The 144,179-nt window shown below is 43.6% G+C and overlaps 3 protein-coding genes across 3 annotated transcripts in view; 2 read left to right on the plus strand and 1 right to left on the minus strand.

The window, feature by feature from the left end:
• Positions 1–2,881: 2,881 nt before the first annotated feature.
• esyt1a (extended synaptotagmin-like protein 1a) lies at positions 2,882–103,047 on the plus strand. The gene is made up of 31 exons (XM_078201110.1): positions 2,882–3,809; positions 50,903–50,944; positions 56,778–56,912; positions 57,777–57,850; positions 64,976–65,048; positions 69,398–69,487; positions 70,409–70,464; positions 71,020–71,140; positions 73,078–73,254; positions 74,685–74,767; positions 76,647–76,695; positions 77,246–77,335; positions 79,001–79,096; positions 83,007–83,078; positions 83,422–83,508; positions 83,806–83,955; positions 89,268–89,465; positions 90,146–90,322; positions 90,600–90,682; positions 91,299–91,347; positions 92,216–92,305; positions 93,370–93,465; positions 93,893–93,964; positions 95,004–95,090; positions 95,347–95,490; positions 95,844–96,094; positions 96,501–96,593; positions 98,739–98,870; positions 100,191–100,287; positions 100,777–100,826; positions 101,356–103,047. Exons 1-31 carry the CDS (start codon positions 3,483–3,485, stop codon positions 101,375–101,377), a joined length of 3,363 nt encoding a protein of 1,120 aa, XP_078057236.1. The 5' UTR covers positions 2,882–3,482; the 3' UTR covers positions 101,378–103,047.
• Positions 103,048–121,936: 18,889 nt separating this feature from the next.
• LOC144481925 (protein S100-B-like) lies at positions 121,937–128,826 on the plus strand. The gene is made up of 2 exons (XM_078201094.1): positions 121,937–122,068; positions 128,683–128,826. Exons 1-2 carry the CDS (start codon positions 121,937–121,939, stop codon positions 128,824–128,826), a joined length of 276 nt encoding a protein of 91 aa, XP_078057220.1.
• A 15,142-nt stretch (positions 128,827–143,968) lies between these two features.
• LOC144481946 (electroneutral sodium bicarbonate exchanger 1-like) overlaps positions 143,969–144,179 on the minus strand; it is a 122,438-nt gene continuing 122,227 nt past the window's right edge. Inside the window, exon 25 of the mRNA XM_078201120.1 lies at positions 143,969–144,034. The gene's annotated coding sequence lies outside the window, so the exon portion shown is untranslated. The remainder of the gene's footprint in view (positions 144,035–144,179) is intronic.

The raw sequence follows: 144,179 nt of genomic DNA on the forward strand, positions 1-144,179 counted from the left end.
ACCCCCACCCTCCCCCCCCCCCCCCACCTCCCCCCCCCCCCCCCCCACCCCCACCCTCCCCCCCCACCCCCACCCTCCCCCCCCCACCCCCACCCTCCCCCCCCCACCCCCACTCCTCCCCCCCCCACACTCTCCCCCCCACACACTCTCCCCCCCCACCCCCACCCACACTCTCCCACCCCCACCCACACTCTCCCCCCCCACCCACACTCTCCCCCCCCCACCCACACTCTCCCCCCCCCACCCCCACCCACACTCTCCCCCCCCCACCCCCACACTCTCCCCCCCCACCCCCACCCACACTCTCCCCCCCCCACCCCCACTCTCCCCCCCCCACCCCCACACTCTCCCCCCCCCCCCACCCCCACCCCCACACTCTCGCCCCCCCCCCACCCCCACCCCACTCTCGCCCCCCCCCACCCCCACTCTCGCCCCCCCCACCCCCACCCCCACCCCCACTCTCGCCCCCCCCACCCCCACCCCACTCTCGCCCCCCCCACCCCCACCCCCACTCTCGCCCCCCCCACCCCCCACCCACACTCTCGCCCCCCCCCCACCCCCCCACTCTCCCCCCCACCCCCACCCACTCTCTCCCCCCCCCCACCCCCACTCTCCCCCCCCCCACCCCCACCCACCACTCTCCCCCCCCCCCACCCACACTCTCCCCCCCCACCCCCACCCACACTCGCGCCCCCCCCACCCCCACTCTCCCCCCCCCACCCCCACCCACACTCTCGCCCCCACCCCCACCCACACTCTCCCCCCCCCCACCCCCACCCACCCTCCCCCCCCACCCTCCCCCCCCCACCCCACCCTCCCCCCCACCCCCACCCTCCCCCCCACCCTCCCCCCCCCCCCACCCTCCCCCCCCCCCACCCCCACCCTCCCCCCCCCCCCCCACCCCACCCCCCCACCCCCACCCTCCCCTCCACCCCCACCCTCCCCCCCACCCCCACCCTCCCCCCCCCACCCCCACCCTCCCCCCCCCACCCCCACTCTCCCCCCCCCACCCACCCTCCCCCCCCACACACTCTCCCCCCCCACCCCCACCCACACCTCCACCCCCACCCACACTCTCCCCCCCCACCCACACTCTCCCCCCCCCACCCACACTCGTCCCCCCCCACCCCCACCCACACTCTCCCCCCCCCACCCCCACTCTCCCCCCCCCACCCCCACCCACACTCGTCCCCCCCCACCCCCACCCACACTCTCCCCCCCCCACCCCCACACACACTCTCCCCCCCCCCACCCCCACCCACCTCTCCCCCCCACCCCCACCCACACTCTCCCCCCCCCCCACCCCACCCACACTCTCCCCCCCCACCCCCACCCCCACCCACACTCTCCCCCCCCCCACCCCCACCCACACTCTCCCCCCCCCACCCCCACCCACACTCTCCCCCCCCCCACCCCCACCCACACTCTCCCCCCCCCCCCCACCCACACTCTCCCCCCCCCACCCCCACCCACACTCTCCCCCCCCCCACCCCCACCCACACTCTCCCCCCCCCACCCCCACCCACACTCTCCCCCCCCCACCCCCACCCACACTCTCCCCCCCACCCCCCTCTCCCCCCCACCCCCACTCCCCCTCCCCCCCCACCCCCACTCTCCCCCCCACCCCCACCACCACTCTCCCCCCCCACCCTCCCCACCCCCCCCTCCCCCCCCCCACCCTCCCCCCCCCACCCCCACCCTCCCCCCCCCCCACCCCCACTACCCCCCTACCCCCACCCACACTACCCCCCCTACCCCCACCCACACTACCCCCTACCCCCACCCACACTACCCCCCCCCCCACCCACACTACCCCCCTACCCCCACCCACACTACCCCCCCTACCCCCACCCACACTACCCCCCCTACCCCCACCCCACCACCCCCCACCCCCACCCACACTACCCCCCCTACCCCCACCCACACTACCCCCCCTACCCCCACCCACACTACCCCCCCTACCCCCACCCACACCACCCCCCCTACCCCCCACCCACACTACCCCCCCTACCCCCACCCACACTACCCCCTACCCCCCACCCCACTACCCCCCCTACCCCCACCCACACTACCCCCCCTACCCCCACCCACACTACCCCCCCTACCCCCACCCACACTACCCCCCCTACCCCCACCACACTACCCCCCCTACCCCCACCCACACTACCCCCCCTACCCCCCCTACCCCCACCCACACTACCCCCCCTACCCCCACCCACACTACCCCCCCTACCCCCACCCACACTACCCCCCCTACCCCCACCCACACTACCCCCCCTACCCCCACCCACACTACCCCCCTACCCCCACCCACACTACCCCCCCTACCCCCACCCACACTACCCCCTCCCCCACCCACACTACCCCCCTCACTACCCCACCCTCACTACCCCTACCCACACTACCCCTACCCTCACTACCTCTACCCCCACCCCCACTACCCCACCACCCCCAGCCTCACTACCTCTACCCCCCCCACCCCCACTACCCCCACCCCCACCCCCCCCCCCACCCCCACCCCCATTACCCCCACCCCCACTACCCCCACCCCCCCACCCCCACCCCCACTACCCCCACCCCCACTACCCCCACCCCCCCACCCCCACCCTCACTACCTCTACCCCCACCCCCACTACCCCCACCCCCAGTAATGTTTCAGACTGAATCGATAATAAATTTGCAGCTGAGTGTGCAGATCAGATTTAGTTTGGGTAATGACTGTCAAGGTGGTCTTTTGAAGTGTGTTTTTGACCTTTAAGAGACGGTGTGTTGGGGGTCGTGCCGCGGGCGGTGTCTGAGAAACTGTTGGCCACTTTTCAGCAATATCTTTAACAGAACAAAATGTTATTTTTTAAAAAAATGCGACAGAGTGAGCGGATGTGACGGTCGAACTTTTTTTTCAGTTGGGTGAAGGTGGAGGCTTGCTCTGCGCTTAAGTTTGGAACCAAACTTTCAGATCCTTAAAAAAAAGCACAGTAGATAAAGTCACCATAATAAACTCTGCGGATATAAGTTGAATTTTTCTCCACGGCTTTTGAGTGAATTGAGGGGAAAAGCAATGGTTAGAAATGAAGTTGAGAGTTGAAGCCACTTACAAAGATATCTGAGACAAACAGCATTTCTTCAGGATGCGGCTGGCAGCAACGCCCTCTGGCAAGAGGCTATAAGAGGGAGGGAGGAGGTTGGCTTTCACTTTTTGCTGCTGCGAGGCGGCAAGGTGGTGTTTGCCCGCGATTCCTCCTGCAGCATTGCGCCTCTCACTCACTCAATCGGCTTCCGAGCGGAGGCTTCGCTATTTTCCGGAACCCGCTTCGCTGCAGTGAGGGAGGAACCCCAGCCGCTCGCGCCGAGAATGACTTCTCCTGCTCTTCACTGAAACTGGTCCACTTTTTTTTTCATTTAGTGTTGCTTTTGTTGTCTAGTTTTATTTCGAAATCCTTTTTTTGTTTGTTGGTCCCAAGAGAGGGAAAAAATATCACCTCATGGATCGAAAGCCCAGCGCTCGAGAGGAGGGGGCGCCCACCTCAGTTAGCGGGACTTCTGAGGAAGCCGGGGCTTCGAGCCTGGCCGTCACCGACATGATGGCTCTGTTCACCCGCTTCGGCAAAACGCTCCTGTGGCTCATGCTGATCTATCTCACCGGTTACTTCGGGCTGAGTGTGAGCTTTCTGGTTTTCGGGCTGGTGCTGTGGATGGGCTGGAAAATGCGGAGGGAGAACAAGCTGAGCAAGCTGAGAGACGCCTTCTACCTCCTCGAAAACGAAGAGACGGTCACCAGAAAGAGAGTCAACAAGAGCCTTCCAGCCTGGGTAAGGGACAGTCAGCCAGCAGGAAGTCTCCGTGTGCAGAAAGTACAAGAATCTTTTAGTTACAAAGTTTCTCTCTCTCTCTCTCTCTCTCTATCTTTGGGGAATGGCAATCCCAGTCAAAAATATTATTGCAGAGGGAGAGGTGCGCCGGTCCTAGTGCTGGAGCTCCAGTTGTGCGTTCATATCATTCCTCCAAAGATCCGCAGCAATAAAAGACAATTTAAATGTTACGGATGCACGTTATAGAAAAATGTATCGTAAATAAGGTTAAATGTTGGTGTTATTCACACAGGTTTACTTTTTTACATGGTTTAAATTGTGTTTTTTATATATAAAAACATGCCCTCCTTATGACGGATGGTTTGGCATTGTATTTCTGCGCAGAGAGGTTGCCAAGTGGTGGGGTAGGAATTCCAGTGGGGTGAAGTCATATACTTTTTTCACAGTGCATACCTTTCTTGATACTATGTATTTTTTTAATTGTAGCAGATTGGAGGATGTTTTCTTTTAGATTACATCTGGTAGGATTTTTTTTACTGCAATGTTACTGTGCATGAGGCACCGAGCGTGGAATGTACCTTTCCTTTTTTTCTAGTGTAGAGCAGCTCGAAAGCAAATATACATTTTTAATGTGATTACAAGCTTGCAGTTCAATGGAGCATGAAAACCTCGATCCCAGAGATTGCATCCATTGACTGTCCCGTTAAAGTTGAACTATCTGTATCAATCACTGCTATAGATGTTGAGGTAGTTAATCTGTGAGCCGTGAGGAGAGGTTGGAAACGATAGCGGGTGCAATGCTTGATTTTCCCCCCTTCCCCTCCCCATCTGTTGAAAAATAATAAATTATGGGCGCAGAGTCTACACTTTCCCGATGTGGCCCGTCCGTAAGCCAGATGGGAACTACCGACTAACCATCGACTATACTGCCCTGAATAAGGTCACCCCAAAGGAACACCCTATCGTTGCGAGCCCGGCCACTATATTTAACGGACTGCGACCTGAATATTGTATCTTCTCCGTGCTAGACATAGCAAACGGATTCTGGTCAATTCCACTCCACCCAGACTCCCAGGAGAAGTTTGCTTTCACCTGTGGAGGTGGACAGTACACCTGGACCCGTCTCCCCCAGGGATTCCACAATAGCCCCAACATATTCCACCGGGTTATGAGCAAAGCTATGAAATTTCTCTTTTAGCAATAATGCCTATACCTTTGTGATATAGAAGGAATACGTGAGTTATGTGAATGCAATTTTGTTGATTATTAAGAAAAACAGGGTTTCTCCCATTTTTCATCAAGAGGAATTTCATCCCATTATCTTTGATAGCATGCACTCTCCGTGGTAACAGGTCTCTATATTTCATTAGCTCTGAATTAACAAATATTTGTGGTTTTGTCATCAGTTGTTGTGAAACAGCTACTCCTTGAGTACTCTTCCTGGCAACAGGCTACAGCTAAGAATCTAGTAAAATGGGCAATCAACCTGAATTCCACCACCATGGCAGTACTTTTTTTCCCCCCCAGACTTGTTCACTTTATTTCATCTCTTCCATCTAACCAGTCTTCAAGATGTTTCCTCTCATCAGATCAGAGCTATGAACTGCTTTAGCATAATTACTACTTCTGCATTTTAAACACAGGACATCCCTCTTCTTGTTGCTGGTTGAATATTAACATTAAAAAAAACTACTTGTGGGCAGCACAGTGGTTAGCACTGCTGCCTCACAGCACCAGGGACTCTGGTTCAATTCCGGCCTCAGGTCACTGTCTGTGTGCAGTTTGCACTTTTTCCCCATGTCTGCGTGGGTTTCCTCCCACGCTCCAAAGATGTGCGGGTTAGATGGATTGGCCATGCTAAATTGCCCCTTAGTGTCAGGGGGATTACGGGGATGGGTGGGATTGTTGTTGGAGTGGGTTCAATGAGCTGAATGGCCTCCTTCTGCACTGTAGAGATTCTATGATTCTATTTGCGTTCCTCTCGAATTCAGATGCTATTTTGCAACTAACTTTGATTTTTATCCTGCCATTTTTTTCAAGGTCCTTTAATATCTTGGTTCTAATTCATTCACTTTCACTCACGTTCTTCCCCAACATATATGCCCAAAACTTTTTCATCAACATGCACTTCTGGAATGTCTTTAACAGAGGTGTATTTTGTGATCTTTTTACTTTGTGCCCAAACTAAAAGAAAAGTGGCCCACAATCTAGGCCAGCATTGTGTATGTATGTCCACCCTCCCCCACTTTGAGCTCCTTGCAAACATGATTACTGTATTTCCAAAAGAGTTCATATGCTCTTTCACCTACATTTTCAAACTGCTTCACCCAGTTTAAGAAATCTGATACCTGCTCTGTTTTATTGTTTGTTGAGCATTCTGATTTCCTCATGATTCTCATCATCAGCAACAACCAGTGACACAGACTAGTGTAGCAAATGACTGCTATCGGAAAGTGGAAATCATACTCTTTCCAAACATCTAAATAAAATCATTAATGCCAAGAACATAATATTGGAGAAAAGCTCTTCAATTTCAATTAAAAGTTATTTGGAGATTAAAAATCCTATTTCAATATTTTTAAAAATGAAAGTCAAAACTGCTCTAATTTTCATTTACATATGCTACGTAATTAGAATAATCGCAGCATATTGGGTAAGGTTGAATCAATATTCATTTTGAATATATTTTTGTACAGCACTTCATCCACTAGATCTCTTCTGCTCCCCACTGTCCAGCATATTTCCTCTCCACCACCAGGACTATACACGGTGATTTGATACATTTAATATAATAAAAATGTTCAGCTAGGTAGGGAGAGACAAGGTGGAGTAAACTGCCAGGAGGTAAACTTATGTTTTACTCGATGTAGGAGCAATATGTGTGTAATTGAAAATCCACTGTGGAGCAGCTTTTCAATTAATTTTCCCGATTGCTGCAGTCTGAAGCAATGTTTCATTATTTATGTGACATTAACAGACAGTGATGTAACCAACTTTGGCAAGACGATCGTTGAAATATTGATATATGTACACATGTTAGTGAATACTAAAACTCCCAAGTCACGGACTGAGTAATTTACTGATGCGTTGAAAGGTCTTGCAGGGGTGGATTAATGCAGAGGTCTATAGTATGTGCCCCCTGCAAATGGAGCAGTTTACTTTCAATGTAGTATAGTGTGATGAGATTTGTTTTACTATTAATGCCTTGTGTAAATGTTCTTGGGCAGATTTCTTGACTTATTTTATGACATGTTTACACTTTTAGTGGATCAGGGAAAGGGGTCAGCGGGTGTTGTACAAGTTTGTGGAGGGGCCCTGGATATTCATTGTGAACCCCTCCCTCCCCACAATTGTCTTGACCACCACCTGTTCCCGTTTTTGAAAATACAAAGCATCAGTTGAGTGGATGTGGTGGATACAGATTCAACAGTAGTCCCCAACAAAAGGGAATTTGATAAATTCTGGAAGAAAGAAATGCAGAAATATGGGTGAAAAAGCTGAGGAGTGGGACCAACGAATGCTCTTCAAAAGAGTCGTAGATAGACTTAATAGGCTGAATGGTCCCCTGTGTTGTATGATGTTATGACTCTGTCTGAGGAACACTATAGAACATAGAACAGTACAGCACAGAACAGGCCCTTCGGCCCACGATGTTGTGCCGAGCTTTATCTGAAACCAAGATCAAGCTATCCCACTCCCTATCATCCTGGTGTACTCCATGTGCCTATCCAATAACCGCTTAAATGTTCCTCAAGTGTCTGACTCCACTATCACTGCAGGCAGTCCATTCCACACCCCAACCACTCTGTGTAAAGAACCTACCTCTGATATCCTCCTATATCTCCCACCATGAACCCTATAGTCATGCCCCCTTGTAATAGCTCCATCCACCCGAGGAAATTCCTATAGAGATTCTAATTCCAGTTTTGGATTATTTGCCATTATTTTCAGAGTCAAGCTTTTATTTTTGTGTAGTTACATTAAGGTTGGAAGTAGAATTTCATTTTTAGTGTGATTTTAAGTGTTGCGCACACAATTTGCAGACTGAAAGTGGAGTGTCATGTTGGATTGGAATGCAGATCTTGGAGATCATAGGTTCAAAGGCTTTGTCTGAATACAGTGTTCCATGATTCTTTATGGTGATAATTATCTAAATTATTGTAGCAATGAGACTTTGAGTAGCCATAGTGTTCAAACAGAGGATCAGTGACCAGGAAGCTACTGGCTTGAATCCCAAAGGTCTGGTGAGATCAATGGATGGCAGATAATTATTCTGTGATAAAGGTGAATTTGTGCAAAAATAAGTAAACACCAGTGACATCCTAACTTGTCTATCTGAAGTCAAAGAGCTAGTGATCAATGAAATTCGGGAGCAACTGGTTCATGAATGACTTGGCCTCATCCAAAATGGATTAACTCAGGCTGTGCAAGTTACATAGATTGGCAAAGTATCTGAGAAGTGATGGTATCCTCAGAGGTGTATAGATGTGCTGCTGACGTTATAATATCACAGATATTAAGACATTTGAAAGAAATGGATAGCAGAAGATTTGCAGGATATCTTGTCCTCTAAGTGTGAGAGATTTGTCAAATTCAAATTTCAGTGATTTGCTTTCTTATCATTTGAAAGACGCTTGTCAGAATGATCTTGAATAGAATCATTATGACAACCTTAATAGACATTTTGTCCAAGAGTCAGTTTGGTTTCCACACTAAACTTGCACCACTGACATCTTTGTACTTGCTCAAGTGAAAAGGGAATGCTATCGAGTAGAATTAAGTTAACTATGTTTGTTGATCTAATAAGTGTCCCACAGTGAATAGGCAAACATTATGGGATACCCTGGCTAAGTTCAGATGGGTTTGCAATGTTTGACAGCATGGCCAAAGGGCATCATGATCTCAAAATGCCGCCTTTCCAAGTTAGCAGTGGAGTGAAACCCGGCGATTTGAGGCGTTTTAAAGTGCCATTTTGTGAAATGCATCATAGCTGCTTGATAATCCTGGCATCTGCATTAGTTTCAGAGCAAGTAGCAATTCTTTCAAACTGAATCCGTAGGCAAGAGTGAAGATTTGTGAAGAAAACATGTCTGCTGATGGCCACTTCTTGCTGACTTAGTCAGGGCCTGACTTCCAATTATTCATGGAAAACTTCTTCAAAATGTACCTTCTGCCCCTGGGCTTTACCATCAATCTTGACAAAAGGGGAATGATTTTTCACCGTTATAACGGAACCATAGCATCAAGCTGAAGGCCAACAGCTGAAAACATCAGTTCACCTGCCTTAGGAGCATTATTACAGCAGGCATCATAACAATATTATAAACTGTAGGATAGAGGCACATATTGCATTTGAAGGCAGCAGGATTGAGTGTTTGAAAAGTGTTTCATGAAGCCGTTGAAAGAAATCAAGACGTACCAAGTCGTGATTCTTGCCACTCTTCTGTACAACAGAGATATGGACTATCTGCAGATGCCACCTGAAGAACTCAAAGCATCATCCTGGACCATTACATTGTGGCATGATCACATAAGGCACAGAAGTTCTCAAATGGTAACACAAGCAGCATACAGTTAATGATGAAGATGACACAGCTTCAATGGTCAGGTGATATGATCCAAATGGACACTAACTTGCCAAAGTGCTTAAGTGTATGCAACTGATGGTCAGCAAAAGCATAATTAATCTGCTTGAAGGCAATTCTGAAGTTCTTGAGAATAAACTGGAAAGTAGTAGCCACAGGTCACTGGAGTTGCCACAGTCTAGTCTAGCTGTCTTCAAGATGGTGAATGGCATGAAAAGAGCAGTTGCAGGATTCGGAATGGGACATTGGTGATTTTCTGTCTTTCAAGACATATTGTAACACAAATCAACAATCTGAACCACAGCTTTACCAATATTGTTAGTGTCAGCGATGTCCCTTTGAAACTTTTGAGGTTTCACAGGGACAGTATCAACATCCATCACAGTCAATTGAACAGTCATTAAACACACTTAACATTTGAATAGAACAATTTATAAGCCTGGATCAAAAGCTGGCTCACTGTTTTTACTGAGATTCAGAAACATTGCTGTCATGGGAAACCCTGCGAACTTCGGTAACCACTGCAACTGTACAGTGGAGTTTTTGTCTTGCAATGCAACACTTTTTTCAAGACCAGCTTCAGTTATTGATGTAAATAGAGTGCTTAGAGCAGAATGTGAACATTTTATAAAGTCACACCTTGTGATGTTCTATATAGAATGATTGACTGTGCTTCTGAAATATTAGGATACAATAGTCTGAGATAGCTGTTCAGTCTCAGGTCCAGGAAATTTAACATTAAGCTGTAGAACTCCCTTCCTACCAGCACTGTGGGTGTGCCTACACCACATGGACTGCAGCGGCTCATGAAGGCTACCACCTTCTTGAAGCACAATTAGGGATGGGCAATAAATGCTAACCTAGCCAGCCCTGTGAAAGAATTTAAAAAGATGCATTAGACTAAGCATGTGACTGGAATGATGCAGTCTACTCAGTTGAGTCTGTAGAGATTGTACAGAATTATTTTTGGTACATCTGTATCCACTGGAATCAATACTTGCAGGCCTGATACTGTTGTATTTTCAAAATTTGCAGGGATGTTTCTGTGCAAATTGGATATAGCCAACCTCAAACATCAAGCCAGAAAGTGAGATTAAGGAGAGAATTAATGGTGAGCAGCGAAATGGATAAAAAGAACTGTGTGACAATACTAGGAAGAAAAATGTAAAACAACAAGGTTAAGTCAAGGAGCAAAAACAGGGAAGAAGAAATGTGACCGAATTTCCCATGCTTTGCATTCCCTAGTGTTGTAGCAAAGGGATGGAGACTTGTGATGCCAAGTCTCTGCTTCCTTTATGTTGCCCTGGGATTTGCAGCACTTTCTTGGTGTTTGGTGGGGATAGGGGTGAGGGAGATTGGGGTTAAAGTTTCACTCTCAATAATGAAATCGGGGATGGGAGGGGGTTGGGGTTGCAGTGGAGCCTTGTGTCTCCTTCACCTCACCCAAGACCAGAATAGGCAATCGGAAGAAGTGGACCTTTGGCCTTGTATCTCCAGCCCCTGACAGAAGGAAAGACCTGAACAAAGTCATTCCAGGAATATGGATTTGCACTGGAGGACTCTGACTTGCTGTTCCTGAACAGCAGTCAGGAGGCTTGAATGCCAGCAAGCTTCTTCAGTGCTGGGCAGTGCCAGGCGATAGACTAGAACCTTTCTAAATATCCTGAACCTGCAAATATGAGCAACTTTGAGTCATTGCAGATAGCGTGCACTTTAGTTATGCTGCACCTGCCAGCTGTCCAGGCGCAGACATAAGTGGGACGTGGAAATTGGCTCTGAATTTATTTTATCAAATTGAGTTTTTTGTAATTTGCAGCTTAATGGATTTTCACAATTCAAAAACTTGCATTTCAGCACATGTAATAACAACAGTATATACACTTTTGCTATAGGTGCTCAAGGTCTTACCGGAAAAGGCAAGCAATGGCTGGGCTAAATTGAAAGTTTGATTCCATGTCTGTGTTGGCTGAAGCGGATCTCAGCTAAAATGGCAATATTGAGTTTGGGGTTCAGTGTTTGAGAAGGGCAGTCCCTGTTGCCATGAGACTTCATGGGGTCCAGAGTGGGTATTGAAGACTCCCGGGCAACTCCCTCCCAATTGTATACCATTGTGCCACCATAATACTGGGTCTACTGGTGGGACAGGACATACCCAGTAATGGTGATAGTGGTGTCTGGGACGTTATCTGTAAGATATGATTCTATCAGTATGACTATGTCAGGCTGTCGCCTAATTAGTCTGCGAGGCAGCACTCCCAATATTAGTAAGGATGATGGTGCAGGGTCAACAAGGCTGAGTTTGCTGTTGTATTTCCAGTGCCGGGTGATCTGTCTGGTTTCATTGATTTTTGTTGTCTTTGTAGCAGTTGGATACGACGGAGTGGCTTGCTAGAATGGCATCAGCCAGCAGCCCCTGTTGAAAACGCACATGCTTTAGCATTGAGTGAGGAGAATATTGGGCTTTGTTAATTCTCTCTGTAGTTCCACTGCCCAGGAGTATGGCAACGAACCATTTGGGCAAGGTACTAGAAGGACATTACCTGTTAGTTGTACTTAAGAATGGTGGTGCAGTGGTATTGTTACTGGACGAGCAATCCAGAGACCCAGGGTACTTTGGGGATCCAGGTTAAAAATCTGGACTTAAGTCTACCGATGACCATGAAACCATTATTAAGATTGTTGTAAAACCCTATCTGGTTCACTAATGTCGTTTAAGGAAAGAAATCTGCCATCCTTGCCTGGTTGGACCTCCATGTAACTCCAGAACAACAATGTGTGTTAAATGCCCTCTGAAACGGCCTAGCAAGCCACTCCATTGTATCCAACCACTACAAAGACAACAAAAATCAATGAAACCAGACAGATCACTCAGCACTGGCTTTAGGCACTCCTCCTCCTCCGTTTTAAATCTACTGCCTCGCAACCTATACCTGTGACCTCTTGTTCTAGATTGCCCCATAAGAGGAAACATTTGGTCTACATTTATTTTATCAATCCCTTTAAAAAAAATGTATACACCTTGATCAGATCCCCTCTCATCCTTCTAAACTCCAGCGAGAATAAGCCCAAACTGTTTAATCTCTCCTCATATATCAATCCTTTCATCCCCGGAATTAATCTGGTGAACCTCCTCTGAACCGCCTCCAATGCCGCAACATCCTTCCTCAAGTAAGGTGATCAAAACTGGACACAATACTCCAGATGTGGTCTCACCAACACCCTGTACAACTGCAACAACACTTCTCTACTTTTATACTCCATTCCTTTTGCAATAAATGCCAACATCCCATTTATCTTTTTTATTACATGCTGTACCTGCAAACCGACTTTCTGTGATTCATGAACACAGACAGCCAGATCCCTCTGCCCAGACGCATTTTGAATCTGCTTTCCACTTGGGTATTAATTTGCCTTTCTATTTTTTCTGCCAAAATGGATAACCTCACACTTCTCCACATTAAACTCCATCTGCCAAATTTTGGCCCATTCTCCTAGCCTATCCTCACTCTACCATTAACATCAAGCCAGGGATCAACCCTGGTTCAGTGAACAGTGCAGGAGCGCATGCCAGGAGCAACACCAGGCACACTGAAAATGAGGTGTCAACCTGGTGAAGCTACAACACCGGACTACCTGTGTGCCAAACAGCATAAGCAGCAAGTAATAGAACTAAGTAATTCCACAACCAATGGATCAGATCTAAGCTCTGCAGATTTTTAATCAGTAAGGGAATCGAGGGTTATGAGTATAAGATGGGAAAGTAGATGAGGATTACTGTATCCGATCAGTCATGATTTTATTGCTTGGCAGAGCAGATTTGATGGGACAAATGGCAGGTCAGTCCTGTTACATACAGTTGTGAATGGAGGTGGACAATTGAGGAACACGTGGCAGGAGGAGGCTCCACAAATATCCCCATTCTCAATGATGGAGGAGCCCAGCACATCAGTGCAAAAGAAAAGGCTGAAGTATTTACAACAATCTTCAGCCAGAAGTGCCAAGTGGATGATCCATCTCGGCCTCCTCCAGAAGTCCCCAACATCACAGATGTCAGTCTTCAGCCAATTCAGTTCACTCCATGTGATATCAAGAAACATCTGGAAGGAACTGGATACTGCAGAAGCTATGGATGGTAACAATTTTCTAGTAATAGTACTGAAGACTTTGTGCTCCAGAACATGCTGCACCCCTAGCCAAGCTGTTCCAGTACAGCTACAACGATGGCACCAATTGGCAATGTGGAAAACTGTCCACGTAGGTCCTGCCCGCAAAAGCTGGACAAATCCAATCTGGCCAAATACTGCCCCTTCAGTCTGCTCTCAATCATCAGTAAAGTGATGGAAAGGGTAATCAATAGTTCTATCAAGGGCACTTACCCTATTAGTCCCCCTGACACAAAGGGGCAATTTATCATGGCCAATCCACCTAACCTACACACCTTTTGGAGTGTGGGAGGAAATCCACGCAGACACTGGGAGAACGTGCAAACTCCAGACAGGCAGTGACCCGAGGCCGGAATTGAACCTGGGTCCCTGGCTCTGAGACAGCAGCGCTAACCACTGTGCCACCCATGCTGAAAGAATTCTAACAGCTCGATCACAAGTGTGTAGATTTCTTTAGTTGACATCTCCATCCAATCTCAACAAGTTGTTTAGTAAATGGCTGACACTACACAAGTGGCAGGTAGAGGTACATGCTTCATTCAGCAATCTTTCCAGTTACACAGGCTAACCACAGATTGCAGTAAAAGCAGCACAAACTGACTGGAATATTTCCTGGAATCATCGGTTACAAGTAACAATCACTTTGCTTCTCGAGCCCCTCCCTATTTACATGCTTTTGGATGTAAACTGACTGTTTCGAGGTCACTGGCTTTTGGCTCCTGACTTCTCTTAAATGCTGTTTTGCGGTATTAGCTGGGATTTACTGTTACATAGACCAAAGACGGATGGTGAAGCAGAAAACAAGCTTTTCTTTAATAGTAGGTTTATTCACAGAAAGCAGGGCTACAGATCCCTGCCTCCCAACTACTAATTGTCCCAACCATCCCTCTTTATACTCCTTTTGAGTACCAATAAAAATAAACAGATGGACAATAACTAATTGATACCCCTTAAAAGGGGCACTGTAACAAAAAGACAACTTTTAAAGGACTTAGTCCTTTAACAACATAACCAACCCTCCATTAACATTTGAGAGATTGATGGAAAGTCACTTTTAAATGGGGGGGGAAAAAATAAACAAACTTGTTTTTGGTGCTGTGGCCCACATAGACAGGGAAGGTCCCAGGTTCAATTCCTGATGTGTGCTGATCACAGCTGGGACATTGGAGGGAACTTTACAATTAACCTTTATCACTTGTATGCACATGAGCATGAAAACTTAATAGGGTTCCCATTCTTGATACTACCCAGTTATGCCTGCTGGAAAGTACACTTTTGTGGATGTCGGGTGAGACTAAAATTGGACTTGGTTGTCATGTTAAGTTACTGCCTGGGCTCAAGCCAGCAGAATGGATGAAGGACTGATGGAACAGTCTTCCACCAAGAGGCAGCACTTTCAGAAAAGGAGAGAACCTGGTGAAGTAAGGTGAATGGGGCAAAAAACTGGGCATCTGACTGGTAACCTGCGATGTTTCCTCTGGGGGAGTTAGGTTAAATTCAGGGCTTGAGTCATATGTACATTAAACATGTTGGGTATTATGATAGTTGATAATACTGAAGTGCTCCTCATATGTATCGAAGGTTGATTTTTGTTTTTGCTTCACCGATGTACTACTTGGCCAGAATGGAAGGATCTGTTTTCAAGTAGAGATCCATGTTCTCACAACAATTCTGAGAGCCTCACAGCGATAGATCTGTGTATGGACATGAAAATTGTTGCTCAGGTAACAATGAGGTTTTGCTTTAGGCACCACAGTTGGAAATTGTTCTGTAGTGTAGGTGTGGACTGTGCAAACAGGCTAGGGAACATCTGTTCACTAAACCACAGAAAAATAAACAACTTCACCTAAAATTTACAATGAGAAGTTCTCTTGTTCACTTTCTCCATCGCATCCCTCAGATGGAACATCACATTTCTGGCAGTTGTCGTGCAATATTTTGAAATGGGAGGGAGGCGGGGGGGGGGGGGGGGGGGGGAGAAAGAGGAGATATGGCATTGCAATAATGATAGCATGTTGCATACTGCATTTCCAGAGTTGGGGAAGGGAGTGCCACTTAAGAGTTTTTTTAAAAGTAGAAACTTAGATATTTTTTCATCCCTGCTCCCAGGGACATTGAGGCTTGTTATACAGCCACTACTGATGCTCCAGCTGAGATGATCTGACTTCCGAGATTGATCATGGGACTTAGTTAATGTGTAAGAAGACTCTGTCCCACGCTGACCACTTACAAATCAGGGTTGCTCATGGAAAAATGGGATATCCAAAATTAGACATCCTCCAACCGTGCCTGTGGGATAGCAAATTCCATTCGTTGGTCATGGCTTCACACGGTCACAGACCAGAAACTAGGCGTACCATAACAGGATCGCATGATTACAAAGGGCATTGTGCCCAAGGCACAGTACAGGATACCATCAAGGCTGTCTTCTGGTTTGTCCTGTGGAATTGGCCTTGGTGAACCACATCCATCCTGGGGGATTGACCTGAAAGCCTTTGGGAAATGAGGGATCAGAACTTCATTTGTTCCTATTGTTGTATCTGAAAAATCATCTCATTTTATGGCATTTTCACATATTTCACTACAAGTTTTGGAGAGTGGCAACTACACAGGCCTCTTGTTAGCATCCTTCCTGCTTTACATCTCCATATTGAGCCATGGTGCCTCAGGGAGAATTCATTCATAGAATCATACAACCCAACTTGTACATGCTGACCGTTTTTTTTTTTTACCCCTAAGCTAGTCCCAATTGCCCGCATTTGGCCCATATCCCTCTATAACCATCTTACCCATGTAACTGTCTAAGTGCTTTTTAAAAGACAAAATTGTACCCCCTCTACTACTGCCTCTGGCAGCTTGTTCCGGACACTCACTACTGTCTGTGTGAAAAAATTTCCCCTCTGGACACTTTTTTGTATCTCTCCCCTCTCACCTTAAACCTATGCCCTCTAGTTTTAGACTCCCCTGCCTTTTGGGAAAAGATATTGACCAGTTGATCTGTGCCCCTCATTATTTTATAGACCTCTATAAGATCACTCCTCGGCCTCCTATGCTCCAGGGAAAAAAAGTCCCAGTCTATCCAGCCCCTCCTTATAACTCAAACTGTCAAATCTCGGTAGCATCCTAGTAAATCTTTTCTGCACTCTTTCTAGTTTAATAATATCTTTTCTATAATAGGGTGACCAGAACTGTACACAGTATTCCAAGTGTGGCCTTACCCAATGTCTTGTATAACTTCAACAAGACGTCCCAACTCCTGTATTCGATGTTCTGACCAATGAAACCAAGCATGCCGAATGCCTTCTTCACCACTCTGTCCACCTGTGAGTCCACTTTCAAGGAGCTATGAACCTGTACCCCTAGATCTCTTTGTTCTATAACTCTCCCCAACGCCCTACCATTAACTGAGTAAGTCCTGCCCTGGTTCAATCGACCAAAATGTATCACCTCACATTTATCTAAATTAAACTCCATCTGCCATTCGTCAGCCCAATTGATCAAGATCCCATTGCAATCCTAGATACCTTCTTCACTGTCCACTATGCCACCAATCTTGGTGTCATCTGCAAACTTACTAACCATGCCTCCTATATTCTCATCCCAATCATTAATATAAATGACAGTGGACCCAGCACCGATCCCTGAGGCTGTTAGAATGAGTTGTAACAGTGAACTGTGGGGGGTAGGTGAAAGAAAAGTACTTGATGCAATATGTTTCATTGAATGATCTGTTCCTTGTGTGACACTCTTCAATTCATACTCTCAAATGACTCCAACCACCAGGAGTGTCCTGTGATGTTTTCAGCTTAAAATCCTCTTCCTAAGCACCACTCGAGCTTGAAGGACAGAAACTTCTAACAATATTGCTGGGTGCTGGAAGAAGAGGGCAATATCTCATAATTAGGCTGAGGCTAATTGGGGTGATATCAGGGTCATCACAAGACTAATGGAAGTCTGGAATACTCTATCCACCACCCCCCACCCCCCTCCAAAGAGTGGAGGGGGGGGGGTGGAGGATAGGAGGGAAAGCAGGGAAAATGCAAATGTACAAAACTGACATTGATAGATTTCTGTTGGGTGAGGGTACTAAAGAATATGGACCCAAGTTGGGTTGCTGGAGTATGGTACAGATCAACCATGGTCTCGCTGAATCATCGAACAGACCTGAGGGGCTGAATGACCTCTTCCAATGTACTGGTTACTTTTAAAATATATACTGTAAGTGAAGATCTTGCTGCACTGAAAATTCCTATTGATGACACTGCAATTAAATATCAATCACAAAGGATGTTGCAATGAATAAGCTGTCATTGACACAATAGTGAAGTCCCTGTTGAATGCTCACCCACTGTTATAATATTTGGCTTCATATCCCATTTCCAAAATTGTCACTAGCATGATGGACCACAGACGATATTGCTGAATTAGATTAAAAGCAAATTCCATGCACACTTATCTAATTGTGAAGAGACAGGTTTTGGCATGTAGACATGGCAGTCGTTCTGAGTAGTTCCCTCAAAATCCCTGATGATGCAGAAATCAGCTGATCCGGTTGTTAGAAGCTAGTGCTTGTTCTAATGAGTTTGTTCTTACCTGAATTTTCACTAATCCATGAATTAAAATAAACCCTGTCCAGTGTGGATGGGTACTGTCCAGACACAACCGCATGCAAATAAAAATACAAATTATTCAAACTAGTGAGCGACAGATCCAGATTAGCCAGTTTCCTATCTATTTGCAGTTTCAATGGAGATCTGAACACAACAGCTTTGCACCCCACCCCCGTTATTAACCATCATCTGGCATCACTCCCTGGGCCAATGTGGGAAACCTCAATGAACTTTACAAAGCAGACACACAGGCTCAACAGTAGTCGCGACTCATCCAATGTTAGCATGTGAAACTCTGATTAACATTGGGCGTCAAATTCCAGTGGAACTGTGGAGGTGCTAACTCTAGCTAGAATATAGTTACACTGGTGGTTGCTATTCTCTGGTATTTGACCTATTTTTCATTTGTGATCTTAGTAAATGTTGGTTGGCTTTTTACCCAAATCCAGGCTTGTATACAGCATGTGCACACGTATACCTTCCAACAGGAAGCAGTGATCAGATTAGGAACTAGTTGATATTTACACCACTCAACCGTGCCCTGAACCCAGTAACGCTGATGATGTTTGCCATTACATAAACCTGGCATTAAATATAGAGGCTGGGATTTCCCCCCCAAAATGACAAAAGGTGGGATTTTACAGCCCCACTCGTCCCAAAATCGTAAAATCCTGCCCGAGGTCAACGGACCTTTCCATGGTCCACCCCTTGCCTGCTCTGATTCCCATGGCAGGCGGGATGGTAAAATTCCGGCCTAAGTATCTTAACAGCGAGAAAAGCAGAAGGACTGGACCGCAATTGTTCCACATTTAAGTCATGTTTTGGGAGAGTGGTGAGTTGCGCCCTGATTCGGGAGGGGGGGGGCTAAAAACACCAGTGAGCCCCCGCCTCCCACTCTGGCCCCAAGCACACTGGCAGCGCTCAACTGTTACAGCCAGGTGGGCATTGCCAGGGTGTCTGGTGGACACTGCAAGGTGCGCAAGTGCCCACTGCCCAGCCATGTCCCAGACCACCTGGGGGCTTTGTGATCTGCGCTAGGTGCAGCGAGGCCCTACAATCTCTGGGATCTCTGTGCTGCTTCAGTTCTGGTCTCTTGAGCAGTGCCAATTTCCATCACTTCACCATTCAGCCTTCAGTTACTTGGGCCCAACACTCTGAAATTCCCTCCCTAGACCTCGCCACTTTCTCCTTTTAAGATACCATTTAAAACCTATCTCTTCGACCAAGCTTTTGGCCACCTGTTCTAATATCTCCTACGTGTCAAATTTTGTTTTATAACATTCCTTCAAAGAGCCTTGGAATGTTCCACTGTGTTAAGGATAGTATTTACATCAGCTCCTTGAACTTTTGAAATCATGAGCTTAAGGACCAAAGTGGGCAGAGTCTGACACTGATAATACACTGAAAATCTGGCACACACTACATCTTTATATGGACCTTTAAATAGTCCGCCAAATTTTCTGTCCTACTTGCAACGATTCTCACGGAGGGCGGAACTGGAACACTTACCTCATAGGGTCTGCTCAGACAATGGCTTTCCAAAACAAGATTCTCAACATGGATGATGACAAGAGGCTAATGACTGGGATATTATAAGCCAACCCAGTCACCAGATAAACGTCCATTTTGAAATCATTGCAGAGCAAGGAAGTCAAATGATTCAAATGACCATTTTAAAGTCTCTATATTCAGTTGAGAACTGAGAAACAAGCAGTCTGCTGATGGACTCCTGGCTGACCAAGCAGCCGGCAACACATCTCAACTCCTCAAAGTCTGTTTTATTGTAAAGACATTTACAAGCAGTTTATATACAGGAACTTCATTGTGCTGCATTGTCATTTGATTTAAAGGACTTTTGTGCTGCTATCTCCAATCAGGGACTCCTAGGGAAGCACAGTGGTTAGCACTGCTGCCTCACAGCACTAGGGACCCGGGGTTCGATTCCGGCTTGGGTCACTGTCTGTGCGGAGTCTGCACGTTCTCCCTGTGTCTGCGTGGGTTTCCTCCGGGTGCTCCGGTTCCTCCCACAGTCCGAAAGACGTGCTGGTTAGGGTGCATTGGCCGTGCTAAATTCTCCCTCAGTGTCCCCGAACAGGCACCAGAGTGTGGTGACTCGGGGATTTTCACAGTAACTTCATTGCAGTGTTAATATAAGCCTTACTTGTAACAATAAATAAACTTAACTGCACTTCTCCACAAAGGAAATGCCCTCTGGACATTGACTTTCTGGACTCTGAAAACAGTGAATTAATATTTTTTTCCCCTTTTTTGTTGTCCCACTTTCCTACCCCCTCTGACCATGCGTGCGTGTGCGTGTACGTGTGTGTGAGGTTGCAAATTCCCCCCCCCCTCCCTCTTTCCCCGGGCTTGAACACAATAAACTAAATAAACTAACTTTGAGTTGATCATAAAAGAAGTTTACTGCAAGTTATTTATAAAATTTGACCACACAAACTTGAGGGTTTTGAGAAACCCTGATGTGGAGATGCCGGCGTTGGACTGGGGTAAGCACAGTAAGAAACCCATCATGGCCTAGTTTTAAAACCATTAAAAACACCTCTGCTTACGGATAGATCATAAAATCTACAGTGCAGAAGGAGGCCATTTGGCCCATCGAGCCTGCACTGACCACAATCCCACCCAGGTCCCATCCTTGTAACCCCACATATTTACCCCCCTAATCCCCTGGACACTAAGAGGTAATTTAGCATGACCAATCAGCTTAACCTGCACATCTGCACAATGGGCGGCACGGTAGCACAGTGGTTAGCACTGCTGCTTCACAGCTCCAGGGACCTGGATTCGATTCCTGGCTTGGGTCACTGTCTGTGTGGAGTTTGCACATTCTCCTCGTGTCTGTGTGGGTTTCCTCCGGGTGCTCCGGTTTCCTCCCACAGTCCAAAGATGTGCGGGTTAGGTTGATTGGCCATGCTAAAAAATTGCCCTTCGTGTCCTGGGATGCGTAGGTTAGAGGGATTAGTGGGTAAATATCTAGGGGTAGGGCCTGGGTGGGATTCTGGTCGGTGCAGACTCGATGGGCCAAATGGCCTCTTTCTGTGCTGTAGGATTTCTAAGATTCTAAGATCTTTGGAGTGTGGGAGGAAACCCATGCAGACCCAGGGAGAATGTGCAAACTCCACACAGTGACCCGAGGCCGGAAATGAACCCGGATCCCTGGCGCTGTGAGGCAGCAGTGCTAACCACCGTGCTGTCCCTTTGTCAGATGGTGAGAAGATAAAGACCTTCAGTTTGCCTCCCTCTCCTGTCTGCAACACTTTAAACTACCATGGAGAGAATTTGCAAAAGTGAGACGGAAAAAGAATGAACATTATTGAGTATGCCCTCTACAGACTAAGTGGCAGAGTAATCACCTTAAATTCAGCAAATAAGAAGAATATCACTTTGCTCTGGAGATTAGCATTCACTAAATAAATGGTTGGGGTCAGTTCCCAAATATTGACACATCAGCTGGAAAAAAGACAGCTCCAGATGAGATCTGATGAAATTTTAAGCTTTAACTTTTAGCCGCGGGTGAAATTGGAGGTGCATTAGGAACTGAAGTATCAGTTGTGCAATTTACACTCCTGGTAAAGTGTCCCAGCCAAGTGATGGACTCCCTTTAAAGAAACACTCCTTGCTCAGTAGAGCATCTTGTATGTAACATAATCTAACATGTCTAATTTAACATGGAATAATTTACAGTATAAACCATCAGGACAAGAATATAGTTTAGTAATATTGATCAGGATACCATAAAAACACTGAACAGTATCAATGTCTGGATATCTGGGAACCATGTAATTTAGGAGATCTCCAAGGATGAGTAACCCATGACCGTTGTTTTTGTGAGTTAGAAACACATTAGTAGTGCAAGATTCTGTTTCTGGGTGAAGCCTGAAATGAGTCTTATGATCAGTTATGTGGTGACTCAGTACAGATTTAGAGATTTTTTTTTTCCCAATTTGATTAGTAAGCTCGGGGCAGTAAATCTTTCTCAAATATTCCCTTAGTAAAACTTTATCCACTTAAAGTGGCACATATTTCTAAAATGTTAAGGGATGGGCTCCTGTATGTTTGTCTTTCACTCCCTCATCCATCCCTCACAGAAACCAAAAAAGAAGAATTTAAGGGCAGCATATCACCAAAGTTGAAGAATCAGAAGATGGGATAAATCAAGTTAAGTGGCATCCTAGCTGGGCTTCAAAACCATGCATACTGAGAAAGGTAAGGGATAGTTGGGAACCTGTCTCGGGGGCAGGGAATTCATATGGTGTTCGTGGAAGTGGAAATGACTAGGGTTGGGAAGCATTTTCCGATCAGGGCCATTGTGATCTCCTGGACTCGTTTCGATCGCCTCAGGGGGTCGGAGAGGAATTTCCCAGATTTTTTTTTTCCCCATATTGGCCCTGGGGTTTTTCACTCTGGGTTTTCGCCTCTCCCTGGAGATCACAAGGTCTGGAATGGGGGTGAGTTAATAGGTTGTAATGAACAAAGCATCGTAGCTGTGAGGGACAGCTCGGTGGATAGGATATTGGTATGTAGATAGGCTGGAAAATTGGGTGGGGATCCTGGATTCAGGATTCAATCCTGGACCGGGGAGCGGCGCGGGCTTGGAGGGCCGAAGGGCCTGTTCCTGTGCTGTATTGTTCTTTGTTCTTTGTTGAAACTTGCCATACACCAAGAGAATATGGTAGAGTTGGAGAGAACTACTATTTTTTAAAAAAACTTACATTTCCCCCAACTAACAAAGCTGTGCTGCAGTGATTTCGTCTTTGTTGACGTCACAGAAAAGAAGTACTTGCATCCAGATTGACTCAGTTTATGTTAATGCAAGTCATAACTCATGAAAACATACAGCACTTCCATATGGTGCATTGTGCATGTGCTAGCTTCTTGAAAGAGCAGTCATGCTTCGTCCCACACCCTTTTTTGTTCATAACCCTGTAGTCTCCTCATCCTTAAGCATCTTTCTAACTCGATTTAAAATTATTTATGGAATCAATTTCCACCACTTATCCCGACCCCAACAACTTCCCTCATTTCTCCTCTAAATCTTTAGGCACTGTTTTGAAATCGATGACTCTGATCATTGACCCACTTGCTGAGAAATGCCCAGGCCCAGGGAACCCTGGTACTGGCTGAGTGCACTGCACATTTTCTCTTTCCATGCTGCTTACAGATACTTAAAATTTGATATTGGAAAAGCTCTCTGTGACACAATGGAAGAGTGCAGCCCAATGTATAACTGATCCTGTTCACAGAACAGGAACAGAGTTCTGTGATGATCTAACTGCACTCCCAGCCGGATAGCATCGAATTTGTGGTGAAACCTTGAGAAAATGAGTGGAACGTTCTGTAAAATGGTTCAAGTCAGAGATCTTTTGAATATGGTAACATTTCACAGGCCCACTCATGTAGTGTGTGTGTGTCTATCCATGCCAGTTGCTCCATGGAGTGGTAGGCCTTGTGTTTGGGATTCCTCATATTGTTGGTGTCCAGGTTACCAGAAAGTTGCTGAGCAGAGTTATGGAATTTCTGCATGGGTAAAGCAGAATAATATTCCAGGACTGACCACGCTACACTTCGGTGGTAGAGGCTGGGGGCTACTCGCCCATCTCACCCTGTGGGAATCGTATGGAAAACTGAAGATGGGAGAATTTTGAAAATCATGGCTTATGGAGAAATGAGCAGGAAAAAGTATCAAGAGGTAAAATCAGGAATTCGCCTGACCTGAAGCATGCAGATGTCGAGCAGTAGGGATTGTTCCTGTTCAGTCTCAAATTTGAAGTTTGGTTCCGAGAAAGTAAATGTTGCTTCCGAGATTGATAAGATCATAAACCAAAACAAAAGTAATGTTCAATCATTCTTTTGATGTATTGCATTTCCCCATAGACCTAATGCTTTCCGTTATAAACAAAACTGTCTGCCTGCAAAGAACTGCTTGTAAGTAGCTCTAAAAGTTTGCTAATGAAATGTGAAACTTGGCATCTGTTGTGGTTCCAGGAAACTGGCTGCTAAAGAAGGTTTTGCAGGAAACTGTAAATTGGGATGACTCATGCTTGCAATGTTAATGAGCCCTGTTTGTCCAAACCAAAAGGTATTTTTGATTTTTCTATTTTTCATAAGAGGCCATTAGGCCCATTGTGCCTCTTCTGGCTCTTGCACAGAGCTATGCAATTAGTCCCATTGTCTTGGGCAGTTTTATTTTACTTTTCAAGTCGGTATCAAATTTCCCTTTGAAAGTTTTATTATTGAATCTGCTTATGGCAGTGGACTCCAGATCATTTTAACTTGTTACATGAAAAAGAATCCTCATCGCCCCTCTAACATTATCTTGAGTATCCTGATGATGATGCTGCTACCACTGGGAACAGTTTCTCCTGATCTACTCCATCAAAAATCCTTCAATATTGAAGATTTCCCCTTAACCTTTGTTCTCAGGACAACAATCCCAGTTTGTGTACATAATCTCAGCACCACTCTTGTAAATCTCTGCTGCACCCTTGCCAAGGCCCAGCTATCCTTCCGAATGTGTTTCCCCACTTAAAAAAATAAATAAATTCATCTTCTCCTTTCCATTTTGAGAGTTATTTTTCTGTTTGGGTTTGGATTCCTCAAGTCTGCTAACACCAGTCTGTGCTGAGCTGAAAGTACTGAGATAAACGGCCAACCTACAGCAAATTCAAATCCAGCTGTTAATATTCTCTTGGTCATTATTAGGGTCGACAACCATTCTGTATTTTTCTGGAGCTTCCTGGAAACTCCTGCAGGCTGCCTGAGAGAAAATAAATCATAAGGATATATTTTTTAAAAAATCAGGGTTGGGGAAAGTTAATCCTCCAACCGATTTTCAAAACATCTGCTTTCTTTCTCGTTGATACAGGAAGGTGGAGCATCAGGAGGTCAGACTTCTCAAGTGGGAAATTAGTGTGTGGGGGGTGGAGTTGCAAGTGGGAAGTAATGTGATGGAATTTCTTGGAATACCAGAATTTTAAAAGCTTTTATTTTAAGGTAACATTTTCAAATAACTTTTTAATCATGATTGTCCTGCATTTGGCAAAACCATACTGTGCTGCCAAAAGCTACGGAGTTCCTTGGGAATGAACACTTCCATGTTAGTGCTCAGTACATCTTGTTCAAGTCTGGACTGTTGTGGAGCAGATTATTATATAAAATAATCTCAGGAGCCATCAGGTACAGAACGATTGTTTATTTGCCAATGCATTGGGACAGCACTGCCTCAGAGAGTGTCTCTGAAGCAGGACCCTATCCAACTGAAAAATCATGGGATATTTATACATTTGAGAGTCTTATAGGTCGGAAATTCCAACATTGCCTGTTTTAGGTTTACATTAAACAAATACTTCTGTTTGCAAATTTTCACAAGGCAGTTATCTCAAGAATTAATTGTCTTCCCAACTCTTAAACGCTTCTCCTAATCTCTTCCCTAGTGCTTGTTGCTACCAGGCTCTGCCTTTCACTGCGAACTTTGTCTGCTAAGTCAGGTCTTTGAGGTGGTACAGAAGTCACCAGGCATTCAAGCTACTGAAGATGTCTGAGGTTTACTGATACTAGCTGGCTGTTTAACCACGTAAGCATCCAGCTAGCAGTGCCTGTGTATTTTTTGCCACATCAGCAGGTTAGCTGGGTGCTGTCTTTATCCGGAGTATGGAATTTTACACAACCTTTCTAATATAACTATATAGTTTCAAATCCCTCAAAGTCCTTTAGTAAGTTACGTAGATTCCCTAGACCCTTTGATATTGTTCAAACCCTAAAAAGGTCCTGTAATAAACCATACTCATGTCCAAAGATGTGCGGGTTAGGCTGATTGGCCAGGCTAAATTGCTCCTTAGTGTCAGGGGGATTAGCAGGGTAAATACAGGGGGTTACGGGGATAGGGCCTGTGTGGGATTGTGGTCGGTGCAAACTCAATGGGCTGAAAGTCGTCCTCCTGTACTGGAGAGATTCTATGATTCTAATAACTTGTTGTAATAAACCATATTCATTCTTCCTCTCTTGCATGACATTGAGAATTGCTTGCAAGAACATGAATTTGGTTTGCTCAGTCATGCAGAGCTAGGTGAGCCAGCGGATATGTTCCGTGTTTGCCCGAGTTGCAAGAGTTGAAAATGTGATCTTTTTAACATGCATTTACTTATAAGCTCCTGTTTTTTGTCATGCAAGCACCACTCGTATCCTATGTGATTGTGGTAAAGATAAATTATCCTTCCTAATTCTTCTGGACCTGCCTGCAGCCTTTGACACAATTGATGGAATTAAAAGCTAGTCCTTGTAATGGTGACCATGAAACCATTTGTCATAAAAACCCATCTGGCTCACTAATGTCCTTTAATTTCCTTCCTTTAGGGAAAGGAAATCTGCTGTACTTATGGTCTGGCCTACATGTGATTCCAGACCAACCGCAGTGAGGTTATTAAATGCTCTCTGAGATGACCAGGAAGCCACTCCGTTATATCAAACTACTAAAGTCAAACGGGAATGAAACTGAACAGGCCACCTGGCATCGACCAAGGTATCAAAATCCACAATGGCAAACCTTGCCCTGTCAACTCTGTAAAGTCCTCCTTACTAACCTGGGCTAAAATTGGGAGAGGTGTTCACAGACTATGTCAGGCAGTTGCTTGACTAGTCATACTCACTGAATCATGCCTAACAAACAATTGTCCAAGATATCACCATCCCTGGGTATGTCTTGTGTCACCAGCAGGACAGACCCAGCAGAGGTTTTGGTACAGTGCAAAACAGTCAGGAGGAAGTTGACCTGGGAGTCCTCAACATTGACTCCAGACCCCATGAAGTCTCATGGCATCAAATCAAACATGGGCAAGGAAACCTCCTGCTGATTATCGCCCACTTCCCCAGCTGATGAATCCGTATTCCTCCATGTTGAACACCAATTGGCAGAAACATTGAGGATGGCAAGGACACTGTACTCTGGCTGAGTATGTCACCAAGAGTGGCCCGGTATAGCACCAGTGCTGACCAAGCTGCCTGAGTTCTAAAAGACATCGCTGCTAGACTGGGTCTGTGGCAGGTGATGAGGGAAGCAACCAGAAGGTAGACCTCACCAATCTGCCTGTTGCAGATCTATCTGTCCATGATGGTATTGGTAAGAGTGACCACTGCACAGTCCTTTGGAGACAAAGTTCTATTTTTACATTGAGGATACCCTTCATTGCATTGTATGGTACCGTGTATTCCATTGCAATCATACCTCACGGCCTGGCATATCCCCCACTCTACCATTACCACCAAACCAGGGGATCAATCCTGGTTCAGTAACGCGTGCAGGAGGGTTGCCAGGGACAACACCAGGATTACCTAACAATGAGGTGTCAACCTGGTGAAGCTACAACACAGGACTAGTTGTGTGCCAAACAGTGGCAGCAGAGCGTGATGGACAGAGCTAAACAATCCCACAACCAACTGATCAGATCTAAGCTGCGCAGTCCTACCACACCCAGTCGTGAATGATGGTGGACAATTAAACAACTAATTGGAGGAGGAGGTTTCACAAATATCCCCATCCTCGATGATGGAGGAGCCCAGCACATCCGTGCAAAAGACAAGGCTGAAGCATTGGTAACCATCTTCAGCCGGAAGTGCCGAGTGGATGATCCATCTCTGCCTCCTGCTGAGGTCCCCAGCATCACCGATGCCAGTCTTCAGCCAATTTGATTCACTCCATGTGACCAGAAATGGCTGAAGGCACTGGATACTGCAAAGGCTATAGGCTCCGACAATATTCCGGCAACAGTACTGAAAACTTGTGCTCTAGAAATAGCTGTGCCCCTAGTCAAGCTATTCCAGTACAGGTACAACACTGGTATCTAACCAGCAATGTAGAAAATTTCCCAGGTATCCACAAAAAGCAGGACAAACCCAACCCAGCCAATTGCTGACCCATCAGCCTACTCTTAATCATCAGCAAAGTGGTGGAAGAGGTGACCAACGGCACTACCAAGCTGCACTTAGCAATAACCTGCTCTCTTCAGTAAGGCTTTTGATAAGGTCCCATATGGGAGACTGATAACAAAGGTAAGAGTCTATGCGATCCAAGGAAATTTGTCATATTGGATCCAGAATTAGTTGAGTAGCAGGAAGCAGGTGGTGATGGTCCAGGGTTGTTTTTCCGACTGGAGGCCTGTGTTCAGTGGGGTCCCACAGGGATCCGTGTTGGGGCCCTTGCTGTTTGTGGTTTATATAAATGATTTAGACTTGAATGTAGGAGGGTTGACCAGTAAGTTCACAGGTGATATGAAAATTAGTGGGGTGATAACTAGTGAGGAGGATAGCCTTAGATTCCAGGAGGATATGGACAGGCAGGTCAGATGGGCTGATCAGTGGCAAATGGAATTCAATCCGTATAAGTGAGGTGATGCATTTGGGCAGGACAAACAAGGCAAGGAGGGAATACATGATGAATGGCAGGACCCTGGAAGCACTGAGGATCAGAGGGACCTTTGGTGTGCATGTACACCGGTCCCTTAAGGTAGCAGGACAGGTGGATAAAGTGGTTACGAAGGCATATGTTATACTTGCCTTTATTAGCTGAGGCAGAGTGTTTAGGAGTAGGGAGGTTATGCTGGAATTGAATAAAACGTTGGTTAGACCACAGCTAGAGTATTGTGTGCAGTTCTGGAATCCACATTATAGGAGGAATGTGGTAGTACTGGAAAGGGTGCAGAGAAGATTTACCAGGATGTTGCCTGGGCTGGGGAGTTTTACTTATGAAGAGAAATTGGATAAATTGGGGCTGTTTTCCTTGAAGCAGGGGAGACATGATTTGAGATGTGTAAAATTGAGAGGCATACAGTAGCCAGAAAGAAACTTTTCCCCTTGGTGGAGGGATCAATGATTAGGGGGCATAGATTTAAGGTAAGATTTAGACAGGATGTGAGGAAAAACTTTTTCACCCAAAGGGTGGGTCTGGAACTCGCTACCTGGAAGGGTGGTGGAGGCAGAGACCCTCATAACAGTTAAGAAGTATTTAGATGAGCACTTGTGATCCCAAGGCATACAAGGCTATGAACCAAGTGCTGAAAAATAGGATTAGAATAGCTAGGTGGTTGTTTTTGACCAGTGCTCAATTTGGTTTCTGCCAGGGCCACTCAGCTCCCAGCTGCATTATAGCCTTTGTCCAAACATGGAGAAAACGGCTGAACTCCAGAGGTGAGAGTGACTGTCATTGACATCAAGGCAGCATTTGACTGAGGACTGTGTCATCAAGGATCTTTCGCAAAACTGAAGTAAATGGGAATCAAAGGGAAAACTCCCCACTGGTTGGAGTCTTACTTAGAACAAAGGAAGATGGTTATAGTTGTTGGAGGTCAATCATCTCAGTCCCAGGACATCACTGCAGGAGTTCCTCAGGGTAGTGTCCTCGACCCAATCATCTTCAGCTGCTACTTCAGTGACCTTCCCTCCATCATAAGGCCAGAAGTGAGGATGTTTGCTGATGTTTTCACAATGTTCAGCACCATTTGCAATTCCACAGATACTGAAGTAGTCCATGTCTTTATGTAGCAAGACCAGGACAGCATCCAGGCTTGGGCTGACAAATGGCAGGGAATGAAGCTGGGCAAGTGGTCGAAGTGTTGGTGGGTGAGCGTTTTTGGGGATAATGGCCATAAATCCATAAGTTTCAAAGTCATTATGGAAAGGGGTAAGGATAGTCCAGAAATCAAGTGTCTGAATTGGGGAATGCCGATTTCACTATCAGATAGGATCTGGCAAACATATACTGGGAGCAGCTACTGCAGGTAAACCTACATTTGGAAAGTGGGAGTCTTTTAAAAGAGTTCGGGCCAACGTGTCCCTCTGAGTGAAAGGCAAGGGCAGCATCCAGGGAACCCTGGATGTCGAGGGATATTGAGGGTTTGATTTTCTTTTACAATAAGGAAGCCTACAGTAGGTGTAGAGCAATAAAAACAGGGGAGGCTCTTCAGGAATATAGGGGGGGGGGGGGGTGCTTAAAGAAATATAGGAGGGAAAAGATGGGGCCACAAAATATCATTAGCAGATCAGATTAAGGAAAACCCAAGGTGTTTTATAAGTATAGTAAGAGCAAGAGGATGATCAAAGGAAAGATTGGAGCCCATTACAAACCAAAGGGGCAATCTGTGTGGAACCAGATGATGTGGGAGAGGTCTTCAATGAATCTTTTTCATCTGTATTTACTAAGGAGAAAGACTCTAGCTGGAGATTTCTGTTGGGATAGTGAAGTTCGAGAGCACGTTGAGATTAATGAGGAGGAGGTATTAGCTGTTTCAGTGGGGCAAAAGGTGCATAAACCCCAGGGCCCGATAGGCTGCTATGGGAGGCAAGGGAGGGGATTGCAGGCCCTGATGGAGACATTTAAATCTTTGGCCACAAATGAAGTGCCAGATGACTGGATGATAGCTAATGCGGTACCTCTCTTCAAGAAGGGTAGCAGGGATAAGCCAGGTAATTATAGGCCAGTTAGTTTAATGTCAGTGGTAGAGAAATTTATTGGGAAAAAAAAAATTCTGAGGGTCAGGATTAGTCAACATTTGGAAAGGCAGATTGATCAGGGATAGTCAGCACGGATTTGTTGGTGGGAGATCCTGTCTAAATTCAGTTTTTTGAAAACGTAACTATATTGTTGAGGGTAGCGGAGTTGATGTGCTTTACATGGACTTCAGTAAGGCCTTTGACAAGGTCCCACATGGAAGGCTGATCTAAAAGGGCCCATGGGATCCAAGGCAATTTAGATCTAAAATTTGCTTGTTAATAGGAGGCAAAGGGTGATGGTGGAGGACTGCTTGTGTGATAGGAAGCCTGTGACCAGCGGTGTACCACAGGGATTGGTGCTGGGACCCTTGTTGTTTGTTATGTACATTAACGATTTGGATGTGAATGTAGAAGGTACAATTGGTAAGTTTGCAGATGACACAAAAATTGGTGGTGGTGTTGATGTTGAGGAGGCTACAGACTCTTTATTCATTCATGGGACATGGGTGTCGCTGGCAGGCCTGCATTTATTACCCATCCCTAGTTGCCTGAGGGCAGTTGAGAGTCAACCACATTGCTGTGGCTCTGGAGTCGCATGTAGGTCAGGCCAGGTAAAGACAGCAGATTTCCTTCCCTAAAAGGTCATTAGTGAACCAGTGAGTTTTTGCAACGATCGATAACGGTTTCATGGTCATCAGTAGATTTTTAATTCCAGATATCTTTTATTGAATTCAAATTCCACCATCTGCCATGGCGGGATTCAAGCCCGGGTCCCCAGAATATCAGCTAAGTTTCTGGATTAATAGTCTAGCAGAGGGACAGACAGCAAGTCCAGAAGCTAAAGAACGGTCAAAAATAAGGGAATGAGAGTTCCAGGAAGTTGAAAAACAAAGAACAGAAATTTGGAAAAGGGTTCTGTCAGTGAAGTCAGGAGCAGAGAGAGAGGTTGTAAGGTACAGACCTGGAGATGTCAGCTAGCAAGAAGCAGACATCGGAGATAGTCCTAAGGTTGTTGACACCTTAATACAGCCTCTGAAGCAGTGGTTTTCTGTTGGCATGGCTAGGTACCTGAGAGATTGTGTGGAAGTTTGAATATATGTGGTTATCCAGGGCAGAGGATGGTGAAGGCATCTGAGAGAAAAACGTTGTTTAGGAGAAGATTCCAAGGTGTGTTCTTCGAGAGTGGAGTTCAGAAACACCCAGAATTCTAGTGAGACCTAGTGGCTGGGGGTTTTGTTGGGAAATCCACAGAAGTTGTTTGGGTGGCATCTGTCACTTGGTTTCAGAGTGGGGTGTGCCTGACTACAGTTAGCCTGCTGGTTTACATGGACTGAGCTATACGCTGTATCGTGTTGTCCTTACAAATCTGTAAAGGTATATTTGGGGTGAAGAGGTAGTGTATCACAGTTCATCTTGGTATCAAGGTCAGATCAGCCATGATCTTATTGAATGGTAGAACTGGTTTGAGGGGCCAAATGGCCTACTCCTGTTTCTAATTCATATGTAATGACCTAAATTGCATACTCAAAAAAACATAGTCTTTCAACACAGTAACAACTTAAAAATATGTTCATACAGTGCGCTGGCTCTAAACTAAATGTTTCCTTGTGAAGGCATTTCATGGAAAAATCCAAATTGGCCTGAAGAGGAATAGAATGAATTTTTGGCAATGAGTCACATTTAATGAGCAGCTCACTTATATGATTCATCTTGTGCTCTAAACCAGTCATATCCGCATTGGAACATTTTGTCGACAGGAGGGAAAATGGATCACAGGGGTTTTCTCATCACTCATCAGATAAAATACAAGTTTTCTTGTTAGCAAACTTTTGGAAAGTAGCAGAAGAGAAAAATGGAATCAGATCTTTAACCAGTGCCGCTGTTAAATATAGTACTTGCTGAATACTTTAACTTGTCCCATCCTGCCCCACCCTACACTAAAGAAATTCTCACACTGTGGAGCTGGTTTCTTGGGACTTGTTTTTCTGGCAACATTGGGAGTTCATTTGGCTTGTACTATTTTGTTGTTGATCTGCTGGTGTACTATATTGTGGAACCCAGTTCTGCGCGCTCCCAGAATGACACAGTAAATACTGGCACTGCATTCTACCCAGTTTACAAACTCATGAGAGAGGAGACATTTTGTTGTATAACAATTAGTCGAAACAAAAAAAATTCTGGGAAAGGGTGAAAATTGAATTGCTTGATTCACTTGGCATCATTAACTGCGATGTGGAGATGCCGGCGTTGGATGCCGGCATCATTAACTGCAACAGTTAAGTTTGAGTTAGAATCCCTACAATGCAGGAGGAGGCCATTCAGCCCATCGGGTCTGCACGAACTCTCCGAAAGAGCATTTTACCCAGGCCTATCTCCCCCACTCCTCCCCATCCCCAAAGCTCCATGCATTTACCATGGCCAATCCACCTAACGTGCGCATCTTTGTAGTGTGGGAGGAAACCCATGCAGACATGGGGAGAACGTGCAAACTCCGCACAGACAGTTACCCGAGGCCAGAATCGAACCCGGGTCCCTGGCACTGTGAGGCAGCAGCGCTAACCACTGTGCCACACTGTGCTGCCCTCCGAGGTTCTTCATTCTGAACCCTAAATGTGATTAGAATTTTAGATTGACAGTTTTCCGTTACTTAATTTTGAGTCATTATGCAAGTGAATGAGGTCAGTGTGCATAACTCTACTAGAAAAGATGGCAAAGACATCAGCTGCTCCATGTGAAGCTTGGGTTTTGAAGCATAGGAGCTAACATGGGGCAAAGTGTAAATTAGCCTGGTCCTTGGATGCTAAACATGAGGAAGAGATTTGAATGGGTGCAGCCTGATATTAATTGGATACTAATTGATGTTTGTAGTTTCTTTGTCTGGATGCTTCTTGACTCATCTCCTTGGAGATGGACTAGATTATCTTGGTCAGAAAAACCAAAATGGAATGACTTGTCACCTTTCTCATTGTTGTCTACCAATATTATACACTGGTGATTTCTTCCTATTTTCAACCATTTGATGGACATATTGGGCAGAATTTTCCCATTCCCCCTGTGGTGGGCAGGAGCAGAGAATCTAGCGGGAGCCAAAAAGTCAGAAACCTGCCAATGTTAAAACAGCTTGCAGATCTCCCAATGGCAGGTTAATAATGGTGGATCAGTTATCCTGCTGTCTGGCGGCATGAACATTATTTGCATCTTATCAAAGCTCATAAAAACAACTGCCTGCCGAGATCTCCCCATGCCTTCAAATCTTGTGGCATGCCAATGGGAAATAACATCTGCCTCAAACCCATTTGGAAAGACGTGGCATGCACAAGTTGGACCTCAGTTCACTTGAGACGTTGAGGTGAGTGCAACATTCATAGTCTACCTGCCACGGTGTTGCGGACTCTTGTTGCACTGAATGCCACAGTGCTGGGGCAGACTGTTTCATGCCCTCAGCTACATGTTGACATCTGTCCGGATAGCACTGCTGCATGGCTCATGTACCCGCCACTGACCAGTACTGTGCCTGGAGTTGTGGACTGCAGGGGGTGCCTGAAACCATTGTCTATATGGACAGCTCTATGCTGCAGGACTTGTGCAGTCTCCACTTTGACCGACTGGAAAATTGAGAGTGGGGCTTCAAAGACATGGACAGCAATGGGGAAGGAGGGTTATGTAAGGGAAGAGGGCACAATGGAAGGCAGAGGATCAAGAGGTGGAGGAGGATGACGAACAATGGAAGTCAGAGGGAAGACCAAGGGCTGAGAAGTTGGACCCCAGCAAGGGTGCATGAAATATTGGCAAAGGGGTCAAAGGGATGCAGCATTGTTTACTGGAAGGGGATGCACACAGACTTTGGAATGGTCGGGGGCTTGTTAGTGTGGCACATTAGGGGTGGTTTGCATGGGCACTCAGGCAATGGGGGTGCTGTGGTTTGAGGGCCACTGTTGTCCTTGGTACTCATTGCAATGGGGAAGGTTTTTTGTTCAGGGTCTTGTAGACAGGAGGCACGAGAGTGCAGAGATTCCTGTCGCTAAATGGAAAGGAGTCTCAAATGACAGGCAGTCCATGGGCTATATGGATCTTGCAGTCAAAAGTCAGAGATAGGAGGTAGTGCAGAAGAGCAGCAGGAACAATCATTTGGAGCATGATGTATCTCAGTGGCATCAAAATGTTTTAACTTTCCTAACCCCATATGAAGATGAAAGAAAGGCATGTGATCAGAGAGATGGAGTGAAGGTTGGGTGAAATGCAAGTCCCCTGTGTGGTGAGCCCTCTCAGAAACACCAGAGGCTGGAGTGTGAGCAATATGATAGATGGGATGGTGGTGATGTGAAAGTCTCAGAGAATGAGTGTTGATATATGTCCCCCGCTAATGAATGTGTGAGATCCGTGAGGAGAATAGCCATTGAAGTACATGATGTCATGATGAGAGTTTGGTACTGGAGGGAGTTGAGAGATGACTTTCCTTGGAGTGGATAAGATCATCTACTTCCTGCACTGCGTGGCACTTCAGGCCACAGTTGCCAACCATGCTGACCTCCTGGGCGACGGCCTCCCAGATGGCAAGGTGATATTTGAGTGTCTTTTGGAACCATCCTGCAGGTGGAGGACATGCCTCTGCACCAGGAATCCTCTGATCAAGACCTTGAGGGCCTGGTGGCTGAAGCGAGGTGCTGCCACCACCTTAAGGCTGGCAGTCCTTTGCTTCTGTCTGCATGCTATTTTTAGAGGTCTCATGAAGACAGGTGGGCTGGACAGCATGATATGAGTGTGTTGGACTGGTGTTTAAATGTGGCGCTGGGACCTTTGAACCCACCAGCTGATGGTGGGCGGACAAATCGGCTCCCAAATCTCCAGGTGATTTGGAGAGATTCTCGGCTGAGGTGCCCAATTCCATGCTTGGAACAAGTTTCCGCCATTCTGGCCAGTGGGAACAGTGCTGCTGGAACCACCTGCCACCACATTTAGAAAATTCCAGCCATTGTTACCTCCCATATTGTTGCTCATGGTAACTCGGACAACATGCTGATGTATAAGAGCACGTTATACTGCATTAAGTAATGTAGTATTGTGCTGCTAAATTGGAGGAACCATAGGGCCATAAAATCTAGTTGTCAAGTAAACAAAGCTTCACCCGAGATCATTCGGGGTGTCTTGACAAATGCATGAATAGGATGGTCCCCGGAAGGGTAGGGGGTTTTAGTTCTGTCGGGCAGCAGGCTTGGAGGGCTGAAGAGCCTGTTCCTTGTATAATTGTTTGGTCGGGGACTTTGTATCAATAATAAAGTGTCGCATTGTGTGTGTGTGACCCATGTGACCACTTTTAATATTAAATAGTAGATTATAGGTATGAATAGAATGGAGTGTTTAATATCATAAATTGTCAGTATCTATTATACATGTTCACAGTATGTCTTCACAATCTATTATATAGATTCTTGCTACAATGCCATCTAAAATTAAACAAGGTGAAAAGTCTTAATTATTTATAATATCATTGTGTCTCTAACCTCAAGTTTCATTTTTCTGATTGGTTGCATGAGCCTGTAATATATCAGTCAGACAGGAAAGGTGATTATTTTTCTTAAACAACCGATCGGATACAAGGAATAGAATTCAGCTCCTTTTCAGTCCCTCTGACTGTTCCCTGCTTACATCCTGACAAAAGGCGAGTCACAGTCCTAAATCATGCCAACAACTGATCTCCTTCCTCCTTGGAATTCCCAGCTGCACTCTTGCCCTTCAGTATCTTTCACTCTTGGGCCTCCTAATCTGCGATGAGCATTGATTCTTGTCTGGCACATGCCACTCGGACGTTTGTTCCTACAACACAAGAAACATACTGGCTGGTTTAAAAAGCTGTTGACCATACATGGAGTAACACCAACTCTAAGTATTTCAGGAAACTGCAGCTGCACATTCCTGATCTACAATTCATTGAACCCTATTTCCCAGGCAGTGAGAGGTGTTGCAAGGAGATGGCAAGGGACTAATTTTTCCGTCTGCCTGGGGCCAGAGTGCCTTGAGAATTCTGTAATTTATTGTCAATCTATTATTTTCCATATTTGTACTTGATGCACGTCAATTGAACTCAAGACACAAGGCTTCGGTAACTGAAGGCTTTTATTGCCCAACAATGGAACTACTAGAACGTAAGTACACCACCCCAGACTGACGAGGTCCCGCCCGAGCAGGGGGTCTTGTACCTCTCCCAGGAGGCGGAGCCCGACTGGGATGTGCCACAACAGTAACAACCACAGGTGTATTAATCCCACCCTAGCCCAACAACAACATTAGAACAATCCCACAGTGTGAACACCCTAGCCCAACAACAACATTAGAACAACCCCACAGTGGGAACCAACGATGGTTCACCACATTCACCCCTCCTTTGAGAACAAAGGCCGGTGGAGTGCGAAAACAGACTAAAAAAAGTCAACAGATTATAAGTCCAGACGGTCTGGAGGACCGCACCGTCGTTGTGACCTCCTCAATACCGGCGGTGACACCGGAGTAGGTGCTTGCGGTGGCGTTCTCTCCAAAACAGCGTCCGGCTGTCCTCTCGCGGACTCACAGGCCGGTTGACCCTGATGAAGCGGTAGTGCAGGGGATCCCGGTACATTCTGCGATGGCGCCGATCTCCGGGTCTCAGGCAAGCTGTACAGTGGAGTATAACTGTTAAGCACTGGTCCCGGTGCTGACCGCGCCACGTCCGGGGGAGAAATAAGGGATAAGGGATTCGTCACTGGGGGTATGGGAGCGACAGGAGTTGCTACATCCCCTGCGGGCGCCAGGTCTCGGATCGAGACTGTGTCCTCTCGCCCGTCAGGATATGCCACATAGGCATACTGAGGGTTGGCGTGGAGGAGGTGGACCTGTTCGACCAAGGGGTCGGACTTGCGGGCCCTTGCATGTCGCCGCAGAAGGACGGGTCCTGGGTACGTCAACCAGGCTGGTAAAGATATCCCCGAGGACGACTTCCGAGGGAATGAGAACATCCTCTCGTGGGGAGTAGCATTGGTTGCCGTACACAGGAGGGAGCGAATGGAGTGAAGCGCATTTGGGAGGACCTCCGGCCAATGGGAGACTGGAAGGCCTTTGGACTTCAGCGCCAATAGGACAGCCTTCCAGACTGTAGCATTCTCTCTTTCCACCTGTCCATTGCCCCTAGGGTTGTAACTCGTGGTCCTACTAGAGGCAATCCCGTATGAGAGCAGGAATTGCCTCAAGTCATTACTCATGAACGACGAGCCCCTGTCGCTATGTATATAGCTGGGGTACCCGAACAGGGTAAAAAGATCACGGAATGCCTTGATCACCGTGGCAGTCGACGTGTCCGCGCAGGGGACAACAAACGGGAACCGGGAGTACTCGTCTATTATGTTCAGAAAGTACACGTTCCGATCTGTTGAGGGAAGGGGGCCCTTAAAATCCACACTCAGCCTCTCGAAGGGGCGAGTGGCCTTGACCAAATGTGCCCGGTCAGGTCGGTAAAAGTGCGGTTTGCATTCCGCGCAAATCCGACAGCTCCTTGTCACTGACCTGACGTCCTCCACCGAGTAAGGCAGGTTGCGGGCTTTGATAAAGTGGTAGAGCCGAGTGACCCCAGGATGGCACAGGTCATTATGGAGGGCGTTCAAGCGATCCTCCTGCATAGTAGCGCATGTTCCGCGCAAGAGGGCATCCGAGGGCTCATTGAGTTTCCCTGGACGATACATGATATCGTAGTTATAGGTGGAGAGCTCAATTCTCCACCGCAAGATCTTGTCATTCTTGATCTTGCCCCTCTGCGTGTTATTGAACATGAACGCCACGGACCGCTGGTCCGTGATCAGGGTGAACCGCTTCCCCGCCAGGTAATGGCGCCAGTGTCTGACGGCCTCCACAATGGCCTGGGCCTCCTTTTCCACCGCTGAATGCCGAATTTCGGGACCTTGGAGGGTGCGGGAAAAAAACGCGACGGGCCTGCCTGCCTGGTTTAGTGTGGCGGCCAGGGCGAAATCAGATGCATCGCTTTCCACCTGAAAAGGGATGGATTCGTCTACCGCGTGCATCGTGGCTTTCGCAATGTCGTGTTTCAATGCCTTGAAGGCCAATTGGGCCTCTGGCGTGAGTGGAAAAGTCGTGGACTTAATAAGCGGACGGGCTTTGTCCGCGTAGTTGGGGACCCACTGCGCATAATAGGAGAAGAAGCCTAGGCATCTCCTCAGTGCTTTTGCGCTAGCGGGCAAAGGAAGTTCAGCAAGGGGGCGCATACGGTCGGGATCAGGGCCAATGACCCCGTTTTCCACTACGTATCCCAGGATGGCTAACCGGCGCGTACGGAATACACACTTCTCCCTGTTGTAGGTCAAATTCAGGCGAGATGCAGTGTGTAAAAAGTTCTGGAGATTTGTGTCATGGTCCTGCTGATCACAGCCGCAGATGGTGACATTATCCAGGTACGGGAAGGTAGCCCGCAGCCCGTTCTGGTCCATCATTCGGTCCATAGCACGCTGGAAGACCGAGACCCCATTGGTGACACCAAAGGGAACCCTAAGAAACTGATACAGACGACCATCCGCCTCAAAAGCCGTGTAGTGTCGGTCCTCTGGGCGGATGGGGAGTTGGTGGTAGGCGGACTTAAGGTCTATGGTGGAGAACACCCGGTACTGCGCAATCTGATTGACCATATCAGATATGCGCGGGAGAGGATACGCATCCAGCTGCGTATATCGATTAATGGTCTGACTGTAATCAATGACCATCCGGGGTTTGTTCCCGCTCTTAACCACCACAACCTGTGCTCTCCACGGACTAACACTGGGCTGTATAATCCCTTCTTTGAGGAGCCGCTGAACCTCAGATCTGATGAAGATCCGATCTTCAGCGCTGTAACGCCTACTTTTAGTAGCGATGGGCTTGCAGCCTGGTACCAGATTCTTGAATAAAGAGGGTGTGGTGATCTTTAATGTAGAAAGATTGCATGCGGGGCGCTTTGGACAATTTGGAGACTGCAGCTGTTCCCCTACTGTCAGCGAAGGGAGTGGCCCACCGTACTGTAGGATCACACTCTTCATGTGGACCATAAAGTTTAGTCCGAGGAGAATTGGTGCGCAAAGATGCGGCAACACAAGGAGCCTGAATCGCTCGTAAATTGTGCCCTGCACTTTCAGAGTTACCACACAACGTCCTTGAACAGGGACAGACCGGGACCGTGATGCCATAGAGATTGTCTGTTTGGCAGGTTGAACCTGGAGTCCACACCTCTTTACAGTGTCAGGGTGAATAAAGCTCTCAGTGCTCCCGCTGTCAAACAGACAATAAATTGCACGACCATTTACCTCTATGTCCATCATTGAACAGTCAAGCCTGTGGTGCTTAGCCTGGTTCAGGGTGATCGACGCCACCGTTGGCCCTTGAACGTCACTGCAGGCAGCTGAGGTCGATGCTGAGGACCCCTGCTGGTCGCTCCTGGTCGTCGTCGACCAAAATGGCCGCCCCCATGAATCGCACATGGTTGAGGGCGCCAAGCGTAGCGACTCCCGGTCATCCTCCTCCGACTCCGTCGACCACAATGGCGTCGTCCTGGACTCGCACGTGGACGAACCCCGTGGGTACTTTGACGTCGATGGTGATGATCCCCGTTCTGAAGGGTCATGGGCTGCACTGCCGTTCTTGGGCTTTGATCTGCACACCTTTGCGTAGTGCCCCTTTTTACCGCATTGATTACAGACCACCGCTTTAGCAGGACACTTTTGTCGTGGATGCTTGGCTCCTCCGCAGAAGTAGCACCACGGGCCGCATGGGGCTGCCGCCGTCGTCGGGTCTACATGGGAGCACGCCATAACACTGCACTTCGAGCCCGTGGGGCGAGGAGGGATTTGTGACTGCTCCTGCCACGTTGTCGCCACGTGGTCCTCCGGATACAGGACCAAGCTCTTCGAAGCCGCCTCAAGCATTTCAGCCATTTCCATAGCTTGGGTCAGGTTGAGATTCCCCTTTTCTAGCAGCTTGAGACGGATGTACGAAGACCCTACCCCTGCCACAAACGCATCTCGAGCGAGGTCATACATATACTGCTCAGCCGACACAGCTTTGCAGTCGCAGCCCCTGGCAAGCTGCAAGAGCTCATTGGCGTAGTCCTCCATGGTTTCGCCCAACTGCCGACGTCGTGTAGCGAGGAGGTAACGAGCGTGGATCTCATTGGGAGGTTTCGTGTAGCGCTTTTTTAAAAGCTCGAAGGCCCTCGGGTAAGTGGTGGCCGCACGGATCGCGAGGTAGACAGTGTCGCTTACCCTCGCATGGAGGACCCGGAATCTGTCGTCATCTGTGATGACCGCTGCGGAGGCTGCCAGGTAGTCCTCAAAACACTTCAGCCAGTGGTCGAAGGTGTTAGAGGCGCCCACCGCACGTGGGTCCAGCGTCAGATGCTCTGGCTTTAAGATTTGTTCCATACTCTCCTTTCCGTCGAGAGCTTAGTGTTAGGCAATAAAATTGATGCGCGTCAATTGAACTCGAGACACAAGGCTTCGGTAACTGAAGGCTTTTATTGCCTAACAATGGAACTACTCGAACGTAAGTACACCACCCCAGACTGACGAGGTCCCGCCCGAGCAGGGGGTCTTGTACCTCTCCCAGGAGGCGGAGCCCGACTGGGATGTGCCACAACAGTAACAACCACAGGTGTATTAATCCCACCCTAGCCCAACAACAACATTAGAACAATCCCACAGTGTGAACACCCTAGCCCAACAACAACATTAGAACAACCCCACAGTGGGAACCAACGATGGTTCACCACAGTACTATTGTGTTTTTGTTACAACATTCCAGTAACAAACATTTTGTGCAATTATAACAACACTTTTTTTCCTTTGGATAGCTGGGGCTATCTTTCAAGAGTTGAGAACGCATCTTGGATTGTGAGCCAATATTTATAGACAGCCCCCAGAATGTCAATATTTACAGGAGGCCCCGAGATTGTCAGTATTTACACAGGGCTCCCTGGGTGTGTCAGTACTTAAACAGGATCCCCTGGAGTCTGTCAGTATTTATAGGGTGTCTCCAGATTGACATGGCTTTCAGGAGAGGAGGGGAAAGGGAAATGTTGATTTGTCCATATCACACCTTTTCTTGTCTTGGGAATGGCGCCCCTGCTCTAATAGAATCATCGAATCGCTTTGAGTGCTTTAGGGAATATGAAATACAATACTATATAGGATAGTGGATGCCCATTCAATAGTAGCCTAAAAAGAAATAAATATTGAAAGAAAAAAATGTAAGCATATGGGGAAAAGAGTGGGGGAGTGGAAGTAACTAGATTGCTCTATGAAAGAGACAATCTCATAGTTATTTATAAAATGCAACCTACAAAACTTTGCTTTGTTTACACTAGATAAGGGCCAGAATCAGAATTGATAGTTTGAATGTCCCTGACTGATGTCTCAGTTGATATGGTTCCGTTGGAAGGTGATTCGTGCCCTGTGGCACAGCATGGAGAATGGGAACTTACGTTTTTATTCTCCAAACCTCACAGCTGCTCTTTCACATTTCTATCTTTCAATCTGTTTCCAAAAAAAACTTTCCTAAAGCAAATGGGGTGCTGTGATGTGCTCTGAACACCAGCCAGTTGTCCTCAGAATGATCTCATCAGCCAGCAGCTGCATATCATGTGTTATGCTCCTCGAGCTTTATCCAAATTATTGTATCTTTTTAACTTTGCATTAAAGTAATGCAAAATGGAACTTGTCATTGTCTGTATATCCTTCCCTGGCTAATCAACAGTGGGTATTGTGTGAGATATAGCACAGACCTATTTTGCAGTGCTGTGGTTCCACAGTTGACAGAAACCCATTATACAGCTGTGTGTTCTCATTCAGCTCCGCCGTATTTTTCCATTTTAACAAACTGACTTTTGAATGAGGATGTTGAATTTTAGAAATATTGATGAACATGATTTTGCAATTAGTGTGGGGTTTACATGTCAGTTAAAATCAGACATGTTACTGCTGAAACTTTTGCACAGTTCTGTTCACCAGGAAATTTGGTCCAAACCAGCTCAAATTCAAGGGCATATCAAGTAATTGATTGATTAGCACAGACCTCAAGGAAAACAACTCTGAGGAGTTGCATCATTAAGATTTACTGAGGAAATATAGGCAATAGAAGTTGTCTTGCTAAGATCAGCAGCTGTTCCATTGATTGAACTCTGATAGGATGCTGCATTATTGTAGCAGAATTGATCCATCCTGCAGCTTAGCTCGAGAAAACTCAGCATTATCATAAAGTCAGAGTTTCAACTGACCTCAGAGTAGAAGCAACAAAATGAAGGGTAATGGAAGCAGTGGAAAGGCCATTGAGTGACATTAATTCTACTGGGTGTTTTTTCTACTCTCCTCTCCATCATTCTACTCTCTTTGCTTCTTCTTTCCTGAGGTGTGTCTCCTACTGTAGTTTCAAGCACATCAGCAAACTTCTGATGCCTCCCATGCACCCATTCTCCATGGCTTAGCCCAGAGTCAATGGCAGAGAAAGTCAGATGGGATGTAAAACGGGCATCTAACCGAAATCTTTGATCAGGTTAGGTTAAAATTGCCTGTTAAAAATCAGTATTTGGCCCAATTTCATATTCCACATGAGTCAACGTTGCTCTGCACTTGCCCAAGAGATCCTCACTGACTTCTGAAACCATTTATATTTTATCTCCTTCAAAAGATTTCTCCAAGGAGCTTTGGTTGAACTTCAGACATGTACTGTAGAAATGTCAGAAAAGATAATGCCTACATTTCACAGAGTAGACATGTAAATTTATTTTTGATAAAAAGCGTCCAGTGCTATAGTTGTTTATTCTTCTGCTTCTGAAATTAAGAAAACCAATATCAGCTTGTTGAAGAATAAATTTTATCAGATTATGCCAAATGCTCTAAATTACTTGACAGATTTATTGAAACATTGAGCCCAGTAAAAGGACTCGGTTTTCAACCTTTGGGCTTGCTTACATATAAGATATTAGGTGAATTTAACCCTGCGAGCAGATTGCAGTCCATGCACACAGTAAAACCAGAGAAACCGCAGCAATGCCTACACTGTAATAGTACATTCTTTCCTGGTCACTGAGTATACTGATTAATGCAGGAACCACTTATGGCTTAGGCAAACAATACTTCTCCTCTCTCGCAGCTTTTCATCTCATTCAGCATAGTCCCAGTATCTTGTTTGGACATAACAGTGCATACAGTGAAGAAGGAGGCCATTCGGCCCATTGAGTCTGCACTGACTCTCTGTCAGAGCATTTTACCCAGGCCCTATCCCCGAAACCCCACACATTTACCCCGCTATTCCCCCTAACCTAGACATCTTTGGACACTAAGGGGCAATTTAGCACGGCCAATCCACCTAACCCGTGCATCTTTGGACTGTGGGAGGAAACCAGAGCACCCGGAGGAAACTGTAATTCAATCACTGCTGTAATTGCACATAATATGAAACACTCCTATAGCACTTCACAGACATCATGAGAAAAAATGGAATTGAGCCAAAGAAGAAAACATTAAAAGGGTTAACAAAAAACTTGGCCAGATTAGTTTGGGGATTCCAGAACTTAGAACCTAAACAGCTAATGGCACAGCTAATAATGGTGAGGTAAAGAGAGAGACAAGGAGGGGATGCGTTTGCAGCCATGATCAGAGGGTGTAACAGGGAGAGTAGATAGAGGGGAACCTGCAGATGTAGTGTATTTAGATTTCCAAAAGGTGACAAGTAGCTAGTTCCTGTGATGGAAATGGGAGATGGTGGCGTAGTGGTATTGGCACTGGACTAGTAATCCAGAGACCCAGGGCAAGCTCTGGGGATCCAGGTTCAAATCTGAAATTAAAAGTCTAATGATGACCATGAAACCATTGTTGATTGTCGTAAAAAAACCCATCTGGTTCACTAATGTCCTTTAGGGAAGGAAATCTGCTGATTTACTCAAATGTCCTCTGAAATGGAGGGCAGTGAGGGTAGGCAGTAAATTCTGACCCAACCAGCTATGCCTACATTCCAGAAATGAATAAAAAATTGCTTGGCTTGGTTTGAGTAGAATTCTGCAGTTGTAACCCATCTGAAATAGTGGGCCAGGTAAGAGTGGGAGGAGAGGGGGAATGAAATTGGCAGGAAGGGTGTGGAATTTGTGGCGGAGACTTTCCAATGTTCAATTGGAGGAAATTGTAGCCCATCTAAGACCGACGACAAGCAGTCTGACATCACGAAGGCAGTGGAGGAGTCTAGTGAGGTGGAAGAGTGGTAAAGCTGGGTGTCATCAGTGTTCATGTGGAAGCTGAACCCACCCAGATCTGCTGTTAATATCAGTATGTAGATATGAAGAGGGGAGAATGGATTGATCCTTTGACAGCAAACTATGGAGCAGGAACAGAAGCTAGTGCAGGTGGTTCTCTGGCTATGACCGGATCATTGGGGCAGAACGGTGGCACAGTGTAAGTTAGCACTGCTGCCTCACAGCGCCAGGGACCCAGGTTCGATTCCTGGCTTGGGTCACTGTCTGTGTGGAGTTTGCACATTCTCCCTGTGTCTGCGTGGGTTTCCTCCCACAGTCCACAAAGATGTGCTGGTTAGGTGAATTGGCCATGCTAAATTTTCCCTCGGTGTACCTGAACAGGTGGCGGAATGTGGCGACGAGGGTATTTTCACAGTAACTTCATTGCAGTGTTAATGTAAGCCTACTTGTGACTAATAAATAAACTTTTTTCAGTAAGAGTGGCATTGGGCAGTGCAGTCCATTCAGCTGGACATCAGGGGGAAAATGTTGCAGGTGGATTGTGTGGCTGGCCATGTGAACAATGCAGTAAGGTCGGGAAGGACCGGGAGGGGTAATGCACCATCTCCACAATCATTGCTAATGTTATTTGTGACTTTGGTTAGGGCTGTGGTGGAGTGGAAACCTGATCCAAGAGATTTAAGGATGTGCAGTGAGATGTCAATGACTTGGGAAGCAATATTTTCAAGAAGGCAAGGGAGATTAGAGATGGGATGGTAATTTGCAAGGACAGAGAGGTTGTAAGTGGAATTTTTGAAAGGGTGGGGGGGGGGGGGGGGTGAGGTGACTGTTTGGAAAGGGAAGGAAACAGTAACCGAGGCGATAAGAGTCCAGAATGAGAGGTTTGCTGCCATAATTTTGAACCACTTCTCATTGGTGTTCGAATTTGCAACTGTTACACATAAAGTCTGAATCAAGTGCACTAATGCACATTTTGGCACAAAGAGCAATCAGTCACAAGGATTGAGAGAGACATTTCATCTGCATCAGCTCCCAGTGCGGATGTGAAAGGCAGGAGTTAATTCAATCATTGAGATGGGTAGTTATCGATCAACTCTCTTTATGCTGCAAAATGAAACCATTTTCATGTCCCAAGGTGAAGTGAATTTACTTTGATATGAGATGACCTTGCCCTATCTGACTTCAACCCCATCATTTTGAGATCCGGCACAAAACCTTGCTACCACAATAAAATAAGTGACGTAGTTCCTTATCCCATGACAGGAATAATGTGCAGCATGACATTTGAGTAACTTCATTTCTGTGGATGTTAAGAACCCAACAGACACTTTGGGGCTGAAAGCTCACCTGCTGCTGAAACCCTCATTTTTGCCAGTGTTACCTATCGACTCAACTCTTCCAACTCACTCCAAGCTAGTCTCCTACATTCCACCCTCTCTAAACTTGAAGTCATCCAAAACTCTGCTGCCCATGTCTTAACTCCCACCAAGTCCCATTCCCCTATCACTCCCTGTACTCACTGACCTACACTGGGTCCCAATCAAGCAATGATTTGACTTTAAAATTCCCATCCTTGGTTTCAAATCACTCCATGTTCTCATGCTTCATATCTCTGTAATCTCATCCAACCCTACAACCCTCTGAGATATCTGTGCTCCTCCAATTTTGGTGCTTTGTGAATCTCAATTTTTAATTGCTCCACCACTAATGGTCCTACTGAGTTACCACTGGTGAGTAACTGACTACAGCAATGCAAGAACTTGTATCTGTATATCTTAATATATGTCCCAGGATGCTTCAAAGGTGCGATAGATATGTAATTTGATACTGAACCACATAAGGAAATACACTGGGCAAATCACGTGGAGTTTTAAGGAACGTCTTGAGGAGGAAGAGATTGATACCAGAATGAAGATCTGCCCAAGATTTTTTTTTAGATGTCCAGAACGAAGATACAGTTTAATATTGTCTGGAATGTGTTGTGCATTGGGTTAATACATCTGGAATTCCCTCTCCCCACTTTTTTTCACCACCTCTCTTTAAGCCGCAGTTTAAAACCTATCTTTTGACCAAGCTTTTGGTCATCTGGTCTAATATCATCTTATGTGGTTTAGTGTCTTATTTTGTTTTATGATGCTTCTCTGAAATGTTGAGATTTCATTGTTAAATATGGGACATTTTACTATAGGAATACATAGATAGTAAGATGTATAGTTCTTGAATTGCTATAGTCAGTTACTCACCAGTGGTAATCCAGTCATTGATATAAATCATACTTAACAAATTGTAAAATTATACCAATGTAAGTTGTTATTGAAACACCTCAGGACATGATTCAAGTTATAAAGTCAGGATCGAACAGTACCCTCTATTGCTAAACTCAATGGGGTTTGCAGGGTCAGTAGAACACTTTTTTTTGTTTGCTTAGGGCTGGTGAGTGCAAGTAGCAAGAGCTCGTTTCTGGTTTCCTCCATGTGGTCAGAAATGCTAGCATCTTCCTAGTGTGGGCCCATCAATACCATTTCCCCCCACCGCAAGTATTGCTTGATGTCCCACCCAGCCCCCTGTGAAAAGGGGTCAACTTATTTTTTATATATTTTTTAGATCATGATAAGAACATTGAGTCCTTGAAAGATAAGTTTGAAGACTCACCATTCAATGCGTTTCCTATATGGGAAGTATGATTTATTTTAATTACTGGGTTACCAGTGGTGAGTAACTGACTCTAGCAATGCAAGAACTTGTATCTGTATATCTTAATACATGTCCCAGGTGCTTCAAAGGAGCATTACATATGTAATTTGATACTGAACCACATAAGGAGATATTGGGGCAAATCACATTGAGTTTTAAGGAACGTCTTGAGGAGGAAGAGATTGATACCAGAATGAAGATCTGCCCTAGATATATTTTTAGGCAGCTAGAACTAAGATACAGTTTAATATTGTCCGGAATGTGTTGTGCATTGGGTTAATACAGCTGATGTTGTTCTAACGCTGAAACATTGAAAAGATCGTGTGAAAATCAAATATTTTATCAGTGACTTTGACCCTGAGATGCCTATGTCCTGGAAACACTGTTATTTGATGTGTGTACAAGTACAGCTTTCAGCATAGCCATTGCTTGAATGCACTGAGATTTCCGGGAGTCTCTTTTGAATGATCATGATTCATGTGGCAAATGTAATTGTAGCTTTCTGCATGTTAAAATCTTCTGATTGAATCATGTGAAAAGACCGTGCAGAATAAGTGAGCGATGCTGAATTTGTGAATGGGTGATGCTCAATTTCAGCATCGAGTTCTGCTGGTGGTTCTAAAAACTAACAATGGCTGACATCACGGCACAACATGACGCAAATTGTCGTATTATGGCACTACGTGATGGGAACCAATGTGTTGTAGTACCACGCGACACGAGCTGATGCAGTGCAGCACCACATGATGCAAGCTGACGTGTGACTGGGTTTTATTTTGCTTTTACAGGGGAAATGCCCATCCTCTATATTTCTGGTGAAGAAAATTATTTAGCATTTTAGTTTTGTTTTACCCCCATTGTTGTAACTCCTCCTCTGGGTAGAGGGCCTGGAGATCCTTCTACTCTGTCATATTATATGTTGAGATGTGCGTAAGAGTAGACGGTGATCTGGGATGCCTTCTTGTTCCATTTCATTTGAGCATCTAGTCTTCACCCTAAGTTGATGGCAGGAGTGAGATTGGGAACTCTGTGTGCTAGAGAATTATGGCACAGGTTCAGATCTTCCAGTCAGATGTACATAACACTGAAATAGAAGCATCCCACTCCATTTCCATCCCACTCCATCTCCATCTCCAGACAAGAAGGGCCAAAAGGCCTGTTTCTGAGCTGTAATTTTCTATGGTTCTATAACATTTAAGAAAAACTTGGACGCGTTCATGGATGAGAGGGGTGTGGAGGGATATGGTCCAAGTGCAGGTCAGTGGGACTAGGCAAAAAATGGTTCGGCACAGACAAGAAGGGCCAAAAGGCCTGTTTCTGAGCTGTAATTTTCTATGGTTCTATCTCAGATGCACACGTCTACTTACACACACACTCTTTCAGAAGTGCTTATCACCTTACTATTGAAGCATTGATTAAATGGTCAATGTGGTTTCCTTTTTGAGTCTGAATCTGATGCTACTGCCACAGTGGCAGGTGTATTTTTTTTTGCTTTGAGCTTTTTATTTCTTCTTTGTTTGCATGCTATCTTATCAACAGTACCAGGCAGCTGCAGTGACTTGCATCAAAAAGGCTACATTTCCTCCAATTGACAAAAGTAGCCCAACGGAAGCTGTAATCTTTTTCCACCGAGCTATCAATGCTGACACGAGTGCTGAATATCTACAGCAATGCAGAGCGCTAAATCAAAAAAAAACCGTGTACATCACAGTGCTGTAAAGTCACAATCTCTTGGTGGCAGATTTACATTTCAGAAATATTCTGAATTGCTAATTTAAACTTGGTCCAATCCAAAAGGAAAGCTGCATCAGAACAGTAGAAAACCATCCAGCCCCTTGAACGTTTTTCTGTTTGTAAAAATAAAAATTTAATGTTTGGTTTCTGGGTTTTAGTTTTAAAACCATTTGACAATCCACATGAAAATTCAACAAGACCAAACAGGTGACATCCCATGGCCTCCCTCCATACTGCTGGTAGTTTAGAAATTAATGATGTGGAGTTGGCAGCTGTTTAAGGACCCCCCCGACCCCCCCCCCCAATGCCTGCTCCACAGTTTCAAACACAGACATGATCATTGTTTAAAATCACTAATTAAGTGGAATTGCATCTTTATTTTGTCAGCCACTTCCCACAACTTTGACTCAGACAGTCAACTTGGTTTTATTTTAACGGTTTTAGGCCTTAAATGAGGGAGAGAGCAGAGTGGTCTACATTTTTAAATAACAAACATATAAATTCCCCAGAATCCTCTACCATGTGTTGTGCACTGTTGTGCTGTGAAAGATTCCTGTGTCAAAAACTGGGTAAGAGAAGAGGAAATGCTTTTGATTTGTGCAATGTATTGTAGGAAGGATGCCATAATTGTGGCCATGTGTGTTCCAGCAGGTTCTGGAACCTTCCGCTGAGTTTTGCCAGCTGTTTTTAAACTATTTATAACCACAATCAGGCACAAATCATTCCTGTATTGTCAATTATTTCCAAATTGCATTGCATTTGTTCTGTGAGCAAAGCCTGAATTTCATGCATATTTTGGGCATCAAATTCATCTAGAGTGGTAGTGCAGAATGGGTGATGGCAAATCAGCTGTCGCTTTACACACTTCGCCCAATTTTCTTGAGAAAATCTCTATTGTCAGTTTTGTTACTCCCAGGCCATGTAGAATGTTAAAGTTAACTGAGTATTCTGAATTAAGTTCTGCCTTATCTCTCTTTTGGAGGCATGGAGTAGAGCAAAATTTTATAGATCCTTTCCTTGGGAGATCTCACTTATTGGGTAGAATCTCTGGATGGCACTGGCTTCAGGAGCTGAATAACTTTTCTCATTCCATGAAGTTTGTGTTTGAGACCTCCCTTTGTGACCAAGATGAGACAAGGGAGCCTGTTCCAGAGCCATCGACGTGTACAAGAAAGCTCAGTGCCTGTCTGATGTGGCAGGTAGACAATATTGTAGGAGGTGACGAAAATTAAATGGTGACTTACTTATTTTGACTTCCTGTAATACCAATACAACTTCCTCTAATAACTTGCAGCAACATTTTAGATGCCTTTGTGAAGATTTCCATTTTGAAACTAAATGTATTTACAATGAGAAATATTGGAGACAAAAACTTCCCAGCATATATGAATGAGTTGGGGTAGTTTTTATGCAATCCAAGGCAGAGTTTTGTTTACTGGGAATTTAAAATTATTGGACAGCAAATTGAGGTGCACTGATTTACACATGTTGTGTATCCCTAGTTTGATTTTATCAGTTTATTAAAAGATCAACAAACCGATGATACATTCTCTCTTTACAGATTAACTTCCAGGATCTTGAACGTGCAGACTGGTTAAACAAGGTAAGAACTGCTTCCTTAATGACTGAGTGGGAGGAGCTTTTTTTTTGCCTCTTTTTCAGTGGAAGGTTGGGCCTACAGGGAGACTGCACAAGGTGCAATCCAATCCAGTCTTGTCACTGACTCCAACTTCATCTGCAGCAGATATGTGAGAATATGATGAGTGCAGTTGAGAAAGACATGCATTTAATCAGATTTAAATTTTTAATTTTCTTTTCATGGATTTACTTTGTTTCAAATTATAATTAATCGTTTCCTTTTCTCCCTTTATTACGCAACATCACATCCAGTTAACTCTTACAATTAATTGGCTTACAAATATTTTGAATGCTCACAATTCAAAGGGAAGGTTTAACTGGAGCTGTTAACTTTGCTGTGTGAATCATGCATGTTGCATGAAATTTGTAAGCTGTGGATGTTGGCAATCGTGACCATCCTTTCCCCCAACAAGGCACCAGCCACAAGCCTCCGAGATACTAGTGAGCAGCCTAGGACAGCTCACTCTCTGGTTCTCATGCCTGTGATGCCTCCACAACCACTTGACTGAGATTGTAAACTTTGCCACGTGGGCTATTTTGCAGGCACGGACTCGCGTCCTACCACTGAGAGATTTTTTTGGAGCTCCTTTAAAGAAAATTCAGGATCATGCAGATTTTTCCACCTATCAATTTCTTCCCTTCTCATGGAAGTTCTGCCCATTGTTAGGTCACAGGTTGATGGGTGCCACTTGCTCTCTCTTACCAGTTTTTCTGTCCTACTCCCTCACTCCCACAACAACCTTGAGGCCCACCTCAAGTGTCAGGCAAGCAGAAGAAACTAATTTAGCTGGAGGCAGCAAATCGGATTCCTGATGGAGTGATGAAATTTTTCAATTAAGTCCTTAGAACTTTAAAGGTGGTTCAAGCTTCCTGACAACCATTGAGATTGGGTGCTGATAGTGCAAGCTGTGCGGAGGCTGACCAAGGGAGGCAAGGTCAATGGGGAAGGGTGGGATAGTATCCAGGGAGGGAAACCAGACTGTCCAGGACATGTTGGGAGGATAAGTAAGTCACACATGCCTTGGTCCTGTTGTAGAGCAGTGGAGCAAAGAGATAGTATTATCACTGGTCTAGTAATCTAAAGGCCCAGGGTAATGCCCTGGGGACTCGGGTTCAAATCCTACCATGGCAGATGTTGAAATTTCTCAGCTGGCCTTGAGACGGGAGGGATCAGGGTCAGGAGGGGATGGGCATGTTGATGGTTAAGGCTCAGGATGGACAGCAGGAATGTCTATGGCCTCAATATATTTTCAAGGGTAATGGAGTGGTATCTGAGGGAGGATTTTGCATATGGCTTTCATTACCCTGGTCAATGCAGACTGTCTCCATGTACATTAGGCATAGATGATGTCCCAGCATGTGGTTGCACACATCCGTCAGCTGCTTCATGAAGACCCATGTCTGCAACGATTTGGAGGGAATCCTATGTCGGTGATATTTAAAGTCACTGTGGCCCTAAACGTTTTGCCAGTCGCTCCTTTCAGGGCTCCGGGGGGGGGGGGGGGGGACCTGTGCAGCATCTCTGTCAGTGACACACAAGTGCATCTGCGAGGTGACGGATGCCCTCTTCACAAGAGCGCACCAATTTGTCAAATTCCATTTGGATCTCAAGAGCCAGGCAGCCAGAGCGTTGGAGGATTCCCACAAGTGCAAGGAGCTGTTGACTACACACGTAGCCATAAGAGGTCCCTGGTATCTGCCAGTCACATTCATCACCGATATCTTTGAACACGCAGCTGGTACGTGATCACACCAGACAAATCTCATGTTTGAGCAGATGAGGCCTTCTAAAGATTGGCTTTGGACCACTCGGGTGGAGTTCTCCAATTCTCACCACAGTGTCTCCCCTGGATCATATTGTCTACCGCGCCTCGTGTAATAAAGCAGGGGGATGTCTTGGCAGAAAGAGATATGGAGGACTGAGATTTCTCCTCCTCTGATGATGATGAGGATGGAGAAAGGGATGGTGATGATGAGGGCCAGGATGTTGCGGAAGCACATGGAGGTCATTGCAAGGGTATAACTTGACAGGCCGGTGGCAAGCTAATGGCTGATTGATTCCAGACAGAGTTAGCTGCTGATATTGATTATTTTGTTTTCAATTCTGTGCTTGCTGGCTGGCAGGCTGCAGCTCTGTTTTTGTAACACATGATAGTTTACACTCGTATACTTTTATTTATAACAGCGGAATTAAATCACACTATTTGACAACAGTCCTGCTGCTGTTATGATCCTTTGCATGCACCAAACTGTGCTGATATATTAGACCCCTTGCACTAAATGCGTGCATCAGAAGCTGCACAGCATTCCATCCCCCTGCCAACCTGGACGCCTGCAAGTAGAAAGTAAATTCTCCCACAAAGTCTGTATGCATGGTACATTGAAAGCAACATGAAATCTTACCTCGTCAGGGATGCATTCATGTCACTCTCACACCTGGCAGAGGGCTCTTTCAGGCGGAACCAGAAACATGGGTGCACAGGGAAAAACAATGAGTAGACCATTTGACCCCTCGAGATTGCTCGCGATGCAGATTGATCAGGGAAATTCTTGTAACTGATCCAATCGCCAATCACCCTTGACATCTTTAGCATCCTGAAAATATTGATGTAACTTTGGAGTCCACACAATGACAGTGCAGCTGAGGCACTATCAAGTGTGGAGGGCTAACTCACCACCTTCTCCCTGCAGAGGTTCTTGCACATCTCGGTTCCAGATGATCTTAGTATTACTCTGGGACTGTGTTGCATCATTCTGGATACCCAGTCAGGTTGAACATCTTTCCTGCAGAGCCCTGTATGAGTTCTTGATACTTCACATAGCCTCACAATTCTACATATGGTCTGGCACACAGGCCCATTCTTTTCTCTCACATTGAGTTAATACCATGGTCCTTGAATGAAGTCTAGTGTACGTTGCTTTTAATCCCTTTAGCTGAGGTCCATCAACCCCTTGATAAGGAGAGTAAGCAATTCTCCATGTGAGGTCTCACAAAGGCAGCAAACTGCATACACATCTCTCTAAACTTGCCTGTTAGCTGACAGCCAGGAACAAATAGACATTCATACTTGGTCATTTTCCTAACGTCTAGGGAAGCTTTTGGTTTTCTATTCTTCACAGCACTGTGGACAGCTTCACTCTTTTATCCCTCACACTACATCAACAATATTCCTTGCCACTCAGATGGCCTGTTCAACTTCCTGAGGACTCTACACTGATTTGATTTATTGTCACATGTATTAGTATACACTGAAAAGTATTGTTTCTTGCAAGCTGTACAGAAAAAGCACACCATTCAGAGAGAAGGAAAGGAGGGATGTAGTGTTACAGTCATACTTAGGGTGTAATCATCCACCTCGTGTCTTGCATCAGGGCAATAGCAACAAGAGATGCAATGACTTTGCTGCACGCTTTGCACAGACATTACAGTGAAGTGCTGAGATGACCATCTTGATGGAGATGTGTGTGTGTCCAAGAATGCAACCTATTCTGGAGAGTAGTCCATGGTGAGTCTGATGGTGGGATGGAACTTGTTGCTGTCATCGTATAGTTGTTTCAGTGATCATTCGCCATGAGTGCTAAGGAAGAAAATGTCATCAATGTTGATGACATTTTCTTCCTTTGGACTCATGGCGAATGATCACTGAAACAACTATACGATGACAGCAACAAGTTCCATCCCACCATCAGACTCACCATGGACTACTCTCCAGAATAGGTTGCATTCTTGGACACACACATCTCCATCAAGATGGTCATCTCAGCACTTCACTGTACTGCAAGCCCACAGATAACCTCACGATGCTCCACTTCTCCAGCTTCCACCCTAAACACGTTAAAGAAACCATCCCCTATGGACAAGCCCTCCGTATACACAGGATCTGCTCAGATGAGGAGGATCGCAACAGACACATAAAGACGCCCTCGTAAGAACAGGATATGGCGCTTGACTCATCGATCGACAGTTCCGACGCGCCACAGTTTAAAAACCACACAGACCACCTCCGAAGACGGACACTGCAGACAGAGTACTCTTCGTCATCCAGTATTTCCCCGGAGCGGAGAAGCTATGACATCTTCTCCGGAGCCTTCAACATGTCATCGATGAAGACGACCATCTCGCCAAGGCCACCCCCACTACTTGCCTTCAAACAACCGTGCAACCTCAAACAGACCATTGTACGCAGCAAACTGCCCAGCCTTCAGAAGAAGTGACCATGACACCACACAACCCTACCACAGCAGCCTCTGCAAGACGTGCTGGATCATCGACACGGATACCGTCATCTCACGTGAGAACACTACCCACCAGGTACACGGTACATACTCTTGCAACTCGGCCAACATTGTTTACCTGTTACGCTGCAGGAAAGGATGTCCCGAGGCATGGTACGTTGGCGAGACCATGCAGACGCTACGATAATGGATGAATGGACACCGCTTGACAATCACCAGGCAGGAGAGTTCCCTTACTGTCAGGGGACACATCAGCAGTCAAGGGCATTCAGCCTCTGATCTTCGGGTAAGCATTCTCCAAGGCGGCCTTCAAGACACACAACGCAGAATTGCCGAGCAGAAACTGATAGCCAAGTTCCGCACACGAGGACGGCCTCAGCCGGGATCTTGGGTTCATGTCACACTATCTGTAACCCCCACGACTTGCCTGGGCTTGCAAAATCTCACTAACTGTCCTGGCTTGAGACAATTCACACCTCTTTAACCTGTATTTAACCCTCTCTCCACTCACATTGTCTGCACCTGTAAAGATTTGATTATCTGTTAAGACTCACATTCCAACCATTATCTTGTAATTGAGTTTGTGTCTATATATGCCCTGTTTGTGAAACCAATCCTGAACTCACCTGATGAAGGGGCAGCGCTCCAAAAGCTCGTGCTACCAAATCAACCTGTTGGACTTTAACCTGGTGTTGTGAGACTACTTACTGTGCCCACCCCAGTCCAACGCTGGCAATTCCACATCACAGTAGAGAAGTAGCTGCTCTTGGTTTGTGTCATTTTCCAGTAAATATTTTCTTTGAACTTATTGCTGTATCCCATTCCTATAAGTTTTTGCTCCCTACAAACTGGAGTGTTTTACCCACTCAGTATGTAGCCTTGCTACTGTCTTCTGGGTGTCAGTGTAAGGTCAGGTTGCTTCCTTCACTTCCGTACACAGGAGAATGAACAGTCTACCAGACGCTGGCTTGGGCTACAATATAGCAGTCACAATATTGAACAGCAAATGGGTAAATTAACAGTATTGAATACTACAGTAGTTGCAAATGTTACTATTCTACTATTTGCCACATACCATCAAATATAAATGTGCTCTGCCTGTGTTAAAATACAGTACACCTGTAAAAGATTGATCCAAACCTACTCCATTTCTGCCAGGCAAGTTAGGTTAATATTGGGGCTTTAATTCCTGGCTACTTGACTCTGGTTAAGCCTAATCAAACTGCTCAGGATTGTATCTGACATCGATCATACAGTAAGTGGCTAATCTCTGCTTAGGAGGGGGCTGACCAGATGTCTGCTGCCACAACCCTCCCCAATCAGGGAGAGGAGTAAATTTGAGGCACATTTCAATGGGGTTGGTTTTGCATATTGCTGAGCAGTTACTGAGCAATCTGGAGATCTAAAATAAGCTGGGAGAATGAACCGAATAAATTTAAAGGCGGCAAATAATGACTTCCAAAGAAATCATGTTGTCTGGGGCTGGGTGTGATTGTTAAATCCAAAAGTAAATTCACAAATGTAACAATTTAATAGAAAGATTTTTGTTTTTAAATCGGTAGGTTCTGCAGCAAGCATGGCCATTTGTTGGTCAGTACCTGGAGAAGCTGTTGGTGAACTCCATTGCTCCCATAATTCGAAGTTCAAACAATCACCTGCAGACCTTCGCCTTCACAAAAGTCAGCTTCGGAGTAAAGGTAATTCTGTATTTGTGCAGTTAAATGGTGTTTCTCTGAGCGTTAATTTCCACATTGTTTCAGCCTGAGAGGTTTTTTTTCTCTGTTAACTATAATGAATCCCACAGGTACGTTTGAAGAACAATTGGGCGTCAACCTTTTTACTTCATCTTCCCCTAGTGAAGGTGCTCATTTGCTAAGTACAGTTCCATGCACAGCCTTGTGTACCTTGCTCAAACGACAGATCTTCTCATCTAAGCCTTGGCCATGAATGCTGGCAGGCTACTTGACTATCAATGTGTAAATGTGCCAAATAAACACAAACCAAATGAGTGATTCATTTCCATCGAAAGAAATGTCGTACTGGAATATGTCCCAGGGAACCATTTACACAACTGATGGCCCACCATGGGTACTGGTCCCCTTAATACCTTATCATGGGCCCTGGTCACACTCCTATACCTCATGATGGCCATCATTTGGGCGTGAATCTAGGCAATGAGTGTTGATGATTTTGATTATCAGGAGCATGACAGCTGAAGCCGATCCCATCTTCACTTGACGTTTACACAAACATTTCTCAGCAGGTATCACTGGATAGCGGTCATCCTGGTCAACATACCTTACTCTAATGTAAGGGCATTGTGGTCAACTGTTAACATTGACTCTTGTCCTCGTGAAAGCAGCTAACTCAGCAATGACCATGGAATGAATCTGGGACGTTCAGCTGTTCCCCTGTTAAATTTGAGGAGGCATCACAGGAGCTTTTACTTTAATCAGCAGAAATACTATGGATCAAACTCGGTTCCAAATATATCAAGGAAATGCTAATTGTTCAGGTCTGTGTTGCTGGAGATCTGATCGTACCTCTGAAATGTCTTTCAGCCTCTGAAGGTTCATGGAGTACAGGTGCATACAGGTACAGACAAACGGCAGGTCACACTTGACCTGCATATCAGGTAACTGACTCACTGTTCAATTCCACTTTTCTGCTTAAACTCCCAAGATCAAAGCTCCTTGCATGTAGAAGCACATGCTGACTGTCATATTTATGATTTATTTGCCTGTTCCCGCTTGAAATATTAATCTAGTGCATTTCCCTGTCCTTCTAATGTTGATACCTTGCTTTTCTATTCCTTCATGACTGCTTTCTGAAAAATGGGTGTATTGGTGAAATGACAACCTGATTTTTAAAAACTACTCCTAGGCCTCTGCCAGTGTTGCTGCGGGAGGCAGAGGGAAGTCGAGAGAGACTTGCCTGTCCAACCTCTCCCTCAACCCGCTTTTTTAGATCAGAATTCACTGCCTGGGGAAATGAGGACTAAACCTATGTTGCCAACAAGCTGCCTCTCAGTTATGCTGTGGGCAGTAAATTAAAGTGTATATGGCATCACTTTACTGACACTTAGTTTTTAAATCTTGAACAATGTAGAAGAATATATGCAACACCATAACTTGTATCTAAAAGTCTGTGTAGGAAACTGCTAATCTGTGAGTACTTTGAGATTTGAATTTATCTGGGAACCTCAGATATGTGCCCTGCATTAATTTTGGTTACTTTCACTTCCCAAAGTCAATAGTATATTAATACTCCAATTACTTTCTGACAAGTGTCTCCTAACGATTCTGCTTGATTAATAGTTGCATAATGTTTAACAATGACCTAACCTCCCAACTGCGTCACTATTGACTAATGTACCCATTAAATATAAGTGAAATAGACCTGACTGGTATGCTGGTTGCTGCATGCTTGTGACCAGAATGGCAATGAACTGAATAAAGTGGATGATGGATGCAAGAGCTGCAGAGGCCTTGTTAAAGCAACAGCTCAGTCAGTCCTATTTAGAACTTTGAGCTGTTTTTTTATTACTGGTAAGTATGTTATGGAACTGCTATGTGGTAATTTGGATTTCTTCAGAAAGAAAGGATGCTTATCATTAAAGTAATCAGTGGTCACAGACTGAGCTGGTCTGATATCAGATGAGTTTGATTCTGGCCTTATTCCGATTTTGCCTGAAATGTCCATTTGCCACACTGAGCCAACAGCAATGAAAATTAGGACATTACCATATAGATAAAAGAGGTTTTAAATATGTTGGACCCCAATGGAAAGGAGCACTTGATGTAGATATTCTTCCTTTCCCCAAAATGTACAGTAATGTTCTTTAAGAATAACAGGTCACCAGGTGGTCCACTTGCGTACCTGTTTGCATAGCCGGGAAGCAGTGGGGTGCTCCAAGTCAGAACATTCTAAATGGAAATGGGGCATCTAATAGGATTTCCAGACTTATTCTACAGAAGAAGGAAATTCAAAATGTTGCTTTTGGGCTTCACAAGTTTCTAAACGAGGGACTCCTTGCATGCAGAAAACTGAGGGGTCCCTTCTTGTTTGCTTCTGTGTTCCCACTCCCCAACAAGTTGACCTTTCCAATTACGCAAGTGATGCAGGAAGCATACTGTGTAGCTATGCGATGGTTAAAATGATAGTTGTTGTGAATAATGGTTTTGGGGGAGATGCAGCAGTAATTTGTGGGAATTGTTTGGAAAGGAACAGGTGGCTGTGCGAGTTGTTCTGGGGAGAGAGACAGAGATTGGGATAACTGCTGAGAAATTAACAAGTTTCAAAAAGGAGAGAGACAGAACAGGATGAACTGCTGAGAAATAGACAAGATTTCAAAGATGAAATAAAACAAGATTCCAGTGCAAAAGATGTGAAAGTGAGCCAGCTATTTACTTATTTTGACATGTATTATGGGGCTTTAATGAGGCTCTGGCACAAGAACTGTGAAAGCTTGCAGCTGGCGCAAAATCATGGGCAGAAGGAATTGGATGCAATGCATGCAGAAGGCCAGACCGTCCAAATGTGTGCTGCACCTTGTACAGCTGAGCGCAAAATCTACCCTACAATGGCCAGATGTGACCAAATATAATTCCATTTGATTTTGTTTGCTTTTTAAAACCATGAAACTCGAGGTCTGCAACCTGTACTGCGAACAGAGTGAAACACTCTGGTTGTCTCTTCAGCAGTTTAAAGAAAACTTATTGAACAAATAGAAAAAATCTCGTAAAATTCAACCCACTAAATGTCCAGCTAGTCTGAAAATGGGAGAGTTCCAGATCTGTTTTTTTGGGTGAGTTGTCACACCCAATCTCATGCACTCTGTAAAAAGATTGCCTAGTTAGTTTCTAACCAGAGAGGCTGTGGGCGGGGCTTAACTCACCAGACAGCCTGTAGAGGGAGGTAGTGCCCATGTGCAGACCTCTGATGTTGCACATGCGCATTAACAGGGGGTCTGACTGAGAGAGCGAGCTGTCAGGCCCCTGCTACTGCAGGCAGCCCACCTCCGCAATTGCGAGGGCCCGTGGCCCGAGACGCAGCCACCACCACTCAGACTGATCGCGACCCCACCGATTGCATGCAGAGTGGCAGTGGGCCCCATTGGCCCGCCCTACCCCACAGGCTGGCATTGCCCAGGTGCCAGGCTGGCACTGCCCAAGGGGCATCCCCACCTTGCACTCGGCCTCTCCGGGGGGGACTCAATGGCCTCCGGTTCCACCGGCGAGGCCAACAATAGTTCATGGGGAGCAGGTGTTTTCCTTGCTGGAGAGAACCTCTCCTGGCGAGGCCATAAAGGCAAGCGAGCCCGGACGACTGAGCACCGGGCTTGCTAAACACATGGTAGTAAACATTTAAATAAATGAAAGTAAATTAACCAGCCTCTCTCCCATTTGCAGCGAGAGGTTGACCGCACCAGAAATCCAGGTGACTGGCGCCATTCGTGCGAGCTGCTTTACGCCCGATTTTACGACATTTTCCCACTGCAAAATGGGCGTAAAGCGGCCATAAAATTCCGCCCAGTGTATCAGACACACTGAGGGCACTTCCTATTTCTGAGCACTTTCTAACTATTTAACTAGCTTCCTAGCATTTGTTGGCAGTGGGTGGTTCAATAGCATTCCTTGCAATGTTCTGAGATGCAATTCTTCATTATCAGCTAATAGATGATCTGGGTTAGTCAGGAATGTTTCCCGTTTATCCCAAAGCAAAACATCCCCATTGTCATTACAATAAAACTTTTTGCTTTGAGGGTAGCTGTTACAGAGAATGGTACAGGCTATAAGGGAGAAAGTTGGGAAGTGGATTGAATGGTGGATTGCTTTAGCAAAGAGACAGAGTGGAAATGATGGGCCAAATGTCCCCCTGTGCAGATACAGTTATCAACCTTGACTTTCTGATTCTTAACACCAGGAATACCAAGCATTCCTGTGCCTGTAGTGTCGTGGGGGCTGTTAAATGTTGCAATCTTAAGGTTCATCTTTAATCTGTCTCTGTCCCTTGTACATAGAAAAGTCCAGTTCATCGAATCCCTCCAGTGCAGGAGGAGGCCATTCAGCCCATCGAGCCTGCGCCGACTCTCTAAAGAGCATCTCACTCAGACCTAGCCCCCTCCACCCTATCCCTGTAACCCTGAGCATTTACCATGGCCAATCCCCTTAACCTGCACATCTTTGGAGAGGAGGAGGAACTGGTGCACCCAGAGGAAACCCACGCAGACATGGAAAGAATGTGCAAACTCCACACAGACAGTGACCCCTGGCCGGATTTGAACCTGGGTCCCTGGTGCAGTGAGGCAGCAGTGTGTCACCGTGCCACCCCATTGACTGCCAGCTACAAAATCTGTCCAGTCAGTGGCATTTAAACGAAGGATGCTTTTTCTTAAAGATGTTTTTCTTCTCTAAGATGCAAAATGGCTGGAAGGAGGAACTTGGCAAAACCTAATTTCGATGATAAAGCTTTGAATGTCCTGCTAGAGAAGGTGCAACAAAAGTGGGCATTGGGCCCTGCTTCCTCTATGCAACAGTTCAAGCTGTTGGAAGGAGATGGCAAGTCAGGCTAACACAATGTTCCAGATCACTGGACCTTGGAGCAGATATACAAAATATTTTTCAGATATCCAAAGGCATGATGACACCACTCTGCAAGTATTTTTGTTTGACACCTTTCTCTCTCCCACTGATGAGATTATCTCACACACAAAATACCTTTTGTTATATTATCTAGCGGGTCCTTTTCTCTTTCTATATATTCTTCCCAGTGTGAGAGCGCAGAACCATGATCTCTTGCACGTCACACCAGGTTGTCAAGTGCTGTCCTCCACTCTACCTGTCCAGCTACTTATTGCAATGAGTGAGTTTGAGGGAAGTTTGAGAAAGAACTGCGCACAAGTAAGGAGCAAGTAGAGGGAACAGGAAAGGAAGAGTCTATATCAGTGTCTCCCGTTCGTGGGCAAAGGATTGCTTTCAGACACAAGTTAATGCAGGAGCACAAGGCATTAGGTTCATATTTGCCTATGAACACTATGCAGCAAAGCACCTTTGATGTCCTCTGCAGTGCTGGAGGAGGGATTTATTCAAGTGCAAAGTATCAAGGAGAGTTTGTCATCTTCATAGTCCTCTGCAGGGGATCCCTAACCAGTGAGTGGACAAGGACAGAACTCTCTTCCTTCAGGAATATTGCAACTCAAACCAAGGAGATCTTCAGCGCCCAGCTTCAAGAGCTGCTGGTTTTCAAATGTTTGGAAAAATGCTCGGCTGAAACAGCATTCAAGACACCCAATGGAGTCAAAGCTGGGTTCACTTGCAGTGCTCATCACCAATGGTATGGTTACATTAGGAGATGGCTTCCTCTCTCAAAGCTTTCATGTTCGCTCAGTCCCCATGAAGGATTGAACACATGCCTGAGACTGGACAGACTCCAGCTGTTGCAGAAACATCTGTAGCTCCTGCATCCAGTAGATTACAGCCATGGCCACTCCAGAAGACACTCCCCATCTCCCCCTGCCACCACGTGGACTTGGACAATACTGTGTCAGACTTTTATGGTTAAGATATGGCGCTAACCCACCTTACACAGTCACAAAGAAAAGGCTTTATGCAGGCACTAAACTAGCGAAACTTTATTTTCCCCTTTCTTTGATGTTTAGGAACTGTTTTTGGTTGAGGCTGAGAGTGAGGATAATGGTGGGTTACCTGCCAAATCAGCATCGCAATAGGGAATATGCTGTTCCTGTATCTGGTACTGAGAGATCTATTTGGTAAAAGGTGGAAGGAAGTGTTGATTACTAGGAGTAGTTCTGTAAGAGCTTTGGACCATCCTCCCTATCTGAACAACATGACCCTCTGCTTCTGCCTCCTTCCTGTCTTCATGCAAACCTTCATTGGACTACTCCATCTTCCAGCATTATATCTCTTTTTCAATTGTGCCTGTGCAACAAACAGTAATAATTTTGTGGACCTTGGATGAAATGTACAGCATCTCACTGAACAGACTCATTACTTCAGTATGCCAATGGTGTGCTTCACAGTGACATGGGCCTAGTCATAGTAGCTGCTTTTTGGGGGTTTCCAGCTGTGTTCAGTATGGGTGCAAAGGATAACCCCTCATCTCTGTAGAGCGCAGTTTGATTATTCTCTTGGCATCTTCAAACAAGGCAGATAATGTGGATTGCTGCAGGATAATAGCAGTGAGTATTCCATGGGTAATGGCTAATGACTTAGGATAGCATTGTTGTGGTGGGAAGCTACCATGCATGTTAATGGAATGATGCCCCTTCCTCTATGTTGGCACTGGAATTGTGAGGAATGTTTATGACTACATTTAAATCTCCCAGATTGTAAATTTTGTGCCCTCTCTAGTGAGTATCTTTTCTACGCACTGTATCTTTTATGCAGAAATGAACTGCAGCTGGTTAATCTGGTAGATGTCCTTCTATGTTGGCCTGGAAGGATTAATGTGTTAGTGATTTTTGGCAGCAACAGGAAGAATGTCATGGCTTATGTGATCTGCTACAGTATAATGTACAGATCTTACCTGTAAATCAGGCTGCAGTAAAGCAGAGGTGTGGCTCATTTAACATGCCCAGGTAGGAGTGGCAGGAGCATAAATGCCCTTGAGGAACCTTTTGGATCAGCAGGTGATGTTGCATCATAATTGGCACTCCTCATCCAGATCTTAATAGCAGTCTAGCAGTAGACACTGAATCCAATCCTGCCAACCTCCTCGAGTGCCATTTGTATCACAGCACCTATGTTTGCTGCTTGAAATGCAATGCTGCATGGAAAAAGGATAATCATGCAAGAATGCAGCATCAGGGAAAAAAATAGTTTCAAAGTTTTCAATGTATTTCCTTCAAAATCTCCCCAAGTGAATTTGAAAATCCAGCCAAAGCAACAAAGTTGGCTTGCATTAGCATCATTTTGCCCAGATTTTACAGCTCAAAATCAAACCAAATTTGGTTACTAGAAAGAAAAACTTGCATTTGCTTATTTTGGAATATCACAAAGTGTTTCACTTGTCAATGAAGTACTTTTGCCACACTTCCTATATTACAAGACTGCACTTCAAAACTGCATCACTGGCTGGGCAATGCTTTGGGACATCCTAAATGTAAGTTCATTTTTTCTCCTGTATAATTTCTCTCGTGTTTGATCTGTATATTTCTACATTTGATGTAATATATCTCACAAGGTGAAAAAAAAACAGAATAAATTTTCTTTATAACTGGGTATGGACAGTTTATAAATTAGCACAATTTGAGGAAAAGCTGCAATGAATTTAGTTTCTCATCTCTCTCGGCACCTTTCCCTACCTCCACCCAAAACCATCGCTACGTGAGAGGGCTGTTAAGGTCACACCCCTAGCCTCTGCCAATGCTGCTCTATAATTGGACTATGGCAGTTGTGACTCCCTTCAGTGCTTCCTTTCAACAGCCTGACAAAGGAAATCTGCTGGGAGAGAATGCTTGAAAATCTCAGTAGGTCTGGCAGCATCTGTAGGAGAGAAAAGAGCTGATGTCCTTTGTCAAAGCTGCATCCGCAGTAATTTGCTTGGGTAACTAGGTCATTAGGTCTATGAATCTAGAGACTCCTGATCAGCCACTGCCTTCAACTCACTAACTGATGAGCCCTGGATCACAATTGAATCCCAAAAAAGACACCGGCTGCCCCATGCTTTTGAAGCCAGTATACTGTGCACTTTCATATTCTCTAAAAAGGGGTTTCCTCTGTTGTCTTTCCCTCTATAGTTACATTGGTGACTGTGAAATCAATGTTGAAGTGAAGAAGTATTTCTGCAAAGCTGGAGTGAATGGTATCCAGGTAGGTAATTTCATGGGAAATAGTAAAGCCTAGTGCACCATGTAAGTTTGTGCCCATTTTATAGCACTGTTATTACAAATGACACTTGAGGAAATCAACCTAAGTTGCACAGTGGGCACATGCATCATCAGCTGTGGTTCTGAACCACATAGACCTGGAAAGCTCCAGATTTGATCCCTGACCTGTGCTTTGATTATTGAGAGAAGCTACTGTAGCACCTAGTCTCAGTATTCCCAGGCTAGGGAAGAGGGAAACTGGTCCAGGATTCCCAGTCAAGGGGCTACAGATGGAAAGTATGTGGGTGTGGAGGTCAGATCAGAACTCTTGTAACTCACTAAGGTTCCTTTGACAGCAACTTCCAAACCTACAATCTCTGCCATCTAGAAGAACAAGGACAGCAGATGCATGGGAATGCATCTGTTAGTGTTTTCTATATGTTCTCCTCCAAGTCACACACCATCCTGACTTGGAAATATATCGCTGTTCCTTCACTGTTGCTGGGTAAAAATCCTGGAACTTCCTCCCTAACAGCACTGTGGGTGTATCTATACCACACGGATTGCAGTGGTTCAAGAAAGTGGCTCACCATCACCTTGTCGAGAGCAATTAGGGATTGGCAATAAATGCTGGGTTTTTGAGCGATTGCCCACATCCCATAAACAAATATATTAAAAATGAAATAGCTATTCAACCCTTCAAAGCCATTAATTGTAGCGAACAGAGAGAAGAATTAAAGTTGTTGTTAAGACCCTGCAATGACATCAGCTTTCAAATAAAGGAACAAGCAGCGCAAGATTGAACTGGAGGAATACGCTGTTAGCATTTCCTATAAGAATGCAGATTGAATGAATGAATATCGTATCTTAAAGGTTGTAAGCCATTATCGAACAGTGAGTGAGCTGACACTGAACAAAACAGGCCTTTGTTACTGACTTCCATTTCACTTTTAGTTGAGCAGCAGCAGCTTCTGGTGCTTTCTTCTGGATTAAATCTTTCCTGAACAACATTGTTTCTCAGCATAGAGTTGTCATAATTGTGAGTAGAAATCATCATAGAAACCCTACAGTGCAGAAAGAGGCCATTCAGCCCATTGAGTCTGCACCGACCACAATCCCACCCAGACCCTACCCCCATATCCCTACATATTTACCCACTAATCCCTCTAACGTACACATCTCAGGACACTAAGGGCAATTTTAGCATGGCCAATCAACCTAACCCGCACATCTTTGGACTGTGGGAGGAAACAGGAGCACCCGGAGGAAATCCATGCAGACACGAGGAGAATGTGCAAACTCCACACAGACAGTGACCCAAGCTGGCGATCGAACCCAGGTCCCTGGAGCTGTGAAGCAGCAGTGCTAACCACTGTGCTACTGTGCCTGACTTGGAAATATATCACTGTTCCTTCACTGTTGCTGGGTAAAAACCCTGGAAGTCCCTCCCTGTCAGCACTGTGGGTGTATCTATGCCACACGGATTGCAGTGGTTCAAGAAAGTGGCTCACCATCACCTTGTCGAGAGCAGTAGACTGCAATATAAACCTCTGCTATCCCATAATACCCTGACAATGCAACCTCTAGTTGCAGTATAAAGTGACAAACCCTGACCACATTGTCTTCCCAGACAAAATGAAGTAATGTGACTGTCAGGAAGTTATGAAAACTGATTTTAAAAAAATAAATGCTATTCTGCCCCAAAAATAAATTTGAAGCAATGCTGTAGAATACAAATGTACAGGGGCAACATGAAAAGCACATACAGGCAAATAGGTTTGAATATAAGGTGTAGATAACCTCTTGCCTCAGAACTTTCAAATAAATTACTAATTGTAGGGACAATGACTGACGAAATTATGTTCGAGATCAAATGCAAACCACACCCACTCAAGTACTGAACTCACTCATGTCTTACCCGCATGCTTTTTAAGCTCTTAACCTCACTAGCACCCAGGTAATAAGCCACAGTGGCATTTAATGTAATTAGCAGCCAATCTGTAGCCAGTTAACAGCAATCAATCTAACAGTATCCATGGAGAGAGAAAAACAGAATTAACCTTTCCGGTTGATCATATGTTAATTCTGTTTCTCTCTCTGCAGGTACTGACCGACTTGCTGAATATTTCTCGCATTTTCTGTCTTTTATTTCGGATTTGCAGCAGCATCCAAAGTATTTTGCTCTTGTTCCTGCAGCCAGCCGCCAGCAGCCAACCCGCAGCAGCTAATCCGCAGCCAGCCACTCGCAGCCAATCTGCAACCAGCCCCCCATCAGTCACTCAGCCGGCATCAGCACATTCTCAGCAATCAGTCTGCTGCCAGTTACCTGTAGCAGGATGGGTTGGTTTTAGATGGTCCAGGTTACAAGAGGATAGGAGTAGGTGAGGGAACTGAGCTAACATAATTGTGAATGGAAAGGCAGGAACAGGAGCACTGGTTCAGTTGACTTTGATACATTTCTAGGTAAATAATGAGTATTGCTGAAAAAGAGAAACCCGTCAAAGCTTTTCACCTTGCCCTCGTCAGGGACACTTCAGGAATACCAATATAAGGGGAAAGCAACAATTTACACTGTTTGAGACGATAGTGCTGATTGGTTGGAAAGTAGACTCTGATCGGTAGAGGTTTTGCCATGGAGAATGCACCAGTGGATGGCGACTAACAGTTAGCTGCCAAGCATTGTTTAGAATTTAAACCAGGCAGCTTGACCCTCATTGGTCAAGGCATCGCCTGCTCCTGAACCTGCCCAACCCAAAAGGGAGCAGAAAATCCTTGTTTATGTTTTCAGTTTTGCAAGCATGGGCTGGTCAGGTATAGTTTGTACTTTGCCCATTGTGAACAGTGGAAGGAACATGCTATTTGATATGATCCACTGGTAATTGGGATGTATACATACCTGGCCTCACTGGCACTGAAATTCATATACCACATTATTCATTCTACGCAATAGGCAGAATGGTTTTTTGGACTTGATGGCAGCATCCTGTTAGTGGGAAATATCACTTGTTTTGCTACTGCATAGTAACAGCATGAAACAGTTAGCTTCATTTATTGCTCAAATATTTGAGATACCTTGCCCTTCCAGGGTACTCCAAGGTAGACTAGGCACTTTTCAGTGAAAATGACAGCCTTGGGCCCATTTGTGAGTTTGCGCGATACACAGTGCAAAATGATCTGATCAGAGTAGCTATTTTCCACCCGGGATGCCTTCAATGTGTCCTATTTCAGCATCAAGCTTGCGTGGTGCGTAAATGGCTCAGGCCCTATTTACATTGTTGCCGATACGACCAATCTCATAACATGTGGAACTGTAAGAATCCTCACACGTGTATTGGCCAGTGATGGTAGGCTTGCAGTAGACTTGTGGTAAAGAACCCCTGGCAGGTTTCTTAACTATTGCATCAAGGAAGGGGAGTTCATTTGAGTGCTTTATTTCAAACGTAAATTTGAGCACAGGATAGAGCGTATTAAGACGTGCAAGGAAATTATTACATGCTGCTATGGATTTGAATATAGCATATGCATCAACCACATATTGGAAAGGGGTATAAAATTGGTTTAAGAATTGCGCAATCAATTTGAGATTGTTAGTCGGGCTCGCAGTGTGGTGCGTTTTACAGAGTCACAAGTGTCACAGCACTGAAAGAGGCCATTTGGCCCATTGTGTCTGCACCATGTGTGTGTACTGGAAGATGCATGTATTAATACACAGGGCCCTGTTCTTTGCAGACAGAAAGAACACCTACACACATTGCACCTGTTTCAGCTAAATAAAATAAGTGACAGCCATTCACTGACTCATTACACAGGACATGCCTTGATCAATCAGGGTCGAGCTGCCTGGTTTAAATTACAAACAATGCTTGGCAGTTATCTGTCAGCAACCATCAACTGGTGCATTCTTCATGGCAATGTCGCTACCAAAGTCCACTTTCCAACCAATCAGCACTCTCTCCTCGGACAGCATAAATTGTTTTTTCCCTTATATTGGTATTCTTGTGAAGTGACCCAATGCATTCAAAGTGAAAAGCTTCATCATGTCTCCTCTTCAGCAATGCTCAAGTTCTGTACTACCAAATGACTAATAAATACTGAAATCCGGCAGCAGCAGGAGAAACGTTGAAATAACTGCATATTAATAAAAATATTACTGCAACAGCCAATATTATGCAAGTTGCCCAGTTAACATGACGACTGTATGAAGTACAGTTGGGGAGAAAACCAGAAACCTATAGGTAATCTTGGCCATGAACCTAACCTATACTGTGTGCAACCCATTTCTCCTGGGGTGTCCTCATGTTTATTATTCAAGTGTCTGTTCCTTCACTTTTTTTTCCCACATCTCTCCTGCAGCTCCATGGAATGCTTCGTGTGATCCTTGAGCCCTTGATTGGAAACATGCCACTGGTGGGAGCAGTGACAATGTTCTTCATCCGCCGTCCAGTAAGTGCGTTGAGGTGTGAGATTCCACAGGCTGAGGGGGGAATTATTTTTCTGATGACTCTTGGCGGTAGCACCTGGAACAAAGGGCCAGTCCTGTGGTCATGAGACTTGTAGCAGTCATCTTGTTTGGTTCAGCAGAAAGTCCAGTCTTAAAGATGGCAATAAAATAAAGTTTTGAATTTATTTTCATGTCATAGGGTCCTGACTTGGTCTTGCTAACCTTAGTGTAGCTTTTAGCAATTAATATATTTGTACTTCGAGATCCCTTTGTCCTTCTAACCCACCGAGACTTTCAAGTACCAAATGACTATCCTATTCTTCTTTCTTATTACTTGGTTAGTAATCCAGAGGCCTGGATTAATAATCCAGAAATTGAGAGTTTAAATCCCACTGTGGCAAGAATAAAATCTGGTGATAAAAAGCTAGTATCAGTAAATGTCACCATGCAGCTGTCAGATTGTCGTAAAATCCCAATTGATTCATGAATGTCCTTTGGGGAAAGGAACCTGCCATTCTTGTATGGCCTGTGTGAGACTCCAGTACCACACCAACATGATTGACTCTTACTAGGCCATTTCAGAAGGCAGTTAAGTAACTTAGGTTGTTGACTTTACCACTCACATCCACATCCTGAGAATAAATAAAACATTTTGCAACATCTTTGACCTTGTGCACAAGGCACAGATCAAGGGTCACGTTTATCCAATGGAGCCAGGTTTCTTTGTATGAATGGAATGGATCTAAGTAATCACACTTAAACCAAAATGAATGAGCCTTGGCAGAATTTGAATGGAAACCTGGTTTCAGAGTCCCATGTCTGATACTGAAAGGACTCTGTACTGAATAGCTAAACCTGATGCACACTAAATTGAAGTACAGTTTGTGATTCTGAAATTGATTTGAACACTTATGTCCTTTCAGGTACTGGACATTAACTGGACAGGACTCACCAACTTGTTGGATGTTCCAGGGCTGAGGTATTGATGCATAGCAGCAAATCCGAATTAATCCTCTGAGGATCAAAAATCAAATCAAAGTATTTGAAAGATTATTCCAAGAACATGAATTACATTCTCGAGTTCTGGGTGTTTCTCACCTTTTTTCCAAAAATATACCACAAACAAAACCAAAGCATATTGAAAAATGTAATCAATAATACAATTTCACAAATATACAACACTTTGAGAGTATATGGTTTAATATGAATTCTAATATTTAAAAGTGAGCACAGGGCCTTGCTGGCAATCCTGTAAAATAAGCTCGATTCAAAAGCAGCACATTTGAAAACACTGCAAACAACCAAAAATACCAGAGAATATATCTGAAACATTTGAGTAAAAAGTAATTATTCTTCAACAGTTCTAACCTCTAGTTACTCATATACCTCTAAGTTTATACCCTATATATTATATTCCTTAGCAATTGAAGCCTCTGATAAATGTTTTTGTTTCTCACTCTCTTACATTACTTCCCTCCATCTCTCCTTTACTATTTACTCTCTTGCCTTGCTCTGTCTCTTTCTCCTTGAACAGCTCAAAGTCTGACACCGTACTTATGGACACCATTGCCTCTTTCTTGGTTTTGCCAAACCGGATCACTTGCCCTCTGGTTGGAGAACTCCACGTGGCTGAGCTCCGTTCTCCCCTACCTCGGGTATGTATCGCTTTGTGTATGTCTTAATCAAATCATTGCCAGCAGAGTTGTTTTTCCAGTGCAGTTGCTCCAGGATGGTGGTGTGTTAGCATTAAGCCTCCCGATTTGCAGCCTAATGTTGAAACCTTGATATCCTGTTGAGAGCAGGGATGTACAACAAAGAACAGTACAGCACAGGAAACAGGCCCTTCGGCCCTCCAAGCCTGTGCCGCTCCTTGGTCCAACTAGACCAATCGTTTGTATCCCTCCATTCCCAGGCTGCTCATGTGACTATCCAGGTAAGTCTTAAACGATGTCAGCGTGCCTGCCTCCACCACCCTACTTGGCAGCGCATTCCAGGCCCCCACCACCCTCTGTGTAAAAAAACATCCCTCTAATGTCTGTGTTATACTTCGCCCCTCTCACCTTGAGCCCGTGACCCCTCGTGAATGTCACTTCTGATCTGGGAAAAAGCTTCACCCTATCTATCCCCTTCATAATCTTGTACACCTCTATTAGATCTCCCCTCATTCTCCGTCTTTCCAGGGAGAACAACCCCAGTTTACCCAATCTCTCCTCATAGCTAAGACCCTCCATACCAGGCAACATCCTGGTAAACCTTCTCTGCACTCTCTCCAACGCCTCCACGTCCTTCTGGTAGTGCGGCGACCAGAACTGGACGCAGTACTCCAAATGTGGCCTAACCAGCGTTCTATACAGCTGCATCATCAGACTCCAGCTTTTATACTCTATACCCCGTCCTATAAAGGCAAGCATACCATATGCCTTCTTCACCACCTTCTCCACCTGTGTTGCCACCTTCAAGGATTTGTGGACTTGCACACCTAGGTCCCTCTGTGTTTCTATACTCCTGATGACTCTGCCATTTATTGTATAACTCCTCCCTACATTATTTCTTTCAAAATGCATCACTTCGCATTTATCCGGATTAAACTCCATCTGCCACCTCTCCGCCCAATTTTCCAGCCTATCTATATCCTGCTGTATTGCCCGACAATGCTCTTCGCTATCCGCAAGTCCAGCCATCTTCGTGTCATCCGCAAACTTGCTGATTACACCAGTTACACCTTCTTCCAAATCATTTATATATATCACAAATAGCAGAGGTCCCAGTACAGAGCCCTGCGGAACACCACTGGTCACAGACCTCCAGCTGGAAAAAGACCCTTCGACCACTACCCTCTGTCTCCTATGGCCAAGCCAGTTCTCCACCCATCTAGCCACTTCTCCTTGTATCCCATGAGCCTTAACCTTCTTAACCAACCTGCCATGTGGGACTTTGTCAAATGCCTTACTTGGTAAAAGCGACAATGTACTAATGCACTTGGTAATAGCACATGGCTGGACAATCATAGTGCTGTGTTTGTGGTTTGCTTTGTTTGTACTAATAAAACATGGGAAGGGAGAGTTTCATTTTTAACTTCACTACCTGAGCAAACTTGCAGAACCTGGCAATTCTTTGTTGTGTTCTCAATGGGATGAAATCCAGGCAAGTTTTACAGAAGACAGGTGGTGATCTGCTCCACCAACTTACTAGGAGATTTTCACAGTAACTTCATTGCAGTGTTAATGTAAGCCTACTTGTGACACTAATAAATAAACTTTACTGCCCAGGTGGAGATGACCTCACCAATCTATTTATGTTGCCCTGAAGAGCGCACATTCCAATGACCATAAATACCAAGAAACTGGGGTGGCAATAACTCTTCTGGGAAGTAAACCCGAATCTGGTGATAACAGTACTAGAAAGGGGGATTTGCAGCACCGCTGCTACCATCTTATATGGTGCATTGCTATTTTGCTGCTGACACCAGTACAAACTCTCATGCTGCATAGGTATGCGACTTGTACTAATCTATCAGCACTCAGTTAATCTCCATGTCACGCATTTTATTATTCCAGAAAGGGGGATTTGAAACTTGCCTGTTTGTTCTTAGGGAATAGTACGGATCCACCTAATTGAGGCAGCAAGCCTGGAGTCAAAGGACACCTATGTCAAGGGATTCATCAAAGGAAAGTCTGATCCATATGCAATTGTACGTGTGGGCACACAAACATTCATGAGCAAGACCATCAGTGAGACCGTGAATCCCAAGTGGAATGAAATGTATGAGGTGGGTGAATATGATTGTATGGTTCGTCAAGTCATACAAACCATTAAATGTCCTGGCATCTCTGCTGGTTGAAATACTGGCTCTGCAATTCCTGGGAGCAGTTTTGTGGTGTGATGGCTGAGGGAGACTGGGGTCTGGAGCAGTGCTCAAATTTGTGCCTGTTGGGGAATCTTGATTATGTGCAGGTGAAAATACGTTCTCGAGGAAGATTCTAGGATGGAATTACAGCAAAATCTACCTCCCTTCTTGCCACTTGCCCCTATCACAGTCAGCCTGAAACTTTAGATCTATCAAAAATGGAACTGTACCCTAAGAGTTTGTGGCACACGTATAGGCAGGTAAGACTTGTCAAACCTTACTTGAAACATGGTCAGGTCTGTTTATTACTAAGGATATATAGATGGCATTCCCTTGTAGGTATAAGTCTCTCCATCTTTTCCCTTGTCTCAGAGCCATACACCATACATGGTACTTGAGAGGGTGTTTGCAGACGTGTGTTCTTCACCACCGACACTCTGGGGGAAGGGAGGGGGGGGCAACGTCTGGCAGGATGGAACTTCCGCTTTCTCTCTCTATCTTCCCCAGCCCCGTATTCTGAGTGGAGCAGATCTCCAGTACCAGTATTTCACCATAGTACTGCAGCTTCTGCAGTGCATTGGATCCATCGGTATGACATTGAAATTCACCACACTATTCCTAATACGGCTGAAAGGCTTTTCTGTCAATCGTGCTTGTTAATAACTGCACACATATCTATTCCCCTATTTACTCAACAAAGAGGTAATAAAACAATTCAACCTGGCTTTGTTTTGTTAATATTTAGGTGAGTGGTGGTGTGAAACATGTTTCCCATCTTCCTTGTATGCATCATCAAATAACACGGCAGCCCCCACTCCCATGTCATTACTCTCACCCCCAACCCCTGTCTGTGGAGTGTAGAGAGCATATGGATTCTCCAGAGGCATCCTGATCAATAATATCCCTGCCTGGGGAGTATTTTCTTCCTTTCTGCAGTGGTTGTCTTTAAATCAGCAATGACAAAATCTACGTGTCCTTTGTTACTGGCACCAAATTGTGCTTCATTGAACACATTGCTGACATCTAGTGCTAGAAAGCAATATGGAAAAAATATGTTCAGCTTTTTTCTCCATTTGTTAATTGCACTCAGTGTTATATTCATGCAGCAGGCCAAATTGCCCATAAATTTTTAAGCAGCTGGAATTTACAATTCGAAGGTCATTTGTCAGGTTGGATCAGTGTGTTGCTAAAATGGACCATGATCCTGGAGCAAAAATTTGAGAATAAAATGCAACTTCCAAGTGATGAAGAATCCATATAATAAGTTGTTGGAATTTACAGAAAAGGATAGTTTGGAGCAGCAGTATATCCCCTGTGTTCTCTTTTTGACTGTGGCCTTGTACACTCCACAGGTGATTGTCCATGAAGTTCCTGGCCAGCTGTTGGAAATAGAGATGTTTGATAAAGACCCAGATCAGGATGATTTCCTGGGCAGGTGAGAGCAGCGTGTTTAAGTGCACGTATGTGCATGCCTGTGTGTAGGCCTATGTAAGTATACATGTGGCTGCTTGGCTTTATGTTAATACCTTGTTTCCAATTATCCCCTGTCCCCAATCTTCATTACTTTCCTTGCCAGTTATATTCAAACTGTTTACCGCCCCCTCAAATTCTGACCCAATATCCCAATCCTAAAAAACAAATCTGCTTCATTATCTTTTGATTTATTATTGTCACATGTATTAGCATAGTGAAAAGTATTGTTTCTTGCGCACTATACAGACAAAGCATACCGTTCGTAGAGAAGGAAACGAGACCGTGCAGAGTGTAGTGTTACAGTCATAGCTAGGGTGTAGAGAAAGATCAACTTAATGCAAGATAGGTCCATTCAAAAGTCTGACAGCAGCAGGGAAGAAGCTGTTCTTGAGTCAGTTGGTACGTGACCTCAGACTTTTGTATCTTTTTCCCGATGGAAGCGAGAATGTCCGGGGTGCGTGGGGTCCCTTCATTATGCTGGCTGCTTTTCCGAGGCAGCGGGAAGTGTAGACAAAGTCAATGGATGGGAGGCTGGTTTGTGTGATGGATTGGGCTACATTCACGACCTTTTGTAGTTCCTTGCAGTCTTGGGCAGAGCAGGAGCCATGCCAAGTTGTGATACAACCAGAAAGAATGCTTTCTACGGTGCATCTGTAAAAGTTGGTGAAGGTTGTAGCTGACATGCCAAATTTCCTTAGTCTTCTGAGAAAGTAGAGGCATTGGTGGGCTTTCGTAACTATAGTGTTGGCATGGGGGGGGACCAGGACAGGTTGTTGAAATCATGAAATTAATGGAATGAAAACCGGGCATATTCTATGGCAAAGCCACTCTTGCAGATCACTATCCAAGCAATGTAAAACTAAACCAAACCAAAACAAACCCCATTGTGCGTTGCATGGTTTAATTCATCTTATAAAGCAACACATCATCTGTACCACAGAAGGAACACTAATATAATTTTAAAATAACATTTGAAGGGGAAATTGACAAAGTATCACAGTTGCAGATACCTGAGCAATGTTTGTGCCCTGTGCTGCTCTAACTAAAAATGTTGCTGCAATACTCAATATAACAGAGACAAACTCAACAAGGCTCACCTCTGAGGCTAGCTCTGTCAGGAAAATTGCGGTGGCCAAGTGGTGTTGTTGGTGGACTAGTAATTCAGAGACCCAGCAGAATGCTCTGGGCAGATAAAATCTGGAATTAAAGGTCAATTGTTGTAAAAACCCATCTGGTTCACTAATGTCCTTTTAGGGAAGGAAATCTGCTGTCCGTGCCTAGTCTAGCCTACATGTGATTCCAAACCCATAGTAGTGCGGTTGACTCTTAAATGCCTTCTGAAATGGCCACTTAATTCAAGAGCAATTAGGGATGGGCAATAAATGTTGGCCTAGCAAGACGCCATATCCAATGAATAAAACAAAAAACAGCTCCTTGGGTTTTCACGGATTGTGGTATGTCAGAGAGTTACATTGAACTCCCTCAAAAAGATAAGATTTGATGTGGACATTAAATGCAACTACTCTTGATTTGAATCAAATGAGATTTAGTCAAATATTATAAAATGATGGAACATACTAACAGTAATACCGTAAACAGGTTTTCTGCTGCAGGAGCTCAACAGGGACCTGTTGAAAATAGTACCGTCTCCCTCTGTGCTTTTACACTGTCTCCCCCCCCACCCACCAATTACAACATGTTTTATGGTTGACTCCTACAATCTCTCTTTTATTATTGCTTTTTCTCAGTGTCTCATGCGGCCTTGATTGATTGTTTCTGGCACTGAGAGAAATATGCTTTGAATAGGAGTGAGAAGATATCAGAATTTCTTTTGCTTTCAGAATGCAGCTGGACCTTGGAGAAGTGATGAAAAATCAAATAGTGGAAGAGGTAAGGAATTGCAGAGCTGCTGAGATCACTGCTGAACAGGGAAAATCATTAAAGTGGCACTGTCTTCATGGAAAACTATTAGACAAAACTAAAGAGTCGAGTTAAAGCATTAAACATTCATATGCTTACATCATGCTGTCATTCCTAGCCTTCCTCTGTTTGAGGAGAACTGGAAATGCCGTGCATCATTTGTAGCATTATGTCACACGAGTAATTTCAGCATTGCGTTTTGGGCTTGCAAACTAAAAATGGTTTGGGAAACTTGAAGACAAGCCACCTTTTAATTTCCAAAACTATTGGCTGTCGCTGATGGCTATACATTAATTACCAGGCATCATCTTTTGTTACTTATCAGATTTTCAACAACATTATGGGAACAGAACAGTAATAACTGAGGAAATTCATATTCATTTACTGAAGCTCCTTTATTTTTGGTGTGGTTGCATTTAGACCAGATATACATTAACTATTTTTTGTTGCATCTCACTTTATAATACTTGGCCCTATTTTCTTTGTGCTTGGCTCTAACTCTCTCTCTCCTCTTACGTAGTGGTTCACTCTGAAGGACGTGGAGAGAGGAAAAGTTCGTCTGAAGCTGGAGTGGCTGTCCCTGTACTCTGACCCAGCAAAACTGGAGCAGGTAATCCCAAAGATTAAAGATTGAAACCAAAGTTTGACTGACCATCACTTATGAGATGATACATGATCAGTATCATATTCGAAATATAGTCTACTCGTAATTAAAATTATTGCATAATTGAATTTTTAAGCTCAAAAATAACTTTGAATTTATCATAAACTTCAATTATGTCCCAAGTGAACATAGATGAAATAAGGTGCTTTTTTAACATTGTGCGCCCCTATCAAACTTTTATCCCTTCCTTTCCTGAAATGCTACTGTGCCTAAGGGTGTACATTTTTCACATTATCCATTGACTATTCCATTGGAGTAGGCATCAAAATCAAATGCAATTTATCATCACTTGACCTTCACACATGCACTTTCCAGCAGGGGTCCCTGGATAGTGATTAAGAACAAGAACCCTGGCTGATTTTCTTCTCCCTAGTCCTGGAAGGCATAGGCCAATTGTAGCACCCAACGCACACATTGAGATTAGCTATCTCAGTTTTGACTAGGAATTGAATCTGGGACCTCTGGGCTGTTGCACATTACCTTTATCATCTAACCCAGGCTTTTCCAATCTGTGGTCTAGTGGGGCGGGTGAGGTAGAGTAAGGGTGAGCAAGGATGGGTGGGTGAATGACGGAGGGTGAGTGTAAGAGAGAGAGATGGACACAGTGAGCGTGTGCATGTGAGAGAAAGGGTACGTACGAGAGAGTTGGGAAGTGGGTAGAACAGTTTTGAAAGTGTGGTTCACTCCTGGTCTGTGTTTTATTCATCCTCATTCCCACACACCAGCAGGCACACACTCAGTGGGTGAGGGGGAGTGAGTTAGTACCGAGTTTGGGAGTGAACTGAACACACACACACACACTCACCTGTTCACAGTTGAATGCTCACCTTTATTATTCATTTTTTAATTATCAATTTTGTGTGCTTTTTTTTTGCTCAGCAAGTTGCTTCTTTTCACGTCAGCTTTTTTCTTTGAAAGTAATGTTCACTGTTCGATATTTCTGAAATTTGCTCATTGAGAGAAATTGATATATGGCCAACCACGAGAAAAGATTAGACAAGCCTGATCTTGCTCATTAGAGAGCACTAAATGGAATAGTTTTAAATGCCTTAAATGAATCCTAAGATGAATCCAGCTTTTTTGACTCTCAATTGTTTAGGTTTTTAAATATATACTGTATTGACAGTTCAATTGCAGCACTATAATGATAGATTCCTTAAGAGAGTGGAGGGGAGCAAATGAGAGGGTAAGACATTGTGAGGCCTTTATACTCGAGCTGAAGACTGATACGGGGCTGGGGAGGAGGCCACTCTCCCACGGTCAGAACAGATGAAAGATACTGGACAGGAAAAGAGCAGCTGGATAAACCTAGTCTGTCCTGTCAGAATTGTGATACTTTATGGTTCATGTTTTGAGACATAGCCTGCTCATTGGCTCCATGGAATCTCTTGGGAAAAACAAAGAAAATTCCAAGACCAATTAGGGGGAAGAAAAATCTGAAAAATTTCTGACTTCCTTGGATGATTGGAACTAGTCCAGGAGACCATGTTGAGCATTCCACGTACCTGTCCCTTATATGACATGATCTTCACCTCAGCCAGTAACTATGGTGTGTGTGTGGTCAGTGACACGTGATTTAAGAAAAATATTAATTGTCTTTATTATCTTTAGGCACTGATAGTTAATAACTCCATCACTGTGCAGAACAGTGAGGAACCCTCTGCTGCCATCATGGTTGTCTACGTGGACCAAGCACAGGAACTCCCGGTATGTATAATGGTCATAGGATGCAGAGCTCCACTCAGCAATATGAACTGAGAATGAGACACTTCTTCAAACTTCAATCCTGGCATTACACTGCACTGCTGAGTTCTGTATTGGGTCGGGTTATACTTGCCATCAACCATGACAGTAACAGTATCTGCTATGTGCGACCCTCTTGGTGTTGGGGCCCACCTTCTGCCTGGTTCACCAATGGTGTGTATGCAAGTAGGTAATCGGAGGCAGAGTGAATAAATTCCCATTCTGCATGCAACTTCTGCTTTATCTATGATTCAGCTGTTTTGTCTACACAGCTGGAGTCAAGTCCTCAGCTGGTCTAACCCTTACCACCTACACGAGGAAATCAGTCAATTGGGGATGCAGGAGCAGAGGGACAAATTTCATAGAATCCCTACAGTGTAGAAGAGGCCATTCGGCCCATTGAGTCTGCACCAACACTCTGACAGAGTATCCCACCAAGGCCCTCTCCCCTGCCCTATTCCAGTAACCTCACACATTTACCATGGCTAATCCATCTAACCTACACATCTTTGGACACTAAGGTACAATTTAGCATGGCCAATCCACCTAACCTGCACATTTTAGGATTGTGGGAGGAAACTCGTATAGACACGAGGAGAATGTGCAAATTCCACACAGACACCCAAGGCTGGAATTGAACCTGGGGGTTCATGTGCACAAATCATTGAAGGTGGCAGGACAAGTTGAGAAAGTGGTCATTAAGGTGTAAAGGGTCCTAGGCTTTCCAAATAGAGTAAGAAGTTTAACAACACCAGGTTAAAGTCCAACAGGTTTATTTGGTAGCAAAAGCCATACAAGCTTTCGGAGCTCTAAGCCCCTTCTTCAGGTGAGTGGGAATTCTGTTCACAAACAGAGCTTATAAAGACACAGACTTCCTTGGACTTTACCCCAGTCCAACACCGGCATCTCCACATCATGATTTCCAAATAGAGGCAGAGAGTAGAAACGCAAGAAAGTTATGGTGAACTTTTAGAACACAGTAAGAAGTCTCACAACACCAGGTTAAAGTCCAACAGGTTTATTTGGTAGCAAAATCCACTAGCTTTCGGAGCGCTGCTCCTTCGTCAGGTAAGTGGGAGTTCTGTTCACAAACAGGGCATATAAAGACACAAACTCAATTTACAAAATGATGGTTGAAATGAGAATCTTGACAGGTAATCAAGTCTTAAAGGTACAGACAATGTGAGTGGAGAGAGGGTTAAGCACAGGTTAAAGAGATGTGTATTGTCTCCAGACAGGACAGTTAGAGAGATTTTGCAAGCCCAGGCAAGTCGTGGGGGTTACAGATAGTGTGACATGAACCCAAGATCACGGTTGAGGCCGTCCTCATGTGTGCGGAACTTGGCTATCAGTCTCTGCTCAGCGACTCTGCGTTGTCGTGTGTTGTGAAGGCCGCCTTGGAGAACGCTTACCCGAAGATCAGAGGCCGAATGCCTGTGACCGCTGAAGTGTTCCCCAACAGGAAGAGAACACTCTCTTGCCTGGTGATTGTCGAGCGGTGTTCATTCATCCGTTGTCATAGCGTCTGCATAGTCTCCCCAATGTACCATGCCTCGGGACATCCTTTCCTGCAGCGTATCAGGTAGACAACGTTGGCCAAGTTGCAAGAGTATGTACCGTGTACCTGGTGGATGGTGTTCTCACGTGAGATGATGGCATCCGTGTCGATGATCCGGCACGTCTTGCAGAGGTTGCTGTGGCAGGGTTGTGTGGTGTCGTGGTCACTGTTCTCCTGAAGGCTGGGTAGTTTGCTGCAGACAATGGTCTGTTTGAGGTTGCGCGGTTGTTTGAAGGCAAGAAGTGGGGGTGTGGGGATGGCCTTGGCGAGATGTTCATCTTTATCAATGACATGTTGAAGGCTTCGGAGAAGATGTCGCAGCTTCTCCGCTCCAGGGAAGTACTGGACGACGAAGGGTACTCTGTCCACTGTGTCCCATGTTTGTCTTCTGAGGAGGTCGGTGAGGTTTTTCGCTGTGGCGCGTCGGAACTGTCGATTGATGAGTCGAGTGCCATATCCTGTTCTTAAGAGGGCATCTTTCAGCGTCAGTTGTCTGTTGCAATCCTCCTCATCTGAGCAGATCCTGTGTATACGGAGGGCTTGTCCGTATACGGAGGGCTTCTTTAATGTGCTTAGGGTGAAAGCTGGAGAAGTGGAGCATTGTGAGGTTATCCTGAGTGCAAGTTGAGAATATGGACTCTATCTTGGTTTCCAGGTTGCGGCATTTGCTGTAGAGCTGGTGTATGAGGTGGTTGAGGCGTGTGAGAGAGGTGCGATGGCAAAGTCTCTCAGCGTAGTCTGTGTTATAGGTTGACCTGAGTGGGTTCGTGATCTGTCGTCCTTTTGGACAAGAGTCTGCTTTCTTGCATCTTTGTAGAAACTTGATGTCTGTGTCGATATGCGCGATCTTCTTGGAGATCCTCTCCACTTGGAGCCGGCAGTTTGTGGTGTCGATGGTAGTCATGATGGGGAGATCCTGGTGTTGGACTGGGGTAAACACAGTAAGAAGTCTCACAACACCAGGTTAAAGTCCAACTTTTAGAAAACAGTGGTCTGGCCTCAGCTGGAGTATTGTGTCCAATTCTAGGCACCAAACTTTAGGAAGGATATGAAGGCACTAGAGAGGGTGCAGAAAAAATACAGGAATGGTTCCAGGGAAGAGGGGCTTTAGTTATAAAGAGATTGGGGAAACTGATGTTGCTCCCTTGGGAGAAGAGAAGATCAAGAGGAGATTTAATAGAGGTGTTTAAAATCATGAGAGGTTGCGATAGAATAGATAGGGAGAGACTGTTTCCATTGATGGAAGGGTTAAGAACTGAGGACATCAATTTAAGATGATGGGCAAAACAAAGAAAATGACATGAACAAAATCTTCCATATACAGTGAGTAGGTAGGATCGGGAATGTGTAACGAAGGCAGATTCAATTGGAATTTTCAAAGAGAATTGGATAAACACCTGAAGAGAGAATTTGCATGGCTATGGCTAAAAGGTGGAGAAATGGGTCCAGCTGAGTTGCTCTTGCAGAAAGCTGGCACGGGTACAACTGTTTGAATGGCTTCCTTCTGTGCTGTAACAATTCTATGATGAAATGCCACCTACTGTCCACCCAAACCTGTTAAGTGGTGGGTCTGGCTACCAGGCCATTTCATGAGGTCCATTTGATCAGGAGGGGCAACATCTCACACACAAGGCCAAAGCTATCCTTGAGGCCCAAAGGCACAATCCCCAGGCGGCACAGGGGTTAGCACTGCTGCCTCACAGCGCCAGGGATCCAGATTCGATTCCCGGCCTCGGGTCACTGTCTGTGCGGAGTTTGCACATTCTCCCCATATCTACGTGGGTTTCCTCCGGGTGCTTCGGTTTCCTCCCACAGTCCAAAGATGTGCTGGTTAGTTGCATTGGCCATGCTAAATTCTCCCTCAGTGTACCCAAACAGGCACCAGAGTGTAGTGACGAGGGGATTTTCACAGTAACTTCATTGCAGTATTAATATAAGCCTACTTGTGACACTAATACATAAATAAACTTTCCTCTAAGTCCCGCAAGGAATGTAAAAAAGAAATCTAAAATCTACCTTGTATGGCCTCTATAGACCCCAATCTGCTACCCTTGCTGGAAATATAAATGATAAAATTAACTCTGTCAGCTTGGGCAGGTATCCTCAGGAGCTTGCGAAAATCACGGCTCTTGGCAGCTATAGAGAGGCTAGGTGGCCTGGGGAATTATAATTGCCCCCTTGCCTGGTTTCCATTCTCTCCGAGATGAACAGAAAGAAATAGAGAGAGAATGTTTCTCTTTCTTCTTTCTCTCAGTTCCTGCATCCACCTCCAGGAGTTGCTGTTTCATTAATTCTTTTTTTTCTTTTTGTGCACAGCTAAAGCAAGGGAACAGGGAACCCAATGCACTGGTACAGGTCTCGCTATTGGATAAAACCTTCGAGAGCAGGGTACGTACGGATGGACACTGCCAGGTCCGTTATTTAAAGTCAATACAGTGCAACATAACATAGAGCAGGGAAGAAGACCCTTGCACACTCACTCATTGCAATCAGTTCTTCAGAGTTTGCTTTCCTTCAGATTATTGCCCTCATTTGTATTACAATTCCTAACAGACCATGCACACACTTACTCAGGTATCCAGGTACATCAGTATTTTACTATAAGAATGAATTGAACACCACCACCTCAGATATTTCACAGTGCCATTTACAGTTACATTTTTTAAACTGACAAACCAAGTTGACAGGTTTATGCCTCTCTGAAATGTCACATTGTTATCTCTTCCCACAGACTGTGTATAACACACATGCCCCAATTTGGGAGGATGCCTTTACTTTCTTTGTTCAAAATCCGAATCAACAAGACCTCGATATACAGGTACCTTTCTTGACCTTTTACTTGTTGACTGTAACTTATCAATGAATAGAGTTTTGTCCAAATATTAAGTTTGCAGGAAGTTTAACTAGTACCTAACATTTTTTCTTTCTCCAAAGAACTCTTAGTTTGGGGTTTGCATTTTCTGTAAGTTTCATGGTGAACTGCAACCAGTATAAGAGGGGAGAATAATAACTGAAAATGGACTAAAGATGAAATAAGGGAAGTGAAGGGTTGGAAATTACTGAAATATTGTATTAATATTTCAGTTAAATCTGTTCATGTTACTTTTTCTTCTAGGTTAAGGATGATGACCGTCAGTTGAGTCTGGGGTCGCTATCTATATCTCTGTCACAGTTGCTGACGAGCCCAGATATGAGCTTTGACCAGTGGTTCCCTCTGGAACATTCTGGGCGTAATAGCCAGATTTATCTGAAAATCATAATGCGGGTGAGTGAGACCAACAGTTTAGAGATGTTGGACCTTTTTAAAAAGATCTCCTGTGGCCTGGAACTGAAAGAACAATGTTGGGACTAACACCAGGGACAATCAGATTTCAGAGAGAAGAGCCAGGAGACAAAATATTGAGGTACATTTTTGTCTTCAGTGCCTGGACAGTAACCTGGTGCTTGCCTGTGAAAGAACCCATCTAAGTCTCACCCATTGATTTGAATAGAATGAAAATTGGGTGAGTTCTTTAAAAGGCGGGGGAACCATGCCACTAGATTACTGGCCAAGTGCCGAGGATGAAAATCTACCCCGTTTTGTTGGAATGTAACTGGCAATGTTCTCCTCTTTTAGTTCACTAGCTCCCTCTAATGGCATGACCAAAAATGGAGACACTGCTTCATGAGGAGTGAAAGACATGAAGCTGCACTTCAGCACTGCTCAGTATTTTGTTTTTCAGTCCTTCACTTTCCCTCTGTCTGTCTTCTCCCTTAGACATCAGGTCATTTTATTCAGTCTGTTCCGTAGCTGTTCCAGTAACAGTTCAGTGTGAATTATTTTTGGTATATTGGCAGGCTTTAGACTTAAAACGTAATTGGCATTATTTTTTCAGTCATAAGTTCATAAGATATCGGAGCAGAATTAGACCATTCGGCCCATCGAGTCCGCACTCCCATTCGATCATGGCTGATATGCTACTCATCCCCATTTTCCTGCATTCTCCCCATAACCCTTCAACCCATTACCAATTAAAAATCTGTCTAACTCCTTAAATGTACTCACTGTACCAGCATCCACCACAGTTTGGGGTAGCAAATTCTAGATTCACAACCCTTTGGGAGTAGTTTATCCTCAATTCGGTTTTAAATTTGCTACCCATTGTCCTATGACCTCTCGTCCTAGAATGCCCCAACAGCAGAAGCATCCGCTCCACGTCTACTTTATCCATACCTTTATCATCTTGTATACCACAATTTGATCTCCCCTTATTCTTCTAAATTCCAGAGAGTATAGGCCTAAACTGTTCAATCTCTCTTCATATGACAAACCCCTCATCTCTGGAATCAATCTAGTGAACCTCCTCTGAACTGCCTCCAATGCCACAACATCTTTCCTCAAATAAAACTGTGCACAATACTCCAGGTGCGGCCTCACCAATGCCTTGTATAGTTGCAACAATACTTCCTTACCTTTATATTCTATTCCTTTCGCTATAAATGCCATCATTCTATTCGCTTTCTTTATTATCTGCTGTACCTGCATGCTAGTTTTCTGTGACTCATGAACGAGGACACCCAGATCCCTCTGCACCGGAGTACCCAAAGTGTCTCCCCATTTAGATAATGAGTCGCCTTCCCATTTTTCCGACCAAAATGCATGACCTCACATTTATCCATGTTAAACTCCGCCACATTTTGGCCCACTCTCCTATCCTATCCATATGTAAGGTTCTTATTTCCTCATTGCAACTTACTGTCCTGCCTATTTTTGTGTCATCTGCAAATTTGGCTATGGAGCGTTCTATCCCTGTATCCAAGTCGTTAATATTGATTGTAAATAGCTGGGGCCCCAAGGACCGAACCCCACTAGTTACTTCTTGCCATCTGGAAAAAAAAATATTTATCCCAACCCTTTGTCTTCTGTCCATCAGCCAGTCACCTATCCAAGCTAATAAATTACCCCTAATCCCATGTGATCTAACCTTGTGAATGAACTTTTTGTGCGGCACTTTATCAAACGCCCTCCGGAAGTCCAGATATACTACATCTACAGGATCCCCATTATCCACTTTGCTTGTTACATCCTTGAAGAACTCTAGCAAATTAGTCAAACATGATTTGCCCTTCATAAAACCATGCTGACTCTGATGGATAGCGCTTTGACTTTCCAGATGTCCTGATATTGCTTCCTTGATAATTGATTCTAACACTTTCCCAACAAATGTTAAACTAACTGGTCTGTAATTTCCCACATTTTGCCTCCCTCCCTTTCTGAATAAGGGTGTTATGTTAGTGTTTTTTCAATCCACTGGAACCTTTCCTGTGTCCAGGGAATTTTGGAATATTATAACCAATGGATCCATTATCTCCACCGCCACTTCATTTAATACTAGGATGTAGGCCATTAGGCCCGGGGAACCTATCTGCCCGCAATCCCAATAGTTTGCTGAGTACCTTTTCCCTATCAATGTTGATTGTTCCAAGCTCTACCCTTTCTATTACCTCTGACTTGCCCGTTGCTATAGCAATGGTACTGGTGTCCTCCACCGTGAAAACCGAAGCAAAGTATTGATTTAGCATTTCTGCCATTTCAGTGTTTCCCATTATTAACTCTCCGGTTTCATCTTCCAAGGGACCAACATTCACCCTAGCGACTCTCTTCCCTTTTATATACCGATAGAAGCTTTTGCTATCCTTCTTGATATTTTGCACTAGTTTTCTTTCGCTCTTTTTATTACTTTTTCACGATCCCTTTATGTTTGAAAGTTTCCCAATCTTCCAGCCAGCCACTGGCCTTTGAAATATGGTATACCTTGAGTTTGTGTCTTTATATTGTCCTTGACCTCCTTGTTTAGCCATGGATGTTTTTTTTACCCCCCCTTACCATCTTTCTTCCTCACTGGGATATATTTTATTTGAGAATCACCTTAAACAACTGCCACTGTTCATCCACTGTCCTACCTTTCAGCCTTCCTGCCCACTTTACTCAGGTCAAATCTGTCCTCATGTAATTTCCTTTGTTTAATCCCAGAACGCTAGTGTGGGACTCCGCTTTCTCACCCCCAAACTGAATTTTGAATTCTATCATACTATGGTCACAACTCCCGAGAGGATCCTTAACCATGAGGTCACCAATTAATCCCTCCTCATTACACAATATCGAATCCAGAGTAGCCTGCTCCCTGGTTGTTTCCACAACATACTGTTCCAAGAAACAATCTCTAATACATTCAATGAACTCTGCCTCCTGGCTACCTTTGCCAATTTGATTTTTCCAATCTATGTGTATATTAAAATCACCCATGATTATTGTCGTACCTTTCTTGCAAGCCCCCAATATTTCCTGGTTTATACTGTGCCCCCCTGCGGAACTACTGCTTGGGGACCTATAGGTTACTCCTACCAAGTACTTCTTCCCTTTGCCATTTCTTATTTCTACCCAGACTGATTCCACATCTTGATCTCCCTTATGCTTATGTTATTTCTCATTACAGCACTGATCCCTTTCTTCACCAGCAAAGCTAAACAACCTCCTTTTCCTTTCAGTCTATCTTTCCGAAATGCTGAGTACCCTTGGATATTCAATTCCCAGACCTGGTCTCCTTGTAACCATGTCTCAGTAATCACCACCAAATCATACCCTTCTGTTTCTATTTGCACCGTTAGCTCATTAATTTTTAGATACAAAGCTTTTAAATTGGTTCTACTGGTAAGTTTCCCTACTCGTTAATAATTCCAGTCAGTGATACAATTACAAATTCTAATACATCCTACAACCACAGCAGAAAGGCTGCCATTATAAATCCAATACTGTCATCTTGTTTTGCTGTCTCTGTGATTTGCCTCATGTTCTATTCTCTATATGCCGTTTCTCTCCTGGATCCATTGCAGCTTAATTTCTTTTTGACAACATGGCATTTTATCTATTCTCTTAAAATGATTTTTATGTAAGCATTAACTCAATAACTTGATTAGTGTTAAAACTGAGCACAGACATTTTATGCAAACAGACTAAGGAGCATACGCTCAAATGAAATGCACCTCTGTGTATCACCTCCCCTTCTTTCATGCTGTCTTGTTTGTGCTGTGTCTGTCCATCCCATTGGTTCCTGTACACATCTGTCTCACATTCCAACTAGGTGATTCGTGTGTGCAAGTGAAAAATTCAAGAGACAACGGGATTCGCTGTTGTATTTTCACTGGACATAAAAACCTGGGCAATGACAGGTTTCTATGGAGAAGTGTTTAATTATCCACTTGTGGGTAGAATGAAAAAGCAGAATTATTTTCAAAAGGTGAGAGACTAGCAAGTGTTGGTATTCAGAGGGATTTGAATGTCCTCATACATGAATCACAGAAAGTTAACATGCAGGCACAGCAAGTAGCAAGGAAATGGTATGTTAGTTAGTCTTTATTGTAAGGGGAATGGGGAGGGGGGCAATCAGAGTAATGAGATCTTCCTACATTGTACAACGCTCTGATGAGACCACACCTGGAGAGTGGCATTCTCACCACCACCACACCTCCCCCACACCCCGTTGGTGGCAGGTGGGAACAGAGAATCCAGTAGGAGCCAAAAAGTCAGAAACCTGCCAGCGTAAAATCATGTTGCAATTCTCCCAATGGTGTGTCAGTCTTCCTGCTAGCGGATGGCGTGAACCCGAAATGCTCATGAAAACAACTACCCACAGGCATCCTGTCAGGCTTTCCAATCTTTGGGAAATTATGTCAGTCTAAAACCCAATTGTTTAAGGCCGTCCTCCATTTGCAAGAGACTTTGAGGTGAGTGCAACAAGGCCTACCTGTCAGTGTTGCACTGCTCCTGATGTGATTACACTGCTCTGCCAGGGCAAACCCATTTCTGCCCTCCATCCCCATGCCAAGCTGGTCTTCATGGACAGTATTGGATCCTCCTGTGTCACTGAGTCGGATCAATACAGTGCCTGGGGTTGAGCTGCCTACCACTGCACTTAGTCTCAAAATGGGAGATTTCTACCCAGAAAACCAAGTGTAGTTTTGATCTCCTTACTTAAGGGCAGAGGTTCGCTGGTTGATTTTTGGAATAAGAGGATTGTCCTATGAGGAGCCATTGAATAGAATGGGATTATATTCTCTGGAGTTTAGAAGAATGCTTTCATTGAAATGTATAAAATGCTTAGAGGGTAGCCGCTGAGAAACAGTTTTTTCTTCTAGTTGAAGAGTCTAGAACTAGGGGTTCACAGTTTCAGAATAACGGGTTCTTCACTCAGATGGTTGTGCTTTTTAATCTTTGGAATTCCGTTCCCCAGAGGGCTGTGGATGCTCAGTCGTTCAATATATTCAAGAGATTGATAAAGACACAGAGTCAAGGGATATGGGGATAGTAAAGAAAGTAAAATTGATCTAGAAGATCAGCCTTGAACATACTGAATGGTGGAGCAGGCTCGAGGGGTTGTCTGGTTTACTCCGTTCCTATTTCTTCAGATGTATTAGATTTGCAATAGGAGTCCCTTAAATTCTGGACACAAATCACTTGAAAATAAAGCAGAATAAGTTGGATGTCATGCTATTTCCCTTCCTCCTTTTACCATGGTTGTGTGTTTGTTTCTTTGGCAGGTTCTGATTTCTGAAATGGTTGATCTGGAGAAACTTCCCAGAACTCGGAAATCCACATTGGAACAAAAACCGGGATCAACCAAGTCTGACAAGATCAATTTGACTGCAGCTAAATTGGTGGAGGCTGCAGGAGTGGGCAGTCTAATCCAAGCTCCCTTACCAACTGAAAGCAGTGCCCCCAGCAGTGTGGGGACTGAGGTACTGGGTCAGTTATAGGGCTGCTTTATGTTGCTGCGTTTGTCCAGTTGACACAAATCAAGTGGGGATGGATTAGGAAGGTATGGGCTGATCGGGGACGAAGGGGAATTATGGATAACAGGCGGCGTGAATTATGGCAGGGATTGGTTGACTGAGCAGATAATGTTCATATAAAAACTGTGAGCAATGTAATTTGTACATGGTAATCCAGAACGTACCATGCTGTTTTGGAGCTGCTGCATCTTTAAAGTTATGCAGGAAGCAAAATGGTCAGACTGCCAAAACTACAGAATCCGATTCCAATTTGGAGATCTACCTCACACAATTTGCTTTTGCTGACATCCACTGAAATTTTGTAATATTGTTTAGAGATTTTTTAAATGTAAAACTGATGATAAAGTGCATTTTTAAATAAATAATTATTGAGGAGAAACAAAAGTTCTTAAGTGTGTAGAGAGGGCCAGTCATTTTCTAAATGGTGATGAACAAGATACTGCAGGAACAAAGATTTGAGAGTCAAAGTTCAAAAATAATAAAAAAACTAGTGGATAGATACCAAAAGAAATCAAACATGGAGTTGAGGTACAGCTCAGTCATCGTCCAGCTGAATAATGGAGCAGGCTGAATGGCCTACCTATGTTGCTAAAAAGTTGCAGTCATTAATTTTTCTCTTCCTTCAGGGGGTGATACGGATTCACCTGTTAGAAGCTGAGAATTTAATTGCAAAGGACAACTTCATGAAAGGAATGGTGAAAGGGAAGTCAGATCCCTATGTTAAAGTGCGAGCAGGAGCCCAAAGCTTCCGGAGCAAAACAATTAAAGAAAACCTTAATCCCAAGTGGCATGAGATGTATGAGGTCAGTGTCTTCGGGTGATGCACTTTTGAAATCCATAGGGAATAAAATAACCCTTTTATCCCGAGGACCATGAAGGGTACAAGATGGATGGGTCCGGTAACAAATGGGCAGGTCCTGTGAGCGGGGCAGTCTCTGTGCCACCTTTTTCATTCAGTCCTGGTATTGTATAAAGTTTTAGTTTGTTTCATATCTGGCCCTGTTAATCTCTGTTTTTTTTCACCAATCAGTTACTACCCTCTTCCAAAGCAAGGTTCTGACCTAACTTCTCTCCTCATAGATCATTGTAAATCACATCCCGGGTCAGGAGCTGGAGTTTGAGCTCTTTGATAAGGACATAGACAAGGATGATTTCCTTGGAAGGTATGTTTCTCCATCAGAAAATTCAGAAAAAAGGATTCATACAATGTTAAAATATTATTAGAACAAAGAAAGCACCATTTAGTTAGTGGTTTGATATTCTATAGGACCAGGAACTGATTCCTCAAATGACTTGAAGACTGTCAGGGTAGGTACACCACAGGGTTAGCTACCAGTTTTCTTCAACTCGTGGCCTGTGGGCTGCAAGAAGACAGTCCATGTGGCTCCCACAGCTGGTAAGATGGCTCAGTTAGCTTAAAGATTTCTTCAGGGGACATTTCTATTCACAGCCTGTTTTGCTCTCACATTTGCTGCTCATAGGTTTACTAGATACAGAGTAAAACTTCCTCCACACTGTCCGCATCTCACACTCCCAGGACTGATACAGCACGGGGTTAGATATAGAGTAAAAGCTCCACACTACAATGTTCTATCAAAATGTGAACTATACATCATAAATAAACCCGTTAAAAGGTAATTTTAAAGTTCTGAAGGTCGTCATGGGAATTCTACTACACTCATAAGTGAACTGCTTTTTAGGAAGGTATGTGGCTAGTTGCATTTACTTGTAAAAGAATTTTCTTGATGTATTTGAATTAAATTGTCATCTCACATGCAGATTGAAGATCAGTTACAAGGACATCATGAACAGTAAAGTTCTGGATGAGGTATGAAAATCTGGTGAATTCAAATCATGTAATGGGATAGATTTTCCTTTTGCTGCAGCTGGGAATATTGGATCTCCTGGGTGTAGTGACCAAAGGAAAATCAGGCAAGGAAGGAGAGTGGAAGGAAGCTTTTTGGATTTTTGATACTTTTTAATTAATGGACAGAAATTGGGCTCCAATGAACTGCTACATAACTGGGATTTCTGTTTAGCTGATAGAGATTGCTCACTCTCCATCACAACACACCACACTTAACTAAACTTTTAAACACAGATTTGAAAATATCATAGGTGAGGAATTTAAGCAACTAAAATCAAGTAGTCCACAGCAATGAATGCTTGTCTAGCCAAGGCATCCTATCCATTCGAGTATTGGCTTGCATAGTTTTCTGGATGACAGTGGGAAGAATGCCAGATGCATGTTTTCCAGACAGTAAGGCAGCTGAAATTATTCTCGTTTGTCAAAATGCCAAGACAGGCCATTCAACCTGTTGAATCTGCACCTGTGTTTCCTTCCACATGAAGTCACCTATAATCTCACTCTCTAGCTGCTCTTCTCCCTTTTGATTGAACTTTGAGATCCTCAATTTTGTAGCTATTAGTCAAGTTTTGATATTACTGTAAGCTCCACAATATAGGAAACACTAACATCCTAGACTTTTCCGGTCAGGTTTTCATGAATGAAATTTCACAGCCAGCTCCAAGAATGGAGCGGTTCATTGAGAGGGATTCAAGGTGGACTTTTCTATGACCAATTGGTCCAAGTATCATTGAATGCATGACATTATACAGGCGAGTTAGAGAAATAAGTAAGCATCATAATTACTATGCTACCCAATTTCTTGTTTCTTTTCCTTGTCCATCTGTAGTGGTTCATGCTGAATGATGTCAAATCAGGAAAACTTCATCTCAAGTTAGAATGGTTGCCACCAGGCATGGATTCAGTCATCCTCGACCAGGTAAGTGGTGCCAATTTTCCTCCTGTTGTCCAGCTCTCCAACTTCTCAGGTGATTTTGTCTCTTTATCTAAGAGGACAGTGCCTTATGGACATGATGTAGTGGTGGCGGTATCAGTTGCAAGCTCTGTGAATTCCAAAGAATTTGGGATGAAAATCTGCTTCTTCGAGTTGAGTTTGTATTTTAACATGCACTGCTGGTGGAGGGGAGAACAAATAATTTTCACTTTTGGAAGTTGAACATCATGCTTTCATGTTTCAAAGTCACAAGTATATACCTTAGTTATTATGTTTAGAGCAACTGGGCAGACATGTGGGCCTGATCAATGGTGGGTTTGGTCTGACCATAACCATTGATCTGTCACACGCATGTAGATTAGCAATTACCATCAACAGTGGTATTTTCACTAGACTAGTAATCTAGAGACTCGGGTTAATATGCTCTGGGGATCTGGCTTTGAATCCCACCACAGCAGATGGTGAAATTTGAATTTAAAAAAACGAATTCAAAGCCAGTGAAGAAGTACTAAATTAATGATGACCATGAAACCATTGTCGATTGTTGTAAAAACCACCTGGTTCACTATTGTCCTTAAGGGAAGGAAATGTGCCATCTTTACCCAGTACTCTACACATGGCTCCAGATCCACAGCAATGTGTTTACTCTTAAAATATCCTCTGAAATGGCCTAGCAAGCCACTCAGTTCAAGGCAAATAAGGGATCTGCAATAAATGCTGGCCCAGTCAGTGACACCACATCCCATGAATAATTTTTTTTTAAAAGAGCCAGGAGCTCCTTTTTGTTTTTAAAAAAAATCAAGTTTAGCAAGTGCTGTCGAATGAAACTAGGATTATAAAATTCCTACACATTCCTTAACCTAGTATCAAAATAGGGACACTGTGACCAGCCAGACTTAAAGGGAGTCTTGATGAAGAATTTTGCGTTACTGTGTTTTATTCTGTTAACAGGAAGTTGTAAAGAAGCTGTCTAGCCTAATTGCTCAGTCATCGCCAACAGCTGGTATTTTAGTTTAAATAATTCTACTTTCCTATCCATCTCTTTTCAGGTACTTCAGGCTAACAGTACCATCTTCGCACAGAATGAGGTGGAACCATCTGCTGCCATCTTGACCGTCTATCTGGACAGGACACACGAACTTCCTGTAAGCCTCAGGCTTGTTGATTCCCAATTAAATGGCAATTTCTGCCCCAGCTATAATTGCTAAAGCTGTTGGGTCCTGCTGCTGTCCGAGCAAGTCTGCATCTAGGCTTGTTAGAGATGCAATTGTAAAAAGAGAGATTTATATTTCCCAGCAATCTAGCGAGGCTCATATAATCAATTTATACAGGGCATCTTGTTGAATAATCTCACTAAAAAAGCAAGATCCGATCACTCACCCAAAGAGGGTTTGCGTAGGAATGCATGGTACCATGCCATATTCTAATCTTGGCCATTCAAGACAACTCTTTTCACAATGACTATGGTCAATCTTAATCCACAATATAGAATAAGATCATTAATAAGAGTTAAGTTGCTAGCTCGTGTCCATTACTATGATTCTAACTTATGGATCTTGCATGTTCATGCAGATGAAGAAAGGGAAGAAGCTCCCCAGCCCAATGGTTCAAATCACTGTCAATCGCACCTCGTTTAAAAGTCAGGTAAGAGACTGACCTTCTCAAAGCTTAATTAGTTTTGAAGCTTCCAACATGCAAAGATTTCTGGCATCTGGAGAAAATGTTGCGCTTTGCAGAAAAGCTGAGCCTATTCCTGAATAAAGGTCAAGTGCATAAAAAGGAAGATTCCCCCTTCTCCATGTTAATGTGTGATCCTTGAGGTCAACGCTGGTGATTTGTCACTGCAAAGCATGCTGAATGTCATTGCTGGCCAAATCAAGAAAATAACATTCTTCAAGAAGCAGACCTCAAGAAGTGACTGAGTCGCTGCTGTATCACATTCTGCAAGCCACCTTAGCCAGAAGTGCAAGCAACCACTTCAACAGCAAAAAACAAAAGTTCCTCAGATGGGTATCATTGGACAACCTTACCAGTTTACAACAAAGCCTGCAACACTATGTAATATCAATTCTCTGTTCAATTTCACAAACCAACATCTACATATAAATGGAGATGAGAACTGCAATAATGATTGCGATCTGATAATGTATGAAATCATCACCTCACTCATCTGCGTGATATTAATTCTGCACCAATTATTTGCAGCTTGGTCAGAAAGGTTGTAAGAATGGCTGTTAAGGGAAATGGAAATAATCATATGTCACACTAATACAGTAGTAAGTAGATTTTGAGATTAGGGTTGAGGAATACGACAGGACTAAGGGAATTCTCCTCTGAATTTTAACCCTTGTTGTACCTGGCCTGGGAGTGTTTGATAGACAGTGGAGGAGGAGTCTTACTCTGTAGCTAATCCATGAAGAACCTGCCCCGAGTGTTTTCATGACAATGAGACTCTCACTTTTATGACCAGAACATGAATCCTTTCCTCCAGAACCTATTTTAAAGAGAGTAGAAAGCATATCTTTTTAAAGCAAAATGGAACTTGGTATATTAAAGGTGCAGTGGGTTAGACTCTACTGTCTCAGGGTTTTTAAGACTGGAGGTCACATTGCTGAAACCCATGCTTCAACATTTCTTGTTCTTTGCACACAAGTACAAACCCTTGCGTCCTTTTCTTTTGCAGGTCATTAATAGCACAGAGCTACCCATTTGGGAGGAGTCATTTTCATTCCTTGTAGGGAATCCAAAATTGGAACGTATGGAGGTTCAGGTACGCTGCAAGAATGCTAGAGCATGAAATGCTATTATTAATCAGCTATTTTACATCTTGGTTAAGTCACATCAGCAAAGCCACCCTAGTAAATTAGCAAACGAACTCAATGAACACTATACCATTATAGTAGACTTTTGTGGATTTTATTTTTGTCTTATTTTAAACCACTATATCTAGCATCCCGATACTGGATTACAATAGTTCTAGCACTTGATATTTTCATTTTAAAAGTATGTTCAAAATTGTTCCCTAGGTTAAGGATGACAGTCATGTCTTGGGCACACTGACACTTCCACTCTCCCAACTGCTGGCCAGCAAGAATCTGACCTTAGACAAATGGTTTCAGTTGGAAAATTCAGGACCTAATAGCAAAATCATGTTAAAAGTCATGCTGGGGGTAAGAGCATATGTATGTGTAAAAATGTGTTGCTGTGTACCATTGTGTGTATATATGTATCTGTGAATGTGTATCTGTGAATGTATACCTGTGTATATCCAGCACGCGAAAATGCTTTCTATCGTCATTAATGGCCCATATCACATAACGGAGCCTGTACCAAAGTAACTTCACTCTTGTTCTATACATGAGACTACTTTGACTGTTCTGTTCCTTTGCATGTAGAGTCACTCTAACTGTTCTCTTTTAACCGCGAGGTGGCTGTGTGTTCTGCATATTCTGTTTTATAGGTTTGCTCCGAGTGTTCTTTTATATAATGTTGAAATTCTGTCTTTGTTTTTATCATGCCACAGATCCTTGTTTCTGAGCATTCCAGGGAGCTTTACTCAATTCAGACCATGGCACAGGAACCAGCTAACTGTGAGGTGGAAAATGTGACTTTCTCACCTTCAGTTAGTGATGAGAGTGAACTGAAACCCATTTCATCATTAGTGAATGATCCCAGCAACCATTCAGTGTCCTCCTTTGCTTCTGAGCACAATATCAACATTTCCACCAGTGAGTCAGCGTCATCTGAACTGGATCTGCGACAGAGAATGAATCGGTAGGCAGCAACTTTTTTTCATGCCTGTTGCATAAATTATCCTTTTGCTGAACATTATCCCCATGTTGCCTTTGGCCTTTGCCATGTCAGTATAAAGGTTGAATCATACCATGTTCTCTAAGGTGCACTGTATTTCGGAGCATGGGAGCAGATGTTTTTAAAGCCCTTGGTGAACCCCTAGCCAGGCCCACGCCTCCCATCACCGCACTTTGCACTGCAAAATCCGGGAGGAAATTGAAGTGCAGCTGAAGGACTCAACATTGAGTTAGTGAGGGCCCACACAACTGGCAGGCCACAGAAGACTGAGTTGATGGCTAATTTGTTGACTGACTGCTCAGAAACCATGCTGTGCAGATGTTGCTTGTCTTTTCATATAACCACAGTCAGTGTCCTCTTCCTGTTTCAGTAAAATGGATGTTTTGGAGTCACCACAGATCAAGCTGACACTGCAATACAACGTGCAGCAAGGTAGACTGCTGCTTGTAGTACATTCCTGCAGGTAAGGGTTTGGGAGGCAGCCATTGAATTTTATTGCTGATAAATCATTGTACTGCACAGGTCATAGTTAAAATCTTCTGTGGACAGTTTCATACATCCTGGATTAACTCAGTTTTATAATCCCCTACACCTTTTAATGACTGGAATACCAAGATATGCACTTTGCACGCTCTCTCTCTCTCTCTCTCTCCCCTTTCCTGTTTTCGCCTCTTTGCCATCAGGGTATATCGGCACGTTAATGCAGCAGTACTAGATGTGGAAGTACCGTAGCTGCAACACATCATTTTGGCAGCAATAGCTAGCCATACATCAATTTCCAAGATAAGAAAACTCAGATATTGGAACATCTTTTCAGTGAATTGTAGTAAATTATCAAATAATCTATTAAGAATGTACAGATGGTATGGAATTCCTAAACTGAAAATTATGTATGGGAAAGTCACCATAGTCCCAGATGAGCATAGGCTGCGCTCTCCTTTTGAGAGCGCGCGGACTGGTGGTGATTTAACCTGAGGATCACGGTTCAGAAGACGGGGTCTTCTGGGTCATTCAAGGTCATGAATAACCTTAACCGGTACAGGAATTGAACTCATGCTATTAGTGTCGCTCTGCATCACTAACCAGCCGTCCAGCCAACTGAGCTAAATTGATGTAATCTGGCATGGAATCACTTTTATCATTATTGTCATCCCTTCTAAGGTGCTGAAATGGGATTCTCTGGTGATCCTTCAATGTTACTTCAATCATTTAAAACACTTGATCCAGGATTCCTAGCTTTGTCAAATTCTCTTTACTTTTCCAGAGAAACAGCTTTCATTATTTAAATGGGAAATCATAGGCAGGCTCCAGTGACATTGGCCGGAAAATTCCAGCCATTCACGCCCCACTGCCACTGCAAGCGAGGACGGAGAATTTGGTGTTCAGCCAAAGTTCTGTTCACTGCAGAGGGACCAGAGAATCCCACTGGTGTGAATGGCCGGAAAGTTCCGGCCTTTGTCTTTACATAAATGTTGCAGTGCAGAAACAGGCCATTTGGCTCAACTGGTCTGTGCTCGTGTTTGTACTCCAGCTGAGCCTCCTCTTATCCTGACCTATCAAACCCTATTTGTATATCCTTTTATTTCTTTACCGCTGCAAGCACTTGGCTGGCTTTCCCTAAATGCATGCTATTAACTTCAACTATTTTATGTGGTAGTGAGTTCCACATTCTGATCACTGCGCCATGGTTTTCACTATGATTTACAGCGAACCAAAGAAAAAGGTGTTATGGTAACTGTGCTTGTCTAAGTGGGCTTGGAGAATAGGAAATAATTGAGTGGAAAATGCAACACATCTGTGTGTGCAGGACCAGAGCCCTGAATTTTGATCCCAACCAGTTATAGTTGGTTTTTTCATGGAGCTGCATGTTTTCCTACAGGGGACGTTTTGCACGAGGGTAGTAAAGTCAGGGCTAATTTTATCGTGTTTTATATTGACTTCAGCAGATAATAATTTTCACTGGATTCCTCTAAGCTTGCAGAACTTAACATGAAAAATAAACAGGCTTGTTCATCAGGTGCAACTCAGAGGCAAAAGAGCTACTCAGCAGCACGAGATGATTGACTGTGATTCCACCTCAATCATTCCCTCTCATACATGTGAACGTACACACAATCATTCAGTTCTATGCTTAAACAAAGTCCAGGGTACGTGGCCCAGGAGACTACAATGTGATTTTTAAAATTATCAGAATCGATTTACTTTTTGAAAGGACAGAACTGTTAAACATTTACAACAATTGAGAGTATAGTGTTACTGTAACAAAAGAAAATGATCCATTCCTTGGGATTTAATTTGCTTCCAACCACTAGATTCCCATCCCAATAGTTGTGGATACAAGTTACCACCTGTCAGCTAGGGTGAGCAACAGAGAGTGCTTCACAATTGTAGAATATTCCAGCTCACGGGAAATGAAGAAAACAAGGGCATGGGGGTAGCACAAGAGTGCCTGCATCCACTGGCATTGTAAAGAATAACCTTAACAGTCTAATGTTGGAGAAGACAGTTTGCATGAAGGACCGCAATCAGATGATTTAAAGTGATTAAAGTGCAATCTAACCGTGCAGTATGTACGGAAGCTTTGCTGAATGTTGATTGTTTGTTGCAGGAATCTGAAACTCCATTCCAAGGAGATCCCTGATTCATACGTATCTCTAATTCTGCTTCCTGACAAAAATCGAGTGACAAAAAGAAAAACAAGTGTGAAGAAGAAAACAATCAATCCAGAGTATAATGACAAGTAAGGATGCTGAATAGAAGAGGAAATAGTGGAGAAGGAAGAAAAACTAAGGGAAAAAAGACCCAGGGCAAAAGGAGACAGTGAATAGAAAATGTATTAACAGGCATGAAACAAGAGGAAAGGCCCATTGAGGCAGTATTATTATCAGGATACTCTGAAATATTAGGGTAACATAATAGCAGTATTTTGAACATCCTGTTTTGAACTTTATTTCAACAGTAAAATCTAAGCATAAAATCCGAGCTTGGCAGATGTTTGACTTCCACATATACAGGAGTGTGATTTAAGAGGGAATTTTAATGAAATAACAAGCACGTAACTTGTACATTGCTATTTTATAAACTGATAGCCAAGTTCCGCACACATGAGGACGGCCTAAACCGGGATGTTGGGTTTATGTCACACTATCTGTAACCCCCACAGCTTGCCTCCTGGACTTGCTGGCTGTCCTGTCTGGAGACAATACACATCTCTTTAACCTGTGCCTAATGCTCCCTCCTCCACTCACATTGTCTGTACATTTAAGAACTGGTTGGCTGTAGGGATTTGCATTCTAATCAGTATTCTGTAACTTGATTTTGTGTCTGTGCCCTGTTTGAGAGCAAATTTCCACTCCATCTGACGAAGGAGCAGCGCTCCGAAAGCTAATGGTATTTGCTACCAAATAAACCTGTTGGACTTTAACCTGGTGTTGTTAAAACTCTTACTGTCTCTAGCTTCTCCCAGGGTTATTGCGCCCTTTTTTGAATTTTCACTTTGTGTGGGCGCATGGAACCTTTGTCTTCAGCTCCAAATCCCGTTGGTCATGTGTATGGGTTTGACCAACATAAAAAATCTAAACCACGCATGTGCAGCTCTTTCCCAGCTGGCATATGCGTGGGAGGCCCAAGATTCATCGGGTCTTGGAGATGTCAACCACAGAGCTGAAGACGAACGTTAGTGTTAATTACATGAATTTTGAAGCTTTCTCTGCACGGGGCGGGGTCTTCACAGTATATGGCACACTGCCCTAAGCAGAAGCAATCTGTCCATTTTTCCCTATGTGTGGAACATCCCAGAGAACAAAGTTGGTCTGGGGTCAAAGCAAGCGAATTAAAATCTGTTGAGAAAAGGGTTAATGGGTGGGAGAAATATTAACATTGTATGATTTTCTTTATCTGGACAGGTTGGGGCAGGAAACTGGTATCCCTAAAATAAGAAATCAACAGTTGGTATGGGAAGGAGTCCATTGTAGAATCAACATTTAGGAGCTAGGTTAATAGGCTGAATGGCCTTTTCTCATTCTGGACTTCATGTTCTTGTGCTTACTTCCCCCACCAGATTTGAGTTTGAAATGCCATTAGAGGAAGCACAGAAGAAAAAGCTGGACCTCACTGTGAAGAGCAATGTTTCCTTCATGTCCAGAGAGATTGGAAAGGTATTGTATGTGTGTCTACACTACTGCATAACATTCACAAAGTCCCAGTGATGCAAAGAAAAATATTCTTAAGTATATCCAGTCCAAATATGTGCGGGTAGGTTGATTGGCCATGATAAATTGCCTCTTAATGTCGGGGGGATTAGGAGGGTAAATATGTGGGGTTACGGGGATAGGACAGGATCTGGGTGGGATTGTTGTTGGCTCAATGGGCCAAATGGCTGCCTACTGCACTGTAGATTCTATGATATAACAAATGCAGTTTAATTCGCAAGTATTTTAAAATGATCAATCTGGAAAATGTTTATCTACAAATCACATCAATTGAGGATTTTAAAAAACCATCAAAGAACACTGTTGATATTTGAAAATGTGGGCACAGTCTCTTGTCACTACTTTTGGCCATCTTTTAATAATTTTGTGCCCTGTTGTCTTAATTTTAGTGAATCTGGGCTCTAACCATGTGTCTTACCTCTGCTTCTCTTCTAGCTCTGTTTTGATCTCTCGCAGCTTAACTTGACTCAGGAGATAACACAGTGGTAAGTGAGCAAGCCATATTATGGGTGAATAAGACATAAGCCAAGCAGTTGTGTATCATTGTCAGTTAACCATTTGCAAGAATTGATCTTTCCTGTATTAAAACTAATAACGCCCCATCTTCCGATTTTATTTTTCTTCCATTTTCTTTAATTACATTAGTGGAGATTTCCATTCAGTCAATGGTTAGGGGATATGGTCCATCTCTTCATTGTGAAGTTGAGTTTTGGAATCATGTTTTCAAAGAATGAGGAAATGCAACAACAGCTTTGTTGCAACCCAGACTGGCACATCACGTGCGCATACACACACAGTGGACCATCATATCATGCTGAGCTGTGATATCCTCAACAGTTGAAAAACATCATTCGTTGCTTAGGCTGACATATGTAACCACTTGGGGGTGGCCAGTGTCTGTGAAACTGTATCCCAATATCTTCAGGAGAGGATGGGAGAAACCATTTTTTAAAGATATGGTACAATTTTACAAAATTATAACATTTTGAGATAAAACTTTTCTTTGTGTTACAGGTTCGATTTGAAGGAAGAATAGAGTGGTTCTGGTTCATGATCAACTATTTTTGAATGGTTCTATTTCCATTGAAGTATTTTTTACCGCTTAAAGTATTATGTCACAATTTAAGTACTATGCTTTTTTAGTTCACAAATAGTTCCAGAGAATGCATTCAGAGTACCGGGGAAGCCATATTGTTCTTTTAAAGGCAAAATACTACGGATGCTGAAAAGATTTTTTAAAAACAGGAAATGCTGATAAACTCAGCAGGTCTGGCAGCATCTGTGGAGAGAAAGAGTTAACATTTCGGATCGAAATGATCCTTCCAGAGAATGTACTGTAGAACGTTTACAACATTAGTCCCTTCCCTAAATATCTATACAATACCTGTGGTTCTTGGGGACTGCGCTGCTTTGTCACCTCTGGAACTTAAGATCCTTACAATTAATTTGTCATTAGTTCTGAGCTAAATCTGTGTGAAATAAGTTCAGGAGGTCTCAGTGCATGCCCGTCATGTAACATCAAAATGGAAATGTTCCATTGATGCAGATGGGAATTGGAACTGAGCCACGGCAAAAAATTTATGGTAAGCGTTACTATGGTTTGAAGTTGTGTAATTGTGGCAATCGAGGGGCGGAAAGCAGTGATGACATTCCATTTATTTAATCAAGAAATTCACCCAAAATAGTAAGCTCTAGCTCATGCACTCCGGAATGTGCAATTTTTCTAACAGGGCTCAAAGGTTTTTCACAGACCAATTTCAATTAGAATGCACAATAAATCTATTCCTATCTGAATCATGTTTGCCAAAAACAAGCAGTGAACAAAGCTGTCAAAAACAATGGGATAGAAAATGTCTGTCTGTTCTTGGGACCTCACGCAGCATAAATCAAGCTTTGGTTCTCAAAACAGTTGATATGCCAATGCAACACTACTTCCACAGGCAGCTCACACATTGTGAGTGATGATTATTAGGCTGCCTGCATTGCCATTAGTGGCCAGAGGTATTTATTACTTTTGTTTTCTGCCTGAATTAATGTAAAAATGTGGCTGATGCTTTGGACAGAGGCCAATTGTGTGAAAAGCTCAAATAGTAGAATTGCTGTGGGGTCTGTGGTTCCCAAGTGTCAAAATGTGTGATTGCAAAGGGAGCAAATAAGAATACATATATGGAAATTTTGTGAATTGTTTGCATGGCATATAGAAGTAGCTTTTTTTTTTGCTGTGTTCACAGTGCCCATTAAAAGCAACCCAATTCTGGAATTCACACATTGTCAAAAATTAAGTTGGTGTGTCAGAACTAGGAAAACCTGCTCCACTGGAGTTTGTTGTGCAAAGAAATAACATGTTGAGGGGCATAGCAACAAGAAACATAGCCATGTGCAAGGCTATAGCAGTGCCTGCTTGTAACCTGACTCCATGGTAACTAAAATTGTATTAAGTGATTGAACATGGGTTGCTTGGAGCCATTGTCTACAGCATGAAGATGCTTTTTATAACTAATTTGCATAAACATACAAACATTTTCTGCTATATACTAGGTTTGTCTTTGTCTTTTGTATCTTTGAGAAAGCCTGTACACCTGTTTAAAATTTAGCAGGCTTCCATATATATATATATATATATATATCTCTAGCCCTGTTCATGAATCATGGCCTAACATGTTCAGATTCATTCTAATAAAACCTGACATGAAAATCTTGTATGTTAAGATTGTTTAAAGGTTGAATATGTTTTACCTGGAGGCAGAGAAAAGCACTAACTGATGTTCACAAGTAGGAAAGGAAGTACAAACCCATAGACTCCTTCAACCAGCCTTTCGTCATATTCCAGGTCCAGTACCAGTTCATTTAAACATCAAGACTGACAATGTTGTAAAAGTAGACAAAAGTACTGGTGGTAGTGTCTAGGAAACACAAACTCTAGTAAGGAAGTGTTTGGAAATGGTTGGTAAATAGGAAATATTCTAATCTGTGAAAGTTCACAAAGAAAAACCAGTTTAGATATAAAATGCTCAAATCCTCAACAAGTCTTACTGACAAAAACATCTAGGTAGGGTCAGTGGCCTAATAATCCCAAAATGAAAGTTCAAATCCAACCTCACCAACTATAGAATTTAAATTTTGAATTAGTAATGGTGACAATTAAGCCACTGTATTGTCATAAAAGTCCAACTGGTTCACTAGTAAATGTACTTCAGGAAAGAAGACCTGTCACCATACCCGTCTGATTCCAGTTCCGCAGCAATCTGGATTGTGACAGCAATGTGGTTGACTCTTATCTACCCTCTGAAATGGCAAAGATGGACTGTAGCAATTCAAATAGGTGGCTTATCAAGGGCCTTACCAGCAAGGCCCATATCCCATGAATGAATGGGATAAAAGAAGAAACTGACATTATAAAATATATAACCTGAAAACGTACACCTGAAAATGGAGGTTTTAGGCTCATCCCAATTCACCTATTCACTGACAGTCTCCAGGGGTCCATTTAAGACCTGTTGGCTGGGCTACCTAAGATTTGGAAAAATGAGGCAATGAATGCCGTGCATAGTTATTGTCCAATCTGACATATTCAAGGGGCCTCGTACCTATTGTTATGAAACCACCTGGTACAGGACAAGTCAGATCCTCGAGTGGGACTAAGCCTGATAGATTCTAACATTTTTTTGTTTAGAAACGTGGACAGCAGCTACTGAACGGAGTCAATGGGCAGAATTTTCCTATTCCACCCGCCACAGGAATTATAGTGGCTGGGACACTGACTATGCAATGGTCCATTGACCTCGGGCAGGATTTTTCAACCTTGGGGCGAGCGTGGCCGGAAAATCCCACCTACAGTGTCTGCTGATGAGCCTTTAACAAAATAATAAAACATTTATTAAACAAGAAAAAGTGAACTATATTACACTACTCTTTCATCCACAACCATAGAGATATATACAGATTCCCAAGTTACAAAATCCATCTTATACTCTCACGTTCACTGTTAAGAAAACAGTCCAGTAAACCAGTCGGCAAACACCACACTCGAACCAAGTGACATGCCAACTGGTCTCAGTGGACTGTATCTTGGACACAAGAGTTTCCAATCTCTACTCACTTTGGAATCTTCTCCCACATGGTGCTTCATCTCTGACAGCTTCCACAAGCGTTTCTTGCTCCTTGATTTAGCTGTTGTCTTTTCCCTGTCCCTCCCTGGTTTGTTGGAACCTTCTTCTTTAGTTTGGCACTTACTCTCTATCCCTTTTCGTGTCCTGCCTGTTTTGACACTGTGGAATGCTGCTTCGAATGGAACTAAAACTGTTCTATCCTTGTGGGTTCCCCGCTCTGGACCCGTTTCTTGGCAACAGCACAGTTTTTCTCTTTTTAAGCCTCCTTAAACAACTTCAAAGGTTGTAAAACCTTATTAAAATTCTAAGTATACAAAGAGCTCCAGACCTGCTGTCTCCACTCTTGAAACATTAGACCCAGGTTTCACCTTTTTAGCCCACAAATAAAAAACAAACTTAAAGCTAAAACGTATTCCTAGTACCCACAAATAAAGTTTTTTATCTCTATTTCCGAACACTATTTGAGGCGGGCACTTCAAGTCACTAGTTGCAGCATTCCCAGGGTGGAGGTAATTGGGACTGTTTCAATGGTTATCACATTAACAGTGTCAGAAGCATTCAAATAGTGAAACATTCACACACCCTTCAGTGCTATTGACATCTAATCACTCTACTTGGGAAACAAAGCTAAGTTTTTATAATCATTTGGAGCAAGATAAGCACATTCGGCCCATTAAGCTCACTCTATCCATGAATGATTATTTGATCAAGCACTCCCTTCTCCTCAGTCTCTGTTGATGCAGTCAGTGTTGTTGCTCTCTCTATAACCAACAACTGTCCTTTTAAAAAAGAGCTGCATGGATACCCATTGAAAAGAATTAATAACCTGGAGTCAACTACCTCCTTCCTCTAGGAGTCTGTTTCACATGTATATTTGATCAGTTGAGTAAAACTGGCGGACAGAGGTTTTACTAATTGGAATTTTGGTGGCTTCAATACATAATCTCATATTGTACCACAAAGCTATTTAGAGGACAGTTGTATAACTGCATGCACTGCTAAGAAACACGTTTACCTTGGAGTTCTTAATTAAATGCCCAGACCTGCAATAGCTTTTTCACTCACAAAAAGGTGTTGCTAATGGTAAAACTACAGATTTAATACATTCACTGGAGACAGGTTATCATTGTTAAATCTGTGTTTATCACCAAGGGGTGATGCCGTGTTGTTTCTGAATGTTGGACAGTTTTGTAAATCTACATGTAAAAAAAAACAAACAATTCTGGTTTCTCAGGCAAAATATACCAAAAGCACCAATTTGGATTTTTCTTTGTTGCTCTTTTCACTTCCTAATTCAGTTGCTTTGGTTTCATAAATTTTGAACACTAATTTGGAATTTGTATTTTGTACCAACCAAAATCACTAAAAACAGACTATCTGGTTATTTGTCCCAATGCTGTTGTGGGAGCTTGCTGTGTGCAAACTGGCTGCTAGGTTTCTCTGCATTAGAGCAGTGATTACACTTCAATAACATTTCTATTGACAGTGAGTCACTTTGGGATGTCCTGTGATTGCGAAAGGTATTTTTTTTTTACTCTGACATACAGCCTGGATCACGCTGTCCACATTTGGACATTTTTATTTGCCAACCTCTATAGTGGATCTATCATAAACATATGATGCATAACTTTTGTACAATGATATAGTATTTGAATTTTCTTCCTGTTGACCATTGTAATGTGTACCAAGGTTTGAAAGATTGCACCATAATATTTGATAAACAGTTCAGTGATCAATATAAACCTATAGGCATAGTTAGACAAGGTAATGTAAACCTGATAATCAAGCCCATTTTTGTTTTAATTTCTATTTTTCACACTTCCAAGATTTTTCTTAGGTGCACCAACTGGAGATAAACTTAGCTCCAGATCAGATTTTCATGGGCTGCTCCAGACAATCGCTAAAGTCCAACTTTCTCCATGATTCAGAGTTGGTGCAAGTCAATGGTCTCAATCTGGTTCCTGATTACTGCTCTTCGTGTCAGACAGGAAACATCAGGAGTGCTATACACGTGAAAAATAACTGTTTATAATTTAAATTCTTACCATCAATATTTAGAGCATTCACTCAGATGGATTATGTAGCCATTATTTTGCTTGTTACATGATGAATAAAACTGTATGGTTGTAATTTTAGTTGGAAATATCTTAAATTATTAACCATAATTAACATTAAATAAATTGCTACTTTTATGATTAAATCTTGCCAAATTATATTATAGTTCCTTAAGAATGCTGTATGATTTGGGCATTTGATTATGTAGATCACTGTTCATGAATTAGATGGATACTTCTGCATGTAATATATATATATATTATATATATACAGATATATATAAAAAATAAAGTAACAAAAATGCAGCTACAATCATCTTTTATAGTTTTCATCACTTACTTTCTCTTGTATTAAGTGGGGGAGCTTGGCTCAGTGGTAGCACTTTTCAGTGCAGTACCTAGAGTGTAGCATTGTTGAGTGTTATTTTTTCAGATGTTAAACTGAAACCCTATCTGGTCAGGTACAGGGAGGGGGTGGAATTGAATAAGGCCCAAAAACAGGTGTGTGGAGCGTGATGCATGATTACCAATATCTATTTATTGCAATGCAGGCAACAAGGCAGCATGCAAACTGTGTGCTGCCTGCTTCTTTACATGTTTGCAGTGTGGTTGTGGGTTCCCCTGCTCTGGACCCCTGTTTCTAGACAACAGCACAGCTTTTTCTCTTTTAAGCCTCCCTAAACTACAACAAGGGGTCTTAAAACCTCATCAATTTTGTAAGTATATAAACAGCTCTAGACCAGACCTGCCATCTCCATTCGAAAACCACATTATACCCAGCATGGAGAATGCTGTTGAGTAATTGCATGCCCGAGTAGGGGGGCTAGCCTGAGGGACTAGCAGGGGTTCAGGCTAGCCAACACTACTTAAAACAAGCCTGTAGCTCTTAAAAGACAGGCTTGCGCAGGTTTCGGAATTCATTTGTTGTGTCTCCTCAAACTTTATATTCTGTCTAAATCCATCTTTAGTCATGTAACACCAAACGGGATGAATGTTGGATAGGAGGACATTGTGGCATATACCTTTGGAAAAGACATGGCATCTGCGAGGACGCGGATCGCATTAATGGCCTCACGCCCGACTTTACCAAATGTCCTCACAGATGCCCACTTTACCAAGACCCGAAAATGGCCACAATGCGAATTGCGCCCGAAACGGGCGCAACGACATTGGAAATGCATTTGCATGCATTTAAATTGAATTAATGAGCTGGATGCCCAATCTTACCTGCATTTTCCCCTTTACGATCGCGTTCGCCCGTCCAGATTCAGCGCGAAACAGATATGCTCAGATATTCTCTGGTTTGGGGGTGAGGGGGGTGGAGGGAGGCCAGATCATTCTCTGGTTGGGGGGAGGCCTGATTATTCTCTGGAGGGGCTGATCATTCTCTGGCGGGGAGAGAGGCGAGTAAGATGAATCTGTGGTTTCGGGGGGGGGGAGGGAGGCCCAATCGCTCACTGGTGCAGGGGGGAGGAAGGCCAGATGGATCTCTGGGGGGGGGGTCCACTGCCACTCTGCGGGCAATTGGTGGGGGGGAATGGGGGCAGAGGGTCTGGGTAGTGGGGGGGGGGATAAGGGGGACAGTTATGTTGTGGGGGTGGGGGCGATGTCTGTGGGGGCCATCATTCCCACTTTTCGCTCCCAGGCCGCTTTATCCACTTTTTGTGGCCCGGGAGCAATGTGAAATTTTTTTCTCACTGCGCATGCGCAGTTCAAAGCTCCGACCGGAGCAGCAGTGTTTCGGGTGCGATAAGCCCTGCCCACAGCGCGATTCAGACTTGCGATTTTTTTTCAGGCTAAGTGCATATGGGGGCGCCTGAGAGCAGGTTTCCAAATCGGATCTGAATTGCGCCCAGATTCAGCACTTAGAATCAAAATGGTAAAATCAGGCCCAGAGGGTGACAACAGAAGGCTGCTTTAGTATCTGGAAGCCAGTGTCCAGTGGCGTACCACAGGGATCTATGCTGGGTCCCCTATTATTTATCATTTATATAAATGACATAGGTGACTATCTGGGGGGGGGGGGGGTAGGATTCGTAAGTTTGCGGATGACACAAAAATTGGCTGGGTGATTAATAGGCTGAGTGAGGCTACAAAAAGATATAGACAGAATGGTCAAATGGGCAGATAAGTGGCAGATGGAATTTAACCCTGAAAAGAGAGAGGTGATACACTTTGGAAGGAGTAACCTGACAAGGAAGTATTAAATGAATGGCATGACACTAGGAACTTCTGTGGAACAAAGGGACCTTGGCATGTTTGTCCACAGATCTCCGAAGGCGGAAGGGCATGTTAATAGGGTGGTGCAAAAAGCATATGGGACACTTGCGTGTATCAATCGAGGGATAGATTACAAAAGCAGGGAAGTCATGTTGAAGTTGTATAAAACTTTAGTGAGGCCACAGCTAGAGTAGTGTGTGCAGTTCTGGTCACCACATTATTGAAAGGATGTGCAGAGGAGATTCACCAGGATGCTACCTGGGATGGAACACTTAAATTATGAAGAGAGGTTGGGTAGACTTGGGTTGTTTTTGTTGGAGCATGGAAGACTGAGGGACGACCTGATCGAGGTGGATAAGATTATGAGGGATATGGACAGAGCGGAAAAGGAGCAGCTATTCCCCTTAGTTGAAGGGTCAGTCACGAGGGGACATAGGTTCAAGGTGAGGGGTTTAGGGGGGGATGTGAGGAAAAGTTTTACCCAGAGGGTGGTGACAGTCTGGAATGCGCTGACTGAGAGGGTGGTGACAGTCTGGAATGCGCTGACTGAGAGGGTGGTAGAGGCAGGTTGCCTCACATCCTTTATAAAGTATCTGGATGAGCACTTGGCATGTCAGAACATTCAAGGCTATGGGCCAAGTTCTGGTAGATGGGATTAGATGGAAGTTCAGGTGTTTCTAATGTGTTGGTACAGACTCGATGGGCCAAAGGGCCTCTTCTGCACTGTATGATTCTAGTGGAATGCTATCCTTTTTAAACGAAATAATTAAACATAAAAGATTTATGCTTCAGTTATATCGGCCATTGGTGAGACCACATCTCAGATACTGTCTGCAGTTTTGGGTCTCCTTATTTAAGGAAGGATGTAAATGTGTTGGATGCAGTTGACAGGAGGTTTACCAGATTGATACCTGGTATGAAGAAAAGGGTATTATTTTAATGTTTTTGGGATTTAATGCATTACGCTGGGAAGCAGGGTTGTGTGTCTGTGCGTGACTAATTTAATTAAGCTGCAAACAAAGCTGAGGGCATTAAGTGGACCAGGTGAAAGGCAGGCACTTGAAATGAATACAGCCAAGTTGGATGTTCTACAAATAAATAAGACATGGGTAGAAATTTGCATAAGGAGACAAGTTTGTTGTGTTCATTTGTTAAATTTCAAAGGGAAGTAAAAAAGGGTTTACAACTTGGAAAAGGTCACATAAGGCAAGGCTATTACATTTTATTTTACTGGAAAGTGGTGGCCATATGGAGAAAATAAAAAAGATTTTTATATTCTGAGAAAAGTAAATTTCAAAGAAGGATAAGGACAATGGGAAATGATGAAAGAGAAATAAAACATATTTAAAGCAGTCAAGGGCATTCTGCCTTTGATCTTCGGGTAAGCGTTCTCCAAGGTGGCCTTCAAGACACATGACAACGGAGAATCACCGAGCAGAAACGGATAGCCAAGTTCCGCACACACGAGGACAGCCTCAACCGGAATCTTAGAACCATAGAAAATTACAGCTCAGAAGCAGGCCTTTTGGCCCTTCTTGTCTGTGCCGAACCATTTTATGCCTAGTCCCACTGACCTGCACTTGGACCATATCCCTCCACACCCCTCTCATCCATGAACCCGTCCAAGTTTTTCTTAAATGTTAAAAGTGACCCCACATTTACCACTTTATCCGGCAGCTCATTCCACACTCCCACCACTCTCTGCGTGAAGAAGCCCCCCCTAATATTCCCTTTAAACTTTTCTCCTTTCACCCTTAACCCATGCCCTCTGGTTTTTTTCTCCCCGAGCCTCAGCGGAAAAAGCCTGCTTGCATTCACTCTATCTACACCCATCAAAATCTTATACACCTCTATCAAATCTCCCCTCAATCTTCTACGCTCCAGAGGATAAAGTCCCAACCTATTCAATCTCTCTCTGTAACTCAGCTTCTCAAGTCCCGGCAACATCCTTGTGAACCTTCTCTGCACTCTTTCAATCTTATTTACATCCTTCCTGTAACTAGGTGACCAAAACTGTACACAATACTCCAAATTCGGTCTCACCAATGCCTTATATAACCTTACCATAACACTCCAACTTTTATACTCGATACTCCGATTTATAAAGGCCAATGTACCAAAGGCACTCTTTACGACCCTATTCACCTGTGACGTCACTTTTAGGGAATTCTGTACCTGTATTCCCAGATCCCTCTGTTCAACTGCACTCTTCAGAGTCCTACCATTTACCCTGTACGTTCTTCTTTGGTTTGTCCTTCCAAAGTGCAATATCTCACACTTGTCTGCGTTAAATTCCATTTGCCATTTTTCAGCCCATTTTTCTAGTTGGTCCAAATCCCTCTGCAAGCTTTGAAAACCTTCCTCACTGTCCACTACACCTCCAATCTTTGTATCATCAGCAAACTTGCTGATCCAATTGACCACATTATCATCCAGATCATTGATATAGATGACAAACAACAATGGACCCAACACCGATCCCTGCGGCACACCACTAGTCACAGGCCTCCACTCAGAGAAGCAATCCTCCACAACCACTCTCTGGCTTCTTCCATTGAGCCAGTGTCTTATCCAATTTACTACCTCCCCATGTATACCTAGCGACTGAACCTTCCTAACTAACCTCCCAAGAGGGACCTTGTCAAAGGCCTTGCTGAAATCCAGGTAGACAACATCCACCGCTTTCCCTTTATCCACTTTCCTGGTAACCTCCTCGAAAAACTCTAATAGATTGGTCAAACATGACCTACCACGCACAAAGCCATGTTGACTCTCCCTAATAAGTCCTTGTCTATCCAAATACTTGTAGATCCTATCCCTTATCACACCTTCCAATAACTTGCCCACCACCGACGTCAAACTTACTGGCCGATAATTTCCCGGATTTCTTTTGGAACCTTTTTCAAACGACGGAACAACATGAGCCACCCTCCAATCATCCGGCACCTCCCCCGTGAATACTGACATTTTAAATATGTCTGCCAGGGCCCCTGCAAGTTCAACACTAGCTTCCCTCAAGGTCCGTGGGAATACCCTGTCCAGTCCTGGGGATTTATCCACTCTGATTTGCCTCAAGACAGCGAGCACCTCCTCCCCTTTAATCTGTAAAGGTTCCATGGCCTCCCTACCTGTTTGCCCTATTTCCGTAGACTCCATGCCCGTTTCCTCAGTAAATACGGATGCAAAAAAACCATTTAGTATCTCCCCCATCTCTTTTGGTTCCATACACAGTGTACCACTCTGGTCTTCAAGAGGACCAATTTTATCCCTCACTATCCTTTTGCTCCTAACATACCTATAGAAGCTCTTTGGATTTTCCTTCACTCTGTCTGCCAAAGCAACCTCATGTCTTCTTTTAGCCCTCCTGATTTCCCTCTTAAGTAGCTTCTTGCACTTTTTATACTCCTCGAGCATCTGATCTGTTCCTTGCTGCCTGTACATTTCATACAACTCTCTCTTCCTCTTAATCAGTGTTACAATCTCCCTCGAGAACCAAGGTTCCTTATTCCTATTTACTTTGCCTTTAATCCTGACAGGAACATACAAACTCTGCACTCTCAAAATTTCTCCTTTGAAGGCCTCCCACTTTCCATTTACATCCTTACCAGAGAACAGCCTGTGCCAATCCACACTTCCCAGATCCCTTCTCATTTCATCAAATTTGGCCTTTTTCCAGTTCAGAACTTCAACCCGAGGACCAGATCTATCCTTATCCACGATCAGGTTGAAACTAATGGCATTATGATCACTGGATCCAAAGTGTTCCTTCACACTCACATCCATTAACAACCCTAACTCATTTCCCAATAGGAGATCCAATATCGCATCCTCTCTAGTTGGCACCTCTATATACTGATGTAGAAAATTCTCCTGAACACATTTTACAAACTCTACCCCGTCTAGTGACCACAACTCTGTTAACTTTAGGATAGTAATGGACAAGGATGAGTGCTGTCCTATGGGCAGGGTGCTAAATTGGGGGAAGGCTGACTATAGCCGGATTAGGCAGGAATTGGTGGATGTTGATTGGGAGAGGATGTTCGAGGGTAAGTCCGCGTCTGGCATGTGGGAGTCTTTTAAGGAACTATTGATAAGGCTGCAGGATAGGCATGTGCCTGTAAAAAGGAAAGATAGGAAAGGTAGGATTCGAGAGCCGTGGATAACCAGGGAAATTGAGGATCTGATTAAAATGAAAAGGGAGGCGTACGTTAAGTCCAGGCAACAGAAAACAGATGGAGCTCTGGAGGAATACAGAGAGAGTAGGAAAGAACTCAAACGGGGAGTTAGAAGGGCAAAAAGAGGTCACGAGATGTTCTTGGCAGGCAGGATTAAGGAGAATCCTAAGGCATTCTATTCATACGTTAGGAACAAAAGAGTTGTCAGGGAGAAAATCGGACCTCTCAGGGACAAAGGAGGGGAATTATGCTTAGAACCGAAGGGAATAGGGGAGATCCTAAATGAATACTTTGCATCGGTATTCACAAAGGAGAGGGGCGTGTTAACCGGGAGTGTCTCGGAGGGAGGTGTTGACCCGTTAGAGAAAATCTCCATTACAAGAGAGGAAGTGTTAGGTTTTTTAGGGAACATTAAAACTGACAAAGCCCCAGGGCCTGATGGCATCTATCCTCGACTGCTCAGGGAGACGAGAGATGAAATTGCTGGGCCTCTGACGGAAATCTTTGTCGCTTCTTTGGACACGGGTGAGGTCCCTGAGGATTGGAGGATAGCGAATGTGGTCCCGTTGTTTAAGAAGGGTAGCAGGGATAACCCAGGAAATTATAGGTCGGTGAGCTTGACGTCCGTGGTAGGGAAGTTGTTGGAGAGGATTCTTAGAGTCAGGATGTATGTGCATTTAGAACGGAACAATCTCATTAGTGACAGACAGCATGGTTTTGTAAGAGGGAGGTCGTGCCTTACAAATTTGGTGGAATTTTTTGAGGAAGTGACAAAAACGGTTGATGAAGGAAGGGCCGTGGATGTCGTCTATATGGATTTCAGTAAGGCATTTGACAAAGTCCCACATGGCAGGTTGGTTAAGAAGGTTAAGGCTCATGGGATACAAGGAGAAGTGGCTAGATGGGTGGAGAACTGGCTTGGCCATAGGAGACAGAGGGTAGTGGTCGAAGGGTCTTTTTCCGGCTGGAGGTCTGTGACCAGTGGTGTTCCGCAGGGCTCTGTACTGGGACCTCTGCTATTTGTGATATATATAAATGATTTGGAAGAAGGTGTAACTGGTGTAATCAGCAAGTTTGCGGATGACACGAAGATGGCTGGACTTGCGGATAGCGAAGAGCATTGTCAGGCAATACAGCAGGATATAGATAGGCTGGAAAATTGGGCGGAGAGGTGGCAGATGGAGTTTAATCCGGATAAATGCGAAGTGATGCATTTTGGAAGAAATAATGTAGGGAGGAGTTATACAATAAATGGCAGAGTCATCAGGAGTATAGAAACACAGAGGGACCTAGGTGTGCAAGTCCACAAATCCTTGAAGGTGGCAACACAGGTGGAGAAGGTGGTGAAGAAGGCATATGGTATGCTTGCCTTTATAGGACGGGGTATAGAGTATAAAAGCTGGAGTCTGATGATGCAGCTGTATAGAACGCTGGTTAGGCCACATTTGGAGTACTGCGTCCAGTTCTGGTCGCCGCACTACCAGAAGGACGTGGAGGCGTTAGAGAGAGTGCAGAGAAGGTTTACCAGGATGTTGCCTGGTATGGAGGGTCTTAGCTATGAGGAGAGATTGGGTAGACTGGGGTTGTTCTCCTTGGAAAGACGGAGAATGAGGGGAGATCTAATAGAGGTGTACAAGATTATGAAGGGTATAGATAGGGTGAACAGTGGGAAGCTTTTTCCCAGGTCGGAGGTGACAATCACGAGGGGTCACGGGCTCAAGCTGAGAGGGGCGAAGTATAACTCAGATATCAGAGGGACGTTTTTTACACAGAGGGTGGTGGGGGCCTGGAATGCGCTGCCAAGTAGGGTGGTGGAGGCAGGCACGCTGACATCGTTTAAGACTTACCTGGATAGTCACATGAGCAGCCTGGGAATGGAGGGATACAAACGATTGGTCTAGTTGGACCAAGGAGCGGCACAGGGTTGGAGGGCCAAAGGGCCTGTTTCCTGTGCTGTACTGTTCTTTGTTCTTTGTCTAAACCTTTAACAGTATGCGAGTCCCAATCTATATGTGGAAAATTAAAATCCCCTACTATCACAACTTTGTGTTTCTTGCAGTTGTCAGCTATCTCTCCGCTGATTTGCTCCTCCAATTCTCGCTGACTATTGGGTGGTCTATAATACAAGCCCATTAATGTGGTCATACCTTTCCTGTTTCTCAGCTCCACCCATAGGGCCTCTGTAGACAAGCTCCCTAATCTATCCTGCCTGAGTACCGCTGTAACATTTTCCCTGACCAACAATGCCACCCCCCCACCTTTTATCCCTCTGCCTCTATCCCGCCTGAAACATTGGAACCCTGGAACATTGAGCTGCCAGTCCTGCCCCTCCTGTAGCCAAGTTTCACTAATGGCTATAATGTCATATTTCTATGTGTCTATCCACGCCTTCAGCTCATCTGCCTTCCCCACAATACTCCTGGCATTGAAATAGACACACCTCAAAAAATTATTTCCACCACACTCTACCCTTCCATTTGTGATTTTGCTTGAACTAACCTGTCTTTTTACCCCTGCTCCACTATCTGCTCTGGCACTCTGGTTCCCATCCCCCTGCAAATCTAGTTTAAACGCTCCCCAATAACACTAGCAAATCTCCCTGCAAGTATATTGGTCCCCTTGTAGTTTAGGTGTAACCCGTCTCTCTTGTACAGGTCCCACCTGCCCCAGAAGAGGTCCCAATGATCCAAGAATTGGAAACCCTGCCCCCTGCACCAGTTCCTCAGCCATGTGTTCATCCGCCCAAGCATCATACTCCTGCCCTCACTGGCATGTGGCTCAGGTAGCAATCCTGAGATTACTACCCTCGGGGTCCTGCTTTTTAACTTCCTTCCAAGCTCTTTGTACTCACTCTTTAGGAACTCCTCACTCTTCCTTCCCACGTCATTGGTACCGATGTGTACCACGACATCTGGCTGATCACCTTCCCACTTTAGAACACTGTGCATGCGATCAGAGACATCGCTGACCTTGGCACCTGGGAGGCAACAAACCATGCGGGAGTCTCTGTCCCGACCACAGAACCTCCGGTCTGTACCTCTGACCATTGAGTCCCCTATCACTACTGCTCTCCTCTTCATCCCACCCTTTTGCGCTGTAGAACCAGACTCAGTATCAGAGTTCCGGCTGTTGCAGCTTGTCCCAGTCTTGGGTTCATGTCACACTATCTGTAACCACCGCAACTTGTCTGGGCTTGCAAAATCTCACTAACTGTCCTGGCTGGAGACAATACACATCTCTTTAACCTGTGCTTAACCCTCTCTCCACTCGCATTGTCTGCACCTGTAAAGACTTAATTACCTGAAGACTCGCATTCCAACCAATATCTTGTAATCGAGTTTGTGTCTATATATGTCCTGTTTGTGAACCCAACTCTTCACTCACCTGATGAAGGAGCAGTGTTCCAAAAGCTCGTGCTACCAAATAAACCTGTTGGACTTTAACCTGGTGTTGTGAGACTTCTTACTATATTTAAAAAGAGATTGGGAGCTCTGTTGAAGTGTGGCCATGTAGTGTGGAGTGTGCTCTATACTGAGACAGAACTGAGAGTGAAGAAGCAAAATGAAGCAGTCTTCGGCAACCCAGAAAACTGCATTTTTTTTTTGGAATTTTCCACAGCAGAGTAGGAATCATAGAATCCCTATAGTGCAGAAAGAGGCTATTCAGCCCAGAGCCTGCACCAACAACATTGTAACCCTGGAAGATCTGTTAAGATCTCCAAAGTGTTATTGGATTTGGTGGCTTTTGACTTCAGTACCCATGTCTTCTTGTGATAAAAATACAAAAAGAAAAGCGTTGTGATAGCTTGGCAAGTTTCCGTTTGGGATTTGGCTTGCATGGAACCTGTTAGATCATAACACTGGAATGAGCAGGTTGTCTTATGAGGAGAGGCTGGACAGACTGGGCTTCTTTCCATTGGAGTTTAGAAGAGTGAGGGGTGACTTAATAAGATCCTGAATGGTCTTGACAAGGTGGATGTGGAAAAGATATTTTGTGGGCGAGTCCAAAACTAGGAGGCACTGTTTTAAAATGAGCAGACACCATTTTAGGGCAGCAGAGAAAAATTTTCACTCAGAAGGTTGTGCGACCTTGGAACTCTGCCTCAGAAAGCAGTGGAGGCAGGATTATGGAGTATTTTCACGAGAGGTAATAGTGAGTCCCTTGCCGAACAAGAAGGGGGAACGTGGAACTTGAAACACAAACAGATCAGGGACAATTTTATTGAATGGCAGAGCAGGCGTGAAGGGCCTTTCATATGTTTATATGCACACTTAGTATTGTGCCCAGTCCTCATGGAAAGTTTCAGAATCTTGCTTTGAATAACACGAGGATAAATGCTAGGCATAGCATTCTATAGAATTCGGCCCAATAGGTCTATGCCAATGTTTATGGTTCACATGAGCCTCCTCCCATCTTACTTCATCTAACCCTATTTAGATATTTTTCTGCTCCTTTTTCCCCTCATGTACTTATCTAATGCATGAATGAAATATATAAGCTTTTAGGTTTGTTTTGGAAATTGACAGTGACTTAGCAGAAAATGTGCCTAATGCGCTTTTACACTAAGTGATCAATTAAAATATTAACAGTATTTAAATCAAACCCAAAGGCAATAAGCAGCAAGCTAAGTGCTCTGCACTTGCAAGAAATGATGACAGTAAAACTTTGTTCTTACAATGCACCAATGAATAATGAAAGACACCACATTTCAGACTGAGTATGCTCAGAACAAAGATAACTGAAATGAGTCAAAGCTGCTGAGTCCAATTCATCGCATTCAAGCAACAAAGATAGATCCAAAAGTAAAATACAAGGTGGGTACAACACTTCACATAAAAGTATTTATTCCAAAATGCTTTAGTGCGGATTAGGAAATAATGGATTTCATAATTAATCTTTCAGCATCTTGTTTGGTCTATTTTTGTTAAAAATGCATTAATCATATTGATCATCACAGAAATAGCTAATAATTTGGCCACGCAGCACCTTCATTTAAGGGGCTAAAAGGCCTGCAATGTAGCAGACAGGGAGCACACGCTCATTACAAACCAAAACTGTGCCAAAAAAGGAAGCGTAGATGCCAGATCCATAACAGATTCATGCCTTTGCAAATGCAAATAAGGGCCAGACTAATACTTGTTTGAGGCCTGTTCAAGATAGGGTAGCCCTGAAGTAGTTGGCGACAGCACTCAGAAAAACCAGGCTTACATGTAGCCTAGCAGGTGCCTAAAGCAATTGATTCAAGCTACAACCAAAAAGATGCGTTTAAAATATGCTTACCTGAATGTGGGTCCAGGAGGAGCAGGTCTCCTACTAACCACACGTGGGGTAAATATAGGTCCCCACAAATGTTTCACTGGCTGTTTGTGTCAATGTTGATGTTTTAGTTTGTAACAAAAGATGAATGTCAGTCCAGTTCCCAGGTACAAATATGGCAGAGGCATGTTTCCAAAGGGGGGATATGATATAACTCATGTAGGAATGTTACTGCATTAGTATAGCTGGGGGAGTGAGAAGATTACATGATCAATGTGAGAACTCACTGAGTGATTTCTAAGTATAGCAGAGGGATTGGATATTTTCATCAAATGAATATTAATTCAATTCAGGAGTTTTAATGCATTCCCTTGTGCACTTTAGACACTGAACCAGAACTACAAACAGCTTGGCTAGTTTTTTTTATTTAAATAATGTTGCATGCAATTAAGGATATGCTCACACTACTACTAATAGTTTCAGTGTGAAACTACTTCTCTTTGCACCAATAAGCATCAAGTTCCATTTACCCATCACCTGTGTTTGCTGTGGTCCAGCAACACCTTAACTTTATTGTTGCTCGACCTTGGTTTTTAGTTCTGCTGGCATTTTGTTTTTATTTCAGATCTCCAGCATCCACTGTATTTTGCTTTTACTCAATTTTAAAATTTTCTGTTTCAAAATCCAAAGATGTGCAGGTTAGGTTGATTGGCCAGGTTAAAAATTGCCCCTTAGAGTCCTGAGATGCGTAGGTTAGAGGGATTAGCGGGTAAATATGTGGGGGTAGGGCGTGGGTGGGATTGTGGTCAGTGCAGACTCGATGGGCCGAATGGCCTCCTTCTGCACTGTAGGGTTTCTATGATGAAATCACCCCATAGATCGTCCCTCCCCATTCAGTGCAGAGGGGGCAGGAGGTGCTATTTTCACCTCTAATATTGCAGTGGTGTGTGTTACAGGTAAATATTTTACTTAATTTATATCAAATAATTAGTTAAGCAATGCAAAACAATGAGCTAAGTTGATTACATACAAACATTTGGCTTAGTCAATGAATAAAACAAGGTTAGATAGGGTTGGCAGTGTAAATGCAGCAGGTGGAAGTTTCTGGAGAGCATAGCAAACCCAGACAACCATATCTGCATTAAGTGCCTGCATCTTGAGGAACCTAAGCTTAGAATTGTTGAGCTGGAGTCCAAGGTGCAAACACTGCAGGGTATCAAAGCGCGAGAACACGTCACACTGATACTTTGATATGGGAGGCAATCAAACCCCTTGGCATAGGAAGTGGTACATGTCTGCTGAGTGGTCATGACAGGAAGGTGTGACCAAGTCTGGCAGTTAAGGGAACCATATGTGAAAAGCTGGAGGAGCTTTTGCCCTTGCCCAAAACGTACAAGGTTCTTGCAGGCTGCGTAAATGAGGGCAAAGTCTGTAGGGTGGTTGAGCAAACTGACCATGGCACCATGATGCAGGAATAAGGTCCTGCTGAGGGAGTTTGAGGAGCTAGGATTCAAATTATTCAGCAAAGCCTCAAAGGTTCATTTTTGGATTACCAGCTGACCCATGTGAAAATTCACAGAGTCAAAGAGATCAGAGAGGTGAATGCATGACTCAAAGAATGGTGTGGGAGATAGCTGTTCCAATTCACAGGTCAATGGCACCTGTACAAAAGAGGTTCCATTGTGACAGGCTCTGCTTAAGCCCAGCTGGGACCAGTGTCCTTGCAAATTAAATAACTATGGACATAGATAGGGCTTTAAACTAAAAAAACTGAGGGGCGGGTGGAGGGACGTGCAAGGGAAACTTTATGAACATATAGAGAAACTCAAGCCCATAGAGCAGAATGGTGAAACAAAAACAGAAAATGCTGGAGAAACTCAGCAGGTCTGAAAGCATCTGTGGAGAGAGAATAGAGCTGACGTCGAATCTGGATGACCCTTCATTGAGCAGAATAGTGAGTTAGGGGAAGATAGGCAGAACATAACAGGAAGGAACAAAGTTTAACCATAATAGTGCATTAGTGAATAGGTCAAGGCAGGAGAAAATGGTAAAAAGTTAAAACTAAAGGGACTTAATCTGAATGCGCAAAACATTTGTCACAAGATAGATAAATTAATGGCACAAAGAGATAAATGGGTTTGATTCAATAGCCATTTCAGAGACACAGCTCATGGTAACCAAGGTGGGGAACTAAATATTACAGGGTCCTTGAGGTTTCAACAAGCCTATCAAATGGAAAAGCAGGGTGAGGGTGTAGCACTGATTATAAAGGATGACATAAGGACAGTGAGAATGATCTTGGCTCGGAAGAGCAGGAAGTTGAATAAAAATAGATGGAGATAAGGCATAAGGGGCAAAAACACTGGTGGGAGTAGGTTATTGGCTTCCAAAACAATCACTATTGTTGGATGGAACATTATGAAATAAGAAGAGCTTGTAATGAAGTCAATGCAATAATCATTGGCGAGTTTAATCTTGGTGGAATAGACAAATCAAAAACAGAAATAGTTTCATATAATGTATTTGAGATAGCTCCCTAGAGCAATATATCATGGAACCAACCAGGGAAGAGGCTATTTTAGTTGTCTTGCACAGAGGTAGGATTGATTAGTAATGTCGTTGTTAAGAGATCCTCTAATATGATGAATGAGTGTGGCACAAGTCCAAAGCTAGAGTATTACACTTAAACAAAGCCAATTACATAGGTATGAGGAACGAGTTCGTCAAGGTAGATTGGAAAATTTATGATGGTACGTAAGTGATGACAAACATTTAAATAAATATTTAATAATTCTCAAAAAATACACATTCTTTTTAGAATTAAAAACTCCATTGGACAATGGATCTATCAATGACTAACTAAGAGGTTAAAGGGATAGTATTAGATATAAAAACAAATATATTACCAGGAAGAGTAATAAGCATAAAGATTGGGAGAGTTTTAGAAAGTAGCAAGTAATATCCAAAAGTTGATAGAGGGAGTAAAACAAAGAGTAACCTAGCAAGAGACATAACAAAAAGATTGCAAGAGCTTCTACAAGCATGTACATGTACAAAGGAAGGGAGTAGCAACGGTGAATGTGAGTCCCTTAAGAGGCTGACAGGAGAAAATGTAATGGGGAATAAGGAAATAACCGAGATCATAGAAACCCTACAGTGCAGAAGGAGGCCGTTCGGCCCATCGAGTCTGCACCGACCACAATCCCACCCAGGCCCGACCCCCATATCCTTACACATTTACCCGCTAATCCCTCTAACCTACACATCTCAGGACACTAAGGGACAACTTTTTTTTTAGCATGGTCAATCAACCTAACCCGCACATCTTTGGACTGTGGGAGGAAACCGGAGCACCCGGAGGAAACCCACGCAAACACGAGGAGAATGTGCAAACTCCACACAGACAGTGACCCAAGCCGGGAATCGAACCCAGGTCCCTGGAGCTGTGAAGCAGCAGTGCTAACCACTGTGCTACCGTGCCGCCCTGTAAATATCAGTGTGCCGGAAATCAAAAAGAAAGTAGCCCATAATTTGTCCTCTAATTCCACATTTCTCTCGGAGACCAATAGGGAAATTGTGGGAAATGGACATAGCATAGTGAAGTTTGTTTAAAAGATGGGGCCCCGCAAAGGGGACTTTAATCTCGATTAAATTATGAGTGCTTGATTTGAATATGAGATGTAAAGAACATGGGAAAAGGTTATTTTTCTAGCCTCGTACTCAAAGTATATTACCTCTGCATATACTCTCTCTTTTTTAACAGAACAATTGATTCAGCGGAATGTCTGACCTGGAGAATGCATTGATTGCAATCATAAAAGTCTTTCACAAGTATACAGAATGCAAGAGAGATAAACTCAAGAAAGCGCAACTAAAGGCTCTCGTCAACAATGAGTTAAGCCAGTTTATTGAGGTAGAAAAAAAATACTAACAGTTACTAAGTATGTAATAACATTTATGTTAAGTTTGTGTGACTTACCTGGGAATATTGCTCACATAATACACATCTGATCTGCTGCTCCAAACATACACCTTACATTGCAAATTTTCACAATAATTGGATTTTGTACATTAATTCGACCCAGAGCTGGACATATTGGAAAAATAGCCCAAATAGTACCTTCATTGGCAAAGACTTTCCATAAGAACATGTGAAATATGAGCAGTAGACAACCATAGAGCCCCTTCTAGCCTGTCCACCAACATGACCATGGCCGATCTTCTGCCTCAACTCTACCTTCCACACGCTCTCCATTTCACTTGATTCCTTGAAAGGCCAAAAATCTGTCAGCCTTGAATATACGCGATAATGGAGCATATATAATTCTCTGGGGTAGAGGATTCCAAGTATTCACAACCTTCGAGAAGAAATTTCTCCTCATCTCAATCTTAATGATAACTTATTATCCTGAAACTAGGCCACAGTGTTCTAGATTCCCTAGCCAGGTGAAACAACCTCTCAGTATCGACCCTGTCAAGCTCCCTCAGAATCTATGTGAGTGCCTCTCATTCTTCCAAACACCAGAGAGTACAAGCCCAATTTACACAATCTCTCCTCACAGGACAATCTTCTCATTCCAGGAACCAATCCAGTGAACTTCCACTGCACTGCCTTCAAGTATACCCATCCTTAGGTATGGAGACCAAAGCTACACAGAGCACCAAGTGTGGTCTCGCCAAAGTCTATACAATTGTATTAAAACTTCCTTATTCTTGTATTCTAATCTCCTTCCAAGGACACATGCATTTGTCTTCCTAATTACTGGTTGTAGCTGCATGCTAACTTTCTTTGTACCTTGTATGTGTGCACCCAACTCCCTCTGAAGATCAACCTTTAAAAGCTTTACACATTTTAAAAATGTTTTGCTTTTCTATTCTTACTACAAAAGTCAACGACCTCATTCCTCTCCACATTATACTTACCTGCCACCTTGTTGCCCACTCACTTAGCCTGTCTATATCACTTCACAGCCTCTTTGCATCTTCCTCGCTACTTTGTATATTTCTCGGTTTCTTTGTCTTCTGTCATTAATCTCGATGCTTTTCATGAACAAAAAACAAATTCAAGACAAGCCATTTTAAAGAACAAAGAAAATTACAGCACAGGAACAGGCCCTTCGGCCCTCCAAGCCTGCACCGACCATGCTGCCCGACTGAACTAAAACCCCCTACTCTTCCGGGGACCATATCCCTCTATTCCCATCCTATTCATGTATTTGTCCAGACACCCCTTAAAACTCACTATCAAAGAAAGAAATTCATCTACTCAAAACATGCAAAATGTTATGGTACAGATGTATTCGTTAGGGATGGCCTTGCTTGCAATACCCAATTCACAATAATTCATGTTTAAAAAAATAATTAGAAGACACGATGTAATTTATTTGTTAATTCTTTCTGGAATGTGGGTGTTACTGGCAAGTCCAGTATTTGTTGCCTATCCCCAAGTGCCCTTGAACAGAGTGGCGTGTTAGGCCATTTTCAGAGGATATTTGAGAGTCAATCACATTGTGTGGATCTGGAGTCACATATAGACCAGACCAGGTAAGGATGGCAGATTTCCTTCCCTAAAAAGGACATTAATGAACCAGGTCGGTTTTTAACGACAATTTTTTAAAATTCAATTCGTGGGACATGGGCGTCGCTGGGCTGGCCAGGATTTATCTCTGTTGTGAGACTTCTTACAGGATTTATTGCCCATCCCTGGTTCCATGGTCATCATTAGACTTTTAATTCCAGATCTTTATTGAATTCAAATTCCACCATCTGCTGTGATGGGATTTGAACCTAGGTCCCAAGAACATTACCCTGGGTCTCGTGATTACTAGTCCAGTGACAATACCATTACACCACCACCTCCCCCAGGTTCTAATGGGTATGCAGATACCCATAAGAACCTCGATGAAAAATGAATGAGTATTTTTTTCTTCTGTAACTAACAAATCAAAGAAATTGCAGAAATGTATGACTTTGAAAATCGTGATTTCTGAGAGTTCAATTTTGTTAGTGAGTTATCAATTGCAGAGAAAAACTGTGTTTTATTTAAGAGAAATTTCACCAACATTGCCTCTGAGCATTGCAGCCAAAATGCAATGCCGTGCATAACCAACATTACCTTTAAGATCTGCACAAGCACAACCAGGCATCATAATTGAACAGTGCAACAAGCAGGCCACGCATAGTGAAGGGAAATTAGAGGGAATGCTGAAGACCACCCTCCCTAAATGTTAGCAAAGTTGTGTTACAGAGTTGATACACCATTTTGAAACAATAAATTAGTTCACAGTTCTCAGACTATTTAAAAAAAAGCAGATAAAACAATTTCCTATATTTTTAATTTTCCTTTGAGTTTTGACAAAGTAGATTAATATTTGAAAATAGTGGCCAATTCTGTACAAAAATTTACCAAGATCCAAATATTACTTGTCATTATAAATTTTGATTTCCAAATTAGTTTAACCGAAGCCTAGCTACGGTTTGTGATGGTATGACTCAGCTGCTGGTAGAAATGCCTCGTTTATTTCTAACCAATTTTCATGAACAGGTAGAACATAGAAAAACTATCGCACAAACAGGCCCTTCGGCCCACAAGTTGCGCCGGTCATGTCCCTACCTACCTAGGCCTATATATAGGCTCACCTATAACCCTCAATCCTATTAAGTCCCATGTACTCATCCAGAAGTCTCTTAAAAGACCCTATCGAGTTTGCCTCCACCACCATTGACGGCAGCCGATTCCTCTCACCCACCACCCTCTGAGTGAAAAACTTACCCCTGACATCTCCTCTGTACCTACTCCCCAGCACCTTAAACCTGTGTCCTCTCGTAGCAGCCATTTCAGCCCTGGGAAAAAGCCTCTGAGAATCCACCCGATCTATACCTCTCAACATCTTGTACACCTCTATCAGGTCACCTCTTATCCTTCGTCTCTCCAAGGAGAAAAGACCGAGCTCCCTCAACCTATCCTCATAAGGCATGCCACCCAATCCAGGCAACATTCTTGTAAATCTTCTCTGCATCCTTTCAATAATTTCTACATCCTTCCTGTAATGAGGCAACCAGAACTGAGCACAGTACTCTAAATGGGGTCTGACGAGGGTCTTATAAAGCTGCATCATTATCTCCCGACTCCTAAACTCAATCCCTTGATTGATGAAGGCCAGCACACCATACGCCTTCTTAACCACCTCCTCTACTTGCGAGGCCGATTTAAGAGTCCTATGGACCCGGACCCCAAGGTCCTTCTGATCCTCTACACTGCTAAGAGTCTTACCCTTGATATTATACTCCTTCATCCCATTTGACCTGCCAAAATGGACTACTACACATTTATCCGGGTTGAAGTCCATCTGCCACTTCTCCGCCCAGTCTTGCATCCTATCTATGTCACGCTGCAGCTTCTGACATCCCTCCAAACTATCCACAACACCACCAACCTTCGTGTCGTCAGAAAACTTACCAACCCATCCCTCCACTTCCTCATCCAGGTCATTTATGAAAATGACAAACAGCAAGGGTCCCAGAACAGATCCCTGGGGCACTCCACTGGTGACCGACCTCCATTCAGAAAAAGACCCATCTACAACCACTCTCTGCCTTCTGCAGGCAAGCCAGTTCTGGATCCACAAGGCAACAGGCCCTTGGATCCCATGCCCTCTCACTTTCTCGAGGAGTCTTGCATGGGGGACCTTATCGAACGCCTTGCTGAAGTCCATGTAAACCACATTTACCGCTTTTCCTTCGTCAACGTGTTTAGTCACATTTTCAAAGAACTCCACCAGGCTCGTAAGGCACGATTTGCCTTTGACAAAGCCGTACTGACTACTTTTGAGCATACTAAACTTCTCTAAGTGTTCATAAATCCTTTCCCCAGGATCTTCTCCATCAACTTACCAACCACTGAGGTTAGACTCACCGGTCGGTAATTTCCTGGGCTATCCCTATTCCCTTTCTTGAATATAGGAACCACATCCGCAATCCTCCAATCCTCCAGAACCTCTCCCGTCTCCATTGACAATGCAAAGATCATCGCCAGAGGCTCTGCAATCTCTTCCCTCGCCTCCCACAGTAACCTGGGGTACATCCCATCCGGTCCCGGCGACTTATCTATCTTGATGCTATTCAAAATTTCCAATACATTCTCTTTCTTAATGTCAACAAACTCAATCTTCTCAGTCCGCTGCAATCCTGTAGTACAACCACCCAGGTCTTTTTCCACCGTGAATACCGAGGTAAAGTATTCATTAAGCACCTCTGCTATTTCTTCCGGTTCCGTACAGACTTTCTCACCTTCACATTTTATAGGTCCTATTCCTTCACATCTCATCCTTTTACTCTTCACATATTTATAGAACACCTTAGGGTTCTCCTTAATCTTACCTGCCAAGGCATTCTCGTGACCCCTTCTGGCTCTCCTAATTTCCTTCTCAAGTCCCTTCCTACAAGCCGTATACTCATCTAGATCCCCATCAGCGCCTAGTTCTCTGAACCTATTGTACGCTTCCCTTTTGCTTGACTAGGTTCAGCACAGCTTTCGTGCACCACGGTTCCCGTAATCTACCAAAACCTCCCTGTCTCATCGGAACGTTGTCATGTAGAGCTCCAGGCAAACATTCCTTGAAAATCTGCCACCTTACTTCGGTACTTTCCCTTGAGAATACCTCCTTCCAATTTACGCCTCTAATCTCCTGCCTGATAGCTTCATATTTCCCCTTACTCCAGATAAACACTTTCCTAGCTTGCCTGATCCTATCTCTTTCCAATGTTAGCGTAAAGGAGATAGAGTTATGATCACTATCCCCAAGATGCTCCCCCACTGAGAGATCCGACACCTGTCCAGGCTCATTAACCAGTACCAGATCGAGTACAACTTCTCCTCTTGTAGGCTTATCCACATGCTGTGTCAAGAAACCCTCCTGAACACACCTCACAAACTCCTCCCCATCCAAACCCCTTACCCTAGGGATATTCCAATCGATGTTCGGGAAATTAAAGTCTCCCATCACGACAACCCTGTTATTACTACATCTCTCCAGGATCTGTTTCCCTATCTGCTCCTCAACAGCCCTGTTACTATTGGGCAGCCTATAGAAAACACCCAGCAAAGTTATTGACCCCTTCCCGCTCCGAACTTCCACCCACAGAGACTCCGTAGACAACCGCTCCACGGCATCCACCTTCTCTACAGCTGTGACACTATCCCTGATCAGCAGTGCCACTCCCCCCCACTTCTATCAGGCAACACATCTCCATACAGCACCCATGACTGTTCTCTTAATGATAGGTGTCATCTTATTTTACAGTGGTGGTGGCTTATTTTTGCAATTGAGGTTTGTGTGTTTAAACATAAACACCTTTATTGATAAGCTTTAACTATTTACAGTTCCAGGTATGGTCTTGTATAGCGCTTCCACCATGCAGGCTAGCTACTTGAGTTTTTTTCCAGACTATTCTTTGACCACACATCATATGATGGGCGGTGCCACTCTCTGGTCCCATGTTAACCCTTGGTCTGGTGAGCATCTTACATTTATAACGATTGCAGGCACATTTCATCACAATAGGCTTCAGATTTCCTGCTTCTTTCCAGCGCTCAGAAGCTGAATAATTCAGGCTGTGCACTCCTCCACACCTGCCAATATTGACTGACAGTGACAACAATAGATCTACTTTCTTTATCCGTACTCCATCTGGAGTGGTAGAAACTGGCAGATACTGCATCTGTTTTTTCAGCATAAAATAGGTGCAAAGCATACTAAGTTAGCAATGGGATGGTCTGCGCCCAATTGGGTCCTGCTATATTCATGGGGTCCCTTTTTTAAGGTGTGCTTGACAGATGATTAAAATATGTGCTCTGCTCCTTTAGTAAGTAAATTAGTGGCTAATGCTTGTTCCAATTTCATTAAGGACGAGGAGGAAGACATATGGGAAGTAATGAAAGTTTTTTTTTGAGGGGGGACCACTGTGTGGAGACAGGAGTCACAATCACCCCTCCCAGGACTTATCCAAAGACCACAGCCAGCCAGGACAGTGACCCAATCATGTCTTTGCTCATGTGTTAGCTTCCTGTGGAGATGTGACTATTACCAGCAACTTCTGTTGAGGCTTACCGTTTCATGGTTCAGGGGCACTCTGTCACTAAGCCTAGCCTACCTTTATGTTCTCGTCCTTATTACATAACAGTTTGAATGGAATATAGGTATGAAAAACAGTTTATCAAAACGCAAGGGAAACATCTGCAACACTCTTGGCATAAAGTCCTATATAGATTTGTATTGTCAGTTATTTCAAAATATTATATAGGTTATGGGTCCAATAACAGGCCCAGACCAAAAGTAATCCCAGAGTCTCTCTATTTAGCAGTCCAACCAAGAACAAGTGAAATACTCTTACTGTGTTTAACTGAGAATGAATAAGTTTAGAATTAGATTGAATCCGAGGCCCAGTATCGCAGTCTACCATCCCAATTGTTTGTTAATATTTATTTGAATAAAATGTCTAATTTTTTTGTCTATCAACCCTACAAAGAATATAAAAGATCAAGAGACTCTGGATACACTCATGCTGGACTTGGATGAAAATGGTGATATGGAAATTGATTTTCAAGTATTTGCCACATTTGTTGCTATGGTTACCTCAGCATGTCACGACTTCTTTGCTCCTCAGGAGTGAACTTTGGAACCAAGGGCAAAAAGTGCATACTGCGTACAGAAATGAGTTGAAGAACCTCAACTAGATAAAGACAAGAACTTTACAAGCAGACAGAAACATAACTATCAGATCAGAACAAAAAGTACTTTGAAGATGCCTAGGAGGGCCAAGAGCATTCCATTCCTTAAAACTAGCTTTCTGCACTCTGACAATCCTGACAAATCCAACAATATATACAAATATGTTTTAAAAATGAGAGTATTCTAAACTGGGCTTCAGTTGTAAATAAAGCACTTCAAGGAACGTACACATTATGACTGCCTTTAAAATGTATGTTTTAAAATAACTAAATCGTGCCAGTTATTGATCTTTTAGAAAATTTGAACTCACTGAATGGATGTTACTCAAATGGAAAGTTTTATTGAATAAAGACAGTGAAATAAAGGGAAGAACCATTGCTGTGGTACCTCAGGGCTCCCCAGGCAGCAGGTAGTGCTTTAAAAAAGAACTTATATTAGTCTACAAAGCCATCAGTTTAATGATAACAAAGTGCTTCATTCTCTAAATATTTGTGGACAACCCATTGCTCAGCACTAGGTACCCAATCTTCTTGCCTCCATGACGTGGTAGACTTCAGTCACATGGTCCACATTTATGCTCACTATAATTCTTTCTTACTACATTAGTTTGAATAGAGTACAGACATGAAAGATAAAACAAAGGCAATTTATCAAAACACAAGGGAAACAGTTACACGCACTTGGCATAGAGTCCTACATGAATTTGTATTGCAAGTTATTCCATAATATTATACTGGACAACATTTTAAACAATACATTTTGGAAAGGTTCCTCAGAATATGCATTCTGAGCATTTGACATCCACAGTAAATTTAGATGAATAAAAAAAAACTTAAGACCTAGTGATATTTTATTTAAAAATATTCATCCATTGACCTATTAAAAAGATGCATTGGTTCAGCAATAACTGCAACAATTCGACAACATATAACTCGTAACCTCAAGTATCATTACAATTTAGTCCATCAGGCTGAAACTTGGAAAACTTCAGAGACAAGTTAAGGATTTTGAGTTCTCATCCATTACCAGAAATGGTAACCAAGCCAAACCTATACTGAGATATAATTCACTTGGCAACAAAATTTACTAGCCTCGCTCAAATTTAGTGATTATTAAAGATTTCGATTCTACAAATCCATTATCCAAACAGTTGCACCATTTTCTATTAACGCCTTAATATTACTGTTGGTACTTACCAAAATTGATAATGTTCCACAGTTACCAAGTCCAAAACTCTGATGACAGGTAGACATCTAATTATCAACTCCAATTACAACTTTTAATGGTGGGGGTGCATGTAGGAAATTCCATTCAAAGCAAGTAAAATGGGATTTTATACATCGGGACATTGAACACAAAAGCAAAATTGATGTTAAATTTGAATATTTTGTCAGTCATACCACAGTTGGTGTATTGTATACAGTTTAGGAAGGAAAATTAGATTCATGAAAAGGATTTAGTGAAGATTTGTTAGTTTGGGGGGCCTTTTTCATTAAAACACCAACAGTTACAGTTAGGGGAAATTTAACAAGAGGTTTTCAAAATCGTGAAAGGTTTTGAGAGTGAAAATAGTAAAAAAAAATTTACTGGCTAGTGAGCTAGTAACAATGAGGTATAAACTCATTATCAGAAAATGGAACATTGTTATACAACAGTATGCCCATTTCTAGAAGACATCAATATATTCATGCATGCATAACTCATACATCAGATTTTACAATCCTAAGACATAGGTATTAAACTTGTGTTAATAAAACTATTTTGCAATGAATAGTGGCTTCCCATAGGTTACCTTACAGAATTATATCAAGCAGCTAACAATGCCACGGAAATATTTGACTTCCAATCTAGACTTACTTTAAGTATAAACCATTTCAGTAATTCTACTCCTTCCCAACATTCTGTTTGCGTATTACTTTCTGTTGCTTGCCTGCACTAATCTTCGAAGACTTCTTGTCTAATAAGGGTACAATCTGTATCACTGAACAAAAGCACAAAGATATTACAAAAATTGCAAACGGAATAGCTACCCTGCATCCCAATGCATCGCATAACTTATAGAAGAAATATAGTTTTAAATAATATTGTTACAACAATGATGTCTATGAGTATCATGGAACTGAATTGGATAAGTGGGTGAACTTGGGGCCGGAGGTCTGGGGGTTTGAATCAGAGTAGGATTCCAGCCTTTCTGGAGTATTTTTATATTGTGCAAATGCCACCTGCTTGACAAACAGCTATCGCACAGCCAGCACCAACGCCAAAGTCAGATTTGCTTGCGCCAGGAGGCAAAACTACCCAGCTTCCAGCCTCAACAAATCTGGTACGTTAGTTGGCATTAGGGATGATTATTTGAGATGTACACATTGGGAATTGAAGGCATTAACAAAACATAAAAGCTGTTCAGATTGGATAAGATTAATACCATATCTTATGGTGGGAAGAAAGCAGGAAATTTTGCTGCCACAATATCTGTTTTAGATGTTCCTTAGATGTTTGGCACTGGAATTGCAGCTCAGCACTGCATGTAACGGAGATAGATTACAGGCGTGCATATCAGTGAAAAGTAAATTGCAGATAAGGCAAGGAGGGACAAGTCTTGAACCCACTTATCTCTCCCTCAAACAACGTAAAATTCAATAATGTTATCATTGCTATTACCTAGGGGTTCCTTCACTATGAGGTTATCAATTGATCCTATCTCAATACCAGGTCTAGTATAGTCTGGTCTCTGGTTGGCTTCAGAATGTGCTGTTCTAAGAAACTATCCTGAAAACATTATATGAACTCATCTATGCTACCTTGGCCCATCTGTTTTTGTAGAGCTGGGAAGTGCTGTGTTGCTGTAGTGCTTTTCTTTGGGGGGGCAAAAATGTCTCCATTCCATAAATATTACAGAAAACCATCTTGCATCATTTTCCAGGTTTTGACATCAACTCTGGATTAGAAATATTACAGTGAACTGTATTCCACAATGTTTCAACTTAAATGAGCCTTTGAGGAAAAGTAATGTAGCCAAATCCTGGCCTTTTCGTTTCTTGTTAAAAGTCTTTTCTGCCTGAAAAACTAAAAATGCCAAGAAAGTAGCAAGATGTGTAGAAATTGTTGTCGCTTACCTTGAGGGGATGGCTTTTGAACACAAGTTTGATCACTAGCAGAAACCATCTCTTGCAGTTTAAGATCAGTTGGGGTTGAAGGTACTATAAAATCTGCAAATTAACAAATCATAGCTTGAAGTAAATGCTAATCAATATGCTAGGGTACCTTAAGTGAAGCTTCTGGATGGATCTAATACAGGTATTCAACACAAAACTCTATGTGTAACATATGATCAAAATCTGAGTGAAGAATATACTAATTATATTTGCACGCTAGGGATTTCTGCAAGGGTTCTTCCGATTTCCTGCAGAAACCTCACCAAGATCGATGGAAACACCAGAAAAACAGCACAAATGCCCTTTCTAACCACTTTTGCAGGGTTTCCGCTGATGGCCCAAAGTTACATTCAAAGTTCAGGGAATTCTTGCCAGAAATTCTACTCCATAGAGTCTTGCATTAAAACATTTCGTAATTCATGCAATTGCCTACTTTTGAATGCAGTAACTGCAATCATGCAAGCAAATTAAAATAGTTAAATAAAAAGAAAAAAATTGCTGGAAATACTCGTGTCAGGTAGCATCCCAAGAGAGAGAAACAGAGTTAATGTTTCAGGTCAACAATCTTTCATCAGAACTCATCAGTTATTTTAGAAAGGTCATTGACTTGAAATGTTAACTATTTCTCTCTCTACAGATGCCGCCTGACCTGAGTATTTCCAGCATTTTCGTTCTTTATTTCAGATTTCCAGCATCTACAGTATTTTGCCTTTGTATCAGCATTGTTAACATTTGATACAGTACAATGCTCCACTACGTATTTGGTAAAACCCAAGTGGAGGACAGGCACAAACCTATAGAAAAGATATATCATGAGATAAGTTACCTTTTGCAGTTCGGTCCAGATTAACATTTCAAGCAGTTGTCTGCCAGCTCTCAGCTAGAAACTGTAGGAGAGCATGTTAGTAACAAATACATTAATTTGCACAGGAAAAAAGAAAATTTACCTGTATCCTGGGAATTGAGCATTCTCTCAGCAGTCTCATTAAAAGAAGATGATGCCACATCTCGATCCCTGTTACCAACTGAAGAATGGAAGAAAAATCAGTTTCATAGATAATCAGCTTTCCACATTTGTAACGTTCACTAACTTTATTTGAAATTACCTGCTTCCAACATTTCAAAGACTTGGACATCAAACCATTCAAGGCCAGATCTTTCAATATCAGGCACTAGGTGCAAGGGTGACTCTGGTAACAGAAGTGCAAACCGATGACTGGATGGAGAGTAATAACTAGAAGCTGTTTGATGAGATGGTCTATGCTCCATCCCAAACACTGGAATAGTAAAAAGATGAAACTATTAGCCCATATCTTAAGAATGTGAAAAATACATATTCATCTTTAACAGTTTGATCTTTAAGGCAAGAGATATAATGAGATAAGTGCAATGGATGTGGTAGGTTTTTCAGAGAGCCTTTGATTTAATTCTTTCATGGGATATGACTGCTGCTGACAAGGCCAGTATTTGCTTCCCATCCCTAATTGGCAAGCTGCTTTCTTGAACAACTGTTACCCATCTGGTGTGGGTAGATTCAGTGCTGTTTGGAAGCGAGTTCCATGATTCTGACCCACTGAGTGAAGGAACGGCAACATCAAGTGTAGATTGATAAGAGCAGTAATTGACCAGATTGGATTTATCTTGCTGTTGTGGACAGGACATATCTGGGCAATTTTCCATGTTTTCAGTTTCAAAAGTTTATTAGTATCACAAGTAAGACTTACATTAACACTGCAATGAAGTTACTGTGAAAATCCCCTAGTCACCACACTCCGGCTCCTGTTCGGGTACACTGAGGGAGAATTTAGCATAGCTGAATGTCAGCATGTCTTTCAGACTGTGGGAGGAAACCGGAGCACCTGGAGGAAACCCACACAGACACGGGGAGAACAAGCAGACTCCACACAGTGACCCAAGCCGGGAATCAAACCCGTGCCCCTGGCGCTGTGAGGCAGCAGTGCTATCCATTGTGCCACTATGCCAACTAGATGCCAGTATCATACTGGCATTGGAACAGCTTGGCTAGGGGCATAGTTAATTCTGGAGTAGTACTACTGCCGGGATGTTGTCAGGGGAGCCCATAGCCTTTTGCATCATATCGAGATGACTAGGATGTTGCCTGTGCTGGAGCATTTCAGCTATGAAGAGAGGCTGGTTAGGCTGGGCTTGTTTTCCTTAGAACAGGGATCTTAAGGTGTACAAAATTATGAGCGACATAGATAGGAAGAAGCTTTTCCCCTTAGTAGAGGGATTAATAACCAGGAGGCATAGATTTAGATCACTGGCAGGAGATTGAGGGGGGATTTGAGCAAACACTTTTTCACCCAGAGGGTGGTGGGAATCTGGAACTGACTGCCTGAAAGGGTGGTAGAGGTGGGAACCGTCAACATTTAAGAAGCATTTAGATGAGCACTTGAAATGCCATCACGTACAAAGCTGCGGACCAAGCTACTGCTAAATGGGATTAGAATAGATAGGTGCTTGATGACCAGGGCAGACACAGTGGGCTGAAGGACCTTTTTCTGTGCTGCAAAGCTCTATGACTCTATGATTTGGTGAAATTCACAGAACCATTACAGCACAGGAGGTGGATGAACATTTAGTCCATCGCGTCGGCACTGGTTTACTAAACGAGTAATTCACTTTGATTGAACCTGCCTCAGGCAGTGCATTGCCAGACCATAACCATTCACTGCATGAAAAGGCTTTTCCTCATTTAACTCTCACTTCTTTTGTCAATTACTTTAAATCTGTTAGGGAGAATAGTTTCTCTTGATTTACTGTGTCCAGATCCCTCATGATTTTGAATATCTCTACCAAATTTCCCCTAAACCTTCCTTTCTGCAAGGAAAACAGTCCCAATTTCTCCAATCTATCTTCACAACTGAAGTTCCCCATTCCTGGACCATTATCATGACTTTTTCTGCACTCACTCCACCCTCACAATGTGGTTACGGAATTAAGGGAGGGGCAGCAAATTGGGCGAATAACTGATTAGAAGGGATGGTGGGGCGGCACGGTGGCACCTCACAGCGCCAAGGACCCAGGTTTGATTCCCGGCTTGGGTCACCGTCTATGCGGAGTTTGCACGTTCTCCTTGTGTCTGTGTGGGTTTTCTCCGGGTGCTCCGGTTTCCTCCCACAGTCCAAAGATGTGCGGGTTAGGTGGATTGGCTACGCTAAATTGCCCCCTAGTGTCAGGGCGACTAGCTAGGGTAAATGCATGGGGATATGGCCTGGTTGGGATTGTGGTCGGTGCAGACTCGATGGGCCAAATGGCCTCCTTCTGCACTGTAGGATTCTATGAAGAAGGGGATGATGTAAGTGCAGTTTAAGCATGGTTGGAATTGGGTAGCAGTATCCCTGTGACCATACTGTGCCTTTAAGAAATGTATTTACGTCATGTTTCTGGTGAAGGGAACTTTTTAAATTTCAGCTCTGATTATGGTGCCAATTTGTCTGCTCTGGGAGCCCACCAGCTGAGAATGCAGAAGAATAATTGCTCCTAGTTATTGGGGTGTTTGTTTTAATCCAAGTTAATGCAGTTTTGTTTTTTTTGGAGTTGGTCCCTGGGGTTTCAGGGTAGGGTTAAATTAGGTTGAATGACAGAAGTCATGTACTAATAGGACGAGCTAGGCTTACAGACGAGAAAGCAGCCAGTTTCAGTTTGGATTTTCAAGGAATAGCAGCTCTTCTCTCTCTGGAGACTGAAGTCTGGGCCCTGTTAGAAAATATACATCTTTCTCCAGAAGTGTTCTGGAGGTTTGAGGACTAGCAGCCTGTACCAGCACATAAGCCTGTTGTTTGCTAACTGATTTTGAAGAGGGGTTTACATCTATGAGGAATATTGCTTACATTGGAACTAATAGAGATAGCTAACAGTTAAGAATTGTTTCGTGTCCTGTTTAAGTATTTCAACTGATAAAAGTTACACTAATTCTTTTTGTGTTTTAATAAAAGCTTCCTAGTGGGTCAGCACCTGGAGTGAAACACCTTATCGTCACACCAATGCCAAAAATCAAAAATGGTTGGAGTCTAGTCTAGCTTCAGAATATACTTGGAGTTTCCAATCTGGTCCCTAACATGCCAGAGTACTATTCCAAAACCACTTCTGTTTGCTGTGCACAATAATGATTTGAATTATAGGGCCAGATGATGTGGTATCCATACTTTTATCATAGATCATACAGGAGATCATTCAGCAAATTATATATGCATAAAGAATATAAGGATAGTGCAGGAAAATGGTGTTGAAGATGAGCCATGATCTTACGCGGCAGAGCAAGCTCAAGGGGCTGAAAAGCCTGCTCCTTTTTCTTATATTCTTAAAAACTATCCAATAAGCTCAACTTCCCTGACTCTCATTACCAGTGAAACAATTTCTCCTTATTACTCGAACAAAACGCTTCAACATTTTGAACACCTCAACCAAATTGCTTACGTTTCTGTACTCTAAAGGAGAGAATCCAGTCCCACCATTTAACAGTAACTCCTCATCCTCGAAACCATTTCATAATTTTTTGTTCTTCATCAAAAACGTGCGGGTTAGGTGGATTGGCCGTGCTAAATTTCCCCTTAGTGTCAGGGTTAGCAGGGTAAATATGTGGGGTTACGAGGATAGGGCCTGGGTCGGATTGTTGTCGGTGCAAACTCGATGGGCCAAATGGTCTCCTCCTGCACTGTAGGGATTCTATGAAAAATATTTTTGGCAAATGCTTCCACTTCCATAGTTAATTTGCACACCTTGGCCCGACATGAATTGGAGATAACTCAATTCTGAATACAGTTCCTTGGAAGCCAAACCCAAAAGTTGCAAACCCATAAAATATAATGATAAAGCTTAGAGTTGGCAACTTTGGGCAACAAATGGATCCAACTAATGAGATGATTTTTGGCTGGAACAAAATCAGACTTTAAATATACAAAATTAAAATCTGTAAGTACACAAGGAAGTGAAACGAGCTGAAGTTTTTATTTATATTGTAAAAGGTGAGGTACCTGTGGCGACGCCACAACAGACACCGCCCCTCCTCGCGCCACAGCTTTCAACTGAAGCAGCGAACATCACGTGCGCAACAAACCCTGCTGGCGCATGCGCTCCATCTCTAGACCAGAAGCAAACGTCACTGGCGCTGAGATCGGCGCGGGCGGGGGGCGCGAAATAGATACCAGCAGAGGAGCCATTTTCTTGCTGCTGTTTGTCTGTAGGAAGCAACGCTTCTGAAGCGTCTGATAATATAAGTATCTCGAACTCCAGTTGGAAACAAAGTCAAAAGATTTAATAAAGAATGGAATGAACATCCAGATAAATTATGGTAAAACTGTTGACATAGGCCCAAAGATGTGTAGGTTAGGTGGATTAGCTATGCTAAATTGCCCCTTAGTGTCCTAAGATGTGTAGGTTCGGTTGATTTGCCATTCTAAATTGCCCCTTAGTGCCAGGGAGATTAGCAGGGTAAATACATGGGGTTATGGGGATAGGGCCTGGGTGGGATTGTTGGGCCAAATGGCCCCCTTCTGTACCATAGGAATTCTATGTTTCTCTGAATGAAAACCAGATATAATGTTTGGAAGTGCTGGCCCCAAGATTCAGGAAGTGGTGAGATGTAGCTATATGAACTGAATAATTAGCTAAAATTGATGGCATTTAATAAACATCAATGGTGGAATTTTCCACACCCACCAAAGTCAATGGATATTTGAATAGTTCACTGTATTTTCCAGCCCCACCCCCTCTAACAGAGCCATAAAATTCAGCCCCATGATTTTGTATTCAGGTTCACGACCAAACATGGCAACACTGGATGGATTTCTCCCATTTTGAGACGCTGGGCTGAATTCTCCGACCTTGCCCACAGCTTGGATTCCCCAGTCCCGCTACAGTGAACAGAGATTTGGCTGAATGCCAAATTCTCTGTTCTTGCTGGCAGGGCATGAAAGGCTGGAGAATTCCAGCCTCAGTGCAGTGGGGAGTGGCTCCGGCAGCACCTGTCCTACCAACAAGGATGGCAGAATCCCAAGCCAGAGTCTGCACTTGGAAGCTTATTAATTTGCACAGGCAAATTCCCCTCTGAATCTTCTGAAGGGCTAGCAGCCGATTTGTCCGCCCACCATCAGCTGATAGGTTTGAAGGTCCTGTTGCCATATTTAAATACCACTCCAGCACACTGGAGCGGCACGGTAGCACAGTGGTTAGCACTGCTGCTTTACAGCTCCAGGGTCCCGGGTTCAATTCCCAGCTCGGGTCACTGTCTGTGTGGAGTTTGCACATTCTCCTCGTGTCTGCGTGGGTTTCCTCCGGGTGCTCCGGTTTCCTCCCACAGTCCAAAGATGTGCAGGTTAGGTTGATTGGCCAGGTTAAAAATTGCCCCTTAGAGTCCTGAGATGCGTAGGTTAGAGGGATTAGCGGGTAAATATGTGGGGGTAGGGCCTGGGTGGGATTGTGGTCGGTGCAGACTCGATGGGCCGAATGGCCTCCTTCTGCACTGTAGGGTTTCTATGTTACTGATAGCTCTCTGCAGCCCACCTCTCATTCCAGATCGTGCAGGATGTCAGCAACTCAGAGGAAAAAGGCTAACAGCCTCAAGAGGACGTCTGCCCCTTGATTTAACCACCTTCTGAAGCCCATCACCTGTGAGGTGCCCATGTCCCTCTTGGACTTCTGGTGTCTTCATCTGTCCCCTTCGAGTAAGCAATGTGGTATCCCTTCGACTCCCTTGTTTGTGAGGTTTTCATGCAGCCTTGTCAGGGTCCAGCTTCCCTCCCCTCGGTCTTCCCTCTGCCTTCCATTGTTCAGCTTCTACATCTACCCCTTCTGTCTGCCATTGCAAGCCCTCACCCTCCACCCCTGCCCCCCGCCAAACCACCGCCACCTCGTACTCCACCCTCTACCCCAGACGGACTTCGGACATTTGTTGCAGTAGCTGCATGAGTCCTGCAGCACAGTGCTGTCCTGATAGACACTGGTGTGTGGCAGCAGGGACAATGAGACTCCTGTACTCCCCAATCCCAGGAGCTGTGCTGATCTGACTTGGTGACAGAGGCGGGTCCATGGGTCCAGCAGCACAATACTGTCTATGAAGACAAGCTCATCAAGGAGGTGGGGGGCAGGAACCAGTCTGCCCAGCAGCGTGTTGGAGAGCACATCCAGAGCAGCACAGAACAATGGCAGAAAACGTTGTTGCACTCACCTTAAAGTCTCTTGCCAACTGAGGGCTGTCTTGTGTGTGCCACTCTTTAGCAATCGGGTTTGACGCCAGTGTGATTTCCTGCTGGTGTGACGCAAGTTTGGAAGGCCTGATGGAATATTGACGGGCAGCTGTTTTAATGAGCATTCATGGATACAAATGAATGCAAATGGCATTTGCACCACCTGTCAACAGCATGACCGACCCATCATTAACCCGCCATTGGGAGAATTTCAATGTAATTTTATGCTGGTGAGATTCTGACATTTTAGCTCCTGCCAGATTCTCCACGCCCACCAGCCACCAAATTCATTGCACTTTGGGAGAATTCTGCCCATTGCTTCTCGATTGCCCTGGCATGCCATGTTTTATGCAGTACCAGTGATTGAGATGCTTCTGAAAAACCTTTCAGTATTCATGTTTCATTGTGATGTTGTTGGAGGTCTGCTGACAGCCTTCTTTGGCAAAGGAGCCTCCAACATCTGCAAAAGCAACGAATGCCGTCTCTGCAGATGTGACAACATAGGCACAGGCAGGAAGACATGTAGCCGGTCTCCAGCTCCTCTTTTCCTCTAACAAGAACAATTTGGAGGGTTCCTGGTAGCGTCAATAGTGGCACCCCAGGCCAAAAAAAACAATTTTGGATGAGAGATTGAGAAGCCCATCCCAAGACTGACAGGAAAATATAGTGGGCCCCAAAGCCAGTGGAGTTGTGGATAACTGATTTATGTTGGGTTCTCCCCAGTTTCCAACTGTCCCATTAGTATATTGAGATGAAAATGACCCCCCAATTTTTTAAGCATTCATTTAATAATTGTTCAGATTTTCAAAGGAGTTATTTTTGTTGTCATGGATTCCCTACAGTGCAGGAGGCCATTCAGCCCATTGAGTCTGCACTAACTATTACCCAGGCCCACTCCACCTTGCCCTATCACCATAACCCTACGCATTTACCATGGCTAATCCACCCAGCCTACACATCTTTGGACTGTGGGTGGAAACCGGAGCACCTGGAGGAAACCCACACAGACACGGGGAGTACTCCACACAGTCACCCAAGGCCAGAATTGAACCCGGGTCCCGAGCACTATGAGGCAGCAGTGCTAACCACTATGCCACCGTGCCGCCCATCATGTTAAACTAAACCTTCTCCTGCAGATGCTATACATTTTTCGTCTTTCAATGTATCGGAACCATAATTTCAAATAAATAATTGAATGATTCAAAAAGTATTGCAAAGTTCTAGAAGTGATCATATGTTGAATGATACTTTATTTCTTATAAGCAAAAAAAAGACTTGTTATTCATTGTAAATAGTATCAGTTTCTATTGTAGGACTTGAAATATTTCAGACAATATATAGTTGTGGTTAAGCATTTCTTTGACTCACCAGTTCATCAACTGGTTTACATACACAAGTTTTTTCCATTCAAATTATTTCATTGTGCACATCAGTTTAAAACAGTGATGTAGAAGATGTACAAATATTTAAGTTTTATACAAACAAATTATTGTAAATCAAGGATTCTTTTGGTCCTCACCTGTTGTTATTTTCACTCCTTTTTAAATTCTCTTGTACAAAGCAACAAATGGGACCGGATCCAAAACCTCTTCTAGTGTTGCTCTAAAGTCAGGTAGCAGTGAGGATTAGGTGATTCACCTCATTTTTCCAAGTTTCTCGTGATGAAATACTTAGGGCCGGATTCTCCGACCTCATCTACGGCTGGGATTCTCCATTCCTGCTGCTATGAATGGAGATTTGGCTGGGCACCAAATTCTCCGTCCTCACTGGCAGCGGTAGTGGGGTGTGCCAGACTGGAGAATTCCGGCTTACTTTTTGATAATACACATCAGATTGGAAACACAGAATAATGGGAATCACAAACACAAATGCATGTCCTACCATTCTAAAATTGCACATTAAAGGATCATTACATTATAAACATCACCTGCACTAATAGAGTTTTAAATTGAAAATCTCTTTTGTCTAAGCAATAATCAAATCATTGTATTTTAATCACTTTTATTTCCTTATAGAAATAAATTACAATTGTTCCATTCACATTTACATTATTTAAGTTGACAGAATTTCTGCTCTTGGTCTAAAGAGGCTGCATTTTATGACCTAATGCACATTGTTAATAAGACTTCATGTTAACATTTTGAAGAGAAACAAAACATGTTTCCATCATATTTATTGATGTTCACAGCAGGCTACGAAAAAGGAAAGAAAATCCATTCTAAAGTTTTGCAAAATGCAGGCCTATTTAAATAAGAGGAATATTGTCTCTTTAAAAAGATACATTTCTTCATCTGTTACAGTTTAGGTGTACACTTATTTTATCTGCATCTCTATTTTCACTACAAGTGTGCAACAAAACAAAATACAAGATTAAACAACAGTATTACCTGACTGTACAGCACTTTTACACAACAATTCCGCCAGTATATCATAAATAACTTTTACACCCACCTTGAACTGAAACTGCAATCACATTACTCCACTTAAACAATACTGTAAACAGACAATTAAAGACCTGGGTCTTCACATCTAAATGTCCAGGACTAATAAACAGAAACAAAAATAGCATCACTAAAATATAAGCCATATTGGCATTTACTATACGTTTCTATTTTTTAGTTCAAGGGGTCTGTGGTCATCTTGTGTAATGTCAGCTATTAGCTCATCCTTCAGATTTAAGCCAATAAGCTTCTATTTGGTGGACCAGGTGGATTTGATTTCTGCTTGTAATTTTATTTACATTATAAGTGTCATAAGACTATAGGTTTTCTGCAACAAAATAATCTATTAATATATTTCTTTAAGTCTCTTCTAAAATAAAATAACGCGTCTCTATTTCTACATGTAGTCCACTAGAAAGAAGCTATATTAAAAATTTGTGCCTGCACTTTTTTAAATTCACTAAGGATATATTTTCATATTTTTATTTTCTTTTGGTATGTATTACATTCAAAATCATAAAATCATGGAAATTGCTTGTTTTGATAGCTGTGTTTCTCCAGGAAATCAGACAAAAACAATGTCCTACAAGTATGACAGAACAGTATTGGATTCTAAAGTTGTGAACTGAAGTATTTAAAGTAATGATTTTTACCATCAGAATGGAGAGATTTGTTTTTATTGCCAGGTGCCCTCAACAGCCTGCAACCAGCACAGTTTCTGCGTAGTTTTAATGGACGAGGACCGTAGTGGCACTTCAGTCCATAACTTAGGTCTGTCTATCTCAATTATGTTTTGCAGAGTGGAGGGAAGTTTTCCAACCTTCTCCCCCAAAACACTATTTTTTTCCCAACCAGACATTTTTTTCCCCCCCCTTTCAGCTGAAACTTTCTTGACTTTTAGGATTCAGGGGTATATGGTGATCTGCAAGAATACTGGACAATCTTTGCTAACTGTGGATGTTCCCATTTAACAGTATACCTAGGCTTGCTCACCATTTGCCCTCAGCAGCTTAATCTGATTGTGTTTGGACCAGGATTACTTTCATGGCACTTATATTAGTACCATATCCAAAAATGGTACAGAGTAGAATTTGCATTTTTAGTTCTCTCATCTAATGATTTTCTGATATTTCTTCCCTGACACTAAAGAATAAACAATAAGCATTGTGTATTGCTATATTATTGCACTGGAACTTTCTCATCATCTCAAAAATATTAATTTAAGAAACAGCTAACAGTTAATAAACTGTACTTTATGATATAGAAGTGAAATTACCTAACAATATATAGGTAATTTAAAATATGACTACAGAAAGTCCTTTGGAGAATTTGGCAGTGGATGCTTTTAGTGGGAGCAACTTAAATCAACGTGCAAGTTAAGTTTTACATACTTAGTACTTCATTTCACAGGGTATGTTTTTGCAGGTCTTTTTAATATCATACTTTTTAAACGAGTTACAAGTTTTCGTATTGTTATTGTATAACATTCTAAAATAATTCTTCCCTTCCGCAAAGTATATTTTGCTTCAGCGTAAAAATAAATATCAACTAAATTTTGGTTTTCATATCAATGCCATAGAATTGTTCCTCCCCACCCACCCCCAAGGCTCACACAGGGATATTACTGCCAGCAGGCTGATGAGGGTTTTAGGTGACAGAAGCCTCCCAATTTCGATTGGTGAGGAATTCTTAGAGAACATTTTCAACATTATTCTTTATTAGCCACTTAGTTTTTAGTAGTGATTGTAATTTGTACTATATATTGCACTGCAAGTTGCTTTATTACTTCAGAGGATAACATTTAGTGATCAAGGTAAACATGGTTGATAGACAAGATTTTCTCGTGCAGACATGAAAACATACATTAAAATGTAGAAATCATATGAAACAGCACTGATAATCTCACAATAATTGTGATACAGTACATATAACAAATCGAATTATTCTTACTGTCTACATATCAAGCATCTCAAATTATATGCTGGTTAAAGATTAAGGCCTTTCAAAAGGTCTATTGTTGTCGGTCAGGCTTTGTATTACAAAACTGAAATCTTTTAAAAATACACAAAACTACACTGATTTTCTTTCAAGAGCTCAAACGTCTATTCTGGTCAAGCTAAACACTTGCAAAAAAATAAAAAATAAAATTGGACTTAAAAGTTCAGACTTCTGTTTGAAAGGTCTTAATGGGTACTTAAACAGAAAATGTGCTGTCTTCAATATATTTTATTTTCCAAGGACGTTCCAGGACGCAGTGTGGATGTATGATTGAAAACCTCTCTGTTTTGGCTCTTCCCTGAGTCAATTACAACTTCATCTTTCTCTGTCAATGTTGGGATTTAAACCTAAGAATAAACAAGAAAAATACATTGATATCATGCTACTTTTATAGAAGAATGTCTCAGATCACTATATACGAGGTGGAAGACTAATTTGGGGGAAGGGAAGAGAAGATTGAAGATGTGATTTGTCACAGATGTTATTTGCTAA

The sequence above is a fragment of the Mustelus asterias genome, chromosome X, assembly GCF_964213995.1.
Source record: "Mustelus asterias chromosome X, sMusAst1.hap1.1, whole genome shotgun sequence".
In the NCBI taxonomy this organism is placed as follows: domain Eukaryota; kingdom Metazoa; phylum Chordata; class Chondrichthyes; order Carcharhiniformes; family Triakidae; genus Mustelus; species Mustelus asterias.

What these genes read in the sequence shown, in the direction of transcription:
- esyt1a (XM_078201110.1), top strand. Translation starts at nt 3,483, where the DNA reads ATGGATCGAAAGCCCAGCGCTCGAGAGGAGGGGGCGCCCACCTCAGTT. An exon ending in AGTGGCATGAGATGTATGAG is followed by an intron (nt 90,323 to 90,599) that starts GTCAGTGTCTTC and finishes CTCTCCTCATAG; the next exon opens with ATCATTGTAAATCACATCCC. An exon ending in CTGCGACAGAGAATGAATCG is followed by an intron (nt 96,095 to 96,500) that starts GTAGGCAGCAAC and finishes TTCCTGTTTCAG; the next exon opens with TAAAATGGATGTTTTGGAGT.
- LOC144481925 (XM_078201094.1), top strand. Translation starts at nt 121,937, where the DNA reads ATGTCTGACCTGGAGAATGCATTGATTGCAATCATAAAAGTCTTTCAC. An exon ending in AGTTAAGCCAGTTTATTGAG is followed by an intron (nt 122,069 to 128,682) that starts GTAGAAAAAAAA and finishes AACCCTACAAAG; the next exon opens with AATATAAAAGATCAAGAGAC.